General features: G+C 46.2%; 2 protein-coding genes across 6 annotated transcripts; one reads left to right on the forward strand and one right to left on the reverse strand.

Moving 5' to 3' along the window:
- Positions 1-293: 293 nt before the first annotated feature.
- NTHL1 (nth like DNA glycosylase 1) lies at positions 294-11,846 on the reverse strand. The gene is made up of 6 exons (XM_063934897.1): positions 11,634-11,846; positions 5,205-5,410; positions 4,374-4,544; positions 3,864-4,023; positions 1,091-1,196; positions 294-619 (listed from the first exon to the last, which is right to left on the reverse strand). Exons 1-6 carry the CDS (start codon positions 11,740-11,742, stop codon positions 478-480), a joined length of 894 nt encoding a protein of 297 aa, XP_063790967.1. The 5' UTR covers positions 11,743-11,846; the 3' UTR covers positions 294-477.
- Positions 11,847-11,863: 17 nt separating this feature from the next.
- On the forward strand, positions 11,864-105,673 carry TSC2 (TSC complex subunit 2). Of its 5 annotated transcripts, none has more exons than XM_063934894.1 (42): positions 11,864-11,983; positions 30,851-31,012; positions 42,900-42,986; positions 43,778-43,888; positions 44,203-44,347; positions 53,674-53,791; positions 54,328-54,376; positions 55,314-55,439; positions 56,989-57,062; positions 59,354-59,480; positions 59,725-59,868; positions 62,815-62,952; positions 63,350-63,453; positions 63,681-63,762; positions 64,323-64,478; positions 64,623-64,727; positions 64,802-64,924; positions 66,786-66,892; positions 68,566-68,722; positions 71,661-71,783; positions 71,902-72,036; positions 72,449-72,638; positions 73,005-73,098; positions 74,218-74,320; positions 74,405-74,499; positions 76,868-76,891; positions 83,987-84,151; positions 85,722-85,880; positions 86,259-86,362; positions 87,180-87,359; positions 93,624-93,839; positions 94,406-94,474; positions 95,618-95,763; positions 95,859-96,355; positions 96,710-96,788; positions 96,948-97,034; positions 97,530-97,716; positions 100,638-100,777; positions 100,859-100,937; positions 101,199-101,290; positions 103,466-103,564; positions 105,148-105,673. In XM_063934894.1, the coding sequence occupies exons 2-42, from the start codon at positions 30,875-30,877 to the stop codon at positions 105,310-105,312; spliced, it is 5,319 nt and encodes a 1,772-aa protein (XP_063790964.1). In that variant the 5' UTR covers positions 11,864-11,983; positions 30,851-30,874; the 3' UTR covers positions 105,313-105,673. The 5 variants fall into 5 exon arrangements, with proteins under 5 accessions (XP_063790964.1, XP_063790962.1, XP_063790963.1 ...); XM_063934892.1 differs by lacking the exon at positions 76,868-76,891 and adding an exon at positions 82,468-82,590; XM_063934893.1 differs by lacking the exons at positions 76,868-76,891; positions 94,406-94,474 and adding an exon at positions 82,468-82,590.
- Positions 105,674-105,897: the final 224 nt, after the last annotated feature.

Here is a 105,897-nt window from a genome sequence, read left to right on the forward strand (position 1 = left end):
TGATAAGTGCAAGGTGAAAACACATCAGCCAATCAGCTCCAATATGTAAATCGACAGTTTGGAGCGGATTGGCTGGTGCGTTATCACCTTGCACTTATCACTGCTTTATCACTTTTCCAGGCTTAATACATCTGCCCAACAGTCTGTAAAATGTCCTTTAAGAGCTGATTGGCTGGTACTCTTATCTCCAAGGTTTGATACATGTCCCCCACTGTAGTTCTGGATCTGCCAATAATATCATCATTAATCATCATTAATCAACTACATCACACCAAAATGAAAACAATAAGATAGAAAAAGAGAAACTGTGTTACATTTATTGAAAGCATAGAAATATATACATTCTAAAAGTAAAGAAATTGCATCTTCTAAGGTTTGTAGAAACGTGACCTAATTTTTACAGTAGTCTAACTCCTGATTGGAACATGTACAGTTTGTAATGTCCAAGTAGTCTCGTGCCCTCTCCATTTCTCCATTTTAGGGTCCAGGGGTGCTTCGTTTCTTCTTTGCTCCAGGACAGATGTCTCTGTTTAGGCATTCAGAGCATTGAGGGTCCACGGGGAGGCAGACTTGCTGTCCAAACCCAACAAACAGCCAGTTAATCTCGCTCCAAAGATCCCTATGGATAGAAACAGATGTAAAAAGTAAAACTGACACACTCTACATAAATATCAACGACATAAAAAATGTAGGTCTGCAACTGGTCCTTTTTTTGCCTTTGTCTGCGTAAAACAATCAGGGAACCATTACTGAGCCGCGTCCCCGCAACGTTTCCATTCTCCAGACATTACTGCATGACAAGGAGACGGGCATGTGGATGGTGGGGCCCATCAAGATGCGTGCCTCTGGTTGTCATGAAGTTATGGGTAAGGTTGGCCCCCTTTACATTTTACTATCTAAATCCCTGATTATGAGGCTTGTAATCCACCATCTCGACTCAGGTCTGTGGTATAACAAAATGGAGTCACTTTGGTTTCACTGGTAATTGTAGTATGGCAACAGCAGGAAAGGTCATGCTTCTAGATTATACACAGAGTATTGTTTGCGGATGGCATTATAACTTGATCCTCATCAAGCTGAAAACCCTCACCTCGGCATCCAGTCCTCCAGGGCTACTCGTGTGTCCTCAGGGGTCTTTGTTTCCTTTTTCACCCACTTTAGCCGGTTAGAAATGCGATGTACGTGAGTGTCCACACCTGAGGAGAGAGTGCAGGCTGGTAAGGCCTAGTTATACAAGGTACACTTTCTCCTAAGGTCCACAAATGACAAATCCAACATGCCAACAGTACAACTTAGTTACGTGAAATATTAGGGGGTTATTTTGTACTTCCCGTTACACCGCCGCCTCCATGGCTGCAGGTACAGAGAGCGGAGATCAGAACTGTAGGAGGAGAACATGAAGCAAGCATCCATGATTTACATCACACTACAGGAGAAAATAGTTTACAAGTATCCCCACCACGATAGGAGTTGTTCTAATCCAACAGGATGTGGAGTGTGAGAAAGTGCCACATCCTTTTCTGTGGTCATCAAGAATAGTGCACATGCAGTTTGAGTGGCAGAATTCAGATACGTATGTAAATCCGATGGTTTATGTACATCTGTAATGTGTCAGTGAGGAGCGGAGTGATCAGTGAATGAGGAGTGTGGCGGAGTGATACAGCTCTGTGTGATCTGTCATAGTGATGACCATCAACTGCTCTGCCAATGACGGTTGATGATTTTACACCATTGGCAGGAGGAGCCCCGCACATACGTATAATGAGGCCAGCAGTTAACATCGGTTGACAGCCATCCATATTATACAATCGGTGTCCTCCAATCGATGGTGAAAACACTCATCATCGCCATCACACCATAAATGGTTGCTAACCGTCGATGGTTGATGGCCACCTCTAATTTGTACTGCCAATGAGGAGGACATCACAGTCAGGGAGGAGGAGATCTTGGACTCCCTTTGTGATCTGTGGAGCTGGTACGTGGCGGCTGCCATGAGGAAGCCAAGGTGAAGAGAAGGACAGTCGCCCCCATTGTCTTGTGAGTGGGAACACTGTGCAGCAGGTCTGCAAGTGAGTGAAGAGGAGGAGGGTGTGTCATCCCATTAAATGAGCGGTAAGAGCCCCATATTAAGAGAAAGGGGAAGCCACCATGAAAATGCACCAGCAGCCAGTCAAAGGAAAGGGTTACAAGCAGAGACATAATTGGCTAAAATCACAAAGGAAAAGAGGAGGTGAAGCCCTACGTGAGGGAGAGCCAACTTCTGGGAGATGCAGCACAGACAAGAGGCCAGGGGGAAAGGTAACCCCACTGTACCAAAGCTAGGGATGGCCATCGACCATCGATGATTCGAAATCATCAATGGTTTATGACCAATGTCAAATACTTTTACTATCGATGGGGGAGAACCAGATGGTTTCCCGCCATCGATGGTTCAGTGCTACCGAAATATATATACAGTATATATTTATTTTTTCTATCCCTCAAAGTGTCAGGGCACGGAGCTTAGCCCTGACCCCTGACACCCACAAAGACATGCCCCCGGGCTCTGATTGGCCCGCATTTCATGTTACTGTAATGCAGGGGTGGCCATCGATGGGTAAAACCATCGATTGTTCCCTTCCAGATGGGTTTACACCATCGAGGTTATCCATCAATGGCACCATCGATGGAGATCATCGATAAATAACCCACCAATGGCAATCCCTAACCAAACCCATTTTGTATACCTGCGAAAGAGAGTATGTACACTGCTGGCCCTGTGACATGAGGAGAGGGGAGTATAGAGGCAGACTTATGTTGAGGCCTACAAAGAGTGTATGAGAAGCAGCTCTGCGTAACCTTGTGGAGAGCAGTAATTGCACAGGAGCCGATTGTATGCCTAGTGAGATACCGATAAATGGAGGGAAATATGTTAGGAATGACGGCACTAGCAAGAAAATGGATATATTTTCCTTTTTTTTTTGTCATAAACCAGGTGCAGGAGGGGAGAAGTAGGTGTAGATATTTTTCCTTTATCAGTTATAATTTTGCAAAGTACTGTAATGCCCTGGAAGTGTTGTTTAATAAAGCAACAGAGAGCACATCTTGTAACAGAGATGGCCCGACACCCAGCGCATTGCATTGCACTAGGCCACCGCTACGTAACATCATTGGTGTCCACACCTGGAAAAAACAATGACGAAAAACTTGCATGTGCAGGGACCCCTTAGTCACTAAATGTCCACACCACTGAGCTAGCCAGGGCCTAGAGAAATATCAGAGAAGAGGGGGAGGGCAACATACGCACTTAGGGCCTGATTGAGATTTGTACGCAAACCCAATGATAGTTTGTGGTATGCACACGGTTGACATGCTGTGATGTTTGGGTGGTGCAGAGATTGCCCCCTGTTTTCCTAGGTGCGCCAGACCCAGGCTCTGTGTCGTCGGAGGCAGACTTCGTCGATCCGGCGGACTGAATATTGACGGCCAGTCTCAGTACGCATCGAGAGTGGCGACCGGTGGTGTGGCACTCAGATCTCGCAGAAGGTGTCTTATCTCCTACAGATGGCTCCTGCTGCATTCACGTTTTATTTGTAAGGAGTTGCACAGGAGCTTCTCTGCAGCTGTGAAATTCCATACAAATTGAAAACAGGCCCTTAATGCGCTTAAACAGTGACATGGGGGTTAAAATAACATGGTACAATGTGGAAAACAGCACGGCAACCAATTGGAATCAATCCGATTCTGCAATTACAGATTAGCTAAAAGAACGCAAACATCTGGTTGGTATAGGTTACACCACCTGAGCTCACATTGCTCCACGTCCTTCGCGTTATCAAAACCAGCATGTACAGTAGCAACACAGGCACATTATTAAACCTTACCAATCCCAGACACCTTGTGCCACGCAATGTCCATAACCAGATGAGCCATTTTGGGTCCCACCCCAGGAAGTTTCACCAGTTCTGCCACATTATCAGGTATGTCACCACCGTACTTTTCCTGTAGGATCCTTGTTGTTTGCTTGATGTACTTTACTTTGCTCTGCAGTAAGAAAACAAAATTATACTTGTCCCCAGTTCACACTATTGAGGTAAGTTTAGCTATGTAGGAGATGCTAGAGCGGAAATTGCCCATACAAGTTTTGCCAGTTCTGTGAATATGGTTCACCAAATATAAACCCCCCCCCCCCCTGCTCAGGGAGGAGTCAGTCATTTTGTCATGAGAACTCAGCCTATGAGCGTACAAAAAGCTAGTCATATCACTGAGGCATTCGTGGATAGATCAGCTTTATATTGGTGCAGAATACAAAATGGATGCCGACTCTCTGTGAAGAAGACAAGTAGATGTCCATTTAAAAAACAAAAACAAAGAGTACATATCTATCATCTTACCTTCCAGAATCCCACTGGATAAATAAGCTTCCCCAGAGTCTCCTCATCCATCTCCAGTATCTGGCTCACAGTCAGGCCATGTTCTATTAGCCTGGTCATGGCTGCTGAGGTCACCTGGTCCTTTGTCTGACTGGAGAGCATCAAGGACAGCAACACCTGGTATCGTATCACCTGCAAAGCAAGAAGGATTCTGGCTGGTACACAGCTATATAGCTACCAGAGGTCAAACTTCAATGACCCACCTTTGAGGATGAAAATGGTTACACAGCACCAGCTAGAGAGCTGGAGGAGTCACGAGCCACAAAAGTGTCGGGACCTCAAGGAACAAATGTTGGTGAGGAGGACTAGAATTACTGGTATAAATTACTGGTATATTGACAAATTTTGGTGGAGTTCTTTTAGATGAGGTAAAATAAAAAGCTCTGCTTTCCGCCAGCCAAGTGTTTCCATCAGACCATTGTTAATATTATTCTGCGGATCTCTCAGAAAGCTCCACGAATCCAGCAATAGGATGCTCTCCTACTAAGCTGGGCCTTTTTCACCCTGTGATAGTGGCGCCGCTTCTCAAGGCTGCAAACATTGCTGGAGTCAGGCAAATGGGCGCTGGAGTATTCACAAGGGGAAGATGTATCAGGTGAATGCTGGGCCAAAGGGAAGTTGGACTTTGTTTTTCATGTTGTCTCAGGGAACTCCACCCAAAATAAGCATTTTTGATTCTAGGTGGAATTCTACTTGAATCAAATTTGCAAGATTCTTGAAACCTTTGTAGTATGCAGACAAGAGTAGCGTGTGAGAGGTTGCTAAGATACATGTGAGGGACTAAGCTATTACCTCTGGGGGGGCACTCTGATCAAAACACTTCTCAGCCCCCATCTGATCCACTGGGGCATCCCTGCCGCTCCTCATCTCCCTGATGTTCTCCAGCTGTGCCCTCCAGTTCTTCGGCTCCCACTTCTGCGTTTTCTCTGGGTCTTCAATGGACTCGTACTCCACCTGCACTCGTTTCCGTACTGGAGGAGGAGTTTTCTCACGCCTACCTGAAAGCAAATTTGACATATGACCTTTTTTTTCTACAGGTGTGTAATCACTCCCCCTCCCCCTTGCATCTGCGCTGGGGCTAACATTCAGAGACCCCCCCCCCCAACATGACATGAGTCTCTGGAGCTTCAATATTGCAGATAGTTCTCTAACCCATCTCCTGCTTGTGAAAGTGTGACCAGTTTTGGAAACTGAATTATCCAGCTTCTCTGACCGTAGTTGCAAGTGTCTAAAAAACCATGAACAATTATTCCTGGCAGCCTTCGTATCATCACATGTTTAGCTTGATTCACTGCATCAGTGTACTGATCTGCTAAGCTGGGTAATGCTCCAGCTCCTTCCAATATGGCTGGTTGGGTCTATTTACTAAACGGCAATCTTCATTGATTTTGCTGTAGGACACACACACACACACACTAACAAGAACACTGTGGGGCATCCAGACCTGATCGAAATGTTGTTAAAACAGCAGACTGACGATTTTCGTCTGTCTGCTCAAGTGCCGCGATTGCATTACGCGTGCTTTCACTATGTGACCGCATCCCGGAAGGTTGCAATCGCATAGTGATTGACATGCGGCGGGCGGTTGAGGGGACGTAGTGGCACGGGAAACGCAGGAGTGCCAAGGCTGTTTTTGGGGCAGCCCGGTGGACGTCGCCTGCGTATCCTGCAAAAGAAAACATGGAGGTGGTGCGCCTGCCTACGTAGCCTGGCTGCATATACAGGGGTCTACCTCTATTTAGAGGTTTTTTCAATGTTATCATAACTGAATTGCGATCGCATTGCTGGGCGGCCCCCAGCATATGATTTTATCGGTAGCAGTTTTTGCTATTGCTACCAACTCTGAATAACCCCCATTGTGTCTGTTTGTTCCAAGATGGCGCACAAACTACTGAACTGATTTTCATGAAAACTGCATCAAGTTGTATTAAAAACTCTCAGAAATAACCTGCACTTTGTTTTATCTCGATCAGTCATGTTAAAGCTGAGCAATAACAAAAATCAAAATGTATTGGCATCATCATCAATGCAAGAGATAGCGACTTGTGGCCATGCCAACGTGTGATCCTTGCAACCAAGAATAAACAAGTTCACTCTATTAGCAGTTATATATTGGAGAGTTTGTCCTGGGGAGAGGAGTTTCCAATTCTATAAACACTGTCATGAATGTAGGAGATGCAGGGCACGCTCCCGCTGAATTCCTTAATAAGCTATTGGTGTCTGGGTCATTAGGTCGACCACTATTGGTTGACATGCATTATGTCGACATGATCATTAGGTCGACATGGAAAAAGGTCGACATGCATTTTTTTAAACTTTTTTTGGTGTCGTATTCTTCGTAAAGTGACCGGGAACCCCAATTAGTGCACTCTGTCCCCTCACATGGCTCGCTTCGCTCGCCATGCTTTGGGCAAGGGAGGTCATTTTGAGTTGATCGCTCGCTAGCAACTTTTTGCAGCGCTGCGGTCAGATAGTCGCCGCCTATGGGGGAGTGTATTTTCGCTTTGCAAGTGTGCAAACGCTTTTGCAGCCGATGGCACAAAAAAGTTTTTGTAGTTTCTGAGTAGCTCTGGACTTACTCAGCCGCTGCGATTACTTCAGTCTTTTTGGTCCCGGAATTGATGTCAGACACCCGCCCTGCAAACACTTGGACACGCCTGCGTTTTTCCAAACACTCCCAGAAAACGGTCAGTTGACACCCACAAACGGCTTCTTCCTGTCAATCTCCTTGCGATCCGCTGTGCGAATGGATTCTTCGTTAAATCCATTGCCCAGCACGATCCTCTTTGGACCCCTACGACGCGCCTGTGCATTGCGGTGCATATGCAGTTTTGCAGAGATTTAACCTGATCGCAGCGCTGCAAAAAGTTGCTAGCGAGCGATCAACTTGGAATGACCCCCAAGGTGCTTCTCTGCGCTTGAAACAGGTTACTATTCCCAATCGTAGTCCACGTGGATCGTAAAATATGAAAAAGTAAAAAAAATGATTTAAAAAAAACAAAGCGCACGTCGACCTTTCTCCATGTCAACCTAGTAACCGTATCAACCTTATGACTGCCGACCAATAGTGGTCGACCTAAGTGTTGCCTGCACATCTTATAACCGTGAATGTTGGTGTGCCAATGATGCTAATGAGAAACTTGAATCCGCCTAAATTGTGCAATGGGACATGACTGAAAGTTAAGTCTCCTCAAAGAAATGTTATAGAGGCTAGCATATTGGCAGGATGCGGTAAAGGTGAAAATTATTTTATTCCAAATTCCCAATAACTTTTCCTTTCAGTTTAAGAGATTTAGGAGGGTATTCAATTAGCCCCGGCAATTTCGAAGCTATCGAATTTACCCTTTTTTTTAGTGAAAAGGCATTGGCGAAAAATGCCTCAAAATCTGTGAAAATGGCCCGCCTTTTTGCCGGCGCAGGTGCGAGAACATTTGGATTTGCCGATCCATCTATTTTTCACTCCTGCCGAATGTTTCACCTAGGCGAAAAAAAATGGAAGTTCTTTTTTTAAACCGACAGATGTAATATAAAAAGTGCCTACACAAGGGATATTTTTTTAAGTAGAAGATTAAAAAATTCTCTATTTTACCCACACAACATCACAAAATTGAATTGTTACGTACGGGACAAGCCAAGCCTTTGTAAAGGAAACTTCTACTTAATTCACCTCAACCGAATGTATTAAGAGCCTGTGCTAATTTTGTTTTTTTATGAAAAACTATAAGAAAGAGCTAATATTTAACTTGTCAACCTATGGTGAAAACTCAAAAAGATATACATATTTTTTAACAGTCTCACATGGGTAGAAGCTGAAGCTGGTATAATACATACATATAACATACATACATACGCGCGCTCGCACACACACACACACACACACAGTGTGAGGCAAAAAACTGCAGACTGTTAACAAAAACACATGGGGCCTAATTCTGAGTTGATCGCAGCAGCAAATTTGTTAGCAGTTGTTCAAAACCATGGGGGGTCATTCCGAGTTGTTCGCTCGCAAGCTGCTTTTAGCAGCTTTGCACACGCTAAGCCGCCGCCTACTGGGAGTGAATCTTAGCTTATCAAAATTGCGAACGAAAGATTAGCAGAATTGCGAATAGACACTTCTTAGCAGTTTCTGAGTAGCTCCACACTTACTCGGCATCTGCGATCAGTTCAGTCAGTTTCGTTCCTGGTTTGACGTCACAAACACACCCAGCGTTCGCCCAGACACTCCCCCGTTTCTCCAGCCACTCCCGCGTTTTTCCCAGAAACGGTAGCGTTTTTTCACACACTCCCATAAAACGGCCTGTTTCCGCCCAGAAACACCCACTTCCTGTCAATCACATTACGATCACCAGAACGAAGAAAAAACCTCATAATGCCGTGAGTAAAATACCTAACTGCATAGCAAATTTACTTGGCGCAGTCGCACTGCGGACATTGCGCATGCGCATTAGCGACTATTCGCTCCGTTGTGACAAAAAAATAACGAGCGAACAACTCGGAATGACCCCCCATGTGCACTGCAGGGGGGGCAGATGTAACATGTGCAGAGAGAGTTAGATTTGGGTGGGGTGTATTCAAACTGAAATCTAAATTGCAGTGTAAAAATAAAGCAGACAGTATTTACCCTGCACAGAAACAAAATAACCCACCCAAATCTAACTCTCTTTGCAAATGTTATATCTGCCCCCCCTGCAGTGCACATGGTTTTGCCCAATTGCTAACAAACTTGCTGCTGCGATCAACTCAGAATTAGCCCCAAGGTAAATACTATTCAAAAATGTAGTATATAATGTAACAGTGCATGGAATACACTATTTTCAATTGGTTTTGAATTCGATATTGTCCATTCGGTGGCCTGACGTTTTGCATCATTTGCCGGGAAGCGACTTTCACTTGTGTGGCTACATTAACAAACAGAATTTTCGCTATTGGGCGGAAAACAATCCTACTCAGCTTCATTAGACTTAAGCCGGGGTACACAGTGGGCGACCTCAGCACTATATCGCCGATTGCTAATTAGGGGAGATCGCCAGTGCATACACACTGAACGATATCGATGTACGCTATCGTTCAGTGACGTCATCCCCCGCACTCCCCAAACAAGCAGCTCAAAGATATTGTTAACATTGAGCTGCATGTTCGGTAGATGATGGATAAACGAGAACGACCCGCGGGTGCGCGCATGGTTCATCCATACAAACTGGCCGATATGAACGATATATTGTATCATTACTGTTCATATCGTTAATTCATAGCTGCCAGTGTCTAAGTGATTATAGGGACGACATGAAAGGACTCTTCACAGCCGCTCACTGTTTGGTGCATTGTTGCAGATTTGACTGTTTATGGCCCTTCATTTTTTGAGAAGGAAGACCAAACGGGATACGATTATTAGGTCGACAGTCATTAGGTCAGCCACTATTGGTTGACATGCATTAGGTCGACATGGAAAAAGGTTGACATGCGGTTTTCACATTTCCCCCCCCCATTTTTTGATCTTTTTCATACTTTCCGATCCACGTGGACTATGATTGGGAATAGTAAACTGTCCGAAGCATGGCGAGTGAAGGGAGCCATGCGAGGGGACACGGTGCACTAATTGGGGTTCCCAGTCACTTTACGAAGAAAACGACACAAAAAAAGTAAAAAAAAACCTCATGTCGACCTTGATTAGGTCGACCTAATGACCATGTCGACCAATAGTGGTTGACCTAATGACTGTCGACCTAATGACCCATACCCAACCAAACAGTTACAGTAAACTGGGTATACACTTATAGCGATGTGTACCCAGCCCGACACTGCCACCAACGGGAGACCCTGTATGCGCACGTGTATACACACTTGCCGACGCCTGGTCCGACAGGTGGGGAGTCACGTGACAGGCTGCATCCTGCAGCAAGTCATCGCTAGCGACATTCCCTGTCAACCCTGCAGCAGGGCCAAGGGGGGATGCTGCTAGCGACCCACGGGAGTGCACATATCATGGGTACACACCAGACAATGTACCCAATAAGTCGCTCCGATTACACAGGATTGGGCGACATATCGTCTAGCGTGTACCCAGCATAACTTCCCATCGGTATGTGGAGATGCTACAGAACTTCCTGGAAATGAAACTCACCAAACTTAGAAATACAGATGTGTGGTTTCAACAGGATGAGACCACCGCTCACATGGGAAGGGGACCAATGGAATTTTTCCAAGAACTTTTTCCAGGGCACTTGATCTCGTTACGCAGTGACAATGGGGGGCCTGCACTTTCACTCGATCTAGCCCCTTGTGACTTTTTTTTTTGGGGGTGTGGAGATCTGAAAGCTGAGATCTACAAACATTGATCAAGAACCACTAATGAACTGAAGGCTTCTGTTCGGGTGTAGTATGTTATGCCGGCGGTCGGGCTCCCGGCGACGGAATCCCGACCGCCGGCATACCGACAGCTGGGCGAGCGCAAATGAGCCCCTTGCGGGCTTGCTGCACTACGCTATCTATTCTCCCTCCAGGAGGGTCGTGGACCCCCAAGAGGGAGAAGAACTGTCGGTATGCCAGCAGTTGGGATTCCGGCGCCGATATGCTGGTCGTTGGGAGCGCGACCGCCGGCAAAGTGAAGACCACCCTTCTATATGGCCAGAAATTGCAGTGGTAACGGTGGGAATGACCCACCGAGTGATGCGAAACTTCAGACATACAGTAGACTACAAATGTATGGTGAATGACGGCTGCCATCTGGGCGATATCATATTCAAAACCAATTGAACATAAACGGTATTCCATGCATTATTACGTTATGTACTAAAATTTGTATTAGCATTTACCGTGCCCTTTTTGTTATTTAATAAGTGGGAGGACGTGGGAACAAATCATTTATATTCCCAGCACCTGTACATAGTAAAAAGTTTACAGAAAGGGGCATTTTACAACAAAGGAACATCAGATGATTCTCTATGGACACATTGATGATCAGCGAGACCATGAGTCAGACAATAGGGGATCAATAGATAAGGACAGCAAGTCATGCTGTGAGCTGGTAGAGCATGCAGCCCCCACACCAGGCATGCAGCCCCCACACCAGGCAGGCATGCAGCCCCCACACCAGGCAGGCATGCAGCCCCCACACCAGGCAGGCATGCAGCCCCCACACCAGGCAGGCATATCTGCACACAAAGCACCTGGAACTAGTAGCAGAAGCCTGCATAATAATACAAGGTGCCCTGTGAGTCTAACCTGCTGCATGCCTCTTCTGGCTCCCACATTTCCTCTTAGCGCCCAGCTCCTGTATGACGTTCCCCAGCAGCACCCGTCTCCTGCTCCTGGTCACCCTGCCAGCGCTCATTGCTGCACTCCAGCCTCCTACTGCTCCATAGGGACTCAGAAACAATGATCACCCCATGAGAACTACAACTCCCGGCAGCCCCTGCGCGCCGAGCTTCCGGGTGGCTGCTCGTGTGGCCGCAGCGATGGGCGGACCCGGTGGGCGGAGCCTGCAGGCCCTGAAGCCGAGGACTTAAGTGGGGAGAGAGCTGCTGCAGCCTGCGGGTGACAGGAGGCGGGTGGGAGAGCAGCGCCAGGGCCAGGTCTGTACATAGCCCGAGCTTGTGTCTGTGGCGGCGGTGGGTGGTGGTGTCTGTGTGTGTCCCTGGATGAGCGTCCGCCATCTGTGCATCGCACATAACTGTCCCCCCCATAGTGGCTGCTGTTTACCTTCTGCGCAGCACAGCTGTGTGCAATGCTCAGGAAGTGACCCGGGGTTCCTTACAGACTGCAGTATGAGTATATGGTGCATTCTATATTAAAGACCAGTTATGTGTCGTTAACACTATCATATATATATATATATATATATATAAATCATTGCAGTACAGGACAAATAGATTGCAGAAATAAGCGTTGTTAGGATATGTTTTGTATTGGGATTAGAGTGCAAGCTTCCTGGTTGCTGTGGGACAGGAAAGTGCTGGTCATGTGACTGGGGGACTTGGCCCCAGTCAGTGGGGTGGGTCTGGCTGGCAATAGAGGAAGCACCAGGGCAGCCTCTGCGGGTGAGGATCATTAGGTTGACCACTATTGGTTGACACCTGGAAAAGGTCGACATGAGGTTTTTAAAATAAAAATATTTTTGTGTGTCGTTATCTTTGTAAAGTGACTGGGAGCCCCAATTAGTGCACCGTGTCCCCTTGCATGGCTCGCTTCACTTGCCATGCTTTGGGCAAGTTACTATTCCCAGTCGTAGTCCACATGGATCGCAAAGTATGAAAAACTTAAATTAATTTAAAAAAACAAACAAACTCATGTCGGCCTTTTCATGTGTCTCCCTAGTGACCATGTTGGCCTAATGCATGTTGATCAATTGTGGTTGACCTAATGAGTGTTGACCTAATGGGGGGGTACACACAGGAGATTTCTCCTGGAGATGAGTGCTGAGCGATCTATCACAGACCACTCCGCGTGAGGTGTGCTGAGCGAGGTGGGGGTGGGGGGGATGCTCACTCCACACAGCGCTGAAGTGAGCAACCTGCTAGATTGATGCTCAATCTTGCACCGGCGATAGCAATGCGCGGCGCTGGGGGGCATACACACGAGATCCGTGCTTAATTTCTAAGCAATCTAGTCAGATTGCTTAGATTTTAAGCAACGATCGCTCCGTGAGGACCTCCCTTTAGATTGTAAGTGTAGTCGACCTAAAGACCGGATACCGCCTCAGCAAGGTCTTCTGATTGCATGGTGGGATTTATTGCCCGCATACAATTAGTACAGTAGCTGCTTTTTTGTCTGTTGTTGGAAGTTTTTATGACTATTTATACAGGGAGTTCCAAATGCCCCTCTGCAGTGACTGCGTGCTAAGCAAGTCTCCCCGCGGACACGGTGCTAAGGAATATGACAACAGCATTTGGTTTTTAACACTCTATTTACATGAGATAAAAGAGCATTTGTTCTAACTTTTCTACATTAAGGCTGTGTACACACTGTAAGATCTTTTCTTCCGATTCTGACTATATAGTCAGAATCGGAAGAAAAGATAGTGCAGATCGCAAGGTGACAGTCACCTTGTGATCCCGATCCGATGCGCGGCCCCGCGCGGTCGGCATCGGCCGAAAAAATAGGCTGTGCAGGCAAGTCAATCCTGACTATCTCTATAGAAGAGATAGTCAGGATTGACACTTAGCCAAAATCGCACAGAACCAGGATCGCAAGCACACTCATTATGTGCTTGCGATACTGGCTAAGTGCCGAACCGTCCCCCCGTCGCACAGTGAGAATCGGATAAGTCCGAATCTCACCGTGTGTACACACCTTAAGGGTCCCGTTTATCAAGACTTGCATATGCAACGCAATCTGGGCCAGGAACGTGCGGTAAGCTAAATAGCTCAGGAGGCACTGGCTAGCACCAGAGCCACGTTTACATACAATATATGAGCCAAAGGGCACATGTGGGCATTATACACAGGTGCAGCAGTATAAACTCCTGAAAATTTTGTGAGTTTTGATTAGAGATGTGATGAAAAGATACACAGGTAAGGCACTGCCTCACCTGCCATAGACTTTTTACTCCACAGTTTTGGCTATAAAAATTCTTAGAATAATGCAAAGAATATATTTCAAACAGATTCTTTGTATTTTTCATATCCTTTATACAGTAAAAACTCTGGCACAAATGTTAGTATGACAGGAAAGGCACTGCCTCACCTGCCTCACCCCACCGCACGTCACTAATCTGGGCGTGATATTGCAATATATGCCATCGTTACGGCGGCATGTATCATTGAGCAGCCGCTTTCAGAGGCCGTCCTTGTGATGTGCTCTGAGCTCTACCGAGGCACCCGAGCTGTCCTGCTGTCCGCGCATGTGCGGCCGCCATTGCCATGGAAGGTTCCAGGGGAACAGTCTCATGGGTAACTGTGCAAATTGTAGCCCATAGGCTACAACGGGATATCGTAGCTCCAGGGACCAATCTGGCAGCGTCGCATTACCCATAAAAACCTATGAGGGATCACAGCAGCTATTGGAGATATCTGCTGCGGTCCCTCAGTCATACATTTGGGGTATGCTAAGTATTTGCAGCTAACACCCTAAAAAGTGGGGTTTTCTGGGCTTAATCTGCAAATATTCAATGATAAATGGGCCCCTAATCTTCCTTCTCCGGCCTCCCACAGCTGCAGAGGGGGCTTGCAGCCAGCGGCAGCACTCACTGCGGGGGGAGCGCAAATGATTCCACAACTATAGGCTTTGTGGGTGTCTCTTGGGGACCTGTGCGCTTTGTGTTACATGGCAATTATTTGTGACGCTAAATGGAATGATTATCTTATTGGTTTGCAATTGTCCTATAAAGATAGTACAGTTTTTGGTTAATATGGTATATAGTCTGATGAATTTAAATAAAGTGGTGAAGAGTGAGAGAAATAGGACTCCTCTTTTTGAGCAAGTGGATCTCTTGTACTATACGGCAGTTTGGTGGGGTTTCTGAATGGAGCATTGCTTTGCAAGTCTGGGCAGATTCGCTGTATATTTATGTTTTGGGGAAGTGCAGAAAAAAAAACATCTATCTTTCTGAATTGGTTACACGGGCATATTTATTAAGTGGGTATAGGTCGTTGGGTCGACATGCATTGGGTCGACAGGTCAAAAGATCGACATGGGTTTTTGGACTTTCTTTGGTGTCGTTTTGTTTGTAAAGTGACGGGGAACCCCAATCAGTGCACCCTCGCATGGCTCTCTTCGCTTGCAGGTTACCGTTCCCAATTGTAGTCCACGTGGATCGTCAAGTATGAAAAAGTCCAAAAAAAAAAAAAAAAGTGAAACACTCAAGTCGACCTAATGACTGTCGACCTAAGCTGTGTCAACCTAACGACCGTATCCCTATTAAGCCTGGAGAAGTGATAGTGGAAGGTGATAACGCACCAGCCAATCAGCTCCTCACTGTCATTTCTCTATCGTCCTAAGTGGATGCTGGGGTTCCTGAAAGGACCATGGGGAATAGCGGCTCCGCAGGAGACAGGGCACAAAAAAGTAAAGCTTTTACCAGATCAGGTGGTGTGCACTGGCTCCTCCCCCTATGACCCTCCTCCAGACTCCAGTTAGATTTTGTGCCCGGCCGAGAAGGGTGCAATCTAGGTGGCTCTCCTAAAGAGCTGCTTAGAGAAAGTTTAGCTTAGGTTTTTTACTTTACAGTGAGTCCTGCTGGCAACAGGATCACTGCAACGAGGGACTTAGGGGAGAAGTAGTGAACTCACCTGCGTGCAGAGTGGATTTGCTGCTTGGCTACTGGACACTAGCTCCAGAGGGACGATCACAGGTACAGCCTGGATGGTCACCGGAGCCGCGCCGCCGGCCCCCTTGCAGACGCTGAAGAGAGAAGAGGTCCAAAATCGGCGGCTGAAGACTCCTGAGTCTTCATAAAGGTAGCGCACAGCACTGCAGCTGTGCGCCATTTTCCTCTCAGCACACTTCACACAACAGTCACTGAGGGTGCAGAGCGCTGGGGGGGGCGCTCTGAGAGGCAAATAAAAACCTTATTAGAGGCAAAAAATACCTCACATATAGCCCACAGAGGCTATATGGAGATATTTAACCCCTGCCTAACTTCAAAAATAGCGGGAGACGAGCCCGCCGAAAAAGGGGCGGGGCCTATCTCCTCAGCACACAGCGCCATTTTCTCTCGCAGAAAAGCTGGAGAGAAGGCTCCCAGGCTCTCCCCTGCACTGCACTACAGAAACAGGGTTAAAACAGAGAGGGGGGGCACTGATTTTGGCGATATTGTATATATATATAAAAGATGCTATAAGGGAGAAACACTTATACAAGGTTGTCCCTATATAATTATAGCGTTTTTGGTGTGTGCTGGCAGACTCTCCCTCTGTCTCCCCAAAGGGCTAGTGGGTCCTGTCCTCTGTCAGAGCATTCCCGGTGTGTGTGCTGTGTGTCGGTACGTGTGTGTCGACATGTATGAGGACGATGTTGGTGAGGAGGCGGAGAAATTGCCTGTAATGGTGATGTCACTCTCTAGGGAGTCGACACCGGAATGGATGGCTTATTTAGAGAATTACGTGAGAATGTCAACACGCTGCAAGGTCGGTTGACGACATGAGACGGCCGACAATCTATTAGGACCGGTCCAGGCGTCTCAGAAACACCGTCAGGGGTTTTAAAAACATTTACCTCAGTCGGTCGACACAGACACAGACACGGACACTGAATACAGTGTCGACGGTGAATAAACAAACGTATTTCTCATTAGGGCCACACGTTAAGGGCAATGAAGGAGGTGTTACGTGTTTCTGATACTACAAGTACCACAAGAAAGGGTATTATGTGGGAGTGAAAAAACTACCTGTAGTTTTTCCTGAATCAGATAAAATAAAATGAAGTGTGTGATGATGCGTAGGGTTACCCCGATAGCAAATATTGGCGTTATACCCTTTCCCGCCAGAAATTAGGGTACGTTGGGAAACACCCCTTAGGGTGATAAGGCGCTCACACGCTTATCAAGTGGCGTTACCGTCTCCAGATACGGCCGCCCTCAAGGAGCCAGCTGATAGGAAGCTGGAAAAATATCCTAAAAAGTATATACACACATACGGTGGTTATACTGCGACCAGCGATCGCCATCAGCCTGGAGATGCAGTGCTGGGTTGGCTTGGTCGGATTCCCTGACTGAAAATATTTTATTCATGTAGAGCATTTAATAGGATGCATTCTATATATATGTATGTGAGATGCACAGAGGGATATTTGCTCTCTGGCATCAAGATAAGTGCGTTGTCCATATCTCCCAGAAGATGTCAGGGACACGACAGTGGTCAGGTGATACAGATCCCATACGGCAGATGGAAGTATTGCTGTATAAAGGGAAGGAGTTATTTGGGGGTCGGTCCATCGGACCTGGGGACCACAGCAACAGCTGGGAAATCCAACCTTTTTTACCCCAAGTTACATCTCAGCTAAAAAAGACACCGTCTTTTCAGCCTCAATCTTTCCTTTCCCATGAGGGCATGCAGGCAAAAGGCCAGTCATATCTGCCCAGACATAGAGGTAAGGGAAGTAGACTGCAGCAGGCAGCCCTTTCCCAGGAAAAGAAGCCCTCCACCGCGTCTGCCAAGTCCTCAGCATGACGCTGGGGCCGTGCAAGCGGACTCAAGGTGGGGGGGTAGTCTCAAGAGTTGGAGAGTCGAGACATCTTCTCCTCGCAGGTTCCTGAAGTCTGCTTTACCAACGGCTCCCTCCGACAGGGAGGCAGCATTGGAAACAATTCACAAGCTGTATATCCAGCAGGTGATAATCAAAGTACCCCTCCTACGACAAGGAAAAGGGTATTATTTTTCCACACTATATTGTGGTACTGAAGCCAGACGGCTTGGTGACACATAGTCTAAATCTAAAATGTTTTGAACACTTACATAAAAGGTTCAAATCGAGATAAAGTCACTCAGAGCAGTGATAGCGAACCGGAAAAAAGGGGACTATATGGTGTCCCTGGACATCAAGGATTACCTCCATGTCCAAAATTTGTCCTTCTCATCAAGGGTACCTCTGGTTCGTGGTACAGAACTGTCAATATCAGTTTCAGACGATGCCGTTTGAATTATCCACGGCACCCCGGGCCTTTTTACCAAGGTAATGGCCGAAAAGATGTTTCTTCAAAGAAAAAAGGCATCTAAATTATCCCTTACTTGCACGACCTAAAAAGGGCAAGTTCCAGAGAACAGTTGGAGGTCGGAAGAGCACTATCTAAAGTAGTTCTTCGACGGCACGACTGGATTCTAAATATTCCAAGAATCGCAGCTGTTTTCCGACGATACGTCTGCTGTTCCTAGGGATGATTCTGGACACGGTTCAGAAAAAGGTTTTTCTTCCCGAGGAAAAAGCCAAGGAGTTATCCGACCTGTCAGGAACCTCCTAAAACCAGGAAAGGTGTCTGTACATCAATGCACAAGAGTCCTGGGAAAAATGGTGGCTTTTTACGAAGCAATTCCATTCGGCAGATTCCATGCAAGAATTTTCCAAAGGGATCTGTTGGACAAATGGTCAGGGTCGCATCCTCAGATGCACCTGCGAATAACCCTGTCGCCAAGGACAAGGGTATATCTTCTGTGGTGGTTGCAAAAGGCTCATCTATTGGAGGGCCGCAGATTCGGCATACAGGATTTGATCCTGGTGACCACGGACGCCAGCCTGAGAGGTTGGGGAGCAGTCACACAAGGAAGAAACTTCCAGGGGGTATGGACGAACCTGGAAAAGTCTCTTCACATAAACATTCTGGTACTAAGAGCAATCTAAAATGCTCTAAGCCAGGCGGAACCACTCCTGCAAGGAAAACCGGTGTTGATTCAGTCGGACAACATCACGGCGGTCGCCCATGTAAACAGACAGGGCGGCACAAGAAGCAGGAGTGCAATGGCAGAAGCTGCCAAGATTCTTCGCTGGGCGGAGAATCACGTAATAGCACTGTCAGCAGTGTTCTTCCCGGGCGTGGACAACTGGGAAGCAGACTTCCTCAGCAGACACGATATTCACCCGGGAGAGGGGGGTTTTCATCCAGAAGTCTTCCACATGCTAATAAACTGTTGGGAAAGACCAATGGTAGACATGATGGCGTCTCGCCTCAACAAGAAACTGGACAAGTATTGCGCCAGGTCAAGAGATCCACAGGCAATAGCTGTGGACGCACTGGTAACACCTTGGGTGTACAAATCAGTATATGTGTTTCCTCCTCTGCCTCTCATACCAAAGGTATTGAAGATTATACGGTGAGGAGGAGTAAGAACAATACTAGTGGCTCCGGATTGGCCAAGAAGGACTTGGTACCCGGAACTTCAAGAGTTGGTCACGGACGACCCGTGCCCTCTACTTCTGAGAAGGGACCTGCTACAACAGAGTCCCTGTCTCTTTCAAGACTTACCGCGGCTGCGTTTGACGGCATGGCGGTTGAACGCCAGATCCTAAAAGGGAAAGGCATTCCAGAAGAAGTCATTCCTACCTTGATTAAGGCAAGGAAGGAAGTCACCGCGAAACATTATCACCGCATTTGGCGAAAATATGTCGCGTGGTGCGAGGATCGGAGTGTTCCGACGGAGGAATTTCAACTGGGTCGTTTCCTACATTTCCTACAATCAGGATTGTCTATGGGTCTCAAATTGAGATCTATTAAGGTTCAAATTTCGGCCCTGTCAATATTCTTCCAAAAAGAATTGGCCTCAGTTCCTGAGGTACAGACTTTTGTTAAAGGAGTACTGCATATACAGCCTCCTGTGGTGCCTCCGGTGGCACCGTGGGATCTAAATGTAGTTTTAGATTTCCTCAAATCCCATTGGTTTGAACCATTGAAAAAGGTGGATTTTAAATATCTCACATGGAAAGTGACTATGTTACTGGCCCTGGCTTCCGCCAGGAGAGTATCTGAATTGGCGGCTTTATCTTATAAAAGCCCTTATCTAATCTTCCATTCGGATAGGGCAGAACTGAGGACTCGTCCGCATTTTCTCCCTAAGGTGGTATCAGCGTTTCACCTGAACCAACCTATTGTGGTGCCTGCGGCCACTGGCGACTTGGAGGACTCCAAGTTGTTGGACGTTGTCAGAGCCTTAAAAATATACATTTCAAGGACGGCTGAAGTCAGAAAATCTGACTCGCTGTTGATACTATATGCACCCAACAAGTTGGGTGCCCCTGCTTCTAAGCAGACGATTGCTCGTTGGATTTGTAACACAATTCAACTTGTTCATTCTGTGGCAGGCCTGCCACAGCCTAAATCTGTTAAGGCCCATTCCACAAGGAAGGTGGGCTCATCTTGGGCGGCTGCCCGAGGGGTCTCGGCATTACAATTCTGCCGAGCAGCTACGTGGTCGGGGGAAAACACGTTTGTAAAATTCTACAAATTTGATACCCTGGCAAAAGAGGACTTGGAATTCTCTCATTCGGTGCTGCAGAGTCATCCGCACTCTCCCGCCCGTTTGGGAGCTTTGGTATAATCCCCATGGTCCTTTCAGGAACCCCAGCATCCACTTAGGACGATAGAGAAAATAAGAATTTACTTACCGATAATTCTATTTCTCGGAGTCCGTAGTGGATGCTGGGCGCCCATCCCAAGTGCGGATTATCTGCAATACTGTACATAGTTATTGTTAACAAATTCGGGTTATATTGTTAAGGAGCCATCTTTAAGAGGCTCTTTCTGTTATCATACTGTTAACTGGGTTTAGATCACAAGTTGTACGGTGTGATTGGTGTGGCTGGTATGAGTCTTACCCGGGATTCAAATTGCCTCCCTTATTGTGTACGCTCGTCCGGGCACAGTACCTAACTGGAGTCTGGAGGAGGGTCATAGGGGGAGGAGCCAGTGCACACCACCTGATCTGGTAAAAGCTTTACTTTTTTGTGCCCTGTCTCCTGCGGAGCCGCTATTCCCCATGGTCCTTTCAGGAACCCCAGCATCCACTACGGACTCCGAGAAATAGAATTATCGGTAAGTAAATTCTTATTTTTTCAAACCCAGCCTGTGACTTGATAGGAGCTGATTGGCTGGTGCATTATCACCTTCCACTTTATCACTTCTCCAGGCTTAATAAATCTGCCCCCCAGCCACTTCCAGGCCAGTTTATAATTGCCCACCAAATTAATTTCTCTTGTGGGGTTGCATCCTTATTTTCCCTGCCTTGGCTTTCACATAGCGAACTCTTGTGACAGACTTGGGAGGGACTACCAATAATTAGCTTTGTGGTGTATGGGGGTACTATCTAACTGTGGGGAGAGACTATCCAAATCTGCCCAACGTATTCAGTTCATTGGTGGGAATTCAGTTATGTGAGAGATTGTTCCCGCAAGGCGAATTCACGGCAAATTTGCATTGCAAATTATATTTGCATTTCAATTTTAAACTTGCATTCCCTTTTCACACCCCCGAGCAGGTGAAAAGGTAGGGAAAATCTTTATTATAAAGTAAAAATGTCAGGACTTGCTTCAGAACCCCTTGGACACCCTCCCTAATGACTAATTACGGCATTTGGAAGTTTTCAATTTGCACAATTTGGCCTAAAATTACAGTACATTTAATTTTTGGGAATGAAAAAAAACAAACCCCGTTATGCACCCCAAATTTAATTAAAGTATTTATTTAAATGGAAAATTGAAAAATTGTTTTGAGACATTTTTTTTTAGGTTTTTTTTAAAATTAAGTGGCTTCAAATTACCTCCAAATCAAATTTGTTTTATTTTTATACTTTTTTTTTTTTTTTTTTTTTTTTACATTTTTTGTTTAATTCCTTTGCAATTAAATGAAATTCATAAGCTTTTTACATTATTTTCTCTTTTTTGTTAAAAAAAAATACACAAATTAACAATTTGACACATTTTAAAAGCGTCTAGTACTTTCCTTATGTCTTCTTTATTTTCCTGCTAACGAAGTTGTCACTTTTTTGGGGTCTAGGAAGGTCTTCCCACTTTTGTATAATATTTTCTTAGTTCACTTTTTGGACACAATTTGCAAGAATAGTGAGAATTGTAATTTCTAATTGAATTGTGCAAATCTCGGGTGCGTGCATGAAGGCGTAGTGTGCGAGTTTAACGCCTTTTGCAAACACAACTAATTGAATTCCCCCCCATTTGAATAGTATAGTCTCTGTGTAGGCCTATACCACTTGCACTGGGTTCTCAGCACTGCGCGGTTTATAGTAAAACGTGGCATAAAAAAGCCGTTTGTACAGATGTTAGAAGGAAGAGATGGCGGTTCTGGCTGTTCGGTACTGATGCACAAGTCATACTTAGTCATTGCATTGCATATTCATGTTTTGCTTTTTCAACATAAATTGCAGTCTGCAATCACGTTATAACTGCTGCAAGATAAATGGCATTTTTATATGTGATTACTTAGACTATATAGTGCTTGTTTTATTTGTGCTGAATATTGATATATGAAATATACAAGGGTCAGTGATAGTGAGCCTCACCTGGATATGATGAAGCGCTCTGAGTGAAGTTTAACTTACACAGTGACCATTATTATTATTATTATTATTATTATTATTATTATTATTATTATTATGGTTTATTTATATGGTGCCAACAAGGGTTCTGCAGCGCCTTACAAAGTACATAAGGAAATGAGCAAAACAAGAAAACAGTGACTTAGGGGGCTGTCCAATTAGCCACGATAATGCGATTGTGGCTAAGTTATCACACCTGTCTCTTGAAAAAAAACAGCTTATCGCCGACTGCACTCCCGTTTTTATAGCATCCATAAGGGATAATGGGGAGACTTTGTGCGATGGGGTATAGACGGGGTCCAAAGGAGCTGGTGCACTTTAAATTTCTTCACTGGGTGTGCTGGCTCCTCCCCTCTATGCCCCCTCCCACAGGCAGTTTACAAAAAAGTGCCCTCAGGAGAGGATGCAGCTCCAGAGAGTTTTCTTCAGTTTCTTTTAAACTTTTATTATTTTCAGTATGCTGTTTGGGCAACAGCATACTAACACCATGAGAGTTAGAGGAGGAGGAGGGGGGGAGGCGGTCACCGGCCCTGCAAGGTGTCCATGTCGGTCCCTCGCTGCAGGACTACCGTCTTGAGAGGTTGTTTGTACAGCGGGGCACTGCGCCTAATCTGTCGCAATCGCAGCACGCCGCACATCCCTAACAATAGCCTGAAGATGACGACAGTGGTGAGTACAAACCGGGGGCCCCGCGCTGACACGCAGGTGAGGCATACGGGACCCTCCTGTGGGGGACCCGCTATAGCCCGCTGTGTTCACTGGCTAGCAGTGGCTTAAACTAGCAATTGTGTGATGTTTTTAAGCTAATTGGGAGACATTGCCAGTATAAAAAACACTAGCTCTGGCGCCATTGGGGGGGGGGGGGGGGGCAGCAGCAGGCACACACGTCTCCTCCTGACACTCAGAAAACGCCGGAAAACTGGTACAAGGTGTAGCAAAGGGGGAGAGCCGCTATACAATCCTATGTGTCCCATAAAGGACTAATCATAGGTGCGTCACTGTGATATAACAGCTTACAGCCTCAATGGGGCTGTGTAGCTGGGGTGTGCTGTCCCCTCTCTCTATCTATCTCCCTCACACATACAGTCAGTGTCGGACTGGGGCATGAAGGGCCCACCGGGGAATGCAGTGGTAGGGGCCCATGTTTAGGGGTATGGTCAGTCTCCAGAGGGGGTGTGGCCAGCCGCTACATTGGTTTGCCTAACCATTAGTGAGTACATGGGATGGGCCCCTTGACAAATATATAAATACTGCTAGTGCATGCATGATAATGTACAAGATAAATATTGGCAATGCACTGTAGAGAATACACCATAGTCCTGTGCAGTACAAGGTAACATATGTATAATGTATAATTCAAGATCCGGATCACTAGAGGAGGAGGAGGAGATCCCCCAGGCAGTGGGGCCCACCGGTGGTTTCCCCTGTGGGCCAGTCCAACTCTGCATACAGTAAGGGGCAGGCTTGCTAGTTATGAATCGTCTGTGTCTGTGATTGTGCTTTACTGTGAACATGGGTAAAAACAAACTATGCAGTGTATGCCACACCAGATTCTCTCCCTTATCATCTGATTCTGTATCATGTGAACAATGCAGCCAATCTTCACAACTCAGCGAGGGCCTGGGGGAGAGGGTCAAGAGCCTTCCTGGCTAGGTCCCCTTAGAAATATGATGTTTGATATGTCATCACAACTCACTGCTAATGCTCCAGAAACTCCGCTTCTACAACAGGCTGCTGCAGACCTAGTTGCCAGGGCAGATGAAACACAGCCCCCTCCCCCTCTCTCTCTAACTCAGGACCACAAAAGCGTGGTTTAGCTGCTCTACTCTCTGATTCAGATGAAGATATGCAGGAGGATGGGGAGGACTTGGATCCCGTTAGTGGGGATTCCACTTCTGCTCGGGGTATTGAACCCCTCATTCTGGCTATACGGGACATGTTAAAACTCCCTCTAGAGGACGCTGCGTCACAGCAGTCGTTTTTCTTTACTCCGGCCAAGCCTAATGTTACTTTTCCCTGATTCTGCAGAGTTAGATGACCTGTTTAAGTAAGCCTGGAAAAATCCAGACAAAAAATACCAAGTGTCAAAAAGATTTTTGCACACTTTCCCATTTGCACCTTAAGGTAGGAAATTCTGGGAAGATCCCCCGGGGATTGACGTATCAGTCTCTCGACTGTCTAAAAAGGCGGTGCTGCCTGCGCTGGGCTCCTTTACCATAAAGGACCCTGGGGACAGAAAAATAGAGACCACACTAAAGTCTATCTACACAGCAGCAGGTGTATCGCAAAGGCTGGTCATGGCGGGTTGCTGGATGACCCATGCCATTCACACGAGGGCTTTTCAAATTCTCCGAGGATATACCTCTGGTCACTATGGTGACTCTCCTGAAGCACATTCGGGACACTGCAGGCGTCCTGTGTGACTCGCTCAAGGAGATGGGCAATATTAATGCTAGGACCTCTGCCATGGCAGTGTCGGCGCACAGGGCCTTGTGGTTGCGTCAATGGATAGTGGACGCAGAGTCCGAGCGCAGTGTGGAATCTCTCTCCTTTTCTGGGGAATGGCTCTTTGGGGTTGAGTTGGATACGTGGCTTTCTAAGGTTACTGGGGAAATCCACCTTTCTCCCCTCTGGGGCTTCGCCGGCTAGGCGTTCCTACCCGGGGCCGTCTGTTCTGTCCTTTTGGTCTAACAGATTTAGATCTAGGGCCAGAGGTGCCTCCAATGCGGCTAGAGGCACCAGAGGTAAGACAAGAAAACCTGCGAACACCAGTCCTCAGGAACAGAGCACCAGTTCTGCTGCCACTAAGTCCTCAACATGACTGTGCCCACCCACCCCGAGGGGATCTCGAGGTGTGAGCTCGACTGCGTCACTTCAGCCGTGTCTGGGAGGGTTCCTGCCAGGATACCTGGGTCAAGGACCTCATTTCTCAGGGCTACAAGCTGGAGTTCGACGGTGCTCCTCCCCAACGATTTTTCAAATCAAGCTTACCAGCTTTGGAGGATACGCAAGTTACGTTGCAAAAGTTGGTCCAGTCCCACGTCCTTGTTCCAGTACAACAGCGTGGAAAGGGTTATTACTCCAACCTATTTGGGGTACCGAAGCAGGACGGTTCAGTAAGGCCCATTTTGAATCTGAAGTCCTTGAACCCTTATCTCGTATTGATTGCGGGCCTGGAAAAAACAGGAGTTCATGGTTTCCCTGGATATCAAGGACGCCTACCTTCATATTTTGATTTGGCCACCTCATCAGGCTTTTCTGAGGTTTGCCCTATTGGACGATCACTACCAGTTCCAGGTACTACCCTTCAGTCTGTCCACAGCTCTGAGGGTGTTCACAAAGGTACTGGCGGAGATGATGTTACAGCTCCAGGGGGTCAATGTTGTCCCTTACCTGGACGATCTCCTGATAAAAGGAAGATCCAGGGAGCTTTCTTTGCTCCATATCGACCGCACTATCAAACTTCTGACACCTCATGGGTGGATACTCCATTTACAGAAGTCCCACCTGGAGCCAACTCTGCGGCTCCTGTTCCTGGAGATGTTACTGGATACTGTGGCCCAGAAGGTGTTCCTCCCGGAGGACAAGGCAAGAACACTTCAGGAGATGGTCCGCATGGTGCTCCGACCTGCTCGAGTATCCATCCATCTTTGCATAAGATTGTTGGAGATGATGGTTGCCTCTTATGAGGCTATCCAATATGGAAGGTTCCATGCCAGAACATTTCAATTGGATCTCCTGAGCAAGTGGTCCGGATCACATCTACAGATGCACTGGATGATACGTCTGTCACCTCAGGCCAGGATTTCCCTCCTGTGGTGTCTGCAGTCTTCCAATCTTCTGGAAGGCTAGAGTTTTGAGATTCAGGATTGGATCCTCCTCATGACAGATGTGAGTCTGAGAGGATGGGGAGCTGTTACCCAAGGGATTCAGTTCCAGGGCAGGTGGTCAGCCCATGAAGCCCTCCTTTCGATCAACATTCTGGAACTGAGGGCGATCTACAATGCTCTGCTTCAGGCCTCTCCTCTACTCAGGGATCACGCGATCCAAGTACAGTCAGACAACGCCACAGCAGTGGCGTACATCAATCGGCAAGGAGGGACAAAAAGCAGGGCCTGCATGCGAGATACTCCTCTGGGCAGAAAAAAATGCAAGAGCAATGTCTGCAATCTTCATTCCGGGAGTGGACAACTGGGAAGCGGGCTTCCTGAGTCGCCACGATCTCCACTTGGGCGAGTGGGGGCTCCACCATCAGGTGTTTCAGCAGATCATCGACTGGTGGGGCTGCCAACAAATAGATATGATGGTTTCTCGACTTAACAAGAAGCTTCATTGGTATTGCTCCCGAACCAGGGACCCTCAGGCGAGGGCAGTGGATGCACTGACGTCGCTTTGGCCTTACCGGCTGGTCTACCTGTTCCCTCCGATTCTGTTGCTCCCAAGGGTGCTCAAGTGAATCAGAAATCAAGGAGTCCAGGCAATTCTGATAGCCCCTGGATTGGCCTCAGAGGGCGTTGTATGCGGATCTTCTGGACATGTCCGTCGAAGACCCTTGGCCTCTACCACTAAGAAGAGGTCTTCTTCAACAAGGGCCGTTCGTCTACCCGGACTTACAGCGACTTCGTTTGATGGCATGGAGGTTGAGCGGATCATCCTAGCTCACAAGGGCCATTCCAAAAGAGGCATTGCTACCATGGTTCAGGCCAGGAAACCTGTGACGTCAAAACACTCATCCTATCTGGAGACGATATGTCTCTAGGTGCGAGGAATGCTCATATCCGCCTGCGGAGTTTCACTTGGGGCACTTCCTCCGTTTCCTGCAGTCTGGTGTGGATAAGGGCTTACGTCTGGGTTCCATTAAGGTCCAGATTTCAGCCCCCTCAATTTTCTTCCAGAAGAAATTGGCAGTTTTGCCAGAAATTCAGACCTTCTTGCAAGGAGTACTTCACATTCAACCTCCTTTTTGTGCCGCCCACGGCACCCTAGGATTTGAATGTTGTGTTGGAATTTCTACAGTCCTCCTGGTTTGAACTTGTGACGACGGTAGAAGACTGTGATGATCTGGCCCTGGCTTGCTTCTGCTAGGCGTGTCTCAGAATTGGGGGCCTTATAGTAGAGAAGCCCTTACTTGATCTTCTATGAGGACAGAGCGGAGCTCAGGAATAGGCAGCAGTTCCTGCCGTAGGTTATCTCTGCATTCCACCTGAATCAACCTGTTGTGTTTCTGGCGTTTCTGCTCATTCCGGAGGCATTGGATGCTGTGCGAGCCTTGAAGATCTATGTCAAGAGAACAGCTAGCATCAGAAAGACTGATTCCTTGTTCGTGCTCTATGATGCGCAGAATAAGGGTTACCCTGCTTCAAAGCAGTCCATTGCTCGTTGGCTTAGACTTACTATCCAACAGGCCTATGTGTCCGCAGCCTTACCTGTTCCTAAGTCTCTGAAGGCCCACTCTACAAGATCGGTGGGCTCTTCCTGGGCGGCTGCTTTGGAGTCTCTGCCTTGCAATTATGCTGAGCTGCTACCTGGTCGGGGAAGAACACTTTTTTTTTTAAGTTCTACAAGTTTGATACCCTGGCCAAAGTGGATACCCAGTTTGGGCAGGCAGTTCTGCAGCAGTCTCCGCACGTTCCCGCCCATTCTGGAAGCTTTGGGACGTCCCCATCGTACTAAGTCTCCCCAATATCCCTTATGGATGCTAGAGAAAATAGAATTTAAATTACCTACCGGTAAATACTTTTCTCGTAGTCCATAAGGGATATTGGGCGCCCGCCTCTGTGCGTTGACTTTTCTGCAGGTTGTCTTTTCTATAGTTGTTCAGCTGTTGATGTTTGGTTACCAGCCGTTGCTGGTTGTTTTATGTTCGTGGTGTGCTGGTGTATAAATCTCACCACTAGTTGTTAGGACATACATGAGAGAAGGAACATATCTCCTTCGGGCACTGTTTTATCTATAACTGCCTGTGGGAGGGGGCATGGAGGGGAGGAGCCAGCACACCCAGTGAAGAAATTTAAAGTGCACCGGCTCCTTTGGACCCCATCTATACCCCATCGTACTAAGTCTCCCCAATATCCCTTATGGACTACGAGGAAAGGATTTACCGGTAGGTAAGTAAAATCCGAACTTTTTTTTCCCCACACCTATCCTATTCCAAAATGGTGAAAACGTGATCCGCGGGATAATTCCAGCCAGCAAAACAAGAGATAAGTCTAGGAGAATATAGGGAAATCTGCCTGTACCCCCCAAAAGGCCAAACTAATATAGGAAAACATTATAGAAGTCTATTAAAACTATTTAATTACACCAAATAGTTTTATTATGGCCACTAATAGAAACTTAGAAACCTATTTCTACTAGTGGCCATAATAAAACTATTTGGTGTAATTAAATTAGGTCAAATGGCTGTTTTTTTTTTAAAATGTGAAAAAATTATAGAAAGCTATTTTTGTCCGCAAAATAAGTGCTCTCATTAAATTTGGGGTACATAAAAATGGGTATAAGGATTTATTTGGGTCATTTTAGGGACTTAAAAAAAAAAAAAAACAGTCAAAACGGACCAATTACTCCCATCTGTAAGTCATAAAGCACCCCAGTATACATGTCCTATACCTTGTACCCCAATTTCCATCACTTTTTTTTTTTTTTTTTTTTAACCCTAAAAGTCACATGTCATTTATTGGCCAATGAAATACATCTTAGTGCCTAAGTAGTCATTCATAGGGGTGTCCCAGGGGTTCTGAACCAAACCCCCATATTGTTACCTTTAAATAGTGATTTTTGCACTACTTATCGCCTGCTCAGGGATAGTGAAGAGAAATTTGCAATAAACCCTGTGGAGACTTTTTGCAGCTAATTGGATACAGAGTTATCGTATATGCAATCAAAAGCCCTGTTTCATTATTGCGGCTAATTGGATACCCCCCTTACAGTACAAGACAATGTAGGACTACTACATGGTATATAAACCTTTCTACAGAAGGGGACAGGACACTTAAATAATCATCAGGGTGGCAGAAACTGAGGGTTAGATGGCTAAGTACAAGATAATCTGTAAGAGGGAAAAGCACATGAGGGAAGAGGGCCCTGCTCGTGAGCGCTTACATTCCCAAGGGGAGGGGCAGACAGGGGGGTGACACAGATGGGGCAGAAGTGACCATGTAGCAGAGGGTTAGGATGAGAGATGGGGTAGAAGTGAGCATGTAGCTTATAAAGGGTTCTTTGGGTGTGAGATTTGTTATCGTGTACTGTGTTATAGAAACACTTGGATGCACATCACTAATCACTCCTATAAATAGAGTAAAATGAGAGGTGAAGCAAAACTTACAAATATTACATTTTTATGTGGAACCGTCCAATAGCGCCCAGCCCAACTTTTCCAATAGCACTCTGGATAAAACATTGGGAGAGGGTGATCAAACCATCTAAAAAGGGGAAGTGGATCGACCAATCAGATTCTAGCTATCATTTGTCCAGTACATTCTTGAAAATGATAGCTAGACTCTGATTTGTTGCTATAATTAACGCTCCTACTTTTCCATTTTAGGTTTGATAAATCTCCCTCTCTGTTCATTATGGGTGGAATACAGTTTAACATGATGTGTCACATGCTTATTGACAATAACGCTAGTGACAACATTGCAGTTTTTCCGCCACACAAACCGACAGATGCGATGTGCTGCTCCGGAATGGCACATGGCAATTGAATTCCCCCCCCCCCCCCCCCCATGTGGCATATTACTTCCTGTATCAAACACCAATTTCTCATACGTCCTAGAGGATGCTGGGGATGCTTCAAGAACCATGGGGTATAGACGGGATCCGCAGGAGACATGGGCACTTTAAGACTTTGAAGGGGTGTGAACTGGCTCCTCCCTCTATGTCCCTCCTCCAGACTCCAGTTAGATTCTGTGCCCAGTGAGACTGGATGCACACGGAGCAGCTCTCCAGAGTCTATACCCCATGGTTCTTGAAGCATCCCCAGCATCCTCTACAGACTAAGAGAATAGGATTTACCGGTAGGTATTAAAATCCTATTTTTACTGTAGATCGTAAGCTTGTGCCAAGTGCCCTTTTTCCGGTTTGATAATATCTAGTCCTTTTTAGTTACAGAGGGGTCTATTCATGAAGCAGTGAAAAGTGTGGAGAAGTTGCCCATGGCAACCAATCAGCTGCTCTCTACAATTATACAGTATGCAAATTATAAATGTTACTTCAATGCTGATTTGTTGCCAAGGGGCAACTTCTCCACTGGCTCACTTCTCCACACTTTTCACTGCTTCATGAATAGACCCCATATAGTCCCTTTCCAGTCAGACTGCACCAAAATATAAAAGTCGGGGGTCTGCTCTTCTGTTCAGACACTTGACATTGAAGATTGTGTCATGGATAGACGGTCACTCTTCACATGGTGCCTGGTACTGAGGAATAACATAATACGTTAACAGCCAGCTTGCCTTTGTGCCCACACAGACTGCCCCCGCCATCACTGCAGCAATGGCCCGGCCAGTGGGCCGAGACGCTGGCCTGAAAGAAAAGGTGAAAATGTTGCTGGGGTTTGGCCCCGCACGGGGAAAACCGAAGCACTCGGAGTGGAGACAGCCGGAGTACATCATCACTGCAGAATTATTAAAGGTAAGTCTGTAGCAGGCTGTTAACAGGAATAACCCTGGCCTCCTGTTCAGACTTTAACATAAATGATTCTACTTCCTTTTCACACACGTGTTGGGTCCTCGTGTCCTGATTTTCCCTTTCTGCTAGAAATAGTCAACATCACAGGACTGGTTTCCCATATGTCAATAATGCTGATGCACGCAGATGATGAGAATAAGTGGGGGCAGGTTTGTAGGGCTGCTGTCTTATTCTGCAACCAGAGAAAATGTAGGTTATGCTTTTTTACTAGTCAAAAATTCTAAATGATGGGAGCTCTACACAGGTGTCTGCGTGTATATGTACAATCGTGCAAGCTCATGTTATCTCCTGTTTCCTGCTGGACATGTATATTGATCTTAATCTTAAATAGAACTCACAACTTCGTGAATTTACCCCTATGATTTTGTTCTGTTTACGCACTCCCTCATCTGATATGGTGTGGCCACCGGAAGTGGGGCGTAGCTGCTATACCCCACAGGTAAAGCATACTCGTGAAGCCTATGGGAAAACGTAATTGCTCCTCCAGTTTCATTTCCCATCTTCAGCTCAGTTGGGGACCTGATTGCCGAAGGGATGGATGACCTCTGAATATAGCAAAATGGTATTCACTGACTATGGTATATTCCTCCAAACCTTGCTTCTCTAAAACTACTACCATTCCAGTCCCAAACACTGTGTAAGCCTTACTTAAGACTATTTACACATTTTCGGAGCCCTTGGACCCCCTTTGGCCTTATGTTGTTTCAATAAGGCTTGGTAATGTGGCTGAAGGGCTGGATTCTGGCAAAACAAAATCTGACCTACTAATGCTAGTGGAGTATGCCCATGAGCCCCCTGAATATCTGAGGTAAGCTGTCTTTGATGGTATCCGGTCGATGGATCGGCACCCGCTAGTTCGACAACGCTAACATCGACCACGCAACATCGACAACACCTACATCGACAGTGATCGAACATCGACAAACACAAGATCAACATATCAGCAACATCGACAACCACTACATCGACAAACCCCGAACATCGACAAGACGCATATTCGACAAACAGTAGATCGACACAACACATGATTGATCACGCACAACAGCGACACAATGTAAGATCGACAAACAAATCATCGACAGGAACAAGTTCGACCAAAAACTCAACGACCTGTAATTGTTCGACAAACAAATAGATCGACATACAGAAGATCGACAAAACATAGACCGACAAAACTTACATCGACACTTAATAGGGTCGACATGTAATAGCTCGACATATATAAGATCGACACTAAATACTTCGACAGTTAATATATCGACATATAAATAGGCCAAGTATAGAAAAACGCTCTACAGCACTACCCCTGCTTCCATTCGTGGAACTGCAGCTCCCAGCCAGCCCTTACATCCACCACCTACACAATCCCCTGACCTGCTGCACATCTGCAACGCTGCCTCCCTCCCCCCACCTGCTATCCACCCCGATACCGGTTCAGCCATCCCCCCTAGTCACCCCGCTTCCCGTCTACATTTACATGCCTAGCTATACACCCCACTGCCTTGCGCGCTCCATGTTTCCCCGTGGCACTACAAGTAACATAACGCCCTGGCACTACTCCCCGCTCTGGTAGCACAGTAACACCCTTCATGAAAGACCCCACCCATGTCTGCCAGCACACCCGGGCACCCTGCTGCACATCTGCAACGCTGAAAACCCCCCCCCCACCGCTATTCCCCACGATACCCGTGCAAACTTAGACGCCTCCGCCGCCATCCCCCCTAGTCACCCCGCTGCCCGTCTACATTTACATGCCTAGCTATACACCCCACTGCCTTGCGCGCTCCATGTTTCCCCGTGGCACTACAAGTAACATAACGCCCTGGCACTACTCCCCGCTCTGGTAGCACAGTAACACCCTTCATGAAAGACCCCACCCATGTCTGCCAGCACACCCGGGCACCCTGCTGCACATCTGCAACGCTGAAAACCCCCCCCCCACCGCTATTCCCCACGATACCCGTGCAAACTTAGACGCCTCCGCCGCCATCCCCCCTAGTCACCCCGCTGCCCGTCTACATTTACACGCCTAGCTATACACCCCACTGCCTTGCGCGCTCCATGTTTAGGGGGGATGGCGGCGGCGTCTAAGTTTGCACGGGTATAGGGGTGGATAGCAGGTGGGGGGAGGGGGGCAGCGTTGCAGATGTGCAGCAGGTCAGGGGATTGTGTATGTGGTGGATGTAAGGGCTGGCTGGGAGCTGTAGTTCCACAAATGGAAGCAGGGGTAGTGCTGTAGAGCTGTTTTCTATAGTTGGCCTATATTTATATGTCGATTATATTAACTGTCAAAGGTATTTGTGTCGCTCTAAGTTTTGTCGATCTTGTATATGTCGACCTATTACCTGTCGACCCTATTAAGTGTCGATCTAAGTTTTGTCGACCAAATAGATGTTAGAACTATTTGCGGTCGACCTATTAACGGTCGATAAAACAAATTTCGAACTAGTTGATGTCGAAATAAAAGATGTTCGAACTAATGGCAGTCGGTGTATTAACTGTCGAACTAGTTACTGTCGATCTAACAGCTTTCGATCTAACGCTGTGGTCGAACAAACTACTGTCGATCTTAATTCAATGTCTATGTATATTACGTCGAACAGTATGTTATGTGTAACTAAAATATTCGACAAAGTAACAGACGATCATTTGTTACGGTCGGACAAATACATGTCGAACTAATGTTACTGTCGATATACAGACAGTCGATGAGTTGTACTTGTCGAAGTACCGTGGTCGATCAAAGCATTGTCGAACGGACGAATGCCGATAAAACGAACCACACCAGTCTTTGATATAGGGCTACTCGAAGCATATAATGTTCGGACCTCAACAGGATAAAATAATTTCCCAAACCACTGTTAGTTAGTGGCCCTTAGACCCAAGGGTTCTCCTTTTCTTTTATTTCATTCCTATCAAAACAAAGGGAGTCTTACCAGGGCCAGCTTTCTGCTCCCTGTGGAGAACAGCAGTGAGGACAAAAGACTTACCTTGCTAAGTGGACAGCTCCCAAGCCATCTGAAATCCAGTCAGCATGACAGCCTACTAGTACACTTCTGTCATGGATGCCCATCTCCTTCCTGGACTGGTGGACAGGCAGCTATAGTGACTAACAAAACTTTTTGCCATAAGGATCTGTTCCGTCCGGTTTTAACTTTAATATTTCTAGTCCAGAACCAGATGGTTCTTTCCAACCAATTCTAAGCCCAATTTCCCTTAACATTCTGTTGAGAGTTTGCAGGTCCAAGATGCAGTCCTTGCGGACAGTCACCAACAGTGTGGTACAGGACAAGTTCATTGCGTACATATGCATCAGAGATGCATCCTTAGAGGCATCTAGGATATGTGAGGTTAAGTTCAAGACCTCCTCCATGACTACTTCTTAATGGGTGGTTATCCTAGAACTCATGTTAGACGGATGGTGTTCTTACTTGCAGACAGGCGTCTGTTATCCTTTGCAAAGTTTAATTTGCAGAATTTCCAATTTGAATTTAGTGATGACACTCAACGGGTTTTGCCTGTTCTCCCTCTAAGATTGGACAATAGTGACAGACATCAGCATGTGAGGTCTAAGGCAGGTTCTCTTCGGTCTCGGGGGCCGGTTCAGACCTGATAGCTGCTGTGCGCAGGTCTGAACTGCACATGCGTATGCAATGCGCAGGCGCGACGGTCCACAGCGACGGGGAGCGCCGTGCAGCGACTGGATGGTGCGAAAAATCCCATTGCACTGGCGAACGCAAGGAGATTGACAGGAAGAGGGTGTTTGTGGGTGGCAACTGACCGTTTTTGAGTAGTGTCCGGAAAAACGCAGGAGGGACTAGGCGTTTGGAGGGAGGATTCCTGACGTCGACTCCGGCCCCGATCATCGCAGCAGCTGAGTAAGTCCTGGGCTGTGCAGAGACTGCACAAACTTCTGTTTGTGCAGCTCTCCTGCACATGCGATCGCACCCCTGCATAGCGATTTCCCCCTCCCCCTGTAGGCGGCAACGACCTGATCGCACGGATGCAAAAAACGCACCCTAGCGATCCGGTCTGAATTAGACCCTCAGTTCAGTGTCTTTGGCCGTGAGAGGACTCAAAGTTTCTAGTAATTGTGTTATGGAGCACAGCGTAGTTTCCAGCACTCTGGTCGCTGGACACCTATTCTGTGCAAGGAAGGAACTTCAAGATAGTGTAACAACTCCCTGGTAAAGGCCTACGTAAATCACCACAGGCACCACAAGAGTGCCCAGGTCATCAGGAAGTCCAGAAGGACTGCATTGGGTTGTGCAACATTTTTTGACCATCACAGTGGATTTTATTTACAAGGTGGAAAACTGGGAGGCCGGCGTTCTCAGCAGACCAACTATCACCCATGCCGATGGTCCCCTTAATCTGGAGACCATTCAATAGCTGGTGGGGTCGTTCAGCATTCTGCATAGTGGCATCCCAGTGAAACCACAAGGTGGAGTGCTTATGCTCCAGAAGGAGGGCTATGGTAGATTCCCTATCTGTTCCTTGTAGCTTCCATCAGCTCATGCAATGCTTCTGTGGGTCTCTAAAAACTTAAATAAGAGGGCATCTCAGTATTTCTGGTAGCTCTAGACCAGCCCAGATGTACAAAGATCTCCTAAGCATGGCAGAGGGCCACGACTCTGATCTTTTAAGTCAAGATTCCTTTCATCAAGAGTTTACTTAGGCGGCTGTAATGATGTACTTGTTGAGGCCATTATCCTTAAAGAGAAGGTTTTTATTTGAGTGGGTTTCAGAACAAGTTCAAACTTGTTTTGGCCAAGAATCTACACTGATTGGAAAAGTTACATGGCATGTATGAAGCAGAAAGGCTTACCTACCTTTTCTTATCTCTTGGACCTTTCTGGAATATGGTTCAAACTCTGAAATTACAGTATATGTGTGTGTGTGTGTATATATATATATATATATATACACACACACACACACACACACACACACACACACACACACACACACACACACACACACACACACACACACACACACACACACATATATATATATATATATATATATATATATATATACATACACACACACATATATATATATATATATATATATATACACATACATATATATACATATATATATATACACATACATATATATACATATATATATATATATATATTCATAGAAGCAGTCCACACTCTGGCCTTATTCATATATGCTGGGGTGACTTCCAAACAGTAATGAATCCTCAGAGATCCATTAGTACAAATGTATCCAGTCAAAAAGTAGGAGCACTCACCAGTCTTCTTATAATTCTCATTATTTATTAGCAGCAAAGCATCACTGATGCTTTGCTGCTAATAAATAATGAGAATTATAAGAAGACTGGTGAGTGCTCCTACTTTTTGACTGGATACATATATATACACATATACACATATATATATATATATATATATATATATATATATATATATATATATATATATACACACACACACACACACACACACACACACACACACACACACACACACACACACACACACACATAATTTCTCTGACGTCCTAGTGGATGCTGGGAACTCCGTAAGGACCATGGGGAATAGCGGCTCCGCAGGAGACTGGGCACAACTAAGAAAGATTTAGGACTACCTGGTGTGCACTGGCTCCTCCCTCTATGCCCCTCCTCCAGACCTCAGTTAGAATTTTGTGCCCGGCCGAGCTGGTTGCACACTAGGGGCTCTCCTGAGCTCTTAGAAAGAAAGTATATTTAGGTTTTTTATTTTCAGTGAGATCTGCTGGCAACAGACTTACTGCTACGAGGGACTGAGGGGAGAAGAAGCGAACCTACCTGCTTGCAGCTAGCTTGGGCTTCTTAGGCTACTGGACACAATTAGCTCCAGAGGGATCGAACACAGGCCCAGCCTCGGTCGTCCGGTCCCGGAGCCGCGCCGCCGTCCCCCTTGCAGAGCCAGAAGCAAGAAGAACGTCCAGGAAATCGGCGGCTGAAGACTCCGGTCTTCATTAAGGTAGCGCACAGCACTGCAGCTGTGCGCCATTGCTCCCCATGCACACCACACACTCCGGTCACTGATGGGTGCAGGGCGCTGGGGGGTGGGGGGCGCCCTGGGCTGCAATAAAAATACCTTAGCTTGGCAAATAAACACATAATATAGTCCGTAAGACTATATATGTGTAAAATCCCCTGCCAAAAATATCCTGAAAAAAGCGGTAGAAGTCCGCCGTGAAGGGGGCGGGGCTATCTCCCTCAGCACACTGGCGCCATTTCCTCTCACAGCTCCGCTGGAAGGACGCTCCCAAGGCTCTCCCCTGCAGTTTCCAGGCTCAATAGGGTAAAAAAGAGGGGGGTCACTAAATTGAGGCGCAAAACTGTGTATTATAGCAGCTATAGGGGAAAAATCACTGTGTGTAGTGTGTATCCCTGCATTATATAGCGCTCTGGTGTGTGCTGGCATACTCTCTCTCGGTCTCCCCAAAGGACTTTGTGGGGTCCTGTCCTCAGTCAGAGCATTCCCTGTGTGTGTGCGGTGTGTCGGTACGGCTGTGTCGACATGTTTGATGAGGAAGCTTATGTGGAGGCGGAGCAGGTGCCGATAAATGTGATGTCGCCCCCTGCGGGGTCGACACCTGAATGGATGGACATGTGGAAGGAATTACGCGACAGTGTCAACTCCTTACATAAAAGGTTTGACGACATAGCAGATGTGGGACAGCCGGCTGCTCAGCCCGTGCCTGCCCAGGCGTCTCAAAAGCCATCAGGGGCTCTAAAACGCCCACTACCTCAGATGGCAGACACAGATGTCGACACGGATACTGACTCCAGTGTCGACGACGATGAGACTAGTGTACATTCCAATAGAGCCACTCGTTATATGATTACGGCAATGAAAAATGTGTTGCACATTTCTGATATTACCCCAGGTACCACAAAAAAGGGTATTATGTTTGGGGAGAAAAAGCTACCAGTGGTTTTTCCACCATCTGATGAATTAAATGAAGTGTGTGAAGAAGCGTGGGCTTCCCCCAATAAGAAACTGGTAATTTCTAAAAAGTTACTAATGGCGTACCCTTTCCCGCCAGAGGACAGGTCACGTTGGGAGACATCCCCTAGGGTGGATAAAGCGCTCACACGTCTGTCAAAAAAGTTGCCACTAACGTCTCCGGACACGGCCGCCCTAAAGGAGCCTGCAGATAGAAAGCAGGAGGCTATCCTGAAGTCTGTATATACACACTCAGGAATTATACTGAGACCGGCTATTGCTTCAGCATGGATGTGCAGTGCTGCAGCTGCGTGGTCAGATTCCCTGTCGGAAAACATTGATACCCTAGACAGGGACACTATATTGCTAACCGTAGAGCATATTAAAGACGCTGTCTTATACATGAGAGATGCACAGAGGGATATTTGCCGGCTGGCATCTAAAATAAACGCAATGTCCATTTCTGCCAGGAGAGGATTGTGGACTCGGCAGTGGACAGGAGATGCAGATTCTAAAAGGCACATGGAAGTTTTGCCTTACAAGGGTGAGGAGTTTGGGGATGGTCTCTCGGACCTCGTTTCCACAGCGACAGCTGGGAAGTCAGCATTTTTACCCCATGTTCCCTCACAGCCAAAGAAAGCACCGTATTATCAGGTACAGTCCTTTCGGCCCCAGAAAGGCAAGCGGGTTAGAGGCGCGTCCTTTCTGCCCAGAGGCAGAGGTAGAGGGAAAAAGCTGCAACATACAGCCAGTTCCCAGGAACAAAATTCCTCCCCCGCTTCCTCTAAGTCCACCGCATGACGCTGAGGCTCCACAGGCGGAGCCAGGTACGGTGGGGGCCCGTCTCAAGAACTTCAGCGACCAGTGGGCTCGTTCACGGGTGGATCCCTGGATTCTACAGGTAGTATCTCAGGGGTACAAGCTGGAATTCGAGACGTCTCCCCCTCGCCGTTTCCTCAAATCTGCCTTGCCGACAGCTCCCCCGGACAGGGAGGCAGTGCTGGAGGCGATTCACAAGCTGTATTCTCAGCAGGTGATAATCAAGGTACCCCTCCTTCAACAAGGACAGGGTTACTATTCCACAATGTTTGTGGTACCGAAACCGGACGGTTCGGTGAGACCCATTTTAAATTTAAAATCCTTGAACACTTATATAAGAAGGTTCAAGTTCAAGATGGAATCGCTCAGAGCGGTGATTGCAAGCCTGGACGAGGGGGATTACATGGTATCACTGGACATCAAGGATGCTTACCTGCATGTCCCCATTTCCCCTCCTCACCAGGAGTACCTCAGATTTGTGGTACAGGACTGTCATTACCAATTCCAGACGTTGCCGTTCGGTTTGTCCACGGCACAGAGGGTATTTACCAAGGTAATGGCCGAAATGATGATACTCCTTCGGAAAAAGGGAGTTTTAATTATCCCGTACTTGGACGATCTCCTTATAAAGGCGAGGTCCAGGGAACAGTTGTTGATCGGAGTAGCACTAGCTCGGGAGGTGCTACAACAGCACGGCTGGATCCTGAATATTCCAAAGTCGCAGCTGGTTCCTACAACGCGTCTACTGTTCCTGGGGATGGTTCTGGACACAGAACAGAAAAAAGTGTTTCTCCCGGAGGAGAAGGCCAAGGAGTTGTCATCTCTAGTCAGAGACCTCCTAAAACCAAAACAGGTGTCGGTGCACCACTGATGCCAGCCTTCGAGGTTGGGGGGCAGTCACACAGGGAAGAAACTTCCAAGGACTATGGTCAAGTCAGGAGACTTCCCTACACATAAATATTCTGGAACTAAGGGCCATTTACAATGCCCTAAGTCAGGCAAGACCCCTGCTTCAACACCAGCCGGTGCTGATCCAGTCAGACAACATCACGGCGGTCGCCCATGTAAACAGTCAGGGCGGCACAAGAAGCAGGATGGCGATGGCAGAAGCCACAAGGATTCTCCGATGGGCGGAAAATCATGTGTTAGCACTGTCAGCAGTGTTCATTCCGGGAGTGGACAACTGGGAAGCAGACTTCCTCAGCAGGCACGACCTCCACCCGGGAGAGTGGGGACTTCATCCAGAAGTCTTCCAAATGGTTGTACACCGTTGGAAAAGGCCACAGGTGGACATGATGGCGTCCCGCCTCAACAAAAAGCTAAAAAGATATTGCGCCAGGTCAAGGGACCCTCAGGCGATAGCTGTGGACGCTCTAGTGACACCGTGGGTGTACCAGTCGGTTTATGTGTTCCCTACTCTGCCTCTCCTACCCAAGGTACTGAGAATAGTAAGAAAGAGAGGAATAAGAACAATACTCATTGTTCCGGATTGGCCAAGAAGAGCTTGGTACCCAGAACTTCAAGAAATGCTCACAGAGGACCCATGGCCTCTGCCGCTCAGACAGGACCTGCTGCAGCAGGGACCCTGTCTGTTCCAAGACTTACCGCGACTGCGTTTGACGGCATGGCGGTTGAACGCCGGATCCTGAAGGAAAAGGGCATTCCGGAGGAAGTCATCCCTACGCTGATTAAAGCTAGGAAGGAGGTGACCGCAAACCATTATCACCGCATATGGCGAAAATATGTTGCGTGGTGTGAGGCCAGAAGGGCCCCAACGGAGGAATTTCAGCTGGGTCGATTTCTGCACTTCCTACAGTCAGGGGTGACTATGGGCCTAAAATTAGGTTCCATTAAGGTCCAGATTTCGGCTCTGTCGATTTTCTTCCAAAAAGAACTGGCTTCACTGCCTGAAGTTCAGACGTTTGTTAAAGGAGTGCTGCATATTCAGCCCCCTTTTGTGCCTCCAGTGGCACCTTGGGATCTCAACGTGGTGTTGGATTTCCTTAAGTCACATTGGTTTGAGCCACTTAAAACCGTGGAACTAAAATATCTCACGTGGAAAGTGGTCATGCTGTTGGCCTTGGCTTCGGCCAGGCGTGTGTCAGAATTGGCGGCTTTGTCATGTAAAAGCCCTTATCTGATTTTCCATATGGATAGGGCGGAATTGAGGACTCGTCCCCAATTTCTTCCTAAGGTGGTATCAGCTTTTCATTTGAACCAACATATTGTGGTGCCTGCGGCTACTAAGGACTTGGAGGATTCCAAGTTGCTGGACGTAGTCAGGGCCCTGAAAATCTATGTTTCCAGGACGGCTGGAGTCAGGAAAACTGACTCGCTATTTATCCTGTATGCGCCCAACAAGCTGGGTGCTCCTGCTTCAAAGCAGTCTATTGCTCGCTGGATCTGTAGTACGATTCAACTTGCACATTCTGCGGCTGGACTGCCGCATCCTAAATCTGTAAAAGGCCATTCCACGAGGAAAGTGGGCTCTTCTTGGGCGGCTGCCCGAGGGGTCTCTGCTTTGCAACTTTGCCGAGCTGCTACTTGGTCGGGTTCAAACACATTTGCTAAATTCTACAAGTTTGATACCCTGGCTGAGGAGGACCTTGAGTTTGCTCATTCGGTGCTGCAGAGTCATCCGCACTCTCCCGCCCGTTTGGGAGCGTTGGTATAATCCCATGGTCCTTACGGAGTTCCCAGCATCCACTAGGACGTCAGAGAAAATAAGAATTTACTCACCGGTAATTCTATTTCTCGTAGTTCGTAGTGGATGCTGGGCGCCCATCCCAAGTGCGGATTGTCTGCAATACTTGTATATATTTATTGCCTAACTAAAGGGTTATTGTTTGGAGCCATCTGTTGAGAGGCTCAGTTGTTATTCATACTGTTCACTGGGTATAGTATCACAAGTTGTACGGTGTGATTGGTGTGGCTGGTATGAGTCTTACCCGGGATTCCAAATCCTTTCCTTATTGTGTCAGCTCTTCCGGGCACAGTTTCCTAACTGAGGTCTGGAGGAGGGGCATAGAGGGAGGAGCCAGTGCACACCAGGTAGTCCTAAACCTTTCTTAGTTGTGCCCAGTCTCCTGCAGAGCCGCTATTCCCCATGGTCCTTACTGAGTTCCCAGCATCCACTACGGACTACGAGAAATAGTATATATATATATATATATATATATATATATATATATATATATATATATATATATATATATATATATATATATATATATATATATATATATATATATATACACAGGTTGAGTATCCCTTATCCAAAATGCTTGGGACCAGAGGTATTTTGGATATGTGATTTTTCCGTATTTTGGAATAATTGCATATCATAATGAGATATCATGGTGATAGGACCCAAGTCTAAGCACAGAATGCATTTATGTTTCATATACACCTTATATACACAGCCTGAAGGTCATTTTAGCCAATATTTTTTATAACATTGTGCATTAAACAAAGTGTGTGTACATTCACACAATTAATTTATATTTCATATACACCTTATACACACAGCCTGAAGGTCATTTAATACAATATTTTTAATAACTTTGTGTATTAAACAAGGTTTGTGTACATTGAGCCATCAAAACACAAAGATTTCACTATCTCACTCAAAAAAGTCCGTATTTCGGAATATTCCGGATATTTGGATATGGGATACACTATATATATATGTATTTTTTTTTTTTTCCTATTAATCTTTAATCCCGGGACGGGGTGGACATGAATTATGGCTGAGGGCCCTGCTCGTGAGAGCGGACAGACGGGGGTGACTTAAATGTGTTAATGTGGGGACTAGGCTAGGCGTTAGGCTTTGATAAAAGGGTTTGGAGGTGGAGGAAAGCCTGATGGTTGTTAGAGACCATGGAAGGTTTTGCTCTGCATTCAGCCTGCTCCTCTGGTATCTTCTGGGTGAAGCATACAAATATTTATGAAGTGTTAATTAAGGTTTCTTCTTTATTGCTTGTTCAAGGTACATATCCCTTTTTAATATGCCGTATCCTTATCGGTTTCATTACCAGGAGCTGGGCCCCGAAAGCGCGCTGAGCATTCGTATAAAAGCTATGAATCAGATCTGTGAGCTGGCGAAAACCAAGAAATTTGAGGACGTAAGTGCACGTGATGCTTCTCATAGGGGGGTTATTATAGATAATGGTTGTCATGTCATGTCATGTGCGCTAAGTCTTGGGTTTTGGACAGCAATGCAGCCTGTCTATGGGTTTAATAGCCTAGGGAAGTGTGTGGGCTGTGTGCTCTGTGGACTGGTGTACATTGTATAGTACAAGTGGATGGATGACACCTATTGGGTGCAAAAGCTCCTTTCAGCACGATAGGCAAAGCCTAACCAGCAAATTAACATGGAGGCTCTCGGCAAGCATCCTGAGATGTACTATACGGAGGCCTGGATACACGGTGGGGACTTCCAGAACAGACAGCATAAACATGATTGCTTCCCATTAATACTTGGGCAAAATTTCCCAAACTCCCAACATTACAGTCCAGGTTTTAATGCTGTTGAGCACAGGTGATTTAATTAGTACATTGGTCAATTTGATTTAACATTCCGGACTCCCGCGTGGATATCCTTGAAACCTGTACTGTAATGGTGGCGTTTGGGGAAACTCTCTGCATTTTGTCCTTAATGTATGTTGATGTCCTGTTTGTCAGGCTTGCCCTCATCAGCATGTCCTGTCTACCATCATCTGACTTATACGGTCATTTGTGCAGCTATTTCCTTTCCTATCTATGTTGGGTCAGTGTAATAAGGTTACAGTGATGGAATAAGATGGTATTGTGAAGCATGTGACTGGCATTAGGTGGTGGTCACCTTCCTGCTCATGAATTACTGTAGGTTACTGTTGCTCAACTTTCTGCTGTTTTCCGGTCTGTGCAATTACAGCATGCAATGGAAGCGATATGGACGTCCGTCTCAGATCTTCTTGAGCTCGATCAGCCAGCAGAGGGCAGGCTTAACGTGCTGAATCTTTTGAAGAATCTGATCATGGGACAGGTAATCTCTCAGCCAAGGTGCAGTGTGGCTTTCAGTGGACCTTCTGTGTGTTATATGAGTTATGTACTGTACATTGTGAGGAAAGTAAAAGTCACAAGGAGTTACGAGACTAACTTTTATCCAAGGCATAATAATGAGTTGGCTTATGTATGTAATAACAGACTGGGCTACAGATCAGCTGATCTCTCACACTGTGGGCGATGCCTTTGTGTTGCCGAATAAGGCCTAAATCCAGTCTCCGCTCTTGGACACGTGGGCAGATTAAAAGATAGGCTTTAAGAATTGTTATTAATACTGTTCTGTGTTTTCTGTAGGGGGAGCGGCTGGGCTTTCTCCGCGCTCACTTTTTCCGCGTTATTAAGGATTATCCCAGTAACGAGGACCTTGCGGAGAGACTGGAGGTCTTCAAATCCCTTACAGACAATGGACGGGACATCACGTACCTTGAGGAGGAGTTGGGTAGGTGTAAAGGTCTTCTGTGGTTGTCTGCACATATTTCCTTCCAGTTATTCTGTGCTAATGCTATGTGAATGGTCCTTGTAAAGCAATACCGTGGCTATTTCAGGATTATAATGGTGAGCGGGCTGCTAACAATCTGGAAACCGTATCGCACTGACATATGCAGTTTTGCATGCAGCGGTATCTATAAGCAATGCTGTATAACTTGTAGACTTTTCTAGAGGACAGGATTCAGTATGAAGCGATGGACGCTGTTTCCAAACATTGTGCACGACATTTCCTATAGGTCTGCTCTGCGGGCTGTTCGGTCAGCCGCCGGTCTGTAGGTCTTGCTGTTGTGGTAATTCCTAGAAGCACCTGATTAGTTACAATAAGATGCTATTGCTGCTGGTTTTCATCTTATGGAAGCCACCGTGCACCATCCATCCATTACAGGGCACCAATATGTGGATGTGTCCATGTTTTCTTCCTTATTGAGGTCTAAATGGAAATATCATCTGTAACCGCCAATCCAGGGATAGGAAACCTGTGGACCTCACAGCTTAAAATTGGCCGCCTATTACCATTAATCTTGGTAAATAAGACATTGCACCAAATAGATGTCTAAGATTGAGATGATAGTCTTCCCACCCTGCCAAGTAATCTATTGACAGCACCACTATCTCCCCCAGCCCCCAAGTGCGGTTTTCTGGAGTTATTCTTGACCTCCTTCTCCATCATACCTCACATTCAGTACCTGTCGCTGACCTGCAGTTTCCATCTCAAAACTAGTTCCAGGTCTTGACCCCTTCTCACCCTGGAAGCAACCTAACCCTCATCCACTCGCTGGTCATCTCCAGACTGGACTACTGTAACCTCCTGTTATCTGTCCTCCCATCTCTCTCCACTCTGACCTCAGTGCTGCTGTTTGGCTCATCTTCCTCTCCAAACATACTACATCCGCCTCCCCTCTCTTACAGGCCCTACACTGGCTTCCCTTGCCGTTCACAACCCAATTCAGACTTCTCCCACTCTCTCTTACAAAAGCCCTCACTTAATCCTTATTTACATCTCTGACCTAGGGGGTCATTCCGAGTTACTCGCTAGCTACTTTTTGCAGCCATGCAAACGCATCGTTGCCACCCACTGGGGACTGTATTTTCGCTGTGCAAGGGTGCGATTGCATGTTAGCCGAGCGGTACAAAAATAGTTTGTGCAGTTTCTGAGTTGCTCAGAACTTACTCAGCCCTTGCGATCACTTCAGCCTGTCCGGGCCCGGAATTGACGTCAGACACCCGCCCTGCAAACGCTTGGACACGTCTGCGTTTTTCCAACCACTCCCAGAAAACGGTCGGTTGACACCCACAAACGTCCTTCTTCCTGTCAATCTCCTTGCGATCGGCTGTGCGAATGGTTTCTTAGTTAAATCCATCGCGCAGCAACGATTCGCTTTGTACCCGTACAATGCGTCTGCGCATTGCGGTGCATGCGCAGTAGTGACCTGATCGCTGCAAAAAACGGCAGCTTGCGATCAGGTCGGAATGACCACCCCTTATCTCTTCACACTCTCAGGCATGTCGGGCAGTGGATTGGTGAGTAGTCAGACAGACATGTTGAGTATCCCTTATCCAATATGCTTGGGACCAGAAGTATTTTGGACATCGGATTTTTCCGTAGTTTGGAATAATTGCATACCATAATGATATCATGGTGATGGGACCCAAGTCTAAGCACAGAATGCATTTATGTTTCATATACACCTTATACACACAGCCTGAAGGTCATTAAATACAATATTTTTAATAACTTTGTGTATTAAACAAAGTTTGTGTACATTAAGCCATCAGAAAACAAAGGTTTCACTATCTCAATCTCACTCAAAAAATTCTGTATTTCGGAATATTCCGTATTTCGGAATATTTGGATATGGGATACTCAACCTGTATGTGTGTGTGTGTGCACGTGTGTGTATGTATATTTCTCTGACGTCCTAGTGGATGCTGGGTACTCCGTAAGGACCATGAGGAATAGACGGGCTCCGCATGAGACTGGGCACTCTTTAAAGAAAGATTAGGTACTATATGTGGTGTGCACTGGCTCCTCCCTCTATGCCCCTCCTCCAGACCTCAGTTAGAATCTGAGTTGCACACTAGGGGCTCTCCTGAGCTTCTAGTAAAGAAAGTATTTGTTAGGTTTTTTATTTTCAGTGAGATCTGCTGGCAACAGACTCACTGCTACGAGGGACTTAGGGGAGAGAAGCGAACCTACCTGCTTGCAGCTAGCTTGGGCTTCTAGGCTACTGGACACCATTAGCTCCAGAGGGATCGAACACAGGCCCAGCCTCGGTCGTCCGGTCCCGGAGCCGCGCGCCGTCCCCCTTGCAGAGCCAGAAGCAAGAAGAACATCCTGGAAATCGGCGGCTGAAGACTCCGGTCTTCATTAAGGTAGCGCACAGCACTGCAGCTGTGCGCCATTGCTCCCTATACACACCACATACTCCGGTCACTGATGGGTGCAGGGCGCTGGGGGGGGGGGGGGCGCGGGCGCGGCGCCCTGGGCTGCAATTAGAGTACCTTACATGGCGAACAGCACATAATATAGTCTAATAAACTATATATGTGCAAAAATCCCTCGCCATAATATAAATATAAGAGCGGGAGAAGTCCGCCGAGAAGGGGGCGGGGCTATCTCCCTCAGCACACTGGCGCCATTTCCTCTTCACAGCTCCGCTGGAACACAGCTCCCCAGGCTCTCCCCTGCAGTTTCCAGGCTCAAAGGGTAAAAAAGAGAGGGGGGGCACTAAATTTAGGCGCAAACTGTATTTGTAAAGCAGCTATAGGGAAAATCACTTTGTGTTAGTGTAAATCCCTGATTATATAGCGCTGTGGTGTGTGCTGGCATACTCTCTCTCTGTCTCCCCAACGGACTTTGTGGGGTCCTGTCCTCAGTCAGAGCATTCCCTGTGTGTGTGCGGTGTGTTGGTACGGCTATGTCGACATGTTTGATGAGGAGGCTTATGTGGAGGCGGAGCAGGTGACGACAAATGTGATGGATGTCACCCCCTGCGGGGTCGACACCAGAGTGGATGGATATGTGGAAGGTTTTACACGACCGTGTCAACTCCTTGCATAAAAGGTTCGATGACATAACAGCTGTGGGACAGCCGGCTTCAGCCAGTGCCTGCCCAGGCGTCTCAAAGGCCATCAGGGGCTCAAAAACGCCCGCTACCTCAGATGGCAGACACAGATGTCGACACAGAGTCTGACTCCAGTGTCGACGAGGACGAGACTAATGTACATTCCACTAGGGCCATCCGTTGCATGATTACGGCAATGAAAAATGTGTTGCACATTTCTGACATTAACCCAGGTACCACAAAAAAGGGTAGTATGTTTGGGGAGAAAAAGCAACCAGTGGTTTTTCCCCCATCAGATGAGTTGAATGAAGTGTGTGAAGAAGCGTGGGCTTCCCCCGATAAGAAACTGGTGATTTCTAAAAAGTTACTGATGGCGTACCCTTTCCCGCCAGAGGACAGGTTACGTTGGGAGACATCCCCGAGGGTGGATAAGGCGCTCACACGCTTGTCAAAAAAGGTGGCACTGCCGTCTCAGGATACGGCCGCCTTAAAGGAGCCTGCGGATAGAAAGCAGGAGGCTATCCTGAAGTCTGTATATACACACTCGGGTACTATACTGAGACCTGCAATTGCTTCAGCTTGGATGTGTAGTGCTGCAGCAGCTTGGTCCGATACCCTGTCTGAAAATATTGATACCCTCGACAGGGATACGATTTTGCTAACCATAGAGTATATTAAAGGCGTAGTTTTATATATGAGAGATGCACAGAGGGATATTTGCCGGCTGGCATCTAGAATTAATGCAATCTCCATTTCTGCCAGGAGAGTATTATGGACTCGGCAGTGGACAGGTGATGCGGATTCTAAAAGGCACATGGAGGTTTTGCCTTACAAGGGTGAGGAATTGTTTGGGGATGGTCTCTCGGACCTCGTTTCCACAGCAACAGCTGGGAAGTCGACATTTTTACCTCAGGTTCCCTCACAGCCTAAGAAAGCACCGTATTATCAGGTACAGTCCTTTCGGCCCCAGAAAGGCAAGCGGGTTAAAGGCGCGTCCTTTCTGCCCAGAGGCAGGGGTAGAGGGAAAAAGCTGCACCAGACAGCCAGTTCCCAAGAGCAAAAATCCTCCCCTGCTTCCACTAAATCCACCGCATGACGCTGGGGCTCCACTGGTGGAGCCAGGTGCGGTGGGGGCCCGTCTCCGGAACTTCAGCGACTGGTGGGTTCGCTCACAGGTGGATCCCTGGGTTCTACAAGTGGTATCTCAGGGATACAAGCTGGAATTCGAGACGTTTCCCCCTCGCCGTTACCTCAAATCAGCCTTGCCAGCTACTCCCCAGGACAGGGAGGTAGTGCTGGCGGCAATTCACAAGCTGTACCTCCAGCAGGTGATAATCAAAGTTCCCCTCCTTCAACAGGGACGGGGTTACTATTCCACAATGTTTGTGGTACCGAAACCAGACGGTTCGGTGAGACCCATTCTAAATTTGAAATCCTTGAACACTTATATAAGGAAGTTCAAGTTCAAAATGGAATCGCTCAGGGCGGTTATTGCAAGCCTGGAAGAGGGGGATTACATGGTATCACTGGACATCAAGGATGCTTACCTACATGTCCCCATTTACCCACCTCACCAGGTGTACCTCCGTTTTGTGGTACAGGACTGCCATTACCAATTCCAGACGTTGCCGTTTGGTCTGTCCACGGCACCGAGGGTATTTACCAAAGTAATGGCCGAAATGATGATACTCCTTCGAAAGAAGGGAGTTATAATTATCCTGTACTTGGACGATCTCCTTATAAAGGCGAGGTCCAGGGAGCAGTTTGTTGGTCGGAGTAGCACTATCTCAGGAAGTGCTACAACGGCACGGCTGGATTCTGAATATTCCAAAGTCACAGCTGGTTCCTACGACGCGTCTGCTGTTCCTGGGTATGATTCTGGACACAGAACAGAAGAAGGTGTTTCTCCCGGAGGAGAAGGCCAAGGAGTTGTCATCTCTGGTCAGAGACCTCCTGAAACCAAATCAGGTGTCGGTGCATCACTGCACGCGAGTCCTGGGAAAGATGGTAGCTTCTTACGAGGCAATTCCATTCGGCAGGTTCCATGCAAGGATCTTTCAGTGGGATCTGTTAGACAAGTGGTCCGGATCGCATCTTCAGATGCATCGGCTGATCACCCTGTCCCCGAGGGCCAGGGTGTCGCTGCTGTGGTGGCTGCAGAGTGCTCATCTTCTCGAGGGCTGCAGATTCGGCATACAGGTCTGGGTCCTGGTGACCACGGATGCAAGCCTCCGAGGTTGGGGGGCAGTCACTCAGGGAAGAAACTTCCAAGGACAATGGTCGAGTCAGGAGGCTTCCCTACACATAAATATTCTGGAACTAAGGGCCATTTACAATGCCCTAAGTCAGGCAAAACCCCTGCTTCGAAACCAGCCGGTGCTGATTCAGTCAGACAACATCACGGCGGTCGCCCATGTAAACCGACAGGGCAGCACAAGAAGCAGGATGGCGATGGCAGAAGCCACAAGGATTCTCCGATGGGCGGAAAATCACGTGATAGCACTGTCAGCAGTGTTCATTCCGGGAGTGGACAACTGGGAAGCAGACTTCCTCAACAGGCACGACCTCCACCCGGGAGAGTGGGGACTTCATCCAGAAGTCTTCCAGCTGATTGTAAATTGTTGGGAAAGGCCACAGGTGGACATGATGGCGTCCTGCCTCAACAAAAAGCTAAAAAGATATTCGCCAGGTCAAGGGACCCTCAGGCGATAGCTGTGGACGCTCTAGTGACACCGTGGGTGTACCAGTCGGTTTATGTGTTCCCTACTCTGCCTCTCCTACCCAAGGTACTGAGGATAATAAGAAAGAGAGGAGTAAGAACTATACTCTGCGTTCCGGATTGGCCAAGAAGGACTTGGTACCCGGAACTACAAGAAATGATCTCAGAGGACCCTTGGCCTCTGCCGCTCAGACAGGACCTGCTACAGCAGGGGCCCTGTCTGTTCCAAGACTTACCGCGGCTGCGTTTGACGGCATGGTGGTTGAACGCCGGATCCTGATGGAAAAGGGCATTCCAGTTGAAGTCATTCCTACGCTGATAAAAGCTAGGAAGGATGTGACAGCAAAACATTATCACCGCATATGGCGAAAATATGTTGCTTGGTGTGAGGCTGTGAAGGCCCCAACAGAAGAATTTGCAGCTGGGTCGATTTCTGCACTTCCTACAGTCAGGAGTGACTATGGGCCTAAAATTGGGATCCATTAAAGTCCAGATTTCGGCCCTGTCTATTTTCTTTAAAAAAGAACTGGCTTCACTGCCTGAAGTTCAGACGTTTGTTAAGGGAGTGCTGCATATTCAGCCCCCTTTTGTGCCCCCAGTGGCACCTTGGGATCTCAACGTTGTGTTGGATTTCCTAAAATCACATTGGTTTGAGCCACTTCAGACCGTGGAGTTGAAATATATCACGTGGAAAGTGGTCATGCGTTTGGCCTTGGCTTCGGCTAGGCGGGTGTCAGAATTGGCGGCTTTGTCCTGTAAAAAGCCCCTATCTGATCTTCCATATGGACAGGGCAGAATTGAGGACTCGTCCCCAATTTCTCCCTAAGGTGGTATCAGCGTTTCATTTGAACCAACCTATTGTGGTGCCTGCGGCTACTCGGGACTTGGAGGCTTCCAAGTTGCTGGACGTAGTCCGGGCCCTGAAAATCTGTTTCCAGGACGGCTAGAGTCAGAAAGACTGACTCGCTGTTTATCCTGCATGCACCCAACAAGCTGGGTGCTCCTGCTTCTAAGCAGACTATTGCTCGCTGGATCTGTTGCACGATTCAACTTGCACATTCTGCGGCTGGACTGCCGCATCCTAAATCAGTAAAAGCCCATTCCACGAGGAAGGTGGGCTCTTCTTGGGCGGCTGCCCGAGGGGTCTCGGCTTTACAACTTTGCCGAGCTGCTACCTGGTCGGGATCAAACACGTTTGCAAAATTCTACAAGTTTGATACCCTGGCAGGAGAGGACCTTGAGTTTGCTCATTCGGTGCTGCAGAGTCATCCGCACTCTCCCGCCCGATTGGGAGCTTTGGTATAATCCCCATGGTCCTTACGGAGTACCCAGCATCCACTAGGACGTCAGAGAAAATAAGAATTTACTCACCGGTAATTCTATTTCTCGTAGTCCGTAGTGGATGCTGGGAGCCCGTCCCAAGTGCGGATCGTCTGCAATACTTGTATATAGTTATTGCTTAACTAAAGGGTTATTGTTATGAGCCATCTGTTCAGTGAGGCTCAGTTGTTATTCATACTGTTAACTGGGTATTGTTATCACGAGTTGTACGGTGTGATTGGTGTGGCTGGTATGAGTCTTACCCTGGATTCCAAATCCTTTCCTTGTAGTGTCCGCTCTTCCGGGCACAGTTTCCCTAACTGAGGTCTGGAGGAGGGGCATAGAGGGAGGAGCCAGTGCACACCACATATAGTACCTAATCTTTCTTTAAAGAGTGCCCAGTCTTCTGCGGAGCCCGTCTATTCCCCATGGTCCTTACGGAGTACCCAGCATCCACTACGGACTACGAGAAATAGAATTACCGGTGAGTAAATTCTTATTTTATTTTACCAAATCATTGTCCCGTCGGGCTGTCGACCGATTCATCGTCTTTTTTTTTTTCTTCTTGTTTTGTTCATTCTTCTTATGTAGTTTGTAAAGGACTGTGGACCCCTTGTGGTGACACTTAAAAGATGATGCTAATAAAGAGATGGTTGGTTCTATATCGGAGTGGGAGAAGGGACCTTGTGACGTACCTAGGGGAGGAGACACGTCACCAGGGGGAGGAGCTACGGCCGAACAGGGTACCCGAAAAGTACCCTCGCGTGCTCCCTTCGCTCGCCACGCTTCGGGCTCGGTGGCTCGCTTCGCTCACCACCTAATTACTAAAGGTAATAGTTGGTGGCGGGGATAGTAGAGCAACTGTCCCGCTGGCCTAGCTCCTTCCCCTTGTGCCGTGGCTTTTCCCCCTGACGGAAACGGTCCCTTAGGCCACTTGGATCTAGCCTCAACCATAAAGAGATACCATATCATATAGAATGAATACTCATGGCTACTTTAGTGTGGCCTGTGCTTCGTTTGCTTTTGCATAGTCTTAAGACGACGGGAAGGGCGATTGTTCCTGTAAGTTTAAAGCCTATAGAGAAATACAGTTATTTTATTATTTTTTTTGTTTTTTGTTTTAGAAGAACAATTTGCAAGTTTTTAAAACTCCCATATTTGGTAATATATTCATTGTAATGATAGGAAAGTGCTACAAGCTAGAACGAGAGCTGATCTTTCCATATGGTGGAACGTAAAGCTGAGAAAATGGCGTACATAAGTGGTATATAGAAGGAAAGAGCTAGGATCGCATATGAAGTCTTGGAAGGCTACATGCGTCCCTAACTTTGCATCACCGCGTCAAAGTGACACGCGGGATCTTACTATTTAAAAATAAAGTTCAGGAACGCCTAGCAAACTGTCTGAGTTGCCGAGACTGTAGACCATACGTGTTATTAATTGGCAGTAATATGAGAAAAGAACCGCTAACTGCTGCAGTTTAGACTATAAAAATGCTGATAGTTTAGATATAAATGAAAACTATCCTGACCCTATATTGCGCACACTCGCACACCCTCTTCTATCCCTTTATTTTTGCTTTCTTTATAGTGTTCAGTGAGCTCTACAGTATGTCAGGAGAAGTATCGGTGAGGACAGGGCTGTATGTCATTGGGGCATTGACATGATGTGAGAAGGGGAATGGAGGCATCAGGAAGCCACAGACTGAGAGTTATATAGTGGAAGGAGCAGGGTCTCCAGCAGAACAGAGTGTTTCAGGAGATGAGTGATGTGACAGTGAGGACAGGGCTGCATGTGACAGCGGCAGGGACATGATGTGAGGAGGAGAATAGAGGCAGCAGGAAGCCACAGACTGAGTGTTCTATAGTGGAAGGAGCAGAGTCCCCAGTAGCACAGAGTATATCAGGGGATGAGTAATGTGTCAGTGAGGACAGGGCTGCATGTGACAGTGACATGATGTGAGTAGGGGAATGGATGAAAGTGGGAGGCCACAGATTGAGTTATGTAATGGTACGCGCTGGATGCCCTAAGGCAGAAGGGACGCGATGCTCTGGTGCAGTAAAGGTGAACCTATCCTGTAATGGGTGCAGGCTTGGTGATAGGACAGTGGCTGAGGATCTGCACTGGATTAGATTGTAGTCGCCTATAGAAAATGTTTTCTATCATTTTTAGCGGAGTTTGTCCTGCAGTGGATGGAGGTCGGCCTGTGTCCGGATTTCCTGCTGGTGCTGGTGAATCTGGTGAAGTTTCACAGCTGTTACCTAGAACGATACATTGCTCCTATGGTGCAGTGAGTATATTTATAATCCATTTGTTTTCTGCTTTATGTCGCTATATTTAAGGAGCATGCAAAGCCTAGTTGATGATCGCATATAGCAAAGATTGTGTATATTCAATGCAAATAATAACTGATATGTAGGATCATGACTAAATATCACCCGCATGCTCAGCAGAAGTGTTGCCATGTTAGGAGAGGGTTCCTCTATACCTGATCTAGCAGAGTTTGTAGTGACTTGCACTTCTGAAGCTTAATGTATATATTCACCCAGGCAAGGCCAGTGAGGTCACAGCTGCTTAATGTACTGCAGTCTTTGCAGTTTTACCTACATCTTATTCCGTTAGGACACTATCCTAAACACGTGAGTGGGTTTGACTGTCTGTAATGGAGCCGCAGTGGAATCTCTGGATAACACTGAATTGTGTAGATTATTCTCATGTGTCTTTTATTTTATTTTATTTTGATTTTGTATTGTGGGGTGGGGGAGAGGGGTAGTAATCCTTACCTTTTAATGTTTTTCATTAATTTGTTTAATCTTTATCTCCTAGTATGATTTGTCTGCTATGCAATCGAACCACATCTTTCTATGACATTGAGGTTAGTCACTTTTTTTTTTTTAACGTTATGTGTAAAGGGGTGTCCGGCAGTGGGGTACAGCATGCTATTTGTAGCCGTCTCCTGTGATCATTGCATATTTATTGTATATTTCCATGTAATCCTAAATATTATTTTAAAGTCATTGTGCATTTCTCAATTTATTGCTCTTAATTTGACTATAATGTAATTACAGGTTGAGTATCCCTTATCCAAAATGCTTGGGACCAGAAGTATTTTGGATATCGTATTTTTCCATATTTTGGAATAATTGCATACCGTAATGAGATATCATGGCGATGGGACCCAAATCTAAGCACAGAATGCATTTATGTTTCATATACACCTTATACACAAACAGCCTGTAGGTAATTTTAGCCAGTATTGTTAATTACTGTGCATTAAACAAAGCTTGTGTATATTCACACAATTCATTTATGTTTCATATACACCTTATACACACAGCCTGAACTTCATTTAATACAATATTTTTAATAACTTTGTGTATTAAACAAAGTTTTTGTGTACATTGAGCCATCAGAAAACAAAAGGTTTTATTATCTCACTCAAAAAATTCCACATTTCGGAATATTTGGATATGGGATACTCAACCAGTAAAAGGAAATGACCTGGAAAAAATGTGCTATTTTCTTTACGCTGCAAGTAAAATCTAAAGCAACCAACAAAACCAGATTATATGATCGAACTTCAGAATAAAATATGTACTGGCTGATTCTTCATATTTATCAAAATGTATGCAAGAATAATATGCAGATTGTAATATACAGAATAATGTAATTCTGTGTTCCGTATGACTGTGCTCACTGCAGACGTTCAGATTTTTTTTTATTTTTTATGTTTAATGATAAAAAAAAAAGAGCAAAAAAATAAATAAAACTGTTTACGGTTGAGGAGCTGAGGTCACACGTGGCTTTTGCAGGTCTCGCTGAAGGTCCTGGACGCGGTGGTTTGCTATAACTGCCTCCCCTCCGAGAGCATCCCCACCTTTGTTATTACGCTGTGTCGCACAATCAACGTGAAGGAGCTTTGCGAGCCCTGCTGGAAGGTGAGAGGGGTCTTGTATTTTAATGCACACCAGGTGGAGTCTGCAATAGGCCTATCAGTCCTAAGCCATACTGTATATACGGGCAGTCTATATCCTCAGGCAGCAGAGTTATTACAGCAGAGAAAGTAGTCACTGGAATCACAGGTCTGTCATTATTACACAGCTTATGTACTTGTGAGGGCAGGGTAAGGCCAGGGTTATAGCCCAGATCCCGCTGACGGGCCGCACAGAGGGGTTATTAGTCTAACAAGTGGTTTTGCCACTGTTCAAAACACACTATGAATTTACCTTCTCATCAGTGCGAACTTTGCTGTAAAGGCCAATTTGCAGCACTATAAAAGAAAAAAGAAAAGAAAATGCAGATGCACACACTATAGGACTAAGCACTGCTAATCAAAATATTTCTAATAAACTCTGTAATCTTGCAGAGCAAACTTGAGGTGCTTAGCATAATTTTTTCCCCAAATATGGGCGCACCAACTGCGAACAGGCGACCTCATCTGGTGGGTCCTTAACACAAAAGGTTCAAGTCCAGGGCACGGGACATGCCAAGTGCTTACTGCTACAGTATAGTGTGCGTCTGCATGGTTTTTATTTTTCTGTGTGGATGGGGGAGGTTTTAATGCAGGAGTGCTGTTTTGGTGTTCACACCTAACACACTGGTCACACCCCCGGCTTCTAAACTTCACATGGTTGATAACAAATTTGGGGTCTGTCGCAAGGTGTGTACACACATTTTAGGTGGGTAGAGAACAAAATTGCCCATGAATGAAGCTCAGCAGCTAGAATTTGCTCAAGTGCTCATGGCTGGAGTGTTGTGTCTTTAGGCAGCATGTGTTTGACAAATAGAGGTTTGTGTAGAAATGGTGGCTCGCAGTGAGTTGTCGGGTGGGACTCTGTACCATAGATCAGTGCTGGTCCTATCCAGTGCTCGGGACACACTTGCAGAACATGTTTTCCATGTCTCCTCGCAGAATCAGAAGTGAAATTATTAGAACATCTGTGAAGTGTTTACGTGTCAGTCTGTAATGGATACTCCTGTGCACACGCAAGATAGAAAACCTGGAGTGCTAGTGTGTCCTGAGGAATGGATTTGAGAAGCACTGCCATATGTCTTTTGAAATTGTAGTTCAAAAACCAATCTATGAACAGGCGCAGATGTTTAACTTAGAGGTCAGTTCAGTGTTTGGATTTGGGAAATGGTGAATTTGGTCCATTCTTGAAATGAGCACAATTTTTAGAACTCTTCTGTGGTATTTGGCTTTTTGGCTGCAAAATCTTATTCATTAGGTGGGAATTGGCCTGAAGTACACCCCACGCTAATGAAGGGACGAGAGGTTGTGCCACCTCTATTATACACAGTGCTATTGTACAGCGCTACCCCCCTCCCCCTCTTCAGCGCCTCAGGTTAAATGCCTCAGTAAGGCTTTTTATGCTGCAGTCATTCCATTTGGTCACTTTTGTCCTTTTGCTCTATATTTATAGAACTGTAATTGAATTACATTTATGTCCTGTGTACTGACCGGAATAAGTGTGTTTTTCTCTTCAGCTAATGCGAAACCTCCTGGGCACTCATCTGGGCCACAGTGCAATTTATACCATGAGCCGAATAATGGAGGACAAGTGAGTATGTGCAGCCCATGTAACTTCTGTTCTAGACAACCCAAGGAGGAAACTGCTTTTATCTTCTTCTTCTTCTTTTTTTGGAATTTATTTAAAGATCTAGTTTCCCCCCCCCCTATAAATAAAAGGGCCGGCCACTAAGTTCTAATACACACACGTACCAGGGGCAATGATATTATCCTTCTAGGTACTTTCTGTTCCACTGCAGAAGTGTTTTTTTTTTTTTATCTCCCTGCAGCTGGGAGCAGCCAGGGTGCACCCCCTATAGTTCTGACCTGAACAGATACTGTAATGCAGAACTAGAATTATAGCATCCTTTGTTTCCTAGCTTGCGCCACAATTTACTGTACCAGCATTAAGGTAGGGGCCAGAGGCATTAGGAGATGATACAATTACACCATGCAATCCAGCGCAAATCTTTTAGGATAAGGGTCAGTTAGATACCGTGTGACGTACGAGTTCCAGTAAATTATTATTGTCCATGAGGCGGCCAAAATCGACCGGAAAAAATCCGTAATCACAACCAGTTCCTAACAATTTCGGTCACCTCCACTTCCAAAATGATTTTCTGGTTTTCCTCTCGCTCCCACACATTCAGTGAGCGTATGATGCATGTAAGGGAAAAAAAAAATCTTCTTTAGTGAAATACTGGTTTTATTGAAAACCAGGTGGGTAAAAATTGATTATAATGCAATACATAAAAAAAAAAAATCTGCCATCAAGTTAACGGGGCAGTGTACCAGGTTTCGGGGGTGAACACAGCACCCTAAAGCGAATACACCTGAACGACTCGCAGTATATGCGAGCTGTCCCACGACCTACCCCCCTCCCCCGGCAGCCAGTTGATGCGACGTGCGACCCGCGGTGCCGAGACTCTTATTCGCACTCAAAACATGCACGATGTACATGTGAGGGTCGAATGAAGTGTTGATATCGTGTATTTGTACATGATATCGATGTAGTGTATGGCCAGCTTAAGATCACACAAACGGTAATAACCAGGACCTCATGGGAACTGGAACATGAAATGTTGCCGGAGGTGCAGTGGAACTGCCCCAGATGGGGTACCAGGGCCCTCTTCAGTCCACCGGTGCATTTTAACTCCTTTGGAGCATCCTGCACTTTAAAATGGCAACTTTTATATTACAGAATGTCATCTTTTAAACTAAAAAAAAGCAGTAAATCGCTTCCAGCCTGAAACTTGAATGTCGTATCCGTTTTTGGATATTGCCTATTGTCTTCCGCCGGAAGAGGCCTTTAGAGACCTGGGAGGCTCCTCTACTGTAACCAGGCCCCCATTATCTCCGGCATTTCTGGTTATGCGGAACACACCGGCATCTTGCCCAGCGATAATACTGTAAGGGGGTGTAAGTTACTGCGGGTTGCATTAACTTAAAGGGCTCAATCATATTGTTTCACCTAAAGTATTGATGCCCCAAATGAACTACCACACGCAGTTTGGAGAGGGTTCTACAGAGTAGATGAAGGCAGTAAGCAGAGAAAAAAGAGAAAATACAGGTGCACACTGCTACTCAAAATAATTATAATGAACTCAGCAGTGTAAAAAAACTTGGTGTTTAGCATCATTTTGGGCCCACCGACTGCGACCAGGTGACCTTATCTGGTGGGTCTCTATCGTTCCTAAGGTTCAAGTCCAGAGCACCGGACCCCCAGGCCAGCACAAGCCAACCTCTCCAAGGCATCACACTAGTAAAAAGTGCCTCCCCCTCCCCAAACCCATAGAAGGCAGTAAGCATGCAGCTGAATGGGGAGGTTTGTTTTGGACTGGTCTTGTTTATCAGAAGAGGAGTTGAGTCGGGGACTGTTGTGGGTTTACCTCTGCATTTTCCATTTCTGAACAGGAAAAAAAAAAAAAGTACTGCATTGTTTGCCCCAGAGATGTAATCCGGCCAGGCGGCATTGGGAAGTAGCCAGGTGGGGGGCAGTGTAATCTGGCTAAATACAGATCTCCTATTTAAAGACTTTTGCAGATATTGCCACTTGCCGGCTGGACTCGGATAGGACTGTGTCCAGCAATGCACGCAGGCTAGGGATCTCTGTTACTGTGCCTGTCACAGTAACATAAGCTCAATGCAACTGATGTTGGCAGTCAGACCCCTGGAGCAGGATGTTGCCTGAGGGCAGGTATACAAATTTGGGGGGAGGACCTGTGGAATTGATCCTAGGGAGACACCTGCTCTGATTTTAAAAATAAATAAATAAATAAAAAATACAAAGATAAAAAAAAAAAAATAACAACCCCAAACCCATATTTGAATGTTTTTTTTCAGAGCGTATTGGGAGGACGCGCCCTTGCTGAGAGGAGCGGTGTTCTTCGTTGGGATGGGGCTGTGGGGAGCACACAGACTGTTTTGTTTAAAGAACTCGCCGATATCTGTGCTTCCCTCCTTCCTGAAGGTAAGCAGCCGCCATGCAAGGCATGAAACATTTTGGAGCGTCATTGGGGGTGATGGTCTATACATCCCGCTATTGCTACCATGTAAGCTTTACGGATGTGGGCGGAGCCTGTTTAGTGAATAGATGAGATATAACTGACAGTATGGCAGTTCTTTTCTTTCTAAAAGTGCACTTTAATCAGCGTTGTAGTAATCTAGGCTACGCCTGTAGCTCACAGCATTTCTGGGTCTCATTATCTGATCAGGCTATGAATTGCCCAAACGCAGTGGTTTCCTATGAGATCGTCCTGTCCATCACACGACTCCTCAAGAAGTATGGGAGGGAGCTGCAGGCTGTCACGTGGGACGTCCTCCTGGATATCATCGAAAGGTTATTCCAGCAGCTACAGGTATACACTGTCAGAGGCAATTATTTGGGGTGGTGGGGGGGTGATCTGCATTCTCCTATGAATGCCAGACGTCCTGTCACTAATGCTACAACAGTCAGCAGAGTGAGGCTTTATTTTATTGTGAGTGGATGTGGACAGGAGACTTGTTTAGTGATTCCGCTTTCTTTTTGGAGCATTCCTTGCACTGTTGTGTCATTAGAGTCTCTTCTATCACTCCTATTTTTGTAGCATTAAACTGCCTTCCTGTTAGATTATTATGATCGCATGATGCTGTATACTACCTCCGGATAGTGCCTGAGGTGGTTTGGAATTTTTTAAATAAATGTCAGTGATTCCGTTTTCTGTGTCCACAACAATCTTTACTTGGGTACAATATATCTGTGGCCTGATTGCAGAATCCCGCTGATTGCATGCAGAATGTAGATCATGCGACGTCTATCTACATGGACCATTCCAGTTAAGCAATCAGTCTTTCTAGGACTCTGCTGCGTGACTGGTCAGTGGGAGATATACAGCAGGGGTGGGGAACCTTTGGCCCTCCAGCTGTTGTTGATCTACACATGCCAGCATGCCTTGCTACAGTTTTGCTATTTGGTCATGCTAAAACTGTTGCAGTGCATGCTGGGATGTGTAGTTCAACAACAGCTGGAGGGCCAAAGGTTCCCCATCCCTGATCTACAGGGTAGCCTCCTGGTTTTGTTTACTCGTGTTTTATTTTTACAAATTCTATTTCATTGATGTCTCTGACAAAAGCTCAGGGTTCTCTCCAGAGGGTGTTGTGTTCCCTCACTTACCATTACATTGGAATTACAGTAATTTTATGTGTAGTACGAAACCATGGATGATTAAAAGGTGTCTGGAGGTTCCTGTAAAGAATCTGGTGTATTAATTTAAGCTGAGGATTTGTAGAAATCACCCCATTGGTTGTCCCAGATTAGTGTTACTGATGCGTTTTGTTGTGGAATAGATCACAACTTCATCAGGTGAAGTTGTAGATTACCTCAACTAAACGAGTCAGGATGTTGCTTTGGGGCTACCACTAGACTGATCTTTACAGCACAAATGGTGTAATGGTTAGTACAACTCTGAGGTCATGGGTTCAAATACACTGCTCAAAAAAAATAAAGGGAACACTAAAATAACACATCCTAGATCTGAATGAATGAAATATTCTTATTAAATACTTTGTTCTTTACATAGTTGAATGTGCTGACAACAAAATCACACACAAATTATCAATGGAATTCAAATTTATTAACCCATGGAGGTCTGGATTTGGAGTCGCACAAAATTAAAGTGGAAATACACACTACAGGCTGATTCAACTTTGATGTAATGTCCTTAAAACAAGTCAAAATGAGGCTCAGTAGTGTGTGTGGCCTCCACGTGCCTGTATGACCTCCCTTCAACGCCTGGGCATGCTCCTGATGAGGTGGTGGATGGTCTCCTGAGGGATCTCCTTCCAGACCTGGACTAAAGCATCCGCCAACTCCTGGACAGTCTGTGGTGCAACGTGGCGTTGGTGGATGGAGCAAGACATGTCCCAGATGTGCTCAATTGGATTCAGGTCTGGGGAACGGGCGGGCCAGTCCATAGCATCAATGCCTTCGTCTTGCAGGAACTGCTGACACACTCCAGCCACATGAGGTCTAGCATTGTCTTGCATTAGGAGGAACCCAGGGCCAACCGCACCAGCATATGGTCTCACAAGAGATCTGAGGATCTCATCTCGGTACCTAATGGCAGTCAGGCTACCTCTGGCGAGCACATGGAGGGCTGTGCGGCCCCCCAAAGAAATGCCACCCCACACCATTACTGACCCACTGCCAAACCAGTCATGCTGGAGGATATTGCAGGCAGCAGAACGTTCTCCTTGGCGTCTCCAGACTCTGTCACGTCTGTCACATGTGCTCAGTGAGAACCTGCTTTCATCTGTGAAGAGCACAGGGTGCCAGTGGCGAATTTGCCAATCTTGGTGTTCTCTGGCAAATGCCAAATGTCCTGCACGGTGTTGGGCTGTAAGCACAACCCCCACCTGTGGACGTCGGGCCCTCATACCACCCTCATGGAGTCTGTTTCTGATTGTTTGAGTAGACACATGCACATTTGTGGCTTGCTGGAGGTCATTTTGCAGGGCTCTGGCAGTGCTCCTTCTGTTCCTCCTTGCACAAAGACGGAGGTAGCGGTCCTTCTGTTGGGTTGTTGCCCTCCTACGGCCTCCTCCACGTCTCCTGATGTACTGGCCTGTCTCCTGGTAGTGCCTCCATGCTCTGGACACTACGCTGACAGACACAGCAAACCTTGCCACAGCTCGCATTGATGTGCCATCCTGGATGAGCTGCACTACCTGAGCCACTTGTGTGGGTTGTAGACTCCGTCTCATGTTACCACTAGAGTGAAAGCACTGCCAGCTTTCAAAAGTGACCAAAACATCAGCCAGAAAGCATAGGAGCTGAGAAGTGGTCTGTGGTCACCACCTGCAGAACAACTCCTTTATTGGTGGTGTCTTACTAATTGCCTATAATTTCCACCTGTTGTCTATTCCATTTGCACAACAGCATGTGAAATTGATTGTCAATCAGTGTTGCTTCCTAAGTGGACAGTTTAATTTCACAGAAGTGTGATTGACTTGGAGTTACATTGTGTTGTTTAAGTGTTCCCTTTATTTTTTTGAGCAGTGTATATTCTTCCCGTGCTCGCTAGTGGGTTTCCTCCGGGTACTCCAGTTTCCTCCCACTCTCCAAGTATATACTGGTAGGTTAATTGGCTCTCAACAAAAATTAACCCTGGTGTGTTCATGTGTTTAGGTCAGACTACATGGGCCAAGTTGTTCTTATCTGTCGTCAAATTCTGTGTTTCTATGCAACCTCCTCCGCTTAGTAAGAATACAAGGACAGAATCAAGATGTTTCCTAAACTCCATGCTCTGTTCCCAACCTTATTTCAGGTGCTGCGCAGTCATGAGCTAAAGGCCGCTGTACACAACCTGCTGACCGCTGCAGAAGAGCTTCATAACCAAAGTGACTTCCATGGGGACGAGGAGAGGTTCTTTGAACTTGTGGAACGGAACTCTGATGAGCGGCCTGTGAGTTACAGTTCCAGGTTCATTACTTCAGTAGTTAAACGTAATTGGACTTTATATCCTCAGGGGTTGTTTAGTATTCTGAGCTGTCCCTAACACACTACACAATGCGTAAACCCAGCTGAGGTGACGGGAGCCGGCATCGGCAAGTGCATACACACCTATGTGGCAGATATATCGTTCCGCTGTACCAAGCTTAATTCATTCTTTTTCCCATATTTCCTTATTATACCTTTTTTTGTAGATGCTTCTGGTTATACCTGCGTAGACTACTGATGATGCCAACCCCACATAATACCCTGAATAATTATATTTGTAGAACGTTGTTTAACTTGTACACAGTGTTCTATGTTGTATTTAATGTTCTTTATTGGGATGACTTTCTTTTGTGTCTCCATAGGTTAGCTCTGTTGTCAATCTTATAGCTTACAGAGCTCAGTCCATCCACCCGGGGAAGGAATGCTGGGTTCAGGACCTGCAGAAGCTCATGGAGAAGTACTTCAGGTCAGAACCACTGTGCTGTCCTTCTCTATGCTACGTCTGGATTGGTTTGTCCAGCAGGGATATATATATTATGATGGAATTGTCTGATCGCTTGAATATCCAGCAGAACTTCTGCTGTACATCTTCTTTCAGGAGAACTGGACCATCCATACGGTTTCTCAAATGCCGGCTGATATCAAATCCTTGAGTCACAAAAAAAAATCACTGGTGTTCATTTTAAATTTCAGGAACCAGTCTCGCTGCAGTGTGCGCACTAAGGTGCTGGCCGTCCTGTCCAATGCGCTGAGCATTAATAGGCAGTTCTACGAGGTTCGTATTCGTCCAATGTTTCGTGTTTAAACTGCTGTGAAATAAGATTGTGATTTCTCCTGTGTTCTCACTCTGGAACATCAATGAACTAATTATTGTACCAGACTGACACACACGCAGTACACTCCACCGCAGCGCAATGGGGAACTCCTGTTTGGTTCATATACAGTTTTGATCCTGAGTGGCAATAACATGTCTCGTGTCTGAACTTTTTTTTTTTTTTTGTAAACCTTCTACTCCATCAAAATACATTAGATTGTGCCTCCTGGCCCCATTATCAAATGCAACAATACAGTTCAGCTAGTGGGTGCTCCATAGGGTCAGGCTGTATGGAGTTCAGCCAGTGGGTGCTCCATAGGGTCAGGCTGTATGGAGTTCAGCCAGTGGGGGCTCCATAGGGTCCGGCTGTATGGAGTTCATCCAGAGGGTGCTCCATAGGGTCCGGCTAAATGGGTATTGCGATTTAGTCTACATGTGTATGGGCAGCTGTAGGCTTTATTATGGGAATGGGCAGTGTATGGGGTACAGCCCCTATTCTGTTTGTTTCTCTTGGCTTACAGGAGGAACTGATTGAGAAAGTTGTGACGTGTCAGCTGGCCCAGATCCCGGAGGATAAAGATCACCAAGTACGAAAACTTGCCACCCAACTCCTCGTGGACTTGGCCAAATGTTGCCACTCTTGCCATTTTAACAGCCTGATGGACATCATTGAGAGGGTGAGGTCTGTTTGTGTGTTTCTTTGTGTGGAAGCCATAAAGGTGTTATTTACCCCACTAAGCCTATAAGCAGTCATTTTGTTGGCTGCAAAATGGATAGCCAACCCTATTGCCTTATTGGCGCTTCTCACCCTTTTCTCCTAGGTGGTAACTCGTCCGCTGTCCCTACCACCCGAGTGTGCAGGGCAGGATGCTTCTTCTTTGGAAGATGTGAAAACGTCTGTGCTGGGCCTGATGGTGATACTGCAGGTAGGAACCAGCTATGTACCTGGCGGGGATTGCTGATCTGTACACCACTAATCTCCTCGCTCTATTATGTGCAGACCAAGCTGTATATCCTTCCCGCTGGCCACGCCGTTCGGGTGTACGAGATGCTGGTCAACCACATCCAGCTGCACTACAGGAACTTGTACAATTCCTCCATCGCCAGCAGCATCCGCCTCCAGGTGACTCTGCTAAAACCTCGTCCGTGCTACTGCTGTGGTTCATAGCTATAAAGATTACCATGTGGCTGAAGCCTAAAGTTATTACATAGGGTTGTAGTTAGACTATGCTGCCAAAGCATGGAGCAAATATGTTCATTTACTCATGCCGTAATCTACTGTATAAGCACTTTGGTTTTATTAGTGTCAATTGTGCAGTTTATATTATATAGTCTGTATTAGGTGTTGCTTCCTGTAAATGAATGAGTTGTATCGTGTTACTTCCCGGAGTGCGAGGTGTAACTGGTAGTCACCAGGAGCCCTAGCAATATTGGGTGGGAGCAGAACGGCAATCCTATAGGGGCTCTGCTATGCATTCGCTGCCTGACCTCTGCAGATGCCTGTAATCCCAGAGGCCTCCAGTACAGTAAGTGGCTGTCCACTGCCGCATCTACCCACCCCTTATGGTCATACCCAACAGCAGCCGCCCAGGTTCCTCTGGAAGTAGTCGCACCCTTGGCCAGTGTTCACCAGTAAAATGTACAATCCATACTGGTCCGTACAAGGAGTGTGAGTAGCTGCGACTACCGTTGTCACTACATATTCATTTCACTTTTGTGGTTCTTTAGTCCTCTCATTGTGGCACTTCTTGTAGGGCTGACATTGCAGGTTTTCCGTCACCGTATTCGTGGAATTAAATTCCCACCATTAAGAGTTGATGGAACAGGAGAGTAAAACTGGTGGTGCACATATATAGTGCGGCTACACATTGATATATCTGATGGCTGTCTGATAAAATGTCTGTATTTTATCTGACAGTGTATACTCAGCGTACTAACCTAAAATCCTTTATTTGGAGGACATACAATCACTGGCATCCATTTATGGTATAAGGCTTTATACTACACAGTAGTGCAATAATAGCATCTGCATTCATGCCACGTAAGTGAGGATGACGCTGGGAAGAGAGACAACGCTATATGGTATCTGGCCTGAATGTCAGATTGGCTGCACGATTTACATTACAGCAATAGTGAGCTAGGCACGCTTGATTCAGAATTCAAATACTAAAACACGTAGATGTCAGGTCAGTACACAGTACATGTAAAATGTTGACCTCTATTGTAGACATGGTCAAAGTGTCGACATTCCATTGTAGTGTTTTATATTTATGCTAAAATATGTAAATTCTGGTGTCAGCATGTTACATGTTGACATGAACATGTCGACATTTTGGTGTCTACAGTCTGACTAAACTTTTATGCCATCTAAAGGCCACTGCACTGTGGATCTATATCAGGGGTGGGGAACCTGCAGCGCTCCAGCTGTTAAACTACACATCCCAGCATGCACTGCAACAGCTATCGCATGGCCAAATAGCAAAACAGTAGCAAGGCACGCTGGTATGTGTAGTTCAACAACAGCTGGAGGGCCAAAGGTCCCCAGTCCCTGATCTATATAGTGCAGGCATGTCCAACCTGCGGCCCTCCAGCTGTTGTGAAACTACATATCCCAGCATGCCCTGACACTGTTTTGCTGTCAGAGAATGCTAAAGCTGTGTCAGGGCATGCTGGGATGTGTAGTTTCTCAACAGCTGGAGGGCCGCAGGTTGGACATGCCTGATATAGTGCATGCCTGGCCGACTTGTGAAACTACATATCCCAGCATGCCCTGCCACAGTTTTCGCATACGCCAGTACCAAAACTGTGGCAGGGCATCCTGTGACTTGTAGTTTCACGACAGCTGGAGAGCCACTGGTTGCCCAGGTCTCATGTAGCGCATTTCCTAATCCGATCTCAACTGTTGGGATTCAGAGCAAAGGATCCATTACTTTGTGTTACGAGTAAACTTGATATATTCTTTTTTTCTTTTCCTCTAATGAAAGGTGTTTGATTTCTTCTTGCTCCTGCGAGCTGACTCTCTTAGACGTGTCGGCCTTCCCAGCAAAGACGGAGCTGTAAGATTCAGCCCCTACTGCCTCTGTGAAATTGTGTAAGTGTCCAGCATAGCAGTTTTTCTTTGTATAAATGTTGTTCTATTCTCGCGTTGCATAATGCCAACATGCTACACAGCCCTGTACAATCAGAATGGTCTGCAAGGCTTTTCTCCAATCTTTACATCATTGGCTTAAATAGTGAAGCCCCCCTCCCAAAAAAATAAAAATAAAACACAAAAACAAAAAATAAAAGGTGTTAAATGTAAAACTAAATGCTCATTGGTTTGACTGTTCACTAGTTCTATGATGTTTAAAAGAAAGCGCTAGGGATGTTTGATGAAATGTTAAATAAAAGACGTGAATATAAAAGTGAATATAAAAGTAAAGCGGTACCTGTAAAAAAGAAAAAATTGTTAATATTAAAATGTTTACACTCTTTTGAGTGAATGTGGAAGAGGAGGTAGCCGGCAACACTTTATTGCTGCTGAATGTCCATGAATTCCTACCTTTTCCTGTGCTAAACTTCAGTGCCGTGGAGCTCACTGATTGCAGGAACCGCCGGGTGCCAATTGAAAAGCCGCTGGACGCCGCTATGAGCACTGCGGCTCCGATGTTGTTCGTCCGATGCTGATGGTGGTTGGTAATGCTGGCGGTGCTTCCGAGTACCGCTGAGTCCAGGGCTGGCAGCGTTCCTGTGTCCTGCTGTGTCCTCCGAGATGTACTCCGGCGTGATGCCGGTGTCGGCTGATTGGAAGATTTCAAGAATCTTTCTGGAGAGCCAACAGCATTGATCCGTCTCCTTTCACTAGCATTTTGGCTCCATCTATCCATCATCATGGATAGATGGAGCCAAAATGCTAGTGAAAGGAGACGGATCAATGCTGTTGGCTCTCCAGAAAGATTCTTGAAATCTTCCAATCAGCTGACACCGGCATCACGCCGGAGTACATCTCGGAGGACACAGCAGGACACAGGAACGCTGCCAGCCCTGGACTCAGCGGTACTCGGAAGCACCGCCAGCATTACCAACCACCATCAGCCGCGGACGAACAACATCGGAGCCGCAGTGCTCATAGCGGCGTCCAGCGGCTTTTCAATTGGCACCCGGCGGTTCCTGCAATCAGTGAGCTCCACGGCACTGAAGTTTAGCACAGGGAAAGGTAGGAATTCATGGACATTCAGCAGCAATAAAGTGTTGCCGGCTACCTCCTCTTCCACATTCACTCAAAAGAGTGTAAACATTTTAATATTAACAATTTTTTCTTTTTTACAGGTACCGCTTTACTTTTATATTCACTTTTATATTCACGTCTTTTATTTAACATTTCATCAAACATCCCTAGCGCTTTCTTTTAAACATCATAAAAATCCAATCTAAGAAAGCAGCTCAATCCCTTAGCGCAGGCAATTAAATACATCTGCATGTTCACTAGTTCTGCCAGGGTCTCCGATTGGGTCTGAGAGGCTGAACTAGGCTTGTTTGAAACAAGCGGAGTAGGTATCATGCCCTTTGCCCCCTGCCCTTTTCATTCGGGTGGAAATTTTATTGGCATGGTCTGCCGCTTGGATTCCATTAAACTGACCCATCGGAGACCCCAACGGATCAAGTCAGCAGAATATATAGGGTCAGAGAACCATTTTGGTTTTTAGTCTGTTTTTAACACAAAGCATAATTTTTTTTTTATTTTTTTTTGTGGTGTTGTCCTTTTTAAATATTTGAAATCTATAGGAACGAACCTGAGAAGAGGCCGACTGACAGGAAGCCAGCTGGTACTTTGTCACCTCCGACTGGGAGCCCAAGCCTCTCCTCCCAGAGTGCGTCTCCGCGCATGGGCTCTATGCCTTTCTCCCTTGCCTTTGGGGTCATACTGCAATGTCTGAAGCAGGTATAGTGTTTGTTCTACTAAACCAGAGGTTCCCAAACTCAAGGCACCCCCTTGGTCCAGTTTTTAAAGATAGGATGATTTAATACCTCAGTCCGTTTGCTTTAACTGTGCTCAAGCATAGAAAGCTTTAAAATTTGGAATGTTAGGCTGCCTTGTAGTCATAGTTTGGGATCCACTGCATTAAACCATTTTTCCTTCATCCGTGGGAGGCTCTGGAAACACTGGTGTGTAGCTGTGCATTGTAGGAGCTTAGGCACTTCTACAGCTTCCACCAAAAGCTCCTGCTCCTCCCACTCTATATTGCCTGATAGGGACGTGCAGGGTTTTTTCTTCCAATTAGCTGTGGAAGTTGGGCATTTCAATTTTTTTTTTTTTTTTTCGTTCTCATCACTTCCTCCACTTCTGTCCACCATCCTCCGTCATGGCTACGATATGCCTGGGACAGGCATTTGTACCCTTGTCAGTACTTTCTACCACTTGCCCACTCCCAAAGTGATATCTCCTCCAGGGTTTATCAGGTCACTGCCGCTGTAGGTAGCGAGAGACTCTGAACATTCATGAAAGCGGGGATATCTGAGATTCCTGACAGTTTGCTGTTTAAGAGCCAGGAGAATCAGACTTTCCTTTCCCCTCATCCACCTCCATTACAGCATATTTTATTGAGTGCAGACCAAACTTAGAGACCAATCAATGCGTATTGCACTAAGGGAAGATAGTCAGTCCTTGTTTTCCTCCTCAGGAGTATTTCCAGTCCCTGAAGAGCAGTGGTCACTGGGGTTTTATCCAAACCCTTCTTTATTCAGCTACTGGATGGGCCCCTTAGAAGGGGTCCTTCTAAATCTCAAGCCCCTAAATGTCCACAAGCCCAGGACAGCCTGAGCTATACTATCAAAAGCAGGGAATGGTTGATGTTCCTATGGACTTTGGGGACACACACTTGCATGTTCCAATCTGGCAGGGACCTCTGTGTCTTCTCAGATTTGCTGTTAAGTTTCAGCCTCTTCCATGCAGTCTGTCAATGGTGCTGAGGGTATACCCCAATAACATGGCCATGGTGGCTGCTCTTCATACATCCTGTGGTGGTGATAACCTACCTGGGCAATTTACTGATCAAGCCAGGTTTTTTCCACCCTTCTTCAGGCCCTTGTGAGGAGATGGTCCAGAACTTCACTTTTGGATCATCAACTTCAAGTAACTCAACCGGATTCCGTCTCAGCAGATGATATTCCTGGGACTGCTATTTCACAACCACCAGCAGAGAGAATTCCTGCAAGAGGGCATAATGCTTTCCTTACAAGGACTGGTGAACACCCTGTTGGCTCGTACACTGATTTGTTCACGGTTTACATTAGCATGCTTAAGAGTGTGGGATGCACCTTAGAGGACTTGGAGACCATATTTTAAAATGGAATAAATCTCGCTGTTGTCTATACTGCCAATTCATCATGATGTCTCCAATGGTGTACCTGTCGCTCCCGTGTGTGTGTGTGTGTGTGTGTGTGTGTGTGTGTGTGTGTGTGTGTAGGGAATTTTCCCTACCCCCCCATAATTCTTTTGGCCTCTATTGGGGACCGTGATGGCATCTCTGTTGAATCACTTGGTGGAGTGTTACTGATCCTGAAGGTTAAGGGCTTCCTGGACTGCTTGGTGCAGATCATGCTTGGGTTGAAGGAAGCTAATTTTCTGACGGGTATTATCGCAGGCTCAGAAAGACCAATGTCTCCTGATGTGAAAGTATGGGTTTCCTAACTGATTGGCCAGCTTGCTTCACTGGACAGGATCTTCAGACACCAGTCCTTGACAGTTCAGGTATTTGCCTGCTACTTTCCTTCAGAGAAAACAGAAATTTTTACTGAAAATGCAGCCCTTACTACAGTGTATGATGAATATGCAGATTCCATGCCGCCCCTTCCCCCTCCCATCCCATCTTTACCCCCAGGTGCTCTTTGGGACTTTACCAAGGTAATTACAACCATGCAGCACGCTTCTCTACAACCATTGGGTTCAGTGGAGTTGAATTTACTCACCCGGAAGACTGTTTCCTCTTGGCTATTTCCATGTCCTGGAGAGTTTCGGAATGGGGGTTTCCCTTGTAAGTTTTATCATCTTTTATGTAGACAGGGCTGTTCTTCGGACTAAGCTGCCTTTCCGGAACGGATGGTTCCCATGTGACACCTAAGTTGGACGTTGTGATCCCAGCCTTAGACTGAGGTTGGCCTCAGGATGAAGGGGGCACTGTGCGCATTTTGTATGTGATCAAGAACTTAAAGACATGTTAACATGATTTGTAAAGTGTGTAGGATGGGTTGTGCCTTGTCCCTTCATAATGCCTGCACGAGGGGTTGGTGGTAGTCTGAGATCACATTATCAGTTTGCATGGCTTACACTACGGCAGCATATCCAGTTTCCAAATGTGACGGAACATCCTACCAGATAGAGGACCTCCTCAGCACATCGTGAAGCAGCTGGAAAGTCTTTGATCCACATTTAATTCCGATTCAGCATTTTTTTTTTCTTTTTCTTTCCCATCTGTAAATGCCTGTTTTGTGCATAAGCTACTACGCTTCCGAGTACACCCTCCTGTAGGTTCAGCTTTAGGACTTTATGGGTGTTTCCATCATTTCCCACCTCCAATAGGGTTTTTATATTTTCTTTAAATCCTTTTGTGAGTCCAGTTGGGGCACCACACAACAACTCTTTACGTTGTTCTTTATTCTTTACATTAAGGTTCTTGTTCTTGGACCTCATTAGAATAAATAGAGTGCATCTTGCAGACATTGAGGGTACAGATTGAGAAGCTTCAGTTATGGGAGGGAGTTTTAAAATTGCCCATGGTCCTACACTGCACCTCAGTACACCAGTGTTTCCAGCATACTCGAGACGTTGAGAAAAGGAAAATCCAATTAGGTACCAGCTATTATTTCTCCCCACCTTGCAGGAGACAGACTGGAAAGTCCTCAAGCTGGTTCTCAACAAACTGCCAGAGTGCCTCCGATACAAGCTGCTCATCCTGTCCTCCCCCTGCAACATCGATCAGCTTTCCTCATCCCTCTGCACTATGGTGAGATGAAATCCGTGCACAAGCTTTCAGTCTGACACCGTTCCACAGAGGTTCTAGAGTCCCATGTATAGTTATGTAGGCTTGAAAATCGAGATACTTTGGTTGTACTGTCTTTCAGCTCTCGGACCGAAGTGCAAATGATCGCCTTCACAATACACCCGACGGTTTCTCACGTACGGACCTCCAGCTGGCGGTGGTCCCTGTGTTGACTGCGCTGACCTCATATCACACTCACCTGGAGATCAGTAAACAGGTATGGCCTTATAACTGTTGTGGAGAATAATGTGCACCAACATACATATGCTCAATGCGCAAATTTGTGGCCCTGTACGTATTGTAAAATAGGCTTATTTATAAGCCAAGTTTATTAATTTAACCAAGGTTATTAATAAATTGCCGTCTGCTGGTTTAAAGGACCACTCTGGAAACAATCCGTCACCTGAATTGCGTATATCTCTGCTACTAGAGAAGCTAATGGAGCTATAGATCAAGTCTGGTGTAGGAATCATAGATTCAGAGTGCATTGTCCTACGCGTTTAGTAAAATACGATTTCATCAGGTTGTTCTACATTACAGGAGTCTCGCACCTTTTCAAAACAGGAACTGATAAATTAAGAATTGTGTCATGCATGGTGTGCTGCTGATATGTTGATTCTTGTTCGCAGAGGGAAATGGTGCATTGCCTGGAAACTGGCCTCATCTATCGCTGTGCCAAGCAATGTGTGGTTGCCTTGTCCATGTGTATGGTAGAGATGCCGGGCATCCTGATAAAATCGCTCCCGGTGCTCATTGTCAAACTGACTCACATTTCCGCCACAGTCACCATGGCTATCCCCATGCTGGAGTTCCTGTCTAGTAAGTCCCTTTTCTTCTAGAACACTTCACTACATACCTCGTTTATGGTGGACATCTACAGACTGTAGGAACATTTATTGGGGAGTGCAATGCCTGTGATTGCTGTTAGATGGCGTAGTTCTGGGTTGTGTGAAGTGTTTTGTTACCATTTAAATGGTTAATGTTGTCGTGTTTTTTTGTTTTACATATGACCGTTTGCGTTGTTGCCCATAGCAACCAATCCAATTCGAACTTTCCTTTATCTAGTACATTCTATAAAATGATGCTGTACTAGCATCCGGTTGCTACGGGTCCAAGCTCGTAGTTTGGATAAAATTTCCGTATAGTGTCTGAGTCTCTCATCCTCCTGTCCTTATTATCTTACAGCGCTGGTCCGCCTGCCTCACCTTTATGGAAACTTTGCAGCAGAGCAGTATGCCAGCGTCTTCGCCATCTCGCTTCCTTACACCAATCCGTCCAAGTGAGTCTCACTGTTCAGCCTTTTCATTGTGCCGGAATGAGATGCAGCAGAGCGAAGCAGAGGCGTCGTATATGGGAATTCAGATGGGCTGGTCCCTTAAATACCAGGAGTTCCCTATGGTTTTGTAGTAGCCCTTTGTGGACACGTATGACCCATTACGTTAGATCCTGTAAATGCCACATTGAAGTACAGACACATTGAATGTTTTTCAAAAAGACGTTCTGTATGAGACTGGGTTGTTCTTGGAGGCGGGTGAGGAGGGTTGGGGATGGGAGCCAGGCGCTTAAGCTGGGTACACACTAAACGATATGCCGTCCGATCCGGCGGATTGGATCAACGTATCGGGCACATCGTCTAGTGTGTGTGTGTACCCGCTATGTCGCTGATGATGCATGCTCCAGCGCATAGTGACATCCTCGGTCAGCTCTGCATGCGGGGCTGACGGAAGACCTCACTAGCGAGGGCCCGCCATCTCTGCCGGCAATGGCACATGCCAATGCCATGCCCCGTCACCTGCAATGTCGTGCTGGGTTTACATCATTAAGTGTGTACCCAGCTTTAGAATGCCGGAGGGTTACATGACCGACAGCGGAATCCCGGCGCTCAGAATCCAGACACCTGTTGGGTAAGTATGCTAACCCTTTCCTGTCCATAACGCTAACCCTCCCCAGCATACTTATGTTCGGGAAGCTGACAGATGTCGGGATTCCATCGCTGGTCTTCAGCCTGCCGGCATTTTAAGCATCAAGGTCATCTACATCCAGGTGAGGATACTACGTCGGTTTGATAGAAGTCTTGGGTTATTAGCGCCTTGTATCTGCAACATATTAGCCAAGCTCCACTCACTTCAGTCATCTCTGCACATTCATAATGCAGGAAACTGAATTCTGATTGGCTACAGCCTGTCCTAGCCCCACCCACTGCACCTTATTTTTGTTCAGAAGTATGAATGCAGTAGGTTCTTGGATAATACGCCGATGCACTTTCAATAATCTGCGTCTTCAATGTCTGGACTCGGCGGTAAACCGCGTACGCAACTGTGCATGAGGTTTCTTTTTATTGATTTAAAATGTACTCCTGAGGTTTAATAGCCCTGTTCTACACCTTCTCCTCTTGTAGGTTTAACCAGTACATTGTGTTCCTGGCCCACCACGTAATTGCCATGTGGTTTATCAGATGTCGGCTGTCCCTGAGAAGAGACTTTGTGCCTTATATAACAAAGGTATAACTATTACTCCTTATCTGGCCCACGTGGAGGTGTAACCTGAAAATGCCACTTTGCCCATTCTCCTTTCCCACCTACCAGGGTCTGCGCTCTAATGTCCTGCAGAGCTTTGACGACACACCCGAGAAAGGGAGTTTCCGAGCACGGAGTACCAGCCTGAATGAGAGGCCTAAAAGGTATACTGCCGCCTTAATGAACACTTCTATGTATGGCACCTAGAAATTCTACATTACCCTAGGATAGGGAATTGTGGTTCTGTAAGCAGAGACCCTAACAGTACAAGGAGACCCCAACAGTACAAGGAGACCCCAACAGTACAAGGAGACCCCAACAGTATAAGTTTTCATGATAACCCTACGTTATCAGGTGACTGAGCTTCTGTCACTTACTGTCCATTGATTCAGCATAGCCTGTTAATGTGCAGCTTGTGGTTGAGAACAGCAGATTTATCAGCCTGTCAAAGGGGATTTTAAAATAAGAAAGAACCTTCCTTCTCCAGTTGACACTTTTTGGATTTGTGACGGGTCTCCAATTTTTAAAGGGCCACTAAACCTAAAATGCAGTCTGCAGGTTTTAAAGATCTCTCGTATCACCTTTAACTGCTCTGTCTCCACATAAGCTACCGATTTAGCCTCCTACACCTAGCCCCAATATGCCATATGGCGCAAGACACCTGGCATGGAGCTCCGAGCTGCAGCAGAGTCTATTTCTTTCAATTGTGCACCTTTTATTTGCATTGCAGATGCAGCAAATAGCTGCTCGGTGTACAAGAACCACTGGGCTGCACAGCACCACACAGGAAGGGCCGCTGGGCTGCACAGCACCACACAGGAAGGGCCGCTGGGCTGCACAGCACCACACAGGAAAGGCCGCTGGGCTGCACAGCACCACACAGGAAGGGCCGCTGGGCTGCACAGCACCACACAGGAAGGGCCGCTGGGCTGCACAGCACCACACAGGAAGGGCCGCTGGGCTGCACAGCACCACACAGGAATTGGTTTTAAACACGTACACAATCGCGGTTGAAATACAAAGGGAATCTGCGTAAGAAAATGGCACAGCCGCTAACAGTTCGTCTACAGATTCAGACTCGGTCGCACACAGATATGCAAATGTAGCACATCAAACTGGTCAGGGTATGCTAGCAAAGCAGTTTTGTCACCTTGAGTGGCTTTATTTATGCAAATAAGATGCACATTTTGAGCAAAAGCGATGGCATGGCAGAGTCTCGAGGGAGCTGGCACTCTGAGAGTTGCTGTTTGACGTTACTGAAGCGTTACTGAAGTACATTTGTATAGATATGTCCTCATACATCATTGCTGCAGTTGCACCAAACAGCCCCTCTCTGTTCGCCAGGTCCCGCAAGACACTGCTAGCATCGGGCGTCCTTTTTTGGTGTCATTTTGTATTGGGGGGGAAGGGAATGGTTGAAAATGCATCTTAGTTGCAACACGATGCAGCTACAGTAGGACACACCAGTAAACTGCTCCGCAATCTGAGATGCAACTCTTGTATGTCTGTGTGCAACCGAGTCTGTACACAAAGTGCTACAATGTAGCAGTTGCAGCTTTTTTCAAATACAAGTTTTGTTCTGCTCCGTATGTAGACTGCCACACACACTAGACAAGTGTCATATATCAAATTACTCGGCACAGTCTCCTGGTGCGTCCTAGTCGGTGTGACTAAGATGCATTTTTGGCAAAAGGACTCCGAACGCTAGCAGAGTTGCACGGGACCTGGTGGCTCACCCACCAGGAATGTCAAGTTGCGTGGTGTATTGAGGCTGGATGTATGAGTACACATCTGTATTAACAGCTGTTTTGGCTGTGAAATCTTCCGTGCTGTAGTGTTTCAAGAACCGTATATGTTCTCACCTACGAGGTCTCATTACTTCACAAACGCAATGTAGAGGCCAGCTGGACCATAGGCTCAGCTATATACTGGCCACACCTGTATAGTTATTGATATACGCTAAACAGTATTGCATTTTTGTAGTAAACTGAACAATATATGAAATAAACGTGAAATGGTTAAATCCATATTGCGGATACCTTTGTTCCTTTAAAAACATTTCCATTTCACATAAAATATTTTTTTTTTTTGTAGTAATCTTCTATATAAAACTTGCGTTTTCGGTTTAGTGGTTCTCTTTAAAATTGCATTTTGAGTCGTCCCCAGTTCATCTGTAAAGCAGTTTTCCATGTCTGCACTTAAATTCCAGCAATCTGCAATGTATTGCGTAACTCGTTCTCGGTGACCTTTGAATGTTAATGACCATAAGAAGACTTGTTATAAAGCCATTACTCTCGGGATGGCCGTTGCATAATTTAAGACCTTTTAAGGCAAAAGTGACTCTTCCGTATGTTTTAGTGTACCTGTATTCCTGAGAACGAGCACTGCACTCCTTACAGCCAAAGCCTGCTTATTCTGTATTATTTTCTATGTTGTCGTTGTAAATGCAGTCCAATGTGATTTATTATTTACACCTGTGACCATGATTTAATTTGTAATCCAATAATACTGACCTGCAATCCCTGCTTTTAGGGAAATCTATTATGTCCTGAACAGGTATGTTCCGTTTGCACCTCTCCACACTCAGAACAACATCAAGGGGCTGCCATAGGGCAAATCACTTAATGGGAAGCTAGCCACACACGATACTGTCCAGCTGTGCCGATTTGCACTCTTGTTGTGTACATATTATTTAGTCTCTGGCTGAGAAGCAATCAGCAACGCTGGTTAATGGGAGCCATGTTGCTTCTTGTGCGGCTTGTGCAGTTACGGGTTTAATTTGGACTTGCTTTTTTTAGTGGGGGGGGGGGGGCAAAGAGGGTTGATGAATAGTTATTACGGTGCTGTACGCACATTGATTTGGCCGTGGCTTTCAGTTGATTCTGCATTGGTCGGAATTGGTTCTTGGGCATGTGTCTAGTTTGTTGGATAGGAACAACCGAGCTGAAAGAGTTAGTGACCTGATAATATTGATGGTTGCTCAGCTGATGTCTCCAGTCCCACAGTCTGGTAAGATCGTGATGCACAATTCTCTTTAATGGCAATAAAAGCGATAGGCTGAATTGTGTATTAAAGAGTAATATCAGACATTGGGGCAGATGTATTAACCCGGAGAAGGCATAAGGAAGTGATAAACCAGTGATATGTGCAAGGTGATAAACACACCAGCCAATCAGCACCAATGTGTAAATTAACAGTTAGGATCTGATTGGCTGGTGCATTTATCACCTTGCACATATCACTGGTTTATCACTTCCTTATGCCTTCTCCAGGTTAATACATCTGCCCCATTAATTCATCTCTGACCTTGTGTACACTCTGATTAGGAATCTGGAAGTGTAGGCCGAGAGATCTATTTCTATGTATCTCGATCTAACGCTTCTGTAAATGTTGTAGAGAACAGAATATTGTACTGTACATTGAAAGATGTGAGCATGAAATCTAAAACCTTATACACAGTGGCTTGCGAAAGTGTTCAAACCTCTAAAAAGTCAACACATTTGTTTTGTATTTTAAATGACCCTTATACAGATTGTTACAGGCAGTATTTATTTATTTATTTATTTATTTATTTATTTATTTTTGCAAACCAGTCGCTGCTTAATGTACATTTTCACTCGTACTGTAGTTCATTTGTTTGTAGATTAAAAAACTAATAGGTAGCCTGCATAAGTTCTCAGCCCCTGTGCTGTGCAAGCTCCAAATGTACACAGAAGGAAGCTATTGACCAGACCATTGACATTCAATTAACCTCTACCTGCTAGAAACCGAAAGCCAGAGTTGGAGTGTGCCCCACGGGGGTACAGGTGACACTCCCGGCGGGCCCCACAACTTGGGGCCCCACCTAATCCTCTAGGGATCACCTTCCAGACTGTGCACTTGAATTACACATACATATGTTACATTATACTGCACAGGGCTATGGTGTATTCTCTAGAGCGCATTGTTATTAATCTGGTACATTATCATGCATGCACTAGCACAATGGCCTCCAACCTTAATTTTAGTTTGAGCTACTCCAGAAAAATGAAACCACCTAAAGAGCTACTGAAATTTTGTTGGGGAAAAATTGGGCTAATAACCAAAAAATGTAAGGTCATTTTCATAGAAAAACAACAATGCATTTAATTAATACAGTGATATTGTTGCTGTGCCCCTGACATGTTATGCCACACACTGTAATCCCTGTGACACCTTATGCTCCACAGTAAGGCTTCTAATTACCTGCTCATTCCCAGTGGTTTCATGCTCGTTGCCAGGGGTGTCATGCTCATTGCCAGGGCGGAGATGCAGCTTTGCAGAAAGCTGCATCTTCTCCTGGCGCCGAGTCCTGTTATCCCTGTCAGACGCTAGAAGTCAGGTATATGATCTCTCTGCCTCTGAGGAGACAGATGCTAGGAGTGCTACGGACGGGCGGGAGGACTCGGGAGTCAATTGCGGACTCCTCCTGAGGTTGGGCAGCAGCACCCCAGGGGATGAGCTACCCGAATTGTGACTGCGAGCTACCGGTCGCTCCTGAGCGACAGGTTGGCGACCGCTGCACTAGCAGCATTTATTATATACTAGGTGCTTCATCGCGCCCTACGGACGCTTTTCACACCGTCGGAAGGGGCTACGCCCCTTAGCCCCTGCACGCCTTTCTGGGGTTCAATATTTGTATTAAATGGAGTATTACCTGCGTTGCTAGTAGTGGTTAAATATTGGAGGAGGAAAGGGCGTTCGATGGTGAAGGGGGCGTAGGCCCTTGCGACGGTGTGACCAGCGCCTGCAGGGCACAATGTGTAGAATGTAGCGGGTGCGGGGGGGACCGCCGATGAGGCAGGGAGTCTGTAGATGCTGCGGATGGCGGGGGGGGGGGGGGTCGGTAGGGAGGGGACACAGACACGCAGGGCAGAAGGAAGGGGACACAGACGCACAGGGCAGGGACCAACAGTGGTAGGGAGGGGACGCAGAGCGGGGACACAGACGCAGGGCGGTAGGGAGGGGACAGGACACGCAAGGCGGGGACCAACAGAAGCAGGGCGGGGATACAGATACGCGGGGCGGTAGGAAGGGGACACACCGCCGCAGGCCGGGGATGCAGAGACGCAGGGCGGTAGGGAGGGGATACGGAGACGCTGGAAAGCAGGCAGGGAGGGGATACAGAGAGGAGGGCAGTAGGGAGGGGATACAGAGAGGCGGGGTGGTAGGGAGGGGATAGAGAGAGGCGGGGCGGTAGTGAGGGTATACAGAGAGGCCGGGCGGTACGGGAGGGGATACAGAGAGGCGGGGCGGTGGGGGGGTACACACCGAGGCGGGGCGATAGGAGGTGGACACACCGAGTCAGGGGGGGGACACAGCGACGCGGGGAGGCGACACACCGAGGGCAGTAGGGAGGGGATACAGAGGGGGGAGGCAGGGGGGGACACACCGACGCGGGGAGGCAGGGGGGACAGACCAACGCGTGGTGGCAGGGAGGAGAGGTGGGGCGGCAGGGAGGGGACGCGGGGCGGCAGGGAGGAGACGCGGAGAGGTGGGGCGGCAGGGAGGGGTTACAGGTAAAGTATGGGGGGCCTGGTGGATGTGGGCAGTGGTGGAAGTGCTGACAGCGTGACCCCACATACCTAGGTATCTGGAGTTGCAGATCTCTGTCCTAGCCCCCAGTGCGCACCTGTCACTCTCAGTATGACGCGCGCTGTTCCTGTCCCCGTCTCAGGCGGCAGGGCATGTCCTGTGGTGTGCAGTGAGGGCCTCTGCTCTGGCGAGAGACAGCGTCACGTGTGTGGAGGAGGTGGCGGGTCTCTGTACACAGTGCAGGGAGGGCTACGAAAGCTTCTCCTGCACCAGCCGTCCCTCGTGTATGGCGGCGGCAGTTGTTGTGCGTCAGCCAGGCGCCGCGGCCGGGGAGTCGGAGTGTGCTGATGGCAGATGGGGTGATGGACAGGCAGCAGGAGGAAGGACGCAGCACATGTGATAGGCTCTGTGACTCCGCCCAGCGTTAGAAATGCAGGCACAGTCACAGGTCAATTATATAGGAGATATTTATCAAGGGACCCAGACCACGCACTTTCTAATGGTCAGCCAAGCCTCAATGGCAGCAGGGCACACCCCCACTGGAGACTGGCCACACCCCTAAGCATGAACTCCTACCACTGCATTTCCTCGGTAGGCCCTCCATGCCCCAGTTCAACACTGGGGAAAGCTCACCTTTCAGCAATACAATAATCCCAAGAACAGCGCCAAGGCACCAACAGTGTGGCTGAACAACAAGAAGGTGAATGTTCTACAATGGCTAAGTCATAGTCTGGGGTCTCAATCCAATTGTAACACTTTCTGAAAAATGTGACCTGAACGGTTTGGATCAAATCTGCAAGGAAGAATGGGTCAGTCACTCCCAAATAGTGTGCGAGCCTGGTAGAAACTCACCCCAACAAAGCTGTTATTGCAGCCAAAGGTGGTTATGCCAAGGGGTGTGGTATTGAAGGTCGACCACACTTGGGTCTACAGTGTCTAGGTCGACCACTATTGGTCAACAGTAACTAGGTCGACATGGTCTAGATCCAAAGGTCGACCTGAGTTTTTTTTAAATCTCTTTTGGTGTCCTTTTCGCCGTACAGTGACTGGGAACCCCAATTAGTGCACCAAGGTGCCTCGCTCCGCTGCGCTTGGCACAGGTTACCGTTCCGAATTGTAGTCCACGTGGATCGTAAAGTATAAAAAGTTCAAAAAATGATTTTTTTTTTAAAAAACTCATGTCGACCTTTTGACCTGTACACCTAGAAACCCTGTCGACCAATAGTGGTCGACCTAGACACTGTCAACCTAAGTCTTATTGACCTAGAGACCGGATACCTATGCCATGTACTAGCCTGCAGGGGCTGAATACTTTTGCAAGCAGCATTATAAAAAAAAAAATAATCTGCCAATAAATGCACTTGAACAGCTCACTGGCTAGCAGTACAAATACGGTCTTGAATTATCTGTGTAAGGGTCATTTGTGAAAATTAAATCTGAGTTTTTAGGGGTTGAGTACTTTTGGAAGCCATGATACAGAATACTTACCTTGTTTTCTGTCGGAAATTTCACTGCTGTCTGCTTATCTTTCATGTTATTGCTCCCTGTTCGGTATTTTAGGTGCTCCCTTCCCAGGAACCCAGTGGAGAGGGTTATTTGGTGATGGCATTCATGTAACATGTGCTGTAGCATTCCTCCCCTCTCCTAGAACAACCCCCATTGCCTTCATATCATGGCCTGTCCAAAGATGGTCAAGCTGCAAGGAGATCCTTCTGATGAAGTTACCAGCAGTGGCCTATAATTTAGCAGGTGGTAGGCCCCATTAAAGTCCTACATACACTTGGTGGCTATCTCCCTGGCGTTTGCCTTGTTGTTGTACTGTATCTTAGGCTTCGTCTTCTCAGACCTGGTTCATTTTTATATTGCTATAATGTAATCGGAGTCCGTTTTTATAAAGGTGGCCCAGCAGCTCCTTGATGTTGTCTCCAATATAATCACAGGTGGATTTCTTGGTCTTCATTTTACAGCATTTGAACCAACATTGTCAGTGGAGCCAGATTGGGCCCACTGCAACGTTGGTTAATCTGTATTTGTTTTCTATTTTAGTTTCCTCTAAAATGTCTAGAATTACATTTACTGACGTCAAAGGAACCATTTGTGATCAATCTGGGGTGTAATGAATCTAGTCCAAGATGTATGTAGTAGTCCTACACATTTGTGACTGCTTTTTTTTTTTTTTTTTTGCCTGGTCAGTTATGACATTTGTGGTACTTTTGTATACGTGGCGAGTTTCTCGCCATCCCCTGTTACACAACTGGTACTTATGATGTTGCTGCGGTTTGCCTCTTGTTTTTATTTTGCTTAAACTTTTTTTGTGTTTTGCTTTTTTGCCTTCTCATTTGTGGCATTTATTTTTTTTTGTTTTTGTTTTCTGTTTCTCCTTTCCTATGGTGTTCCCCCTCCCAATTCCGATGTCCGTGGGCCTTCTGGTGTTACCCACTCTACACGACTTTTCCCTGGTTTCCACCTTCGTCCTGTGTGTGGGTGGGGTGACTTTTCTTTCCAACTTGCGTGAAATATGGGTTGGGCGTTGGGCACCCCTGCCCTCATGGCCTGCGGGGCACTCCTTGCATGGGTAGCTTGAAGCTATCTAAACATGCCAAGCCGGCTTTGAATGACTCCTCCCCAGTGAAGGAGATGAGAGACCTTTCCAGTGCCTTTCGATCTCGCAGCATCAGTGTCTCGGAGCGTGCTGCTTACAGGTAGTGGTTGGGGGAAGTTTTCTGGCCTGTCTGCACCAAGCGGGATTGGAGGGGGGGGGGGGTGGAATGCATGCCAGGGAGATTTGCATGGCAAACCCAAACACTAGTCCCTGTAACGTAACATTATAAGCAGCTCCTTAGCCATGCGGGGGCCCTAACCCACAAAATGCACGCTTTTCTACTGAAATTCTTGGAGCAAGTTTTGTTGTTGATTAATGTTTCATTTTGAAAAGAAAAGACTGCAGTCTGCCCTTCCCCTCGCGTAGAATCATCTTAGTGATCGGTTACTGAATTACATGCAGCCTTTTGTTACTCAACGGAGCTGTTCCAAAAAATTCCTGTACCTAATATTCTCGTGATGGTGGCTCCCAGACTGCCTTCTTTTCTTAGCTGGTGGGAGGTCGTTGTAAGTTATAGAACTGTGCTGTTTGTGCATGACTGATAAACATTTTAAATCTTGCAAACAGGTCTTGCGGATCATGACTCTGGGTTTTCTATATTCCATCGGGCTCTGATGGAAAAATCCACTAGTTATCTTTGTGTAGCACCCCAGTACAGCCCGTCACCAGGGCTTGCTGCTGACATTCTTTTTATAGAAGAGCTTTAACCCCCAGCAAAGTTTTAAGCCTCTCAGAAAAATGTCTGTATCAGGGATTTGCTTAACAGATACACTATGTTTGCATCCTAAAGCATTTATTGTTACTACTATACATCTGAAGGCCCCCATACATCTGCGATGGTTTGTCGCAATTTCCCGATCTCCTGATGAGTGGGTCGGGGAATCGTGAATATTCAACAAGTTAAACTTATCACGTGGTCCCAACCGAAAACGATCTGGATTGGAAAATCAGGGATTGTTAACATAAAGAATTTCCCTGATTTCCAGACTGTTCGCCAGACTGATAGCCAGTCATCTATGGCTGGTGAACGCCAGTTCCGGTCGTATTAGGGAAAGGGCATGCAGATGTATGGGGATGGGAGGGGGGGGGAAGCTTACATCCTGCGATTTTACAAGCAACTAATTATATAACATATTTACTGGAAAATAGAGATTGGGCTCATTAATGAGGATAAGCAGAAGGGGTCCAGGTTATAATTGGACTGCAGGTGGGTTGGCTGCAGGTCCATAGCTCTCAGATCTGGGTAAAACTCAGTTGTGCTAATTTTAAAAAATGGACACGTATGGGAAGGCTATTACAGGCCTTGCCTTGGGGTTTATCTATAAACTATACATACATTAGATTTAAACTAGTAAACTTCTTGGCCTGCGCTGGTAGAATGCACTGCGTGGTCGTCTTAGAACCCGTCCCTGGATTATCTTGGGTTTAGTCAGTCATGCTCCGACAGACCTGACATGAATAGATGTAGGTCATCGACCCTTCATTGCTTTGTACAGCCGGATGCAGACCTCCGTTACCAGCTCCAGCCTGAGCTCAGCAGATGAAAGCTCCATGGCCCAGGCCGACGACAGCCTGAAAAATCTTCACCTAGAGCTAACGGAGATTTGCCTGGACATGATGGCTAGATACGCCTTCTCCAACTTCACCGCAGTCCCGAAAAGGTGAGTTCTCAGACAGGACCCAGAGACTTCGAGCACTTCATGTTACCTTGTTCCTTGCAGTCACCCACCAGTCCACTCTGTTCCTGTAGAGTGACTTGCCCACCATGATGCTTTTGTCTTACTCTAAGACACCGGATGGTGTGACACAGAAGACACACTGTCACTATCACCAGTTGAGTCTCTCAAGGGGATATTCACTTATGACCGTGTGCTGCAGAATATCTCCATCATGATGGACTGTGTACATGTTTGTTATGGCCACCTGGCATCACATAGTGCAAAGAGGGTAATATAAATATATAAAATCCCTATATGTTACATAGTTGATAATCCAGGTGTAACATGATTTATAGTTGTTAAATAGTCATAAAACATTACTTCAGGTACATTATAATCCGCTCAACTTTAATAAAGAATACAGGTTGAACACAATGGGAATTTTGCCTCTATTCAACCTCAATTACTATGTTACTATGAGATGATAAGAGAGGGACCTGCTCACGAGAGCATACATTCTCAAATGGCTGTGGGTGGACAGATAGAGGGTGAGGGGAGCAGAGATGGGGAATGATGCGGCTGGAGAGTTAGGAGGGGGAGTGGTAGCCTTATATGAAGAGATGTTTGAAGTCTAGATAAATACCTAGCTGAGTGTGAAAGGGTATCCTCATTTTGGGAGCAGCGTCGGAGCTGTCTTGAAGGTCATAGTTTCAAGATGTGATCACAAAGGAGAGGCGGTAGCCATTTGTGGAGCAGGCAGGACGGAGTGTGTGGAAATGAGCTTGGAGATGTAGGAAGGAGAATAGTTGAGAGGTTGAAGGACTGGCATAAGTGGTGGAGTAATGACGGAGGTAAATTAGGCGGGCAGCAGTGATCAGGTGATGGGTGAGGTGGGGGATTGGATTGCTGGTAAGGAGAAGATTGTAGTAGTTGGAAGTGAGAGATGTAAGGTGTGAATGAGAGTTTTAGTAGCTTCAGAGAAGGAGCTGATCTTGGAAGTGTTAGACCTGGAAGCTACAAGATTGGGAATGGGACTCAGTGGGGAAGAGTATCGGATGCTAGGATGACACACAATCATCGAGATTGGGGCACAGATGAGTGTATTGTCTGTGGAGAAGGGGGACCTAGGCGGGCAGAAAATCAATGACTTCTGTTTTAGAGATTTTAGCTTTCAGGAATACACATTCTTCTCTCTTATTGTAGCAAATATTTGTAAAATGCCTGCCCACCCCATAAAGACCAGTTGGCGGTTTGTTACTTACAACCAATAATCTCAATCTCTTTTGTACTTGTGAGGCCAAGGCAGAGCCCACTCTGATCGGAAGAGATCCCACCATAGATATCTGTGCAGAGACTATGAAATACAGTAAATGGTGGGGATCCCAAGAGGAGGAACCACTGTTATGGTGAAGAGAGGCTTTTTGCCAACACAAACTGGGGGCAAAACCCTTTTTAATCATCCTGAAGTAATAAGTATAAGGCTCCGCAGCGTCTCCAGTGCCATTGCTGATTTGTGATTATTTAGATGGGTTTTTAGAGTATTGTTGGTGCACTGTTTTTTTCTCATTTTTAGGTCCCCGGTTGGAGAGTTCCTACTGGATGGTGGAAGAACGAAGACCTGGCTCGTTGGGAATAAATTGGTGACTGTGACAACCAGTGTGGGGAGGGGAACACGTTCACTTCTTGGCTTGGATACTGGTGATGTCCCTAAGGAGGGGGATTCTGAATTCGGGTAACGTCCTGTCTTTAGTACATGGGTAATTATGAATGTTTGGTGGTCATCCAAAGTACAATAGTTTCTGCCTCCGGTCCTGTTCCTCACGGGATCCTGGCTCAGACTTCTGACCAGACTGGCATCCGCAGAACTCCTGGCGCAGGACTTGGAAGGTTTACATGTGGGTTTTGCAGTTAAGGGTTTGCCCTGGTTGGGTGCCTAGCATCCAGAAAATGTCCCCATACAAATGGGCCAGGAAGGAGAGGAGGGTGATTACTAAATGTTTGGAAGAAATGCAGCAATTCATTGTCCAGTAAGCGCTGTGTGTTGAGAGACAGGTAGCCATGTTTCAGTGCTCTGTATCTAACGTTATGTATCTGTCTTTTTGCCTTGAAGGGCACCCATGCCAGCAGAACAAGTCCGAGAAGCTCCTAAGATAGACCTGCAAGCGAGAAAGCAGGGTATGCAAACGTCGCGTCATAGAGTCCGCTCTATGTCCGGTGAGTGGACTTCATCTGTAGGTGGACCATCTCCCTTCTAAGGTTCTCACTCTGGGATATTGGGAAAAACAGCTGTAGGTTGCCTGAGAGTTCCATGTTCATTTCTGTGCCCGGTATTGACCTCTGTGCACCACATTCTACAGCCTCTGCCAGCTTGTCCATGTTTGTCTCATCCTGACAACTGGTTGGCAAACTATTACAAGTAGAATTTCCTGTCATGCAGATCATGATGAGACTCTCAAGAGTGTGCCGAAAGCCAGCTTCCATTACAAGATATATCTACTTATTTTTGTTTTATCAGTATTTGCTTGGAAAATAAGTTTTACTGGCAGAAATGAGATGTCAAAGACTTATGAGGGAAGGGACCTTAGAGCCTTCCATAAGGATGATTATATTACGTCCTGTATTTATTTACAAGGTGAAACCCACTACTGCGTCTGTTTATAGCATACTAGGCTTAATGCATTTAATATAGGCTAAATTGGTTTGTATCTTTATATACTTGCCTTGCACAGTTTTCTTTAAGTCCATTCTCGACCAGTCTTTCTTAAAATGTACAAGGAGGCAGTCATTTTTTTGGGTTGAACCGATATGGATGAGAATGCCTGTAAGGTCACATGGTGTCACATTCCTCCAGTGATGTCACTTCCTTCTACTGAATTGATAGGTTGCTGTCTTCATTTTTTTTTGGTTCCAGACCATAAAATGGCTGCCGCCTTTCTATATATGAAACCTGTATGTGTCAAGAGCTTGCTTGATGTTGGTTTACACTCAGGGCAGGTTGTGTACTGCTTGTTTACACGCTGATTTTCTCCAGGTGGACACGGCCTACGCGCTGGTGCTGAAGGCAGTTCCTTGTCCTCTCCTGGGGGGACAGGAAGCAGAACGGAAAAGACTCCCCATAGGGTACAGGTGAAGAAAGAGAAGGCCACGTTGGCTGACTTTGTGCCGGTGTTGACACAGGGCTGGGCAGAGGTGCTTGTACGCAGACCTACAGGTAAACAAAGCCGCTATTGATTTGCAGCACCTGCTGCATTTATAACTGAAGTACAACCTGCTGTTAAGGCTTATAGCCATATATTACAGTTCTCTACTCCGATGGTGACCTATCAGTTTTATTTGAGTTATACCTCTCTAAATTTGACGCATTTTACTAATAGTCCCAACCATGCTCTTTTCAGAAGCCAGGTAATGTTGTGTAACCCCTCTGCTGCATACACTCCCGTCTCAGCACAAGAGCCGGTGTTGGCTACCGCCTCGTATGTCTGTTGGAGGCACGCACACAGGCACACATTATCCTATCAGACGGCAGTGCTCCTAGATTAATGTTTATTAGAAGGAAGTTTTGAAGTACGTTACACATGAGTAGAAGTTCCTGCTGGTGATCCAAAATGTTTTTTTTATTCTCCTCTGTGCAGCAAGAAGACAAACTAATAAATGTATCTCTCATAGATTTGAAACCTTAAATTTGCCAAGTTGCAGCTCTTAAGTTGGGTACACAATAAGCGATTAATTGGATGATATATTGTTCCCTTCCGCATCAGAAATATATATCGGCCACATCGTTTAGTGTTCCCGCAATCACGCGCTCCTGCGGGTATTCCCTGTATCGTTCTGTCGGGTGTACTGAATGCCCAATGAGAGAACCCCGGGGAACAACAGCATGCATTTTGAATGTGGCAGGCATTGATACATCACACAGTCGTCCACTGTTGTGCAGTGTGTGTACAGACGGTGCAATGTATCGTGCCAATGTTAGGTGCACACATCTGTGCAGTAGGCAGGTAATTCGCTTCCATAACCAGGCTCCTACACCTGGAACCGCTTGTTCTACACAGACTCCTAGCCCCAGAACCTGGAACTGCCATCTCCTTGTAATGTGTGGGCACACTGCTGTAAGATCGCCTGGGTAGTGTTTGCGAATTCCCACTGGTCCTTCACTCTGGACCATTCTGCATGGAGTAGCTGGCAGAAGGTCTCAGCTTGGAGATAGTGGGCTCAATACAGACCAGCTGGCGTTATTGTGGTAGTCACAGGATACAGGCAGATGCATGCATCTTAAAGCAAGATGTTTGTTGCTCTAATGTCTTAAAACATACAGGTCTCTTGCTAAAGGTGCTTGGGGAAAATCATAGCATACAAATAGTTTTTCAGAAGTACAGGCCTCTGGGATAGTCTGGGGATATATTCCCTACAAATCCATATCAGCCCTTTTATATAGTAAGAAGACACAATACAGCACGCTGCAAACCTCAAAGACTAGTACAGGAAACTGTATCCTAACATGTAAATACAGCTTACATTTCACAGGAACTGGTCAATTGTATCCCTCCTTTGATAGACCTGTGACCCAAACTAGTTTGCCTTTAAATCACAATTTTATTTAGGACATAACTGTCTCTCCTTAACCTCTTCTGTCTCTCCTTAAACTCCACAATACAGGAACACTCACTGGAGTGCATGGTTTTTTCCAGAAATGCTTGCACAAAGTGCTACACCTAGTACTTTGATTCCCAACCTCTGTCCTCAAGGCATGCTAACAATCCAGGTTTTTCTGATATCCATAATTGACCACAGATGCTTATATCAAAATAACATAGGTACTTATTAAGTCAGTTTTGCTCGAGTATGGCTATCCTTACAACCTGGACTGTTGGTGTACCTTAACGACCATAGTTTGAAATCCCTGACCTAATGTCTTAAAGAAAATGCCCCATGGTGATTTAGGTAAGCCAACACTGTGACATTTATCAAACTGGAACTTAATGGTCGTCTTTGCAAAATAAATCTTTGACAATAGTGGTGAAGACTACTCTGTGTTCAGTACATGTATTGGGAGCATTGACTTTTTTTTACTGGAGTCTAAAGATCCAGAACTGGTACTAAGGGGTCTATTTACTAAACCTTGGACGGAGATAAAGTACTAGCCAATCCGCTCCTAACCACCAAATCATAGGCTTTGTCTGAAAAATGGCAGCTAGGAGCTGATTGGCTGGTACTTTATCTCCGTCCACTTTGCCTCCATCCAAGGTTTAGTAAATGGACCCCTAAATCATGATTGCCTCCAAGCTTCAAAGGCTGTTGCTGTTTTGTCAACATCGTCCAGTTCCAGATGGCCGATTGGGTCACCCATGTTGTGGTGGTCTTCTCTCAGCCACAAGTGGAGCATCAAGCTGGGGTACATACCATGTGACGTGATGTAAAAATGCATTGCATCTGCCGTACACACTAAACAATCCGCAGTATGATGGCACGGTATATTGTTACATGCCGCATGCAACTACACAGTGATCTCTCATGGAATTGTCCCATTGGAATGTACAGCACATCCAATGGGACGATTCAATGAAGGACTGATAGGGGGTACATACACACTATACCATGTGTTCGATATATCTTAGTATGTACCCAGCTTTAGACTCCCCTGGAGACAAACTGAAAGTCTGGCTGGTTAATTGATAATGAGATTTGTTACATTTTGAAATTTAGTTTGATTTTTGAACCCCAGAAAGGTTAGAACACTCTGCGCTTAAATACAATCTACAAACCCAATTGTGCGTTCTGTCACGACAAAATTGACTCAGTGAGACTCAATAAAATATAATATTTTATCAAGAAAACATAATGAATAAAAAAACACATAAAAACATACATAGGATAATTTATGCTAATTGATTAGCTCAAATCTTCTATGTTATTGATAAATTGAGCAGCATGCAAATATAGTATTAATAACGAAGTGGTTAAAATGTAACTCCTGAATAGTTCAAGTAACCAAGTCACTGGCGTCCCAGTGATCTATATATTAATTTTACACTAGTTTACACAGCAATGTTAGTATGTTAGTACCGTGCCTTCTGATATATTTACCAACGTGTTGGTTCTTTTCTAATGATGATCAAGGTTCCTTTTGATGTAATATACGCGAGGTATAGGACTCCGTTTTGCAGCTGCAGCTTATAAACAGCCTAGGGATTTTTCAGTCCCACTAAGAGACACTGGCCGTCTCTGTGCTGCGGTGAATGTGAATACTGCTGGATCTCCGTAAAGCCGTTAATCGGCGCCGTGCAGTTGATGGATCCCGTACCTCACAGCGGAGGTTGGATGTAGAACAGCCAACAGGCAGCGGAATGAACAGGCTATGATGGTCTGTAGCTGTCGGTCACTTGAAAGTGGATCTATGCTGCAGTATGTGTAGGTACTACTGGATCCCCGTACAGCCGTAAGTAGGCTCCGTACGGATCGGGCGTCCCGTACCTCACAGCGGAGGTCGGATGTGAGGTGGCCGGCAGACAGCGAGATAAATAGGCTGTGATAACCTGTGGCTCGTGGATAGCTTGATGGTCAAACAGCAACGGCAGAGTACAGGTGTGGAGAGGTGGACGTCAACGCGTTTCGTCTCTTAGCAACCAGAGACTTTCTCAAGACTATTTTTTTAACCCCAGCAAATGAAAGTGTGCATCTCGAAGATGGAACCCACCTAGGGAATTCATGCAACGGTGAATTGACACAAGTCACTGTAGAGTGAGAATTTTGGTCCTCTGGTAAGACCACCATCTGATAACAAATGTTAACAGCTGGAAAGGTGTCAAGTTGCATTTATTGTAATTGAAGCATCCGTGAGGTTCTAAGGGCCAATTGAAAAGGAGTCTGCAGCAAGGCCAAGAATTTGCCTTGATCAGCAGGTCTTCAAGGTAACGGATGACCCTTGTCCGACCTCTTTGGATCTGAATGGATGAAAATTACTTCCATGATCTTTGTGAACCCTTTGTTTTGAGACCAAATTCTTGCCTCGGTCCAGCACCAAACAACCCTTTCACACCAAGCTTTTGACCCAGGTTATTGCCAGGTTAACCTAGGCCATGTCTCTGTGTGAAAGGGTTCCAAAAAAATAATCCGGGTCCAGTTACCCAGGTATTCAACCCAGGTATCTTGTACGGTTGGTCTCAGGAATGACCTGGGTTAGTTGGCACTGAACGGGTAACCTTGGTCATCCGACCTGGGTCCTATTTACAGCATAGGTATAACTGTATTCTCAAGGACACGATTCCATCTCCAAGCACCTGAACTGCACGACTTAGGAAAAACCGGGTCGGAGCTGCGCTATTAAAGGGTCTGACCTGTATTGGAACAGTGTTCCAAACCTTGGGTCAGATCTGGGACTTTGGTGTGAAAGGGGTATACGTGATTAGGCTGAACTGCAAATCTCAGTAGGCATGGGGGTCCCTGCATTATTGGAACATGTACATCCTTGAGGTCTATGGACACCATAAGCCTGTACTGCTGGTTGTGGTGTGTGCTGTATATGGCTGGCCTCATGGACTCAATCTTGATCGGTTCTACACTCAACTATGCATTTAGAGTTTTCGGGAAAGGAAAGGTCTTGTTTCTAGACCAGGTGTGTTCTAGGACTGGGTTTGAGTACAAATCCAATTATTTCTGTTGCTCCACTTTAATAACTAATCCTGATAAAACAACTGACTGAAGAACTTCACATAAGGGCTTCTACTTTTTTTTTTTTTTTTTTTTCTCTCTTTCCCGAAAGTCTGGTGGGGGAAAAAAAACCAAAAACAGGTGCATCCTGGACTTTTGCCTCTCTGTGATTCACTGGTGCTTGAAGAGAAACAGGCAGGTTGTCATCGCAGGCGTTCCTGGATAGGCAGCCTGTCTGTAATGCTGATTGCCTGTCGGAGGGCTTAGGAAATAGATGCCCTGTTGTTCTGTCTTGTCCGCTATTAAGGCTCCTGAAGATTGCAATCCCTCAATCCATTTCCTCAGTGATCAGGCTTAGTCCACGTGATCATGTACTCCAACTGTGCAGAAAGATCCCTCCTCTCTTAGTGAAGTTTCCAGAATCTGATTCTTTATTGTCCTTTAATCTCCATTATCTTCTGTATGATGCACACTAAATCATCCACTACAACTTCCTGTTGGATTCCCTGTCAGGACACGGAAACATCCTGGTTCGAGCATTCTACAACCTCCCTTTAACTGTGAAAAAACCTCAGACCTCCTCTTGAGTCTGAACTTTCTCCAGGAAAGTGGATACTTGATTCATATCCAATACTGACCGTGCCAGACTGGAAAAGCAGAACCCACGGCTCAGGCTGATTCTGCCATCTCAGTTGGGGCATTTGCAGGTTAAGTGCGGCCTCTTCGCCTCGTGTTCCTGTGCACGGGTCATACACCCTAGACTGGGCACAAGGAATTAGAAGGTGACATCTAGAACATGCAAACTCATTTTTTTTTTTTTGCCTGTATTTCCAAAGCTCTATGTCTTAAACCTTCTGCTCTTACCAGACCTAGACAGTGAGTGAGCAAAGACCGTATAGTCACATACAGTACTGTAACCTAGGAGGATGTGGAGCTGTAAAGACCTAAGACCGACAAGGAAGATGGTGAGTTACTGGGGTGCTGTGTTTGCCATGTCCCTGCATGGGAGAGAAGCTATTGGCTGCTCTCAAAAAATGGTTGCAATGTCTATCCTATGCTACCTGGAAGCCACACCAGGGAGGGGATGTAGTTGAGGTGAGGAAGGGTGCTGTTCTGAAGGGATGGCTTTTGCAATAAACTTAAAGTGCTCCTGACACTGCACTCCATTCTTCAGTGTATCCCCTATGGATGAGAACCTAAAGATCAATCCCCTGCACAATATCTGCGACTTTCTAAGCCCTTTCTCCTACAGCACATTTAGCTGTCTGTGTCCTGATATTCTGGTTATGTATTTAGGATTGCAGGGGTTGGTGAGTATTTATCAACCTGCCACACTGCTGTATCCATTCTTAGAACTGTTATTTGGAGAATAGTATATTAAATGAGGAGTCTATAGGTAAAGGCAGTAAGCCGTGAAGCTCTTGCAGGAGTTACTTGGGTCGGTGGTCCAGGACCAAATCAAATAATTCATGGTCAAAGTGGTTGGCTATCATAAAACATGTGGACAATCAAAAGCACAACTGTACATCCTCTCATAACTGCACCTAAGGATGACAGGTAATTGAATTTTTTTTTTTTTAATCACTAAAAACTTTTATCCTAGGGGTGCCTTGAAACAAATGCTGATACTCCTCTAGGGTGCAATGATTCAAGAAAGTTTGGGAACCACTAGGTTAAGGGTTTGTTTTGTGTGGTGGGTTGTTTTCCTCGTTACCCTGTGTTTTTACTTTTGAGACCCCAGAAATGGTCCATTACTTAATATTAGTATGAGACGATTGGACAATTCCATCTTTGTCTTCAGTGTTTCTTTGCATCTTCTGCTCCTCAGGTAATACCAGCTGGCTGATGAGCTTGGAGAACCCGCTCAGCCCCTTCTCTTCAGACATCAACAACATGCCCCTCCAAGAACTGTCTAATGCCCTGATGGCAGCAGAGAGGTTTAAGGAGCATCGAGAGACTGCTCTGTACAAGTCCCTCTCCATGCCTTCCTCCACGCTGAGCTCTACTGCAAGCAAACCTACACTGCTCCAGAGATCGAACACCGGTAAGTGACAGATGACCCTCTCTCCACCAGATCTCTCGGGAACAACCTCTGCTTTCACAATGTTCTCCACCTCATGGTTACACTAGACTTCTGAATGTCTGTTGCCCAGCGTGTTCCATATCTACACCTCCTGTTTCTCTCCTCTGGTTCTACAAACTGCCAGTGATTCCTGTTCCGCGTTAAGGATTGCTCATTCGGTGTCTGTCCTACGCACTCGAAGGGAGCCATTTGAGGGCTAAGCCAATGCAGCCTAACAATTGACTAGTAAACCAACACTTCATGGGTATTGCTTAAGTACCATGACTATGGGCCCTGAGTCGCCTAGGTGATGTCACCGGCTACTGTGTTTAAGCTACATTATCATGATTGGTTCAGCTCACAAGATGGCTTCCTTGACACTCTGTGTTTTGACTTGTACTCCTTTAAGAGTCTTTGACTAAAGCTCATTGTCAGTGCTGTAACATCTCTATGGGTGGCTTTGGTGGCTGGAGATATGAATCACTGCTCCGACAGTATGACCTAGTCACAGGAACATCTTGCAATCTGCTCTTCCTCTCCCATTACAGTGGCTTCTATCTCTCTCGCCTCCCAGTCCAGTGGTCAAGGGAAGCTGCTTAGGAGCATTTCCTGGGCAGGTATATATAGCTCAAAGGGACCCTGCAGAATCATGTTTGACCCATTGGCATATGCCTGTATCTTAACTAGCTTGTAGTATGGTCTGTTTTTTTTTTTTTGTTTTTGTTTTTCCGTTTTTATTTAAAAATAAATACAAATTATTTTTTCCCCTCTTTACGTTTTTTATTTTCTTAAATGTATTTTTTGCTACGTTCTTAATTTTTATTTTATTTAACTGTTTTTATTTATTTTTTGTTTATTTTAGTTTTGTAATTTTTATTTAATTTTATTTATTTATTTTTTGGTTTGTATTATCAAGTTCTTTTATTTACTGTGCACTTTCTTGCTAATAAGAGAACCAACAAGGAAACCTGTTTGTGGCATGAACTACTTGTTCCACACATAACTGGCTGGTATGTTCTAGCGTATTGAGCTTTCTGCAGAGCGGAACGCTAAATGTTTTGTGTATCCCCCACACTGCATGTTGTCTTGTCTAACAGCCACACTTGTCTCTGCTCAGTACACAAGGGTACTTACATGTGTGGTGCTATCACTAACCTGGTGTTACTCTCCTTTTAAAGACTCCTGTTTCAGCTGCCTGTCTCGCCTGCTGTTAATGGTTTGTTTGAAGCTGGTTAATTCCGTCTCTATTTAATGCTGTCCAGAAACACACACAGATTGCACTAATATCCTCTTAATTTAAAATCTATTGTGTCTTCAGACTTTAATAAACATGGTTAAAAACCAGATTAGACTTGAAATCCAGTGTTCCTGTTAGTAATGAACTTTTTGTTTTTGGGGGCTGGCTTCAGCTTTCATTTTAATTGGTCTTGTCCCATTTGTGAGTCCATCCAGTATGTAAGGATTTGCTTAATGTGGAAGTATCATATGTTTTAAAAGATTTGATCCCTTAGATGTATTGTGATTCTGTAAACATTTTTCACAGAAGTGTAATTTTTATTTTGAGTTTTTTCATATACATTTTGTAAATATTTTATTTACTGTTCTTTAGACCTTGCCAGAGCATTGACCTAGAAGTTTGGATTGAATACAAATGATACTTCCCCATTAACCAATTAATGATTCTTTCTTAGTCTGTCAATACTCTCTGGTAATAAAATAGAATATCCGCTGTTTATCATAATACTGACCCTATTTTACAGAATCCTCAGTTGTGCCAGAGGAGGGCGCCCAACTAGACGGCGAAGCCGATATCGCTTCTCCAAGTGGATCTCAAGAGCTAGATGACTTTGAAGCAGTGGCTAATGAGCCCACCAGTGAAGAAAAGAAGACTGATGGTATCAGCAGGGTGCGTATGGTTTGGGAATTAATTCCAGGCTGCAAATGATATCTCTTGTTCATGTAGATTTTTAAAACCATCTTTGATGTTCTTTTGTCGTGTAGTCGTCCTCCACCTCCAGTCAAGAAGAGTCTGCAGCCCAACCATCAGAAGATCTGGAACTTGGTGGGATTCCTATTGAAGGCTCTGCACGTGAAATTCCTTTTCAGCCCTCACAGACACTTAGCAAGTCCAGTTCGTCCCCTGAACTCCAGACCTTGCAGGAGCTTCCCAGAGAACCGGACACCAAAGAAAATATCAGTGCTCCACCTGTAGAACCAAAACCCGTTCCGCAGAGCCTCGGCATAGAACTGCCTACCAGCCAGATAAGCAGACCTGAAGAAGGTGGCCTTACTGCAGCCACACCTAAATCAGAAGTAGGTTCCAGGTTGGAACCAGGGCTATCACCGCAATCTCTCCAGTCTCCTAGTGGACATCGTCCAAGGGGACATACCATTTCTGACTCCGAACCTTCCAGACGAGGGAGAAGGATTAATGTTGATGCTTTTAAGAACAGCACTAAGGCTACAAAAGCTGATAAAGTGCCAGGAATAGACCCAAGGTACAGTACATGTTTCCTTCAGTCTCTGTGCAAGAAGGCCAAGCCCATGTGAAGGCTGGAGCTGCTATGTCTTCTCATCCAGTGTTCCTTTTGATGGGGGGGAAAGAACTGATCTTTGTACAGATGCAATTAGTGCATGGAGCAGGGACAGGATAGTGTAACATGCCCTATGGAAATCGCCATGAGCTGCTCCAACCATGTCGCCTTCAAAGGACATGGAAATCAAATAGCAGTTTCCCTTTTACTGTTCACAGATGTTTTACAGCATTCCTCACCCATCTCCTTTACATTTAGTAGCTTGTATTGTTAATGTGGAGATCACGTTTCTTCCCTAATATTCTGTTTCGCTTGCAGCTTTGTGTTCTTGCAGTTGTACCACTCTCCGTTCTTTGGTGACGAATCCAACAGGCCCATACTGGTCCCGAATACCCAGGTCAGTGGTGTCACAGGGCTTCTACCACTACTCCCCACACACCCCCTCCCCCACCTCCTCGTCGTCTTCTCCCCCCCCCCCCTTTATTGTCCTTTCCTACACGTTCTGTGGTGGGAAACTTATCTATGTGCCTTTTGGGTTCTGTGTTAATTTTTTTAGACCTTTGAAAGGACTATGAAGCTGCTAGATCAGATCCCATCCTATGACACACACAAGATTGGCGTTTTGTATGTTGGAGAAGGACAGGTAAGTGTTCATCAGATACAGAACTTTAAGGTCATTCTAGTGTTTGCTGCCGAAACACATGGGTGAGATGGTTGTGGTGGGGGATTGTCATTGTATTTGCTTGGACCACAATCTGACACTTGTGGTGACCATGCCAGGTGCATGATGTAAGAGTGTAAACGTCACCTCAGGACCAAACTTCTTCCCGGTTGAGTTTACGATGTTCCATTAAAATGAACATAGGTTTTTGTTTTTTTTAACCCTCCAAAAATATTGCTACAAACACCAGCTTCCAGGAAGCAAGGCAGCACATTTCTTAATGATACAAAGGGAAGTCCAGCGTTTACCACGGCACCCCACTGACACGGTTATGAAACCTCTATATACTTTTCTGTACAACAACATTGCCTTGGCCACCTTACAGCTTTGTCTTCACTGCACACATTGTCTACCTGCTTCCTAGTACCTCTGATGTGTACAGAGACCGCTCACAACGATATGTTCTGTGTTTGATAGATTGGCGATGAGCGGGCGATCCTGTCCAATGAGCATGGTTCATACAGATACACACAATTCCTGACCGGCTTGGGAAAGCTGATTGAGTTGAAAGACACCCAGCCTGATAAGATCTTCTTGGGAGGACTGGGAGGATGTGGAGATGACGGGCAATTCACCTACTGCTGGCATGATGACATCATGCAAGGTACAAATCTGTGCATTCCTGTTTGTAGCTGTACCATGGGGGACAGGTCCTCCGGCTCCTTCTACAGTGCAACTATATGCTTGGATTAGTAATTCCTCCATAAGGGGCGTTTGGTTGACCAATACGAAGAGTGATAGATGGCACCGAAAAAGTGAATTCACTGAAGGGCTTACTGGGGTGGGGGGTCGTTTTCTTTAATTTGCAAAGAATCTTTGGAGGTTTGCTGGGCCCTTGGTCCATTCATCAATGGGAGCTGTGCAGTGTGTTTTTTATTATGATATACTGCTTATTGAAATGCAGATGCACACTCTATAGTGCTAAGCACTGCTGATCAGAATAATTATAATAACCTCTGCAATCTAACATGGAGCAAAATTAAGGTGCTTAGCATAATTTTTGGCCAAAAATATATTGGCCCACCAACCGTGACCAGGTGACCCGGGGCCGAAACTAGGATTTTTGTCACCTGGCGCAAGGCAGTAATTTGTCGCCCCCCCACCCCCTTCCCCCTGAAAAATAATAATAAATAAAATTAAAAAAAACAAATTAAACAGTCAGACTAAAATAATCAGATTTATCAAAAATTTTGAAAAAAAGGGGATACTATTGGACAATATTTTCCTATGTGCTCCAAATGCCCTAAGTGTCATATGCCCCCAAGCAGCGTGTTCCACTACATGCCCTCCTGTGTGTCCCCATTGCACTAGATCACTGCACTATATCATAACACTTCATCACTGCACTATATTCCCCTATCCACTGCACTAATTCAGACCTGGGGGTAAATTTACTAAGGTGGGAGATTTTTAGAACTTGTGATGTTGCCTATGGCAACCAATCAGATTCTACTTACCATTTATGTAGCTGCTTCTAGCAAATAATAGATATAATCTGATTGGTTGCTATGGGCAACATCACCAGTTCTAAAAATCTCCCACCTTAGTAAATTTACCCCCTGTTCGTAGCAGCAAATTTGTTAGCAGATGGGCAAAACCATGTGCACTGCACATGGGGCAGATGTGACATGTGTAGAAAGATCAGATTTGGGTGTGGTGTGTTCAATCTGCAATCTAAATTGCAGTGTAAAAATAAAGCAGCCAGTATTTACCCTGCACAGAAACAAAATAACCCATTCAAATCTAACTCTCTCTGCACATGTTATATCTGTCCCCCCTGCAGTGCACATGGCTATGCTCATCTGCTAACAAATTTGCTGCTGCGATCAGGTCTGAATTGGGCCCTACATCACTATACTACATCCCCCTATACACTGCACTACATCCCCTATATGCTACACTACATCACTACACTACATCCCCTTATATGCTACACCACATCAGTGCACTACATGCCCCTATATACTGCAACACATTACTACACTACATACCCTATATGCTACACTACATCACTACACTACATCCCCTTATATGCTACACCACATCAGTGCACTACATGCCCCTATATACTGCAATATATTACTACACTACATACCCTATATGGTACACTACATCACCACTACATCCACCTATAAGCTACACCAAATCTCCCCATGTGTTAGGCAAAGTGGAAGTTGATACTTATATCTGGGAGCACATTGCCAATAAGAAGTCTGTCTATAAACTCACCACAAAGCTGCTGTAGTGATACTCGGTGAGAGTTTCAGGTTGTCCAGGCTCTTAGTTTCCACTGTCAATTGTATAGCTAGCAAAGTGAACCTTTGATTTCTGTAACATCGGTGACTGTACCTGTTACCAAGCAAAAGCCTGTGTCCTCTTAGTAGTGCGTAGCCGGCAGCTTGTTATCGGTTGGTGCTGGGCAGGCAGCCGGGATCATAGACTGCTGAAAACACAGCACCATCAGCTCGCTTCTATAGCTTGCACGGTGCACCGCACGCTAGTCACAGCACTGCATGGCAAAGAGGAGAGTTAAGTCACTAGCCGGCTTAGGAGAGAACCCAGGTACTGGAGCTCACCCGCACAGCGTCTGAGCCAGCTGTGGGCAGACAGGTGGGTCAGAGACATTGCCCCAGGAGCCGTCTGCTGTCTCACTGGAGCAGCACAGCACTGCCAATTAAATAAAAAACCCAAAACCTGCTTCTCTGTAACTCCTCGGCGCCCCCTCAAATTCTGCACCAAGGGCGCATGCCCCCCCTCCCCCTTCTCGGTACTGGAGCTCACCCGCACAGTGTCTGAGCCAGCTGTGGGCAGACAGGTGGGTCAGAGACATTGCCCCAGGAGCCGTCTGCTGTCTCACTGGAGCAGCACAGCACTGCCAATTAAATAAAAAATCCAAAACCTGCTTCTCTGTAACTCCTCGGCGCCCCCACAAATTCTGCACCAAGGGCGCATCCCCCCCCTCTTCCCGGTACTGGAGCTCACCCGCACAGCGTCTGAGCCAGCTGTGGGCAGACAGGTGGGTCAGAGACATTGCCCCAGGAGCCGTCTGCTGTCTCACTGGAGCAGCACAGCACTGCCAATTTTTTAAAAAGATCTCCTCGGCGCCCCCTCAAATTCTGCACCAGGGGCGCATGCCCCCTTAGACAGCCCCCAACCCCCCCCCACCGGAGGCGGCACTGGGTGGCCTTATCTGGTAGGTCCTTAACACTAAGTCCACAGCATGGGACCCCCAAGTAAGCACACTTACTAACACCTTATCCTCTTACTAGTGTAGCACCTTGGGGCGGTTGGCCTGTGCTGACATGGAAAGGGGTGGGGTGGGGGTTCCATGCCCTGGACTTAGTACTATGGAGCGTGCATCTGTGTTTTCTTTTTTCTGTGTGGAACCTACATGAGTGCACCCTTTTCATGTTGGACTTGGGGTGTGCAGTCCAAGAAACCCCACCTCCCATATATATTGCCTATTGCACCCATTCACTGGTGACTCCTAAGTGCAATGACTCCCTCTTCCATTTTCCTGGGCAGTCATTTTCCAGATCACTACCCTGATGCCCAACAATGAGATAGACCCTTACCGCTGCAACAAGAAGAGGCATGTCGGCAACAACTTTGTGAACATAGTGTACAACGATTCAGGAGAGCATTATAAACTGGGCACCCTTAAGGTTCGTCCCTCACCCGCACCCACACTCAACCATACTCCCAGCTGCTGGGCAGAATGTAATGTCTGATTTACTTTTCTCCAGGGCCAGTTTAACTTTGTGGATGTGAACATTCAGCCCTTGGACTGTGAAAGCAACTTGGTGACACTCCAGTGTCGGAAAGGTACAATTAGATTTTTCTCCTCAGTAGGCCCTGACTTCTGCACTGGGGTCACTGCGCGGTGCCGTATACATTATAACCCATGCAGTGTGCTTCCAGGCTTCATTGGCGGGGTAACACTGGAGCAGTGTCTCTACTGTTACACCCGCTGCTCCAGATGGATGGAGGAGATCTGTAACCATCGATGTTCTCCTCAAACGTGGCCACCATGAATTCTGCGTCACTTTATATAACGTGTTACTGTGTGTTCTGCTTTTCTTGTAGATATGGAAGGTCTTGTTGATATCTCTGTGGCCAAAATTGTGTCTGATAAAAACCTGCCATTTCTGGCCCGTCAGATGGCGCTGCACTCCAACGTAAGGGCGCTGCTTATGTTTGTGTTGTACATATTGATGACGGCTGCATTATGCATCAGGTGTTCAGCGTCACTGTGTCTCTAACCACCTGGAACCTATTCACAGCAGGGGCAGCCATCTGTTCATTAGGCAGTAGCCATCTCTGAGACATGGGGCACTGATAACCCACCCGAAAAGATGATTGTTACTTACAGTGCCAGCATATTCTGTGGCACTTTTTTTAAATGGGAACAAAAGAGTAATAAAACAAGACTGTGTAATAACAGACTGACATAGAGGTCTGAGGGCCCTGCTCATAGGCTTACACTGTGTAGAGGGGAATAGGAAGTTAGTACACAAGGATAAGTGCTGCCTATTGGTCCAGCCAGATTAGAGAGTACTGTAAGTACTTAAATACTGTACATGGGTAGGATAGCTTATGGAGGTTATGTGGGATGTATGTGGAATCTTTCTGGGAACGCCTGAAGGTTTGGCGACTGGACCAGCTAATAGCCAGAGTAACCGCCGTGTGCAGCACGGACAGCAGCTAGGCGGGCTGAAGTGTCATGTTAGACACACGTCTGGTAGCCCCCAGGTTCATTTTCACTGTGAGCTGCTCCACTGTAGCACGTCTGTCGGCCCTCACGTACCTTTGTTGCCGACGTTTACCTCTCACATCAATGTTACGTCATGCTCCACAGTTTCCACGTCGGTTATTCACAATGGTGCCATTTGTCCAGTCACAAAGCACCATCACCGCAGCAGCACGTAAACAGTTCACACACTGCGCCGTGTCAGAAATACTGCCGCCCTTGGCCCGTAAGCCGATAATTTTGTAACTCCGATAAATCACCACTTTTACCCATGACTGCAACGAGTGATGTGTGTGCAGACGGCCTGTCACACACCTTATATACCCACCAAGCCAGCGCACGACACGTGACATACTTCATGGGCTGCGCGCTGCCGACATCAAATGTAGGAGATGGTCATAATAATGTGACTCAACAGTGTATAAAGTTGCTACTTTTTTTTTTTTTTTTTATGCAATATTTTTATTGAAAAGAAGTCGAGTAAATCAATACAGGTCAAACAAGAGATGATGACACCCAATAAATTCAACAGAGCATACATGATATCCCGTAGGATATGTAGAAACATAAAAAGAAGAGGGGTGCATCAGCAGTACAAAATAAATATCGACAACAAATTTTCTGTAATTTTACGAGTTGAGAAGAGAAAAAGAAAGAAAAGAGCAGGGATGAAAAGAGGAGGAAGAGGAGAAGAGAGGGGGTGGTAAGGGAAGGGGAGACCACTAAGGACGGTATCCATAGTTCACTCGTGGGGTTTGAGACCCAACCAACAAGGCTTCGACAGAGTATATCACACCCGGACAATAGAGGTTTTAGCATAAGGGAACCAGGGTTCCCAAATCCTCATATATTTATCCGATCTATCACGCAAGGATGCTGTAATTTTCTCCATCGTGGAGATATACCATAGTTTGGACAGTAACATGCATAAAGTTGCTACTTTTTCCAGCACTCTGTATGGGCATTAATGCACCCAATCAGCTTCTTGTCGTTTATCGAGCAGTCTGAGGTGACAGCTGATTGGTTGATATAGGCAACTTCTCCACTTAATCTGTCTCTTGAAGGGAGAGATGTATCAATTCTATGCCCGCAAAGCAGACCGGCCGTTTTCAGGATGTCCAGTCCATTTCCTGTGAACTTCTAGGAGTAATACTTAGATTTTATTATGGGTCATGTAATTCCACCCAAACGGTGTTATTCCGTAGAAATAACCTTTTAGCCGAGTCAAAGCTTTCAAAAGAAAGTGACGTTTTAGTTGAAATGTTCTAAATATGGTAAATATATTATTAATCTGAGGATTTTGTTTACATGCATTTCACAAGCTAATTCTTGGATTTAGTACAATCTCATTTCAGCTAAAACATTAAAGCCGAATATATATTTGCCATAAACTATTCCTATAATACATAGCGTGACCCTTGTCTACCCCTCCCAGCAATGTTTAACTATTGGTTCTTTTCAGGCATAGTCTCCTGTGTAATAGTCACTGCCACTTTTACCGGCAGCTGCTATTTCTTGCGTCATGTTTCCTGCACGATGTAAAAGTTCCTGCACTGCTGTCCTGTTATAAACTGATGTGTTCCGTTGTCTGTGCATTGTTTAGATGGCTTCTCAGGTACACCACAGTAGATCAAATCCCACAGATATTTATCCTTCGAAGTGGATTGCCAGGCTGCGGCACATTAAGAAGATCAGACCCAAGGTAAATGAAACCTCAATGCGTTGCATCTTGTATTACTTACCGGAGTTGGTAAATTTGCTAGAAGTTGCTAATACGGCTTCTACAGCTCATCTTTCATTAGTCTACTATTTGTGTGTTCCCCTAAGCTCCGCCCACAGGCCTCCTGTCACTCTGATTTGTGCATGGTAATTTGGTGATTTAATAGACTGAAGGCGTGGCCTAGAAACGTGGGGTCAGGATGACCTCATCAGGAGCCCGGCGTCATTGCAGCTGTAGACAGGAATCCGATGATCCAATGACATCGCAGGCCCACAGACTACACAGAGGGGTAGCAAAACATTGTGTAGAGAACAGGGGTTCTCCAGTCCTCATGCTCCACCCACAGGTCATCTTTTTTGGATTTCTTTAATCATGCCGAGCTGAGTTAATCTATATTGCTGGGTCAGTAATTATCCCACCTGCTTCCACAAACAGAAATCCACAAAGCATGCCCTGTTAGGGGTTCTGGAGGTTTGAGGTTACTGAGGGTTGAGGTTGAGAACCTCTGCGCTAGTGCATACGTTGCCTTTTATACCAGGCTCAATGTAGTAAATAAAACCAGGGTTACCGTGCCTGTAAGTGTCAGTGACGACTTGTTAGGCTGATCCTGTACACCGTATTAGGTTGCTAATGTGATACTGATAACGGGCAACAAAGATGGCGGCACGTTTGCACTGCTAGGTGATTGGTCCCTAGAAAAGAATGTCACCCTCTTCCCCCATTATCCACCGTTCCTCCATTTATTTATTTACTGCAAAGTTGTCGGGGAACCCGGAGCACCTCATCTTAGAGTTCTGAGGGCCTGATTCAGAGATTTACGTAAATCCCAGATGTTTCATGATCTGTGCTGCGCATATGCAGATCCTGTCCTGCGGCATCGGTCGCAGTGCACCAACAGACTGCAGCATGATTGACACGCTGCTGGCATTTGGGGTCGGTGATGGGGAGCATATCAGAAAGCCGTCGGTGGCACCTCCAGCAGCTTTTGCGCAATTTCGCACAGCCAGCCTCGTACAAAGATCCAGCAGAGGCGCTAATGGCATCCACCCCTGCATCAGACCCTCAGTCCGTTCTACTCCACATCTCCTCTTGCCCCTGATCTCCATTGCGGGCTGGCTGTGAGCGAAGTGGTAGTGGAACAGAGGAAGAATTTTTTGTTTTTCTATCCTACAATCAGGGACTCTCTCCAGCCTAGGAGAAGAGGGATTAATGGCGACTACAAAAATATCCAGTTTGCTAAATTTTGCAGCACTGAGGTCATAGGTTCAATTCCCACCATGGCCCTAACTGTGTGGAGTTTGTATATTCTCCCCGTACTTGTGTGAGTTTCCTCCGGGTACTCCGGTTTCCTACCACACTCCAAAGATTAACTGGTAGGTTAATTGGCTCCCAACGAAAATGAACTCTAGTTCATGTGTACATGGGCAGACTAGATGGGCCAAGGAAGGGGTTCTAATCTGCCGTCACATTCTATGTTTCTAGCAGTAAATGACTAGGCAGCTTTTATTTTTCCTTCTGACCTATGCTCTTTGTGTGACAAATGATTCATTGTATCCCTTGCCTAGATCCAGGAGGAGCGTTTGGAAATGACCGCGAACATGCCGTATCCCATGCACAACCTCTCAAACAGACCCCCCCAGCAGAACCAACCATCTGCCGGCGGCTCTTTCGAAACCGGGCAGCGGACGCGGCTTATATCGGCTGTGGACGATTTCACAGAATTTGCGTGAAACTTGGATACTGAGGAGCAGCTGGGGATTCGCTGGATTGATGGAAAGGTACGCCATGTGGCCCCCAAGACGGCGGAACATGTCCGCCGAAACTACGGACTACTAAATGCCGAACACTAAACTTCCTGCCATCGGGACGTATGTAGCAGCTTTTTAAGAGACTCGAAATTTTAAATTATTTTCAGTACTGGAATAAAATCCTAATTTATTGACTACTACTCACCTGCAAGGTGTAATTGGTACAGCCAGAGCATAGACTGAGAGGTCCACTTGTGTGATCATTGGCTGACCCGGAAGGTGCCATCGTTGCTTATGAATTCTTGTTTTCTGCACAATTACAAATAAAACGTAAAAAAAAAAATGTTTGCTGTATATTGAAGCCTGCTGAGGGGATACAGTGGTTTTATACTTTGTTTTGGACATAGAGCAGAGGTTCTCAAACGCGGTCCTTAAGGTACCCCGACTGTTCAGGTTTTAAGTATATCCATGCTTGGCCGCAGGTGACTTAATTAGTACCTCAGTCAAGTTGATTTAATAAACTGCTGGGTCATGGATATACGTAAAACCTGGACCGCTGCAGTGTGT

This window comes from Pseudophryne corroboree, chromosome 7 (assembly GCF_028390025.1).
Source record: "Pseudophryne corroboree isolate aPseCor3 chromosome 7, aPseCor3.hap2, whole genome shotgun sequence".
Taxonomy (NCBI): Eukaryota; Metazoa; Chordata; class Amphibia; order Anura; family Myobatrachidae; genus Pseudophryne; species Pseudophryne corroboree.

What these genes read in the sequence shown, in the direction of transcription:
- NTHL1 (XM_063934897.1), bottom strand. Translation starts at nt 11,742, where the DNA reads ATGAGCGCTGGCAGGGTGACCAGGAGCAGGAGACGGGTGCTGCTGGGG. An exon ending in ATCAGAGTGCCCCCCCAGAG is followed by an intron (nt 4,545 to 5,204) that starts GTAATAGCTTAG and finishes CTTGCTTTGCAG; the next exon opens with GTGATACGATACCAGGTGTT. An exon ending in GCACAAGGTGTCTGGGATTG is followed by an intron (nt 1,197 to 3,863) that starts GTAAGGTTTAAT and finishes CTCTCTCCTCAG; the next exon opens with GTGTGGACACTCACGTACAT.
- TSC2 (XM_063934892.1), top strand. Translation starts at nt 30,875, where the DNA reads ATGGCCCGGCCAGTGGGCCGAGACGCTGGCCTGAAAGAAAAGGTGAAA. An exon ending in TGATGGACATCATTGAGAGG is followed by an intron (nt 64,479 to 64,622) that starts GTGAGGTCTGTT and finishes CTTTTCTCCTAG; the next exon opens with GTGGTAACTCGTCCGCTGTC. An exon ending in AGATGGCGCTGCACTCCAAC is followed by an intron (nt 101,291 to 103,465) that starts GTAAGGGCGCTG and finishes TGCATTGTTTAG; the next exon opens with ATGGCTTCTCAGGTACACCA.